Raw genomic sequence first — 132,944 nt, forward strand, 5'->3', positions numbered from 1 at the left:
GGAGACTAATGCCAAGTGACGGGGGCTAGGAGGCCAGGGAGGGTCTCTGACCAGGACCCAAGGCTAGTGAGGCGGGGCCTGCCCGAAGAGCCCAGCCGTGAAGGTGTCCAGGCTTCCCCGGAGGGCGCAACTCTGTGCGGCCCCACCTTGAGGGCCCCTCCAGAGAGAACGCGTCCGGGGCTGGGCTGGGCTGGGCTGGGCTGGGCTGGGCTGGGCGAGGGAGCCCCGGCAGGAGGCACCAGTGCTGGCCAGGCTGGGTTTCCTGGCACCAGGCAGTGTCTGAGGCCACAGGTCCTGGGCCAGTCGCAGCAGCGGGAAGTCATGCGGCCCCACGTAAAAGAGGACCAGCTGCAGGCAGGAGCCTTGGGCTGCGGCCCCCGCATCAGGATTAACCAGGCGCCAGTGGCTCCTGCAGGGCCCTCTGCCTCAGAAATGACACCTGGCCAGGGGTGTAGGGAGGTTGAGTGGAGGCAGGCAGGTGGGTAGGGAGGGGCCACCTGGGAGGCAGTCCCTGGAGCCTGGAGGAAGCACTTACCAGAGCTGCCTAGAAGCCCCTTAGCAGGGCCTCCACCCCCTTTGCACCCTCCCGGCTTCCCTGACCACCCCCAGACCCAACCCTGGGCCTGGACGCTGACCCCACCCCCAATCCCAGTGTCAACATCCAGCCTCTCCAGTTGTCATACAACAGCAAATCATGATGCTACCCTTCTGAGCTGTGTGACCTTAGGCAAATTACTTAACCTCTCTGTGCCTCAACTTTCTCACTTGTAAATAGGCTAATAGCAGTTGCTCCTTCATAGGGTTCTTATGAGGGTTAACTGAAAGGACCAGTACCACAACATCTGTCAAGAAATGTTCCAAACATGTTGTCATGGATGGTACCCCCTCCATCCAGAACGGCCTCTGCATCTGACACCCAGCCAGGGGCACTGCCCCGCCAACTCCTGGGTAATTTCAGAGACCCCAACTCAGCCTCCAGTATTGCTCTCCCAGCTCTCAAGGGTGCTCGCTGCCTCCCAGACAGCAGTTCCAACAACAGGGCCCTTGTGCCCGTCTCTTGGGTCTGAGCTGCTGCCCCTGAGTGGGGCCGTAGTGTCTTGATCCCGGCAAAGAGAGAGAGGCGGGAGCTGCCCGCTGGTCCTGGATCGGGCTCTGCTGACGCACAGTGGGGAGCTTTGGAAAGCCCCCCCAACCCCTTCTCCAGGGGTGACCCTGGCTCAGGACAGTGTCCCACAGCGACCACGAGATGGCAGCAGCGCTGCATGTAGCAGGGCCAGCGGGGCCAGCACCACGGAGTTGACAAGCCGGGAGGGCCGGCAAAAAGGAGCTCTGAGTGCTTCCTGCGAAGCCCGGGGTGCACTTGTTCCTGTGGGCCTGCTCAGCGGACCGCCGAGTTCAGACCCCTGTGTATGTCTAGTTCTACCTGTATAGGCAGAAAAGCACAAGTTTACACCAACAACTCCAATCACAACCCAAAATCACAGATTCCTTCTAGTTTTCCCCGTTCCCTATGACCCCCTTCGATAACAGTGAGAAGCCTGGTTCCTGCTGCCCTTTGTGCACAGACTTACTTGCTCAGTCCCATCAGTAGCCAGTCTCCCACTGCCCCCGCTGCCCCGGCCCTGTAGGCGTCCTCACCTTGTTTGGGTCCCGACATCCCTGGATGGACCACCAGAGCCCCTGCTCAGACTTTTCCTCACCCAGTGCAGGTTCCAACACCCCACTCGGGGCCACTGCGGCCCAGCTCCGCCTCCGGGCAGCTGCCTGCCTTGCCTGGTCCCATCTAATGGCTTTCAACCAATTATTCAGGACAGGAGTGGAAGAGGAAGAGGAGATTTCACTTTAAGAAGAATGATGAGACTCCAAAGTGATGTCTGAGCCCCGCTGTCTCCTCAAACCATCCAAATGTTTGTGTGAACCTAGTACTGACACCTCCAAACTACCCCTGCCTACCTCTTGCATCAGAAAACACCACCAAAGTCCTTGGCCAGTGTATTAGCGTGCTAGGGCTGCCATAGCAGAGTTCCACAGACTGAGGGCTTAAACAACAGAAGTGTATTATCTCGTAATTCTGGGGCATGGAGGTTACGGTGCTAGCAGGCTGTTTGTCCTGAGGCCTCTCTCCTTGGTTTGCAGATGGCCATTTTCTCCCTGTGTCTTCACATGGTCTTCCCTCTGTGTGTATCTGTGTCCTAATCTCCTCTTCTTACACAGTCATACTGGATTAGGGCCCATCCTAGTGACCTCACTTTACCTTAATTATCTCTTTAAAGACCCTATCTCCAAATACAGTCCCATGCAGAGGTCTTAGGGGTTAGGACTTCAACAGCTGAAGTTGAGGGAGACACAGTTCAGTCCACAGTTGGTCAGATATACAAAGGCCTGGCCCCTCTGGCCATCCTCCCAGGGCATAACCACTCTGCTCTGGACCCCATCCTAGAACAGCATCACCCCTGACCCACGCTGGCTCTGCAGAGGACTGACCACATGTAACACCCACCTCCACACCCCTGTTAGGGATTTGAGGGTGGTTTGATCCATCCTTGGGCCAACCTGGCCTTGGGATCCCAGGAAGGGCCAGCCACTGGGGCCAGGAGCAGAGCAGAACAGGAAGGAGGTGGAGGCGAGGAGGCCACAGGCACCCAGAGCCTGGGCTAGTGGCTGTCCTGGTCCCCACTGCCACCTACTGTGTTTTAGAGCAGATCCAAGGCAGCGAGCTGGCAGGGTTCTCTTCTACCCGTCCTGGGCACCAGGGCCAGGCTAGGGGAGCAGCCTCACATGGCCCCATCTTCTCCCTTTGCCTCTGGCTCAGGACTCCTGTGGCCTCTCCCTGCCCCTGCCCTAGGGCAGCCTGCACCCCTCTTCCCCCCACAGTCCAGGCTGGGCCACTGTGGTATCACAGACAGGGAAACAGTGGCCCAGGGAGGGGAGGGGCCTCCCTGCCCAGGAAGAGGCAGCCCGCAGCCCTCAGCCCACCCTGAGAGCTCAGCGAGGCCAGGGCGGAGGCCTTATTTGTCTTGCAGAGGCTGTGTGGCCCCAAGCCCTGGCGGGGAGTCAGCAGACACAGCTTCTGGCCCATACCACCACTGATTTACAGTTTGACTTGAGACAAGCCCTTTCCTGCCTGGGCCTCAGTTTCCCCAACAAGTAACCAAGGAGATTGATTAAGTGATCCTGAGGCTTCCTCCCACTCTGCTCTTCCACTCCCTCAACCCCCAAATTCCACAGTCCTCCCTCTGGGAAAAAAATGTGAGGCTACAAATCCTAGTAACAGAGGTGGCAACATGGGGTCCCAGGGTTCTTCTTCTGCTGCAGGAGCCACAGGAGTGGGAAAATGCCTGCTGACCAGGTCAGCAGACATGGAAGACCCCGGTCCACCTCCTTGCTAGCACACGGGTTGCCCCCTGGGGAGCTGGCAACCTCAAGGGCAGAAGGGAAGTGAAACCCAAGCTGGGAATGTCCTTGCACTCCCCGCGCAACCCCCCCGCACCCCCCCCCGCACCCCACCTCCCCCCCACCCCCGTCCCAGCCCAGCCCTGGGATAGCACCTGAAAAGGAAAAGCAGATGGTCCAGGAAGAGGGCAAGGAGGAAGCCTGTGTTCCTGCCCTTGGGCTGCACTGGGGTGGCGACCCAGAATCCCCATTTTATGGAGGAGAGAAGTGAGGCTCAGAAAGGTCAGTTGCTCAAGGTCACACAGCTGGGAAGTGGACTGGCCTCACTGAGTCTGCTTTTTCTGGGAAAGAGAGTCCTAGTGGGGGTCGGATGAGGTGCATTTTATTCTGATACTGGGGCTGTGCCTAGGGCTGCTTGGGGCTAGAAAATCCACCATGTGTGCGTGTCTGTGCATTGCGTGTGCACGCCCGCACAGCTAGATGTGTGTGTGGCCCTAATCCTGGTGGGCTGGACGTGCCCTTTAGTCTGCAGGAGCTTCCGGTCACCTGCAGGAAGGGGGCTGCCAGGGTGAAGCAGGGCAGGGTCCCTTCTCAGGCCTAGAGTGATGCAGAGACTTGGCCAAAGCCACACAGCAAATCTGTGGCAGAATCAGGACTAGAATCCAGGTCCCCCACGGAACCTGCCCGGCAGGGAGGGGGGAGAGGATGGCAGCTGGGAGTCCCTCTGTGGAAACACCTCCTGGCCCCCTGTACGCACCCCTGGCTCCCCCAGAATGTTAAACCTCAGAGACCCACTGGTTCGCAGGTTATAAACCTTCTCTCACCGAGGACCTCCTTTATCACAGTTTCCCCAGGACCTGAATTTGCACGTTTTTTGTTGGTCTTGGTTTTTTGTCTACAAAACACTTTGCAATGCAATGAGGAGTTAATACTTTACCTTTTGTGCATCATAATCAGACTGCACCGCCTACCGAGGCAGTTTCTCATTCCAGACAGAAGTGTCCCAGCAGCTCGTTCTTGGGAACTAGCTGTACAGCCTGTTTGTCCAGCCCCACTGGGCCTGCCCACTGTTTGGGGCAGTCGCACCACCCAAAGGGGCAGGGGATGAGGGCAGCTGCGCTCACCATCGGCCAGGGCACCCGCCAGGCTCCCACAGGCCTCGGCCTTCGCCTGCACCACCCGTGGCCATTCTTTTTTTTTCTTTAATTAATTTATTTATTTTTGCCTATGTTGGGTCTTCGTTGCTGCGTGTGGGCTTTCTCTAGTTGTGGCGAGCGGGGGCTACTCTTCGTTGCAGTGCGCAGGCTTCTCCTTGTGGTGACTTCTCTTGCTGCGGAGCACGGGCTCTAGGTGCGCGGGCTTCAGTAGTTGTGGCACTCGGGCTCAGTAGTCGTGGCACTCGGGCTCAGTCATTGTGGCTCGCGGGCTCTAGAGCGCAGGCTCAGTAGTTGTGGCGCACGGACTTAGTTGCTCTGCGGCATGTGGGATCTTCCTGGACCAGGGCTCGAACCCGCGTCCCCTGCATTGGCAGGCGGATTCTCAACCACTGCGCACGTGGCCATTCTTGACCCCTGGCTTCTGCACTGGTCTCTCCCGTGTGGACACAGTCTGCTCCCCACTTCCCACCTCAACTCTGTGTTACTGAGTCCAAGCTCATACTGCTCACCACACAACAGGCCAGTAAATCGGGAGGTGAGTTGTTGGGGCAAAGAATAGTGACTTTATTCTGAAAGCCAGCAGCCCGAGAAGATGCTGACTAGTGTCCCAAAGAACCATCTTACCCAGGTTCGAATTCAGGCTTCTTTTATACTGAAAGGGGAGGGGGCGTGGCTGGTTGTTGTAAACTTCTTGGTGCCGGAATCCTTTATTCTTGCAGCTTGTAGATCTGGTCGATGTTCCTATAAACCTCCAACAAGACAAATGTTATTCTCCATTCTGCAACTTTTTATCTCTATGTGAATGGAAAAGTGTTATTCCTGTAAAGGTCAGAGCCTTGAGAATGGGTTATCCCGTATGTTTCAGGTTATAGGCAACATTCTTTTAGTGATTAACTTGTAGCAAAAGCAATAGAATACACAGGTTAAAGGAAACAGATCCAATATGGAGTCAGATTTGTTCTTCCCTATGACACCTGCAAACCCAGACTCTCAAATTGAGTCCCATTTGCCCCACCCTCCCTGGCACTTGGAATCTTGGCTTTTAGACCCCGACTTGCGCTGAGAAGACCCATCCCCTCTCTCCCTCACCCCTCCCCAGTTACTCTCCCACCAGGTTCTCTACCCATTGCCCACCCACTGAGGATCAAGAGCGGATACTGCTGAGCCTTCTCAGATGTTGCCATGGAGCTTGAGGACCAGACAGGGGCAGTCAGAGACCTCCAGGTGAGAACACCCAACGCCTTCCATTCCCTCCTCCATCTCTCGGTGTCCCTTTCCCCCCATCTGTGCACCACCGATCCACCCACCATCCCGCCATTCATTCATCCAACACAAATGCCAGTACAGCCTCCTTCCTTCTATCACCCATCTGTCCAGACTGCATAGACACCTGCCACACAGGGGACATCAAGAGCCACCAATGAGGGCCACAGAAGCAGGGACATCACACAGAAAGGACCACGGCAGCACCACCTGATAAGAGATGAGGCCCTTTCTGTGTTTCTTGTGCCCAGCATAGCCCACCAGAGAAGAAAGGGACCCAAAGGACAGGGGGAAGGGGGGTGAAGGAGCAGGCCACCCCACCCCCTCCAAGTCCCTCCAGTAAGGCCCTGGGAGCTGAGGAGGTGGGTGTTCAATCAGATGTGAGATTTAACTTTGGACTTTTTCATGCTTGAAAGCAACAAGAAAGTTAACAAAACTGCCGGAGGTGTCAAAAAGGCTGCAGAAAGGCTGCAAATGGGAGGCTGGGCTCCATCAAAGGCAGGCGTAGGAGAAAATGAACAGAAGTCATGGTCAGGTTTGTGAACTGTGACTTGGGATCTGCAAGCTTGGAGAGGGAGCTGGGGAGAGCGGAATTGCTCTGTGTGTCAGCGGGAGATGAATCCTACAGTTCCAATGCCCCCTGGGAGAGGGGAGGGGAGCCCAGAGACAAGCGAAGGGGAGGAGGAGAGAGGAGCCGGGGTGACCAGGCAAAGGGTTGGGGGAAGATCTGGAGATGAACTACTGGACTGGGGGAGGGGAGGGAACAGAGTATCCCCAAAAGGTCTGGAAGAATAGACTTATCTAAGATGCCCTGTAAAGTGTCCTCTGTGTGGGACCTGATAATCACCCCTCTCTATGACCCCAAGATCTATGTTCCACTCACCAGTATTTGTCAAGAGGAGGGTTTTATGGAAATGGAGAAGGGGTGAAGTTTCACGTCTGAGTCAGCACAGTACCAAGCAGAAATCGCTGAGGAAGAAGCGAGAATGGCAGGGGAAGTGGTGAAAACATAAGTGTCCAGGGATCTCTGAAACTGTGGAGGATTTTGGACTTTTACTGGACACAAAGTTAGAGCATTAAAGCATCAACTCTGCCTTCCCCCCAGTGATTTCCTCACACACAGCCAGAATAAATTTCAAAAGGCGAATCTGACCCTGTTTTATAACACCTGCACCCCCGAGCCCCAACACACACACCTAAAACCCTTCACTTGTTCTTGAGTTAAAGGCCCACTTCCTGGCCTGGCCTGCAAGGCCTCTGGGGTCTGGGCCCTGCCACACTCTACAGATTCTCTGCACTCTAGACATACAGCCTGGCTTTCTCACCTCAGAAGCTTCATACCCTACTGACCACAGGGCCTTTGTACATGCTGTTCTCGCTAGAACTGCCCCACCCCCACCCCAACCCCCAGTTAACTCACTCACCCTTCAGGGCTCAGCTCAGACAAGCCACTCCTGAGCTCCTGACTAAGTCATCCGTCCATCTTGGGATTTACCGCCACGATTACAGTGGCAAAGAGGAATGGAGTAACCATAACATGGCTCAGAGTCCACACCTTAGAACTATCATGATTCATGCCCTGGCACTGGGCACACCTTCCCTGAGTACATCTGAATCCCAAACAAAGTGAAGGTCTGTCATCGAGGGGGTAGGGGGATGGCTGTTAAGTAGACAACCAACAGTGTCTGCACCCTCTTGCAGGGGTGGAGGGGGGCTATCATGTATTCTGGAAGGTGATGGAATGGGCAGAAGCATGAATGAACTCGCCATGTCTCAGGTCTGGACTCAGACTGGCTTGATGAGATTGAGGGCTGCGTGAGGTATGATGGAGCCTCATTATTGGACAGCTTCTTTTTAATACAGGTAAACTGCATGTCCAATCATGTCCCCTGGGACACACAAAAAACCCACACAGCAAAACCTCCCACCTCAGCAACAAGTGAGGCTTTTTGTCTCATCCTCCGACAGAATCCTGGTAAAAACCAGTACAGAGTCATAGACTAGTGCCATTCAGCTAATCCCTGTATCTGACAGCAGTCTTTGCTCGCTCACCTCCAGCGATGGGATACCCACCAACTCCCATAGAAGCTCATTTCACCTGACCAGACCCCCACCACCGACCCATCATTAAGCCATAAAATCTAATTGACATATTGTTTAATGGGAACAGAGTTTCAGTTTGAGATGATGAAAAAGTTCTGGAGATGGATGGTGGTGACGGTTGCCCAAGAATGTGAATGTACTTAGTGCCACTGAAAGGTACACTTAAAAATGGTTAAAATGATAAATTTTATGTTATGTATTTTTACCATAATTTTTTAAAAAAGTGCTCTGGGCTTCAAAACTTACAAGCTTGTGTGGCTTTGAGTACTTCTATTTATTTATTTATTTATTTTATTAATTTTATCGGAGTACAAGTGCTTTACAATGTTGTGTTAGTTTCTACTGTACAGCAAGGTGAATCAGTTATACGTATACATATATCCCCTCTTTTTTGGATTTCCTTCCCATTTAGGTCACCACAGAGCACTGAGTAAAGTTCCCTGTGCTATACAGTAGGTTCTCATTAGCTATCTGTTTTATACTTAGTATTGATAGTGTATATACGTCAATCCCAATCTCCCAAGTCATCCCACCCACCCACCCCTTCCCCCTTGGTATCTCTACGTTTGTTCTCTACATCTGTGTCTCTATTTCTGCTTTCCAAATAAGATCATCTATACCATTTTTTGAGTACTTTAAAAGTAACCATTTAAAGGTTACTCTAAAAAAAATCTAATTAAGAGTTAAGGGACTTCCCTGGTGGTCCAGTGGTTAAGAATCCGCCTTCCAGCGCAGGGGACTCAGGTTCCATCCCTGGTCAGGGAACTAAGATCCCACATGCTGCGGGGCAACTAAGCCCATGTGCCACAACAAGAGAGAAGCCCGTGCGCCAAGACGAAGATCCCACGTGCCGTGACTAAGACCCAATGCAGCCAAATAAATAAATAAATATTTTTTTAAAAAACAAACAAAAAAATAGTTAAGGCAAACTCTTAGTGTGCCCCATGCTCTTTGATCCTGATTTGCTTTCATTCAGGCCTCAGAAATCTGGGCTCAGTATTTCCACCTTCAAGTCCTGCCTCTGCCCCCTCAGGGATTATAGTCACCGTGACCCTCCCCTGCTATGAGGCTCTGAGGATGCGTCAAGGAATAAGTCAGAGCCCTTGTCCTCCCAGACACACACGGAACAATCAGAATTTTTTTTTTCTTTTTTTTTAGTAAAAACCTACAGGGCTCCAGTCTCCGTGAAACCTGCAGGCCTGGCCCACAATGATTCAGCCTTGAAGACCACACCTGGGTAGAATGATGACAGTGGCACAGGATGACACTGGTCCCTGAGCACTCAGCACAGGGAATGTTTGTTTGGTGCAATGTGTGGCCTCCTGGGAATGTCGGGTGCCATGTCAAGTCTTGTAAGGGGATTTTTTTTTTCGATGGAGTTTATTGTCAATGTCCAAAAAAAAAAAAAAAAACCTGTGAAATTTCTCATTTCTCTTATTAAAATAAATAAATAAAAGAGGGTGTCTTTCATGGCAAGAGCTGGCTGGAGCTGAGTTCCAACTGCTCCCTTTGGACGGGACCCATGGGCCCCAACAGTCCCTACGCCTTAACTTCCCTTACTCACATTGCCTGCCGGGCCCCCTGGAGGCCTCTGAGGTCAGGATTTCTGATCTAATCCAATATCTCTATGTCACAGAGGAGTCTGATGAAGCCCAGAGGGGGAGTGACTTTCCCAGTAAGTAACTCCTCTGGGACCAGAAAGATCTAGAATCCCAGGGGGCCCACCCAGCGTCCACCGCAATCCTCCAAAGAGCCTCCGGAGTGGCTCTGCTGATGGGCAGCCAAGTGGGCTTGCCTGTGTGGTGAGGCGAGCAGGTGGCTCACTGGGAAACCTGAGGCGATGGTCAGTCAGGCACCCCGTCCAGCTGCAGACGTGCCCCACTCCAAGGGGACAGCGACGAATGGGGCGCGGTCCTCATCCCTCGCCACAATCCCTGTCTCCCCTGGTCTAACCTTGACTCCCTGTCTCCTCTCCAGCTCTGGGAGCCCTGGTTCTTCATCTGTGAAGTGGGGGTCCTCATCGCGGCAGGCAGAACTGAGGTCCCCTCCCCCGCGTGTGTAGGAAACAGCAGGTGTGCAAGTTGAAAGGCACTTGGGGAGGAGCGTGGGAAGGAAGTGGGCTGAGGAGGACAGAGAGGAAGGAGAGACGAGGCAGCCGCCACGAGAAGAGGGACCTGGGAAAGAGCAGCGATGGTTACGGGGGCGCCAGTCAGGATGCGCCGGCTGATGCTGAGGTAAGAAACAATCCCTCCTCTCAGCCACTCCACTCTTTCACTCATTTTTCCCCCAATTTTATTGAGATATAATTGACATAGAAGTTGGTATTAGTTTCAGGTGTACAATGAATGCCCACCCCCCACCAGGGGCTCGGGGGGGAAGATCATCGCTCCAGGCATAGAGCAGCAACTTCCTCAGATGTCATTCACATGGTCCACAGCGTGGACTGCGCCCCAGCGTCCCCAAGTCTTGAGTCCTGTGCCCTGCAGAGAATCCTGTGACATTCCAGATTCAGGCCATGCCTTTCCTCCTGTGCGGGGCTCGCTAAAGTTCCAGCTCTTCCCCACCTCTACCTCCCTCCTGCTCACTCACTTCAGGGAGAGGAGAAGGCGGAAGGGGGCAGGACCAGGGCACTCTTATTTCTCAATCATCATAATTATAAAAACATATCCACATGCAACTAGAGATTGTCATACTAAGCTAAGTAAGTCAGAAAGAGAAAGACAAATACCATATGATACAGCTTATATGTGGAATCTAAAATATGACACAAATGAACCTACCTATGAAACAGAAACAGAATCACCGACATAGAGAACAGACCGGTGGTTGCCAAGGGGGAGGGGGTTGGGGGAGGGATGGAGTGGGAGGCTGGGGTTAGCAGATGTAAGCTTTTATATACAGGATGCATACACAACAAGGTCCTACTGTATAGCACAGGGAACTATATTCAATATCCTATGATAGGGACTTCCCTGGTGGTCCAGTGGTTAAGAATCCGCCTTCCAATGTGGGGGACACGGGTTCGATCTCTCCTCAGGGAACTAAGATCCCACATACCACGGGGCAAATGAGCTTGCGTGCTGCACCTACTGAGCCCGCACACCACAACTACAGTGCCCACACGCTCTGGAGCCCATGAGCCACAACTAGAGAGAAGCCCACGCAATGCGACAAAGAGCCCGCACGCCACAACTAAGACCCGACACAGCCAAAAATAAATAAATATTTTAAAAAAATCATATGATAAACCATAATGGAAAAGAATATTTAAAAAAAGAATGTCTATATGTATGTATAACTGAATCACTTTGCTGTACAGCAGAAATTAACACATCGTAAATCAACTATACTTCAATTTTTTAAATATTAAAACTGAAAAAAAAAAGAATAGCTTAGAGGAATGAAGTGATTGAGAAAAAAAATAATTGACAAATCAGGTGGAAAAGCTTCTTTTAAAATCTGTTTTTTATATGTCACTTTTTATTAAAAAGAACATATCAGTTGCAACTTTTAAAAAAACATATCCATGGAAATAATTACTTTTTATTGCTCAATTATAACAAGCCAGGCACAATGCTAAATATTTGACATGGATAATTTCATTTCACACAAGCTAGGCAGTAGCTACTATAATTATCCCCATTTTACGGATAAGAAAACCCAGGCGCAGAGACTGTAAAAGACTTGGCCAGGTCACACGGCTTATTACTAATGGGATTCAAAGCCAGGTCTAGATGTGTTTAACCACCAGGCTTTATAAAGAAGGAATAGCATCGTTTATATTAATAAGTCTGTTTCCCTTTGTTTAGTGAGCATCTCCCACTTGACACAAAGGCACTTTTCCGAGAAGTCCTACATAATCAGTCATAGGCCTAATAAAGGCAAATTAAAAATCTGGTAATAAAATACATCTAAACTCTGCCACCAGCTAACCGGGTCTCAGTTTCCTTATTTACCTTATGAGGAGGTTTAACATAACCACATAGTATTCTTGCCAAAAATGTTTCACCAGAATCTAATCAGGAGAAAAAGACAAAGCTAGAACATGGGACATTTTCTTTTTCTCCTTTTTTTTCTTTTCTTTTTTTTTTAAATAGATCTTTATTGGTGTATAATTGCTTCACAATACCGTGTTAGTTTCTGTTGCACAACAAAGCAAATCAGCCATATGCATACACATGTCCCCATATCCCCTCCCTGTTGAGCCTCCCTCCCATCCTCCCTCGCCCACCCCTCTAGGTCATCACAAAGCACCGAGCTGATCTCCCTGTGCTATGCTGCTTCTTCCCACCAGCCAACTATTTTACATTCAGAAGTGTATGTACGTCGATGCTACTCTCCCTTCGCCCCAGCTTCATCCTCCCACCCCATGTCTTCAAGTCCATTCTCTATGTCTACCTCTTTATTCCTGCCCTGCAACTAGGTTCATCAGTACCATTTTTTTTTTTTTTAGATCCCATATATATGCGTTAGCATACGGTATTTGTTTTTCTCTTTCTGACTTACTTCACTCAATATGACAGACTGACTCTAGGTCCATCCACCTCACTACAAATAACTCAATTTCGTTTCTTTTTATGGCTGAGTAATATTCCATTGTATACATGTGCCACATCTTCTTTATCCATTCATCTGTCGATGGACATTTAGGTTGGTTCCATGTCCTGGCTATTGTAAATAGTGCTGCAGTGAACATTGTGGTGCATGCCTCTTTTTGAATTATAGTTTTCTCAGGGTATATGCCCAGTAGTGGGATTGCTGGGTCATATGGTAGTTCTATTTTTAGTTTTCTAAGGAACCTCCATACTGTTTTCCATAGTGGCTGTATCAATTTACATTCCCACCAACAGTGTAGGAGGGTTCCCTTTTCACCACACCCTTTCCAGCATCTATTGTTTCTAGCTTTTTTGATAATGGCCATTCTGACCGGCGTGAGGTGTTACTTCATTGTAGTTTTGCTTTGCATTTCTCTAATAATTAGTGATGTTGAGCATCTTTGCATGTGCTTCTTGGCCATCTGTATGTCTTCCTTGGTGAAATGTCTATTTAGGTCTTCCACCCATTTTTTAACTGGCTTGTTTGTTTTTTTGATATTGAGCTCCATGAGCTGTTTGTATGTTTTGGAGATTAATCCTTTGTCTGTTGTTTCACTCACATATATTTTCTCCCATTCTGAGGGTTGTCTTTTTGTCTTGTTTATGGTTTCCTTTCCTGTGCAAAAGCTTTGAAGTTTAGTTAAGTCCCATTTGTTTATTTTTGTTTTTATTTCTGTTACTCTAGGAGGTGGGTCAAAAAAGATCTTTCTGTGGTTTATGTCAAAGAGTGTTTTTCCTATGTTTTCCTCTAAAAGTTTTATAGTATCTGGTCTTACATTTAAGTCTTTAATCCATTTGGAGTTTATTTTTGTGTATGGTGTTAGGTAGTGTTCTAATTTCATTCTTTTACATGTCGCTGTCCAGTTTTCCCAGCACCACTTATTGAAGAGGCTGTCTTTTCTCCATTGTATGTTCTTGCCTCCTTTGTCGTAAATTAGGTACCCATATGTGCATGGGTTTATCTCTGGGCATTCTATCCTGTACCATTGATCTATATTTCTGTTTTTGTGCCAGTACCATACTGTCTTGATTACTGTAGCTTTGTGGTATAGTTTGAAGTCAGGGAGCCTGATTCCTCCAGCTCCGTTTTTCTTTCTCAAGATGCTTTGGCTATTCGGGGTCTTTTGTGTTTCCATACAAATTGTAAGACTTTTTGTTCTAATTCTGTGAAGAATGCCATTGGTAGTTTGATAGGGATTGCATTGAATCTGTAGCTTGCTTTTGGTAGTATAGTCATTTTCACAATATTGATTCTTCCAATCCAAGAACATGGTATATTTCTCCATCTGTTTATGTCGTCTTTGATTTCTTTCATCAGTGTTTTATAGTTTTCTGAGTACAAGTCTTTTGCCTCCTTAGGCAGGTTTATTCCTAGGTATTTTATTCTTTTTGTTGCAATGGTAAATGGGAGTGTTGTTTTCCTTTTTTAATATTTATTTATTTATTTGACTATGCCAGGTCTTAGTTGTGGCTCACAGGATCTTCGTTGCAGCATGTGGCATCTAGTTCCCTGACCAGGGTTCGAACCTGGGCCCCCTGCAATGGGAGCATGGAGTCTTAGCCACTGGACCACCAGGGAAGTCCCAAACATGGGATATTTTCAAGGCAACTGACCTAACTTTTCAAAACAATTCTTCACAAGTTAATGTCAAAAGATACTGTTAAAAGATACTAAAAAGACATGACAAGGAAAAGGAAGGTGTGAAACTTGACTGGGTTATGGGGGAGGAAGGTGTCTTTTAAAGAGCTGTTTTGGAGATCCCTGGGGAAATGGAATGTGGACAGATGGTGAAGGACATCATGGAGTCAGCAGTCACCTTCTTTAGTGTGATGATGATAGCATGAGCCCTTTCTCTCACAGGTGAAGGGTTATGATGTCTGCAATTTACTTTCAAACAGTGCTGAAAAGAAGAATGCAGGCATACCTCTTTTTACTGTGATTGCAGATACTGCATTTTTTTTACAAATTGAAGGTTTGTGGCAACCCTGTGTTGTCAGATGATAGCATTTTGTAGCAAGAAAATATTTTTATTTTTATTTTTTATTTTTTAACTTTTTTAATTGAAGTATAGTTGATTTACAATGTTGTGTTAATTTCTGCTTACAGCAAAGGGATTCAGATATATATAGATATATATTCTTTTTTAAAATACTCTTTTCCATTATGGTTTGTCATAGGACATTGAATACAGTAGGACTTTGTTGTTTATCCATCCTATATATAAAAGCTTACATCTGCTAACCCCAACTTCCCACTCCATTCCTCCTCCAACCCCCTCCCCCTTGGCAACCACCTGTCTGTTCTCTATATCTGTGAGTCTGTTTCTGTTTCATAGATAAGTTCATTTGTGTCATATTTTAGATTCCACATATAAGTGATATCATATGGTATTTGTCTTTCTCTATCTAACTTACTTCACTTAGTATGATAAGGAAAGTATTTTTAAGTTAAGGTATATACATTGTTTTTTTAGACATAATGCTATTGCTCACTTAGATTACAGTATAGTACAACTTTGATATGCACTGGGAAAATCAAAAAATTTGTGTGACTCTCTTTATTGCAATCTTGGCTTTATGGCGGTGATCTGGATCCGAACCTGCAAATATCTCCAAGGTCTGCCTATAAAAGAGAAAAGGAGGGAGAGAAACAAAAGCAGCAAAGTGTCATCAGTGTGTGACCTCAGGGACGGCTGTGCTGGTGCTCACCATGCTGTTCCATTCAGCTTTTTGGAAGGTCTGGAATGCTTTCACAATAAAAAGGGAGAAAAGGAGAAGAGGAGAGGAAGGCAGAGCTGGATAAGTCTTATCTCTCAGGGTCCCTCCAGGTTTTGGAGTTGGGGACCCCATGTTAGTTTGCTAGGGATGCCAGGACCAAGTGCCACAAACCGGGTGTCAACACACATTCATTCTCCCAGTTCCGAAGGCTGGAGGTGCAACAGTCAGCAGGGCTGGTTTCTTCTGAGGCCTCTCTCCATGGCTCGCAGATGACCCTTCCTCTGGGCATGCACCCTGGGGCTCTGTGTATCTCTCCTCCTCCTAGAAGGACACCAGTCACATTGGATTAGGGCCACCCTAAGGGCCTCGTGTTAACTTCATCTCCAAACACAGTCACATTCATATGTTGAAGTTAGGCCTTCAACGTATGAATTCTGGGGGGACACAGTTCTGCCTGGAACATTCCCTAAGTGCTACTGAGTCCAAGCTTGTACTGCTCACTGCACGACAGGCCAATAAATCAAGAGGCAAGGTGTTGAGGCAAGGAATAGTGACTTTATTCGGAAAGCCGGCTGACCGAGAAGACGGTGGACTAGTGTCCCAAAGAACCATCTTACCCAACATAGAATTCAGGCTTCTTTTGTTCTAAAGCGGTGGGGGCGGGTGTTTGGTTGTTGCAGACTTCGTGGTGTCAGAATCCTTTGTTCTTGCAGCTGTCCAGGTAGGTCAGGTCATGATGTTCCTGGAACCCTCCAACAAGACAAATGTTATTCCCTGCTCTGCAACTTTTTATCTCTATATGCATGGAAAAGTGTTAGCCCTTTAAAGATCAGAGCCCTCAGAATGGGCTATCCTGTGTATTTCAGGCTATAGGCAACATTCTTAACTTGTAGCAAAAGCAATAGAATGCAAAGGTTCAAGTAAAAGAGACAGAACCAATGTGGAGTTAGGTTCCTTCTTCCCTATTACATAAGGCTACCTTGAACTTCACCCCAAACTCCACAGGGGCACATATCAGCCTTTTCAGCCAGTTCTGCTTCCCCTTCTCGCAGAGGCCGAGGCTGAGCTCCGGGCAGGAGGAGGGAGGGAGGAGAGCTCTTCCTCCCCCTTCAACACACCACCAAGCTTCTCCTCCATTCCTCACCACCTCCTCCACCACCCCACTGCATCGCTGCACAACACATGCACACACAACACATGCACACACTTACACATACCTACACCCAGCTGCCCAGCCAACTGCTCAGGGCAAAGTCACATACTGATGTACTGCGGGTTAGGGCTGCCAAGTGACCTGTGAGAAGGTTCCTCCCTACCCTGGGTGCAGCATCACAGGCCTCTTCCTGGAGCCCCAGAATCCTTTCTCCTTTCCTGAGGGGGTGGGTCCCGGACCCCTCGCTGCCTTCGCTCACAGGACCCCGAGGTGGTCCTTCCCCCAGGCTGTGACTCAAACAAATGAAAACAATCCCCCCCTCCCTCTGCTTCAATAATAAAAGTCGGGGCTTCCTTGGTGGCGCAGTGGTTGAGAATCTGCCTGCCAATGCAGGGGACACGGGTTCGAGCCCTAGTCTGGGAAGATCCCACATGCCGTGGAGCAGCTGGGCCCGTGAGCCACAATTACTGAGCTTGCGCGTCTGGAGCCTGTGCTCCGCAACAAGAGAGGCCGCGATGGTGAGAGGCCCGCGCACCGTGATGAAAAGTGGCCCCCGCTTGCCGCAACTAGAGAAAGCCCTTGCACAGAAACGAAGACCCAACACAGCCGTAAATAAATAAATGAAAATTAAATAATAATAATAATAATAATAAAAGTCATATTTACTATAGAAAATGTGGGAAATATTCAAAGTTTTAAAAAGCAATAACTTACTTTTACCTATAATTAGGTAAAAGACTCTAGAGGCCTTAAAAATATGTTTATGCTTTGACCCAGTAATTCTGCTCTCAGGTTTCTACGGAAACCCATAGTCAAAAATGCAGGAAACATTTTTTCAATAAACTTTCTTTTATTGAAGTACAGTTGATGTACAATGTTGTGTTAGTTTCAGGTATACAGCAAAGTGATTCAGTTATACGTATATACATATATATTCTTTCTCAGGTTCTTTTCCATTATAGGTTATTACAAGATGTTGAATATAGTTCCCTGTGCTAGACAGTAGGTCCTTGTTGTTTATCTACTTTATATAAGGAAACACTTTTTGCCTGAAGCTGTTCCTTTTGTTGTTATTCACAATGATGTGTAACCCAGTGTGTGCCTCCCTGGTGCCCCAACTTCTTGAATTATGTAGAAACACCCTGTTTTTTAATTTTCAAATACAAAATCCCCAGCCCCCCCCCCCAGGGCACCTCTTGTTGGGGGAGCACACAGTCCCCCAGGCCACCCCTCCTTGCCCGCATTTCTTGCTTCCGAAACCTCCATCTCTTTTCAGGGAACCCATTTCTTCATTCCTGCAAAGACCGCTGCCTGAGACTTTTGTGAACTGCAGATTTTGACTGAGGGTCTGGGGTGGTGGAGGAGAATTACAGGGCACGCAGGAAAGGCAGCACCTTAAAGTTGAATATTTGCTACCTATGTCCACAAGCCCAGTGGCCATTCACCACTTTCTCACCCTAAGCCTTAGTTTAGCAGCAGGGCTGTATTCTGACTTCCGTGGGCTGACTTTCCAGCTTCAGCTGAAGGACCCTGTCTCAGAAGCCCCTCCCTCTTCACCCTTTCTCCACCCTTTCTCCTTCTGTTTCACCTTCTCCTTTCAGACCTTGTGGGGTGGGTGTGAGGCAGTAAAGTGTGTTCCAAAACCAAAAAGGCAAATCTCTGATATGAATTATGCCCCTCCCCTGCTATATGAAATCCACTGAGGTTATTTTTGTTTGTTTTAAATACTCATCTTCCCCTTTTGATAGAAAAAAAGGAAAAGAAAAGAAAAAGAAAGCAACCCAAAGGTTAAACATAGGGGCTGGCCACTTAGGCATATTATATATTGAATGAATGAATATGTCCACTCAGTGGATTTTTGTGCAGCCTTTGAAATGATGCTTACAAGGGGCTTGTGATATCTGGGGAAAACAGTTAAGTAAAAGGGGAAAAAAGGCACAAAATAGACATGATCACAACATATAGAATTTGCAAAGAAAAAGGCTGTAAAGAAAGACACCTATTTCTTAGGCTGTGCTCACTGTTTCTTACATATCATCATGTTGTATACTTACTTTGTATGACACACTTTTTCATTTTTTCAATTAAAAAAATGCTAGCATATTAACACTGATTGTCTGCAAGTGTGAGATTACAGATTTCACTGTTGCAAATAGCCATGCAATACTTTCATAACTGGTAGATAAATCAGATTATTTTAAAAATTTATCTAAGCTTCAAAGATGATAATAGACCCATGGAATGTCATTAAGTGAAGGGAGCTTATCTTGTCCCTCAGTTTTTTTTGTTCCTGTTAATTTCTTTTTTAAAATAATAAATAAATTAATTAATTTTTGTCTGCGTTGGGTCTTCATTGCCGCGCGCGGGCTTTCTCTAGCTGCGGCGAGCGGGGGCTACTCTTCGTTGAGGTGCACATGCTTTTCATTGCAGAGGCTTCTCTTGTTGCGGAGCATGGGCTCTAGGCACGTGGGCTTCAGTAGTTGTGGCATGCGGGCTTCAATAGTTGTGGCTCGCAGGTTCTAGACCACAGGCTCAGTAGTTGTGGTGCACGGGCTTAGTTGCTCCGCGGCATGTGGGATCTTCCCCCACCAGGGATCAAACCCGTGTCCCCTGCATTGGCAGGTGAATTCTTAACCACTGGCCACCAGGGAAGTCCCTGTCCTTCAGTTTTAAGATAGGGAAACTGAAGTCTCAGAGAGACAACCAAGTGTTTATTGAATCAGGCAGAAGGAAATCGCTGATCACTCGGCTGGGCCAACCACCTTCGAGGCGCTGCAGGAGTTCCCACACTGCTGAGGCAGTGAGTGGCGGAGTCACTCGCTCCAGGTCATTTGTTAAGGTACCCTGTGAATGTCTGCCATTCCAGAGCTCATGTAAGCCTCCCAGCAGCCCTGCACGCTTGGCCCTGGTGTTAAACGGCAGTTAGAGCTCAGAAAAGTGAGGAGTTGGGGAGGAGTCGGCGGTCAAGGCCGGCACGCCGTCCCCTTCCTGAGGACTGCCTGGGCGCCAGCGCACGTGGCCGGGCTCCGCCTGCCCTGCTGAGCAATCCTTTCCCAGCACGTACAGCTGAGTCACGGTCTCCTTCGGCTTTTCGCTGAGTCACGGTCCCGAGATCTGTTTTCGCTGAGTCACGGTTCCAGCTGCTCCCGGTTTAATCCCTCGGGGCAAAGTCCCCGCTGCCGGGCGGGCGGAGGCGGGAACTCCCTGGATCCCGCACGTCCCCACTGACAGCGGAGTCCAGCAAGGCGAGCCCTGCTCTCCTCCTCCCTTCCGCTCCTCCCCAGCCTGCTGTCCTCGCCTCATCCCTGTTTTAGGGAACTAACATTTCTTAGCGGCCAGGCGCGGTGCTGGAGGCTTCACGCTTCAGATTGCAGAGCCCAGTGGGGTGGGCGTGAGGATCCCCTTTAGCAGATGGGGATCCAGTGAAAGGCAGGGTCGTCTGGGAAACAGCCAGTCCGGGGCATCCCCAAACGACAAAGTCAGGAAACACAGAGGCTGCAGAGGGCAAAGAAGCAGGACGACTAAAGGCAATGCAGCATCTGGGTTAGAACCTGGACTGAGGGAAAGGGCTAGAAAGGACCTTTGAGGGCAATTGGTGAAATTTGCATATAGGCTTTATATAATGATTTGTATAAAAGTCAAATTTCCTGATGTTTATAATTGTACTGCAGGTTACAAGAGACAGTCTTCCAGATATAATACATACTAAATGAGCCAGGAAAAAATTTTTTTTAATAAATATATATTATATGGGGACTTCCCTGGCAGTCCAATGGTTAAGACTCTGCAGTCCCAATGCAGGGGACACGGGTTCCATCCCTGGTCAAGGAACTAAGATCCTGCACACCGTGTAGTGTGGCCAAATAAAATTTAAAAATTTTTTAATTAAAAAATAAATAAATATATATTATATCAAAAAGAATATGTATATATATAAAATCGAGAGAGAGGATGAATGATCAAACAAATGTGACCAAATGCTAACCTAACAACAGGTGAATCTAGGTGAAAACATACAGGAATTCTCTGTATTATTCCTGCAACTTCTGCATATTTGGAATTATTTCAAAGATTACTTTTTGAGAAAAAAATAAAGATGAGGAATCTGATATTCAAAACTCCCAACTGAGAGCAAGGTTTGTCAGATGTTAGTGACCCCATCCTACTCAGAACCATCCAGAGACTTCTAGATAGGAAGAAGGCTCTGGGGGATCCTGAAAGGGGAACTGGATGCCACTTTCTGACCAAACAACAGCTAACACTCATTACAGGCTTCCGGTGCCAGGCCCGGCTCTGAGCTTCCTACAGACATTAAACTGATTTAATCCTCACCTTATCCCCTTGAGTTGATGCTGTTATGACTCCTCATTTTGTCAGACAAGGAAACAAAAGCTTAGTGGGGTTGAAGTGTACACACGAGGTAAGTCATGAATCCCAGATTTGACGGCAGTCCTTTTGCTTAGGGTTCGTTGTTTTGAACAGTCTACACTACCTACAAGTGCTGTGATCAGATTGAACCAGGTCCAACCAGGTCTTGGAGCCATAGTCAGGCTCCATATCGGCCAAGCTCTCCAGCCGTCTAAGCTCCCAAACACTGGCCTGCTGCCTGGTCTCGCCATAGGTCTTCAGCCCCTGGATCTGTGCTAATGGAGGCCAGGCAGTGTGCGAGAAAGGTGCTGGTCCTTCTCCATCCCTCACTGCCTTAGGCCCAGCTCAGTGTTGTAGAACTTAAGCATGCTTTAGAGCCAGACACACCTGACCTCAAGTCCTAGGTGAGCTGTGTGACCATGGGCAGGAGATTTAACCCTGCTAAGCTTCTTTCATTTAATACATAGTGACTTCTTGCCTTGTGCCAGGCTCTGGGCATAGAAGTGACACGATCCTTACTGTCTTCAAGGAGCTCACGGTCAGGATGGGGGCAACTGGGACACAGGGACCTCAGTGGGGGGACCCCATAAGGTGAAGGGAAGAACATCAGCAAAATCTGGGCTGAGTTAGTTTGTTTTACAGCTTTATTGAGATGTAACTGACATACAATAAACTCTACATATTTAAAGTATGCAAACTGATGAATTTTGACATATGTATACCATGAAACCATCTCCACAATCAAGATAATGAACTTATTCATCATTCCCAAAAGTTTCCTCATGGTCCTTCGTAATCCCCCCCTCCAATGAGATAACCACTGATCTGATTATATTAGTTTGTATTTCCTGAAATTTTATATATTTCTATATACATTTCATATATAATGTATATAAATGGAATTATACAGTAAGTACTCTTTGGGGGGGGGGCCTGGCTTCTTTTACTCAGCATAATCATTTTGAGGCTTATTCATGTTGTGTAGGTCAATGGTTCATTCCATTTCATTGCTGAGTATCCAGAGTATGTCCATACCACAATTTGTTTATCCATTCACCTGTTGATGGGTTGTTTCCAGTTTGGGACTTTTGCAAAGAAAGCCACTGTGATCATTCATGCACAAGTGTGAACATATGCTTTCATTTCTTGTAGGTAAATATGTACCTAGGAGTGGAATCACTGGGTTGTACAGTAGGTGTTACGTTTAGCCTCTTAAGAAATTGCCAGACTGTTTTCCAAAGTGGTTGTACTGTAGGGGAGGAAAAAACCTTTTTCCTCTACCCTCCTAGGTTCCCAGCTGGGGACCCTGGAAATTAAGCCGATGAAAGATAAATTAGGGACTTCCCTGGTGGCGCAGTGGTTAAGACTCCAAGCTCCCAATGCAGGGGGCCCGGGTTCGATCCCTGGTCAGGGAACTAGATCCCGCATGCATGCCACAACTAAGAGTTCGCCTGCTACAACTAAGGAGTCACGTGCTGCAACTAAGGAGCCAGTGAGCCGCAACTAAGACCTGGTGCAACCAAATTAATTAATTAATTATTTTTTAAAAGATAAATTAATAAGAGAGAAGCAGAGTGTATTAACACACACATGGGAGGAACACAGTGCTGAGTAACTCAAAAGAGTGGTTAGAACTGCGGCTTATGTAGCATCTTAACAGAATACATGTGTAGACAGGTGACAAGAAAAAGGAAAAAGAGTTTAGGCTTTGGCGGGCAGCAAGCTGAGGGAGGGTAAATATATGGGGGAAACTAATGGAAGATAAGGGCTAATTTGGTAAGGTTTGTTATGCTGATACCTCTGAGTGCCATCCCTGGGCTAAGAGTCTGGAGTTGTCTAAACCTGCTTTGAAGCAAGTAAGGGGGAAAGCGGAGAATGGTTTCCTGGCATTTGCTGTTTCTCAGTTGTCTTCAGCTCAAAATAACCCTTATACCAAAGTGGTATTTTGGGGGGTGTCACATTCTGGCCTCCTGCAAGTACCGTTTTATGTTCCCACCAGCAGTAAATGAGCGTTCTCCTTGCTCTGCATTCTCAACAGCAGGAAGAACCAGCCTTTAATTTTAGCCATTAGGATAGGTGTGTAGTGATGTCTCATACCAGTTTTAATTTGCATTTCCCTAACAACCTATGAACTTGAGTATCTTTTCATGTGCTTAGTTAGCATTCACATATCTTCTCTGGTAAATTGTTCAGACTTTTTACCTGTTTTTAAAAATTCACTTATTTGCCGCCTTATTATTGAATCATATCGGTTCTTTACATATTCTACAGACAAGTCCTTTGTTGGATATATATATATATATATATATATATATATATTTTAAAGGAACTCCTTTATTTATTATTTATTTTTGGCTGTGTTGGGTCTTCGTTTCTGTGCGAGGGCTTTCTCCAGTTGCAGAAAGTGGGGGCCATTCTTCATCGCGGTGCGCGGGCCTCTCACTATCGCAGCCTCTCTTGTTGCGGAGCACAGGCTCCAGACGCGCAGGCTCAGCAGTTGTGGCTCACGGGCCTAGTTGCTCCGCGGCATGTGGGATCTTCCCAGACCGGGGCTCGAACCCGTATCCCCTGCATTGGCAGGCAGATTCTCAACCACTGCGCCACCAGGGAAGCCCTGGATATATTTTTGCAAATATTTTCTTCTAGTCTCTGACGCCTCTTTTCTTGGTCACAGTGTCTTTGAAGGAGCAAAAGTCTTAACTTTTTATGAAGTCGCATTGGTTGTTTTTTTTCTTTAATATTTTGTGCTTTTTTTTGGTTTTTTTGGTTGTATTTGAGAAATCTTTGCCAAATCTAAGGTCAGTAAGATTTTCCTTTATGATTTATTCTATATGTTTTATAGGTTTAGCTATTTCATGGAGGCCTATAATCTGTTTCTGGGCTGAGTCTTGAAAGGTGACCAGCCCAGCAAAGGGACAGGAGAGAGCATTCTAGGCAAGAGGGACCAGACGCATGGGAGCCTCGGTAGCTCAGGGGGAGGTAGGGATTCCTGAGACTGGCACACAGGGTGTGAGGGAGCAAGAAGGGTGAGATCCCTCCCACTGGAGACGTGGCCGAGGGCTGGGAGTGCCAGGCTAAAGAGTTTGCACTTTATCCCAAGGGCCATGTGGAGCTAGCCGTGCATGTTGACCAGAGGAGTGGTGCCAGCACTTCAGTTGCCTTATCAGCAAAATCAGGGGCAGGAGAAGGAGTAGAGGAGATAAGGAATGAAAAGGTGTTCCGTCAGGGCCAGGGCCCCCCCTCTTCTCCTGCTTTTTTGTGGGTGAGGGCACCCAGCCCTCCCAGGAAGGTCATGATAAGCAACCCCTGTTAAATGCTAACATTTCCTCGTGACCGTCTTACTGCTTTGGAGAGCTCTTTTTCTTTTTCCTCTCTCTCTTTTTTACTTTATTTTTATTTGTATTAAGGTACAGTTAATTTACAACGTTGTGTTAGTTTCAAGTGGACAAAGTGATTCAGTTATACATATATAATATGGGGAGCTCTTTTATTAGGAATGTTCATCTTTTGTCTGTTACACGTAGAGCAAACGTTTTTCTCCCATTCTCCTGGTGGGGTTTCAACCTTCTTTATGAGGTCTCTCACAACCCTGAAAGATTCAGCGTTTTGCAGTCCAGACTGAGGATGGTTTTCAGGGCTTGGGCTCGTCAGCCTTGCGGAGAGGAAGGCTGCGCTCCCCATGCCACCCCCCCACCCCACCCCCGCTGGGTCAAGGTCTGTGTGGGGCATGGGTGCGGTCAGGACACCCTGAGTGACCCTGTTTACCTGGGATGCCCCCTGCTTGAGGACACCCAGGCGGGGGTCCACCGATTCTCCTGGAACACCGGTCCAGCCGAAGCTAGAGGCCGCCCACCCCCCAACCCCGTGTTCCCCCAGCCTCAGCGGGGGCCTCGCCTCTGTTTTTCACTTTGGAGCCTCGGGAGCTGCAGCCCTGGCCCCTCCCTGCAGCCCAAACCACTTCTGTTTTCCAGGCAGGCGTGCGGGCGGCGCCTTCGGAATGCTGAGTCTCCGTTTCCACGTTCCCCTCGCGCCGCTGCGTTTCTGCTGTGTCATGGTTGGGAGGGGGGACTGGCGGAGACAGGAAAGGCAGATTTTGCTGAGTCACCAGCTGCTTCCTCAGCCTCCAACGGGGTGCTTGGGGAAAGGGCAGCTTTCACAGCTGGCAGGAGGAAGTGAAACTTCTAGAAAAGGGTAGAAGCTTCCCACTCAAGTGTTTGCACTGTCCCATACATCTCAAAATGGATTTGTCCAAGACTGAGCTGCTGAGGTCCCCCCACTGCAGTAAACTGACAATTCCATCCTCCCACTTGGCTGAACCAAAATCTTTGGAGTTACCCTTGACTGCTCCGCTTTCTCACATCCCATTTCCTGTTCTCCGGACAGTCTTGGTAGCGCTGCCTTTAAAATATCAATGTCCTAGGCCACTTCTCTCCCCGTCCTTTCCAAGCCACCATCATCTCTCCCTGGATTTGTGCAGTAGGTAGCCTTCTGCCCATGTCCTGTGTCACCCATAGCAACCAGTGATTGATCCCAGGACACCCCAAGTGAGACCCCAGCACTCCTCCCCTCCAAGCCCTGCAGTCTCCCCTACTCGCAGAAGATCCTTGCAACGGCCTGCAGGCCCTACAGGCTCTGTTCACATCTCTTCTGCTCCCATCTTCTGCCCTGTCCCCTCCCACTCTCTGCTGCAGCCACACTGGCCTCCATGCTGCTGCCTGTTCCTGCCGGGTCTGTGCCACCTGGGGCCTCGGCTGTGCCTTTTCCCTGCGGCCCCAAAACAACGTCCCACCCCCCCCCCACATCTCCCAGCCTGTATGGCCCACCCTGACCTGACTCTGATTTAGCATTACGATCGCTGAGTCCTTCTCACGCTTCATGTCTCTCTGACTTCTCCTGCCAGGTCTCTTCTGCCTCCAGCCTGGGAAAGTTCTCTACTTTTAAGGGCTCCTGTGACTAGACTGGGCCCACCCAGAGACTCGAGGGTGATCTCCCTACTTTGAGGTCTGTAACCTTAATTACACCTGCAAAGTATGACCCTCTTCGATGGTAATAGAACATATTCACAGGTTGCAGGGATTAGGCAAGGACATCATCGTGGGACCATGATTCTGCCCACCACAGATAAACGCCCACCTCCTGGGTTTGAGGAGGATGAAACGTGACCATGCTTGGGAGAATGCTTGGCTCAGAGCAGACCCCAGTGTTTCTTTCCGATTTCCACTCACATTTGTCTCTGGTGCCCCCTGCCCCCTTTCTGGATCATTTCCCCAGGCCCAGACTTCATTAGGACCCTGAGCACCCACATTCTGTCAAGGTGGGCTTCTAGCCTCTTCAGCTTCGTACCTCCAGCACACATACAAAACTGGCCCGTTTCAGCTGCTCAAGCATTTGACTCTGAAAGGAAATCCCAGAGAGAGGGTGGTGGGTTCTCTGATGCAATAAAGCTGTAACGCTGGGAAATGGCAGGAAGGGTCTCTCTATCCGTCCCTGTCCTGCTTCCCAAAGCTGTCATGGCAGATACCACAAACACAGTGGTTTGAAACAACACAGATTTATTCTCTGGAGTTCCGGAGGTCAGAAGTCTTGAAATGAGTGGGCAGGGCTGCATTCCTTCTGGAGTTCTAGAGGAGAATCTACTTCCTCGCCTTTTCTAGCTTTTGGAGGGTGCCTGCTTTCCTTGGCTCGTGGCCCCTAACTCCATCTTCAAAGTTAGCAGCACAGCATCTTCCAATCTCTCTGTGTCCTGCTTCCCTTATCACATCACCTTCCGTAACAGTAACCCTCCAGCCTCCCTCTTATACGGACTTTTCTGATCACATTAGGCCCATGAGGATAATATAGGATAATCTCTCCATTTTAAGATCCTTAATTTAATCCCATCTGCAAAAACCGTTTTGCCATGTAAAGTAACATATGCAGAGGTTCTGGGGATTAGGATGTGGACATCAGCCTGCCACAGGAGGAGAAAGAATACTATTCAAATCATTCCAGTTGCTTGAGGACGGGGGGGGGGGGGGGGGGGGGGCGGGGGGGGTCAGGAAGCTGAATCAGCACGGAGAAGGGCCGCAAGCTCAACACTGGGACAGACGAGACACTAGATCAACTCTGACCCGGCCTCCTTTGCCCGGGTTGTCTGGGACGGAGGGGTGGTCTCTTCTTACCAAGTCAGGGGCTCCCAGGGAAGAAGCTGGAATGAGTAGCAAACCTGGACTGGAGCCAGGAACTCTGGGTCACTGAAGGCTCTGTGTCCTATGGGGCACAGCCTGGGGAAGTCACTCCCCTCTTGGGCTCTCTGCTCCCCCATGTTAAGTACGAAGATGTCAGATCACACGAGCTTTACCATCTGGGGTTTCTGAACGGACAGGCTGATGGGAAGCATTCAGACCTTCACACTCTTATCCTCTAAACTCCTAGAGGACAGACTAGCCCCCCTGTAAGAAGGCATGTGGTGTGGGGGTCAGGATTATGGGCTGTGTGGCTTCAAAGCGCCATGGTTTGAATCCTGGCTCTGTTATCACTAGCTGTGTGACTTGGGAAAACTACTTACCCTCTCTGTGCCTTAATATTTACATGGACAAAACGCAGATGAAAATGACAGAGCTGTTGCCAGGATTAAATGCAATCTTGCACATAAAGGTTCTGCACATAGTAAGTGTTCGATAAAGTTTGGCTCAGATCTCAATTTGTAATTGTAGCTTGATTCCAGCCCTTTCTGGCAGCCTAGCAATATTATCATGTTTACCAGAAAGAGATCTTGTGGCAACTATTTATTCATTCATTCATTCAATGTTGTCTGCTACTTGCCAGGCATGGTTCCAGTCTCTGGAGATTTCACAAAACAAAGCAAAGCCCCTGCCCTCCTGGAGCTTACATTCTAATGGGGACATCTGTTTCTAATAGTCGTTCTTTCTAGAAAGTTCTTGGCAACTCTTTTTTGAAATCTTTTAGCAGCTCCGGTTCTAGGTCTGACCTCTGTGAATCTTGTGAACCAGTAAATGCCACCCTTTGTAGAATGAGCCTTTCTAGGACAACCTTGGAGATGACTTCTGGGCTGTAGTGGGATAACCATGTTCCTTCGGGTCGTCTTCCCCTCCACTGTATTCTGGGAAATGACACTGCACCTTAAATTTTGAAATCTTGGTGCCAGACTGCTTGGGTTCAAACCCTTAACCTTTCTGCCTCAGCTTCCTCATTTGTAAAATGGAGACAATAACAGTACCAAACTTATGGAGTTGTTATGAGGATTTAATCAGTTAATACGTGTTCAGTGTAGCGTCTGGCACACAGTAAGTGCTCAGTGAATATCAGCTGTTAGCAGTGCTCTCACTGTTCATTGAAGCAGAAGGTGGGTATATAATTTATACCAAGAGCTGAACTCCTTGGCATATAGCCCTTCTATCTAGGAGGCTCAGCAACCCCCAGGTCGCTGGATTGATCTGGTGACTGAAATTCAGGTCAGTGACCCTGGAAGAGTGTGGATCGTGGGCCAGAGCTCTGACCTTGGACTGGATGGACACACTGACCTCCCGTACCCGCCTGGTTCTTCCAGACTGTCTCCAAACATTGGAGACTCCTATAGGGGTACAGCTGGGAAGGACTGCCTCAGCCACCATAGTCCCCCAGTTGGGGAATCTGTGCTTGACGGGCGGTCCTCAAGCCTGTACTCACATTCCTTCAGAAGTGGGGCACTTGCTACCCTGTTTACAAACAACATCCTTATAAGGAGCCAAAATTACCTTTTTTGTTTGTTTTGTTTTGTTTAATCTAGAATCCAGTATTGCAGCATTGCGAAGGGGCTTTAGGAATCATCCTCGCTGTTTGTTTTGTCATCTGGGCTCACCCAGTGACCTACTTATCCCCTTCCATAGTTGATCAGAGGGCCAGCTCTGTTCCAGGCCTGGTGCGGGCACTGAGGATGAGATGAATCAGACCTGATGAGTCCTGGAAGAGCGCCCTACGCAGGTAAGCAGGGAGGTGGTCTGGGTGACCAGCATTGGGTCCAGTTGGGTACCAAGTGCTAAGAAGGCCTGGAGGAGGCAGGCAGCAACCTGGACTCACTCTGGGGCTTGGGTCCCGTCTTCCTGCTTTATGTGTGACCTTGGGCATGCCACTTCATTCCCCAGCCTCAGTTTCGCTGTCTGTAAAATGGTAGTGATCTACCCCACAGGGTAACTGTAGGGATGAACCATGAACACAGTGCAGTCTCTAGCACTTAGTAGGTTCTCAAGGAAAAAAAAAAAAGGCCCTAAATGGACATTTAAAGGGAGTATGAGGAGGCAGGCAGGCTGTCAGCTGAGGGACCCGGGAGGAGGTGATATTTAGGGAGCAGGCAGGGTCTGGGGTCGGTGAGTCCCTGACGTTGCCCCACCCCCCCACCTCCTGCTCTGAGAAGCGCTGCCTCCCAGCTTTCTGGAACCATTCAGATCCCTGGAGCGTTCAAGTCCCATCACTGGGTGGGAGGCTCTGGAAGTGGCAAGATCACACAGCTGCTCAGATTTCCAGCAGTTGTTGGTTTTGTTTTGTTTTTTTTTCTTTTCATGTCCTGTTTTAAATAGCTTTGTTTTCCAAGGGTCATATGACCGCTCCTCCTCCACCCCCTCAGGCCAGGGGCGGGTGGGGCGCGGGCCTCCGCGGGTGTTGCAATGTCGGGCCAGTAAGTGTGGGTCGGCTTCTGGCGGCGGCCACGTGACCCGCCCCGGGGATAAATAGACGGCGCGGTCCGGGTTCTGCACAGTCGCCCTCCCGCCTCCTGGAGCCCGTCCCGAGCCGTCGGAGCCACCACCGGATCCCGCACCAGCACCGCCGCAGGATGGAGCGCCCGCAGCCCGACAGGCAAGCGCGGGGCGAGGGACCGGCCTCTCCCGGGAGGGGCAGCCCCTGCCCCTGCCCCTGCCCCTGCCCCTGCCCTCTCGCCGAGCTGCCGAGACTCAGCCGGGAAGCAGGAAGCGACCTCGCTGGGCGGCCGGTCTGCTGGGCTTTGGTATAATGAGGAGCGGGGTTCCAGTCCCGCCCGGTGGGGTAGTCGGAGGGATGAAAGATGATTTACATGTCTGGCTCCCTGGCTCCGGGTGGGTGACCCGATGGGAGTGTTGCCGTGGGCTCCAACTTTGTTTTTGGCTTTGGACTTGTGTGTGCTTGGAGGTGGGTGTGTGCTGAATCCGAGATCCTGGGGGCTGTCCAAGGCTGGGTGAGAGTGCCTGCTTTTTTTTACTCGAGCCGCCTCTTGGCCGCATCCACCTCTCACTACCTGTTGAATGCAGGAGCAGGACATCACTGTGGCTACTGTGTCCGCGTTTAGCGATGAGGATGGCACAGCTGGGGGAGGCAGCAAGGCCAAGGTTCCCTGGCTAGCTGAGATGTCAACCTTGGTCTGTCCGCCTCCAAGTCTGGCTCCTTCCCTTCTCCCAAGAATTTGATCAGCACGTACAGAAGAGGGGATGATGTTTCTGGAAGAGGTGTGGGAGAGAAAGGAGAAATGACCCTTTTCTGGGAGGCGGATACAGACATACGGCAGAAATACTCTCCGAAAGGGATTTTTTTTTAAGTAAAGCTGAGTTTACGTAGCCTTTTTCACTCAAACACTTCTGTGATGAGCGGAAATATTATAAGGGGTCATGAGATTTGTATCTGAGCTCAACAAAGTTAATGAATTAAATCTTGAGTCTAAAAGCCAATCAGAGCGCTTACAAATTTGACTGTGAATGTGCGTCCTGCCCGCTGCTGCTTCTCCCTGGGTTGTGTTGCTCCCTTCTCTCCTCCACTGAGAATAACTGGTACCACGACTTCCCTCTTGGTTTGGGGGGAGAACCGTGTTACATAGTATCTTAATGACTGGAAAGCGTGGGTGGGGCTGCATGTTAAGGCAGTTGGGAACATGGCTGTTCATTAGGTGGGAGGCTGGATTTCTGCAGAGAAGCCTGATAAAAGCTGGAATCTCTTTAAGTTTTGCCGCCAGGCGGGGGTACCCTCAGAAGCTCAACGTTGGGAAGAACTCTGCTCAGAGCCACCCCCTTGTTCACCTCCCTCCCTTTCTCTGTAGCATGCCCCAGGATTTGTCAGAGGCCCTGAAGGAGGCCACCAAGGAGGTGCACACCCTGGCAGAGAACGCCGAGTTCATGAAGAACTTTCAGAAGGGCGAGGTGACCCGAGAAGGTTTTAAGGTATGTGGCCTGGTGGTACCAGCCCTGGCAGAGGGTATGTTGGGTGTGGGTGCTCCCAAGGCTCAGGGCAGTGGTTTAAGTGGGGATGGGGACCAGGGATGCTGAGGGGCCAGATGGGCATGTTCAAGGGAATCTTTTTACAGATCGTGACATTGAGGCTCAGAGAGGGGAGGTGACTTACCCAAAGTCACACAGCAGATTCACAGCCTGCTATGTGGTGGTGTGGAGGGGCTGGGGCAGTACTACCATCTGCTGACCACCTAGGCTCTGCTTGGCATTTTACTTAATTTCTAATTAGTGCCTCAGTCTTAATAAGGAAGATGAGGAAGGGAAGGCTCAGAGAGCTTAAGTAATTACCAGAAGGTCACACAGCCAGTAGGTAAATGGGAAAGGCCAAAATGGAACCAAGGCTGGTTTCATTTCAGAGCTTATGCTTCTGACCTAGTTCTCATCTGCCTCTGAAGGCAAGGGGGGACGTGGGTTCGAGCCTAAGCGCATCCATTTCCTAATAGTAAGACTATGGACACCTCATCTGTCCTCCCTAAGGTACCTTTTTCTCATTCATGAAATGATATTCTTCAACAGCAGGGTTTTCTTTTCCTTTTTTTTTTTTTTGTTTGTGCTGCATGGCATGCGGGATCTTAGTTCCTTGACCAGCGATCGAACCAGTGCCCCCTGCAGTGGAAGCGCAGAGTCCTAACCGCTGGATTGCCAGGGAATTCCCCGCAGGGTTTTCTTTAGTGCCCGTTGTACGTGAGGCACAGGTTTTGCTAGTTCCCAGTACAACTGTGAAATTCATGCAAGTAGAAGGAAAGCATGTGGCAAAGAACCAAGCAGGTGCTGGGTGTGAGGAAAGGCTCGTTCGGGTTGAGCTGTGGGGCTGGGGAGCTGTAGCCCTCCACTCCTGACACCCCTGCCTTTTGCTTTCGGGAGCCTCTCCCACTTCCAACATGAGAGGTGCTTCAGTGAAGGGAAATTTAAGGTGCAGCTCTAAGGGGTTGGGGCCCTGGGCTATCCCTTGCTCCCTCGTTCTCCCCACTTCCCCCCCAAAAAAAGCTGACATACAGTTGCTGAAATGAGGCTGGGGCAGAGGCAGTGGGGACGTGGCTGCTGGAGTATCCCATCCCCAGCCACTGTAGACTTTGGGTCTTTCTTCTCAGCCACCGAGTTCAAAGGCAGCATAAAGAGCCACGAGAGGACCCAGTGCTCGCTCGGATTATGGTGATGGAGGTAGCATTTTTTATCACCATGGCTTTTGACGCATGTGCTAAGTGCCAGGCTGCACCTATTGCTTTACCTGTGTCATCCTGCTGGACCTGCACACCAGCCCCATTACTGTGTGGTTGGATTATCCCTCTTTGCAAGGAAGGGAACTGAGGCTTGACTTGTGCAGAGCCACTCAGACCTCACATCGCCCAGAGAGGGCGAGTGGCTTATCCATGGTCACACAGCTGAGGACTGGCTGAGCCGAGTTAGAACCAGGTCGGTCATAGTCGAAAGCCCAGGCTGTTCTGTACCAGGCTGCCTGGCTTTCTGCCCCGGTGAGAAATGGCGCTGCTGTGAACGTTTATGGCTCAGAAATCACCTGGAAACCTCAACCAGAACATTTAACCTTTGTCCTCCTTCAAACTCAAACTAGAGAATTAATGTGTAACGGGAGTTCCCTGAACCAAGGAGTACTGGCCCTGTCCCCCAGCTCAGCTTCCAGAGGGGTCCTTTGGGGAGGAGAACCATGCCCTGTAAATGGTCACCCAGAGGTCAAAGGCCGGAGGTGCCTGGCATCTCCTATAAGTACTTTCATTCACATACGTTTTCCAGAGCCAGGATGGCCCCCCCCAGCCATGCCTGGGCTTGGCTCCATTTCCATTTCTTACTAGCTGTGTGACCTCCATGTCGCATACTCTCTCTGAGCCTTAGTTTCCTTTTCTGTAAAATGGGCATAGCTATGCCTTTGTTGGATTTTTCCAAGGATGAAGTGAGGCTGCGTCTTTTATCCAGTGTGATAAAAGGGTTTTAGGCCCAGACAGCGCATGATCGAATTTCTCTCTTGTGACACTCCCTCTGGCTGCTGTGTGGAGGGGATCGGAGGGGCCGGCAGGAGGTGGGGGCCCGGCCCGGGGAGGTGGCGAGGGTCCCTCTGAAGGCAGTAGTGCGAAGGCGCTGGATGGGGAGTTCTTATACCGACCTGCTCGCTCTGGTTTCAGCTGATAATGGCGTCTCTGTACCACATCTATGTGGCCCTGGAGGAGGAGATCGAACACAACAAGGAGAACGCGGTCTACGCTCCCCTCCACTTCCCGGAAGAGCTGCACCGAAGGGGGGCCCTCGAGCAGGACATGGCCTTCTGGTACGGGTCCCGCTGGCAGGAGGCCATCCCCTACACGCAGGCCACCAGGCGCTACGTGCAGCGACTCCAAGAGGTGGGGCGCGCCGAGCCCGAGCTGCTGGTGGCCCACACCTACACCCGCTACCTGGGTGACCTGTCTGGGGGCCAGGTCCTCAAGAAGATCGCTCAGAAGGCCCTGGACCTGCCCAGCTCCGGAGAGGGCCTGGCCTTCTTCACTTTCCCCAACGTCGGCAGTGCCACCAAGTTCAAGCAGCTGTACCGCTCCCGTATGAACACTCTGGAGATGACCCCCGAGGTCAGGAAGAGGGTCCTCGATGAGGCCAAGACTGCCTTCCTGCTCAACATCCAGGTGAGGGTCTGGCCGCCCTGCGTGGCCGCCGCGTCCCCCAGCTTCTCCTCCAGGGACATTTCACGCAGAGCAGGGGAGGGGGGGCCGAGGGTCACGGTTAGGGGCAGGGGCTCGGGGGCCAGGGTTCCAGTTCTGCCACTTACTGGCTGGGTGATGTTGGGTAAATCCCTTAATCGCTTTGTACTTCAGTTTCCCCATCTGTAAAATGGGGAAATGACATTACCTCGTAAGAGTTGTGAGGTTTAAGTGAATTTAAATCAATCAGGTCCTAATAGCACGGCCTGGCATGGCATCAGCTGTCTAATATTAGCTAGGGTTATTGTGGGGTGTGAGCGTCGCCATTGTGGCACTCTGTGACAATCCTCTGTGACAACATACAAGTTGCCTGTGCATGTGTGTGTAGCCAGGTTGGCACTGCAGGGGTTACGGGTGCTGCAGACATGGCCTCCGCCTTCTGGGCCTCTCAGCCCAGCCAGGGAGGCGGGATGCGTCTTTCTATAGGTGCCTCAAATCTAGGGGAAGGTGAGCTTCAAGCAAGGCCTTGCCTTGAAGGATGACTTCTTGGGCAGAGCTGGGGGTGGGTGTGTTCCCAGGGCGGGTGAGGTTTCTTCTAATCCGGATGTTGTAGAATCCCATCGCTCTCCCCCCACCTGGAGGCCCCATGGGGACTGAGGCTTCCAGCTTATGCTCTCCCTGCCTCTTTATTCCCAGCCTGGGACCCCAGAAGAGCTTGGTCCAAGCACTCATTACGGAGCAATGCCTCCTCTCCCTTGCATTCCCCTAAAAAACATCATCACCCACAAAACCTGGTCAGTCCTCCAAGAAAATCTGTCTTTCAGAGAGGTGGTGTAGAAAGAACGGGAGGTTTGGAGCCAGAGCCCCGTGTGAGGGTTGGCTCGTGCTGCCTGACCTCTGGGTTACCCTTGGCCCCAGGCACTGAATCTCTGGGAGCTGCAGTTTTCTCATCTGTAAACCCTGGCTAATGAATACCCTGGAGCACACTTACCAGGGGCGAACCTCACCAAGAGAATTGAGTGCATGCTGGGGTACCACTCGTGACATAAGTTGCAGAGGGATGCAGCATAAGGGCGTGAGTGGCCACGGTGAACCCTGAATTCAGGATGGCTGTTACTGGGGAGCATTTGGGGAGGAGCAGGCAGGCGGGTCAGATGGACTTGTGACGTCTTATCTCTTAAGCTGGGTGAAAGGTCCATGGATGTTCAGTATATTTTCCTGTGATTTTGGTATGTCCTAATGTTTCACAACCAAACCTCAAACCTCCCGTCAGCTGGCCGGTCCCCACCTCTCACAGAGACATGTGTCTTTTGTCTTGCAGCTGTTTGAGGAGTTGCAGGGGCTGCTGACTCAGGACGCCAAGGACCAGAGCCCCTCGCGGGCACCAGACCTTCGCAGGCGGGCTGGCAGCAGGGCGCAAGGTGAGGGCTTCCAGGGGGCGGCATTTGGAGGGCGTATGGCGCAGCTCTCTGGCTCCAGCACCTGTTGACTCTTCTGTCTCCTCAATGTTTTAAATGAGAAGTTGGGCGTGGGCAGAGGGCGTGGGGCCAGCCTTCAGCGGGTGACTCCAGCCACGTGGGTGACCCCTCCACGCCTCAGTCTCCCCAGTTCTAGAATCAGGGAGGTTGGGCTGGTTCTAGGTCACTGGCTCGAAAGGAAGACTTGCACACCAAGGACCCTCAGAAGTCGTGGCAAAGCTCTCTCCCCTCTTAACTGAGGTTCCTTTGGGGGCCTTTTAATGGCTCCCACGCAGAGACGCCCTGACATGGGGCAGGGAGCCCAGGACAGCTGCTAGCTCTTCCCCCGCCATGGACGCAAGGAAGACATGTAACCTGGGGGTCGTGTCTCGTGTTAGTCCCTCCCTCACACTTCTCAGACAGCTCTCAACGGGGTGGCTGTGCTGAGAGAACATCTGGGAAACTTCCAAAAGCACCAAAGTGCTCCACCAGATGTCCCCTGACACCCCTGTGGGTGGCAGTGTGGCTTTGGGAGTTGGGGGAGGGGAGGCGTGAGGCTCAGCCACCTGCTTGGCGGGTCACCTCAGGCCTTCGCTCCTGGGGCCGCCCTCGCCCGCCTGCCCTGCGGCTTTCTCACGTGTGCTAGGCCCACGTCGGCCCCTCTGTTGGTGGGATTGAGCCCAGGAACGTTGCAATGTGGCCAGTCCTGGTGGGATTGACTCCCTGGTGGGGGTGAGGGGACTTGGCCCTAACGCACTAGTTCTCAAAGTGTGGTCCCCTGGGTATCCCTGGAGAGTACTTCCTCACAATGTGGCCGAAAATGGAAGACTGGAGAGCTTGGAGAAGTAGTAAGCTCCCTGTCTTCGGAGGTATGTAAGCAGTGGCCAGAGGGCTACTGGTTTGCATTGAGCGGGACTGTACTAGACCCTGCTGAGGCCCCTCTGCTTTGTCTTTCTGTGATGTCAGACGGGCCCACCTCTGTCCTCCTGGTGTTGACACTGTCCCCTTTCTCTTTCAGACTCTGCTCCCACAGAGGCGTCCAGGGGGAAGCCCCAGCTCAGCATCCTCTCCCAGGTGCCGCTCATGCGATGGGTCCTCATGTTCAGCTTTCTGGTGGCAACGGTCGCCGTGGGGCTTTACACCATGTGAGTGTAAGCATGCTGGCTCCTGGCCGTGAACTCTTTTTGGAGAGGGACAGCCTCTTGGCCGGCTTCCTTCCCTTGGGCATGGGGAGTGGGAGCAGCTGTTGGGGTCCCTGCCGTCTCCCTGCGTCCCTCTCTCTCTGGAAGAAAGGAGTCTGCGGCATCTCCCCCAACCAAAAACACATCCAGCCAATGACCTGAACTTCAGAGTGGGACGAGGGGTCCTGCCCAGCCCCGAGGGCCCCCTCCCCACCCCGTTCCTGCAGCAGAGCCCAAAAGATGTAGCCAGAAGCGACCGCTGTCGTGAACCTCCAAATGCCCTGGGTCCTCGGTCTCCTTGTTGACATGCTGTGACCGCCTGCCCCCTGGGCCATGGCAATTTTTGTATAAATATGCGAAGATGTTGTGTCTCGTGTTTCCGTCTTGTTTTTGTTGGAGCCACTTTTCGTTCCTGACTTGGCCTGAACTGCGGTATTTTGTTGTGTTCTGTTTTGTTTTTATAACAGGGTTGGGGTGGGAGGGAGGGGTTTAACAGCACTGTGGCCTTGGTCGCTAACTTTTATGTGAAATAATAAACTACATGGCTTAATAGTAACTTGAAGTGTTTTTCTTGGGCTCTGTTACCTTTGGGGAGCTGACTTTTCCTCACTTGTTTCTTGAAAGCCTGGTGGGGTGAAGGTGGGGATGGCAGGAGCTGGTTTGGGATGTTGTGCTCTGTTCTGAGGATGGGGGGGGTGACCTTTAAGCAGTCGGTGGGCAGATCTTTGTGGTGAACCCTGCTTGATGCAAGACTCAGCTTTACTGAGGGTGGGATTCCCTGTTAGGCTGAAATGAGCAGATTCTGGGATAAAATTTGTGTCCTGTACAGTGAATCCTAGGGACTGGAGTATGAGCCCTGGTTCAAATCCCTGCCACTCCATTTTGTAGCTCTGCCTTTGGGGTTATTAACCTTTTTGGGGCTCAGTTCTGGCACCTTTAACATGAATACAGTGAGACCCAGCTCATCTGTTTTGAGTAGCAAATGAGATGCATGTAAAATGCCAACAGTGTACAACACTATTATGAAACAAGGGAGATCAGTGTTTGTGATTCTTGCTAAGTGACTCTCGTGCTGTACAAATCATCTCACCCATGATATCATCTCATTTGATCCTCGGAGAAAAGCTGTGAGGAGCGTTAACGCTCTCTGAGGGTCAGGAAGGATTTAAACCAGGTCTGGCCAGTTCTAAACCCAAGTCTTTTCCACTCTCCGAAGTCCCGAAAGCCACTGAAATGGTAGAAATGCAGCCTTCCAATCTGGGAGAGTGAAAGCCCTTGGCTAGAGGTGTACTTAGCAAAGCAGGGGACGAGGCTTTTCCTTACATGACTCCTTTGTGCGTGAGGACTGGGCACCAGGAGACCTCTCCCTAGTTCTGGCTTTGTCACCAAGTCTGGAACCTTGGTTAAGTCACTTCAAGTCTCCTTGAAACTAACAATACACCTGCCTCCTACAGCTGGTAGGAGGGTCCAGTGGCCTCCAAACCCCAGTCTGTGGATGGTGGCATCAGAACACCTGCGTATCCTGGGCCCCACCTGGAGAGGTTCTGATTCTGGAGATCTGGGACAGGACTCCGGAATCACTGTTTATGGAAAGCTTCGGCGCAGTGGTTAAGAATCTGCCTGCCAATGCAGGGGACACGGGTTTGAGCCCTGGTCGGGGAAGATCCCACATGCCGCGGAGCAACTAAGTCCGTGCGCCACAACTACTGAGCCTGCGCTCTAGAGCCCGTGAGCCACAACTACTGAAGCCCACGTGCCTAGAGCCTGTGCTCCACAACAAGAGAAGCCACCACAATGAGAAGCCTGTGCATTGCAACGAAGAGTAGCCCCCGCTCTCCGTAACTAGAGAAAGCCCGCGCACAGCACCGAAGGCCCAATGCAGCCAAAAATAAATACATTTATTTTTTTAAAAAAAGCTTCCTGGGAGATTCCAAGGTGCAACCAGGTCCAGGAGCCACTGTTCATGAGATATGTATGCCAAGGGTAGGCATTCAAAATAGCGACTTAGCTCTTCCCACCCTGGGCCCTGTTTCCAGTTTTTTGTGACAAGGGCATTGATACCGTTTGTAGTGACGAAGGAAGAGAGGGAGAGGAGAGAGAAACATCTTCAGTTCTACTAACAGGAAAATGGCTGAATAATTTGTATTCTATTCACACGGTGGAAAATTAAAGAACTGTTAAATAGAATGAGTTAAAGCTATGTCTCCATGCAGAGGGACCTCCCTGAAGGTTCAGATTCATTTGATCTAATTTTGAAACCCTATAAACAGACTCATATTTTAAACACTCGCTGTAAGTATGTGCCAGTGTAGCCTATGGAATAAAAAGTTCTTTCCAATAGTTCATGTTGCGGGACTTCCTGGTAGCACAGTGGTTAAGACTCTGCGCTCCCAATGCAGGGGGCCCGGATTCAAATCCCTCGTCAGTGAACTAGATCCCACATGTATGCAGCAACTGAGTTTGGATGCCACAACTAAGGAGCCCACGTGCTGCAGCTAAGGAGCCAGCCTGCCGCAACTAAGATCCAGCGCAACCAAATAAATAATAAACAGAAAAAACAGTTCATGTTGCCAGTGAGAATGGAAAAGAAGGGAGGGGAGATTATGCAGTCTTTATTGCCGCTTGAGAATCCGTCAAGTTTTGCCAGATCTTCCCGTTTTTCAAGTTAGGCTGGGAATCTTGTCATGAATTTTCACAAATTTTAAGCATTGCCAAATAATGAAAATTCTTATACAACTAAAAAAAGAAAAAAAAATCACCAATTGGGTCTAAGAAAACATCCCTCGAGTCCCAAGTCTGAGTTTGGTCCTAGAGGCATTAACGAGACCAGAGGTGGCTTCTTTCTGATTAATCCCCGACTTTTGGAAGCGTGTTTAGGGTGAGAGCTGGGAGCGCAGGCAGGCAGCGCCCCCTCCAGCCGCTAGGGGGAAGCAGGCTCACACCCGGCAACGGCGTCCTTCTCAGGGACCTATAGCTTCTTCCGCCCTGTGGCTCTGAAAGGGGTCGTTTCCTTCTGAGACTTTGAAAAAGGCTTAAAGAGTACACAGAACAGCCCTCGCACGCCCGCGCCGGCCCTCGGCCCGCCCCTCCGCCATCTTTGCGCCCCGCCCCGCCGCTACCTCCGGGTCAGTTTCGCGCCAAATTGTCCAGCACGCAAAATGGAGCCCGGAAGGAGGCCAGGAGGCTTGACGTCATGCGCCCTGCCGCCAATCCTCTTCGGCGGCCCGCTCGTGGGGGGCGGGACTCGCAGGCGCAGCATGGTCCAATCACTGGCCGCGGGGTCCCGGCGAACCAATGAGGGCGTAGCGGCCGCGGCGTCCAAACGCTGCGTCTGGTTTTTCCCGCGAAAGGCGGCGGCGGACCGTGGGGCCTCTTGTCTCTTTGGTTCCAGGGAGCGCGGGAAGGGACAGGTGAGGCCAGCGGGGCTGGGGAGTGGGCACCGCGGAGCCGGGCCCTGGGGTCGGCAGGCATCTGCATTTGGGGCGCAGTAGGACTGGGCAGGGGTTTCTCCTGGGAGAACTGGGGTAGGGGTCCGGGAGGCGGAACCGGGCTCACGCCCGCCCCGCATTCGGAGCCGAGGACCCAGGTATGGGAGGGGACGCCGCGCGCCCCTATCACCCCCTCCCCCGAATCTGCTCCAGCTACTTGTCCCCACGCCAGGTGCAGTCATGTCGGGCTTCGACGACCCCGGCATTTTCTACAGCGACAGCTTCGGGGGCGACAACGCGGCCGATGAGGGGCAGGCCCGCAAGTCGCAGCTGCAGAGGCGCTTCAAGGAGTTCCTGCGGCAGTACCGAGTGGGCACGGACCGCACGGGTTTCACCTTCAAGTACAGGTGCGGGCCGGAGGGGTGCAGGAGGGAAGGTGCGGTCCCAGCGGTGCTTCGTCCACTCACTGGGGCCCCGCACCCCCGTGGCTATGGCTTTGTATGTTTCACATCTTAAGTTAACGATTGAGTGAGTCACCTGGGTTCTTCGTCCAGGATTTGTTGCTATTCATGTATTTTTTACCGTCCTTCCATGTAATGTCTGCGATACCTTGAAATCAAGTTCTCGGTGCAAAAGGTGAAGATGGTAGTTATGTTTTATTTCACTCATTTATTCATTCTTCATTCCACTCAATCAACTCCAATTGACTGAGCACCTGCTGCATGACAGACACTGTTCCAGGTGCTGGGCTGCAGCACTGAATGAGCTGGGCAAGGCCCCTGTTCCTAGTGATTGTACATTGGTGCCATCGCACCAGATCCTCATAGGCCGTTAAAATGCAGAGAACGTGAGTTTGCAGGTCCAGGCTTGGGCCTGATGGATTATTAGCTTAGTGACTTCCAAGTGACAGCCTCTCTGGGCCTCAGTTTCTTCATCAGTAAAACGGCACAGCCACTCCGGCCTCCATTTATTCATGCACCAGCCGACATTGACCATCTATGTGCTGGATTCTGAGATGCAAAGATGAAAAGATTCATACTACTTGCTCTCAAGGAGCTTCTAAATCAGTGGGAATGAAGCATAGGGACCTACAAATAAATTACAAAGTGATAATTACCTCAAAGGAGGAATGTACAAGGGGAGTTAGGGAGGCTTCCAGGGGAGCCGAGGTGACCTTGAGCTGAGGGGAGAGCGTCAAGCATGGAAGGCATTTCGGATAGGAGCAGTTGCATGCCTGGGCAGGGTATGGGGTGGCGTGTTACAGCAAGGGGCTCTCGGGGCCAGGCTGGCTGTTGTATGTGGCTCCGGACATAAGGCAGACAGGGATGAGGCCGAGGAGGTCAGTGGCCCCCGAATGTGTTTTTGGGATAATAGTCCCACAGGATGCTCTGTAAAAAGAGTCCGGTGGTTGACAAGACAGGCATGGTCTCTGCTGCCTTCAATCTCCAGGTTCTAGCCGGGTGCCTTGTTAGCATCTGAGAGAGGGTTAAAGGCTCCAAGGAGTCCAGTGAAAGGACTGGTTTGCAGTGAGAGTCTTCCAGACACCTGTGCACAGAACCCTGTCTGTGAGCGTTGAACTGTCCTTTGATTACTGCTTGGACCCCTTCCGCGGAGCTTTCTTTGGAGGATGCCTTTCAGCAGTGGGGGGGCGCCTCTGCAGGGTTAAATAACAGAACCACCTGGAACTAGATGTGTTTGGGAAGCGGGGTGGCGGGGCAGTGGTGTGGGAGACTCAGGGTGCGGGCGCACCTCAGCCAGCGTTGTCTCCTCTTCTCCGCACCCTTCCGCACCCCCACCCCCACCCCAGGGATGAACTCAAGCGGCATTATAACCTGGGGGAGTACTGGATCGAGGTGGAGATGGAGGACCTTGCCAGCTTCGACGAGGACCTGGCTGACTACTTGTACAAGCAGCCAGCTGAGCATTTGCAGCTGGTGAGTGGGACCTCCCCGCCCCCCACAAACCCCCAGGGCTGGCCCCGCTCTGCTCACTCACAGCCTGTCCCCCTCCTCCTCTCCAGCTGGAGGAAGCTGCCAAGGAGGTGGCCGATGAGGTGACCCGGCCCCGGCCTGCCGGTGACGAGGTGCTCCAGGACATCCAAGTCATGCTCAAGTCGGATGCCAGCCCGTCCAGCATCCGTAGCCTGAAGGTGGGTCCACTCAGGCCAGTTGAAGGGTGGCGGTGGTGGCTGCATGTGAGGAGGGGCTTTGGAGAGAGACCTGGGTGCCAGCTGTGTGACCCTGAGCAATTCACTCGACCTTTCTGAGCCTGTTTGCGCCCCTGAAAACTTAGCTCGTTGGACAAATGTTTGCCGAGTTCCTCCTGTGGGCAAGGCATGAGTTGGGTCCTGGAGAAACAGTGGTGAACTCAGGACAAGCTGCTGTCCCCGGGGAGACTGGATAAGCTGGTGAACATCACCCATGATAACTGTAGGTGACCGTAAGAGCAATGGGAGAAACCAAGAGGGTGATGAGAAAACGCGGGGGCCCCTCTGGAAAACATCGAGAAGGCTGCTTTGAGGAGGGCACGTCTGAGTGGGGATCTGAGGGTGAGAACAGGCAGCATGCACACAGCTGGGAGAGAATGTTCGGGGGGGCAGGGAGGGCACGGATGGTACAAAGCCTGCGAGGCGAGTGGGGCAGGGTGTGTGCCGGGCCGAGGGAAGGACAGCCAGCACGGCTGGAGAGCGATGAGGCCGAGGGAGAGTTTGGCAGAGCCAGTCTGCCATCCAGTCTTTATTGGTTTTATTCAACGAGCACTTATCGAGTGACTGCCCCTCGCCGGGTGCTGGGGGACCCTCACTGTAGACAGACAGAACCTGGTTCCATGGAGCTTACAGTGGGAGAAACAGACAAGGAGCAGTGAGCGGATTTCAGGTCCTGTGATACGAGTCATGAAGCAAAGGAAACAGGCAATGTGACAGTGGCCGGGGGTCCGGGAGGTGGTGGGAGAAGGCCCTCTGAGGAAGTGATGTTGGTGCGAAAACCTGAGGGATACGCAGCCCTGTGACAGCCTGAGGGAGGAGCGTTCCAGGCTCCTGGAGAAGCAGGTGCAAAGGCACTGGGGTGGGGACAGCGACAGGTTTCAAGGGACAGAAAGAAGCCAGTGTGGCTGGACCTCAGGGAGTGAGGGTGGGGGGAGAGGCAGGGAGGGAGCGGGTAGAGAGGCCAGATGGCCAGGGCCTTGGCTGCTGTGGAATGCAGCTTGAATTGAAGGTTAGGTAGGAGGATGGGCCGATTCTATCTTTAAAGGTTCCCTTGGGCTGCCGTGTGAAAGGAGAATTTATACCACAGGCAGGGGTGGGACAGGAGAGCTTCCTGAGGAGGAAGTGGGGGCCTGACGTTGGTTCTTCTGTCACAAGGCTGTTGTGAGAAGCAAATGAAAGGATGCGTGTGGCTGTGCCTTTGAACTGTGGGCCCAGATAGTGTCACCTCCTCCGTGTTACTCACCAGAAGGCCACGCCCTGGTCTTTGCTGGAATCCCCGTGTCCTGCAGCTGGGCTGGGGTCCCTGCCAAATCCTCCTTGATTAGCACAATGGCAGTTCTGTTCCAGAAGCAGGGCTGGGCTGTGGGCTCTCGAGGCTGTGGAGCGTGTCGTCTTCGTCTCTGTGCCCAGCACCGGGGAGGGGACCTGGGACCGTGTGTGGAACTCACCCGAGCATCACGCATTTGCCTGTCTGCGGAGGCGGCATGGGACTTGTTTTGCGGGGCAGCTGTTTCCTCAGAGAAGCAAAGCTCAGCCCCACGTGGGACAAGCTTCCTATTCTCAGACCCACTGGAAAACCCAGTGACCGGCCTGCCTCGTTTGACGGGTGTCCTGTGGTAGAGGAGGGGTCCTCTCTAGAAGGATCGCTTGTCGGGGTGGCTTACGGGCTGAGGCAGCCTCAGTCCTTTCCAACCGTGGGATCCTGGAGGGCTAGGCTTCCTGCAGCTTGTAGATAGTTTTCCAGAAGACAAGCTCTAGGGGGGCGGTTTCAGCAGTTCTGGGGTCCCCTGGGCCGTGGCAGCAACACATGCCTCTGGTCTCACTTATTGGGGGCGGCAGCTTCCTTCCCGAACCTTTCCCCTTCTGCTCTCCTCCCCACCTTCTGGGCTTTGAGGGGGCCTCAGCACGAACCTGTAGTCTGCCTGTGTGTCCCAGAAAAGCTCCTGGGAGAGGGAAGAAGAGATGATGATGAAAGGAACTTTTCTTGTTTTTTGCTTTTTATTATTAAAAGAAATCACACACACAAAAGTAGTGAGAATAGTGTAATGAACCTCATCTACCTCTGCCTGGATTTAATGGCTGTTAACATTTTGCCTTATTTGCTTTCTTCTTTTTTCTGCTAAAGTATTTTATTTTATTTTTAAAATAAATTTATTTACGTATTTATTTATTTTTGGCTGCATTGGGTCTTCGTTGCTGTGCGCGGGCTTTCTCTACGTGCGGCGAGCGGGGGCTACTCTTCGTTGCGGTGCACGGGCTTCCCATCGTGGTGGCTTCCCTTGTTGCGGAGCACGGGCTCTAGGCGCGTGGGCTTCAGTAGTTGTGGTGCCACGGGGCTTAGTTGCTCTGCGGCATGTGGGATCTTCCCGGACCAGGGCTCGAACCCGTGTCCCCTGCATTGGCAGGCAGATTCCTAAGCACTGCGCCACTAGGGAAGCCCCCTGCTAAAGTATTTTAAAGTAAGTTACAGACATGGTCCTGTATCCCTGAATACTTCAGTACACATTAGAAAAAGATTCTCCTACGTGATCTCAGGTGTTCCTGGCTCCCTTTAACCAGCCGCCCTCCCCGTGGCTCTGTTGCAGTCGGACACGATGTCGCACCTGGTGAAGATCCCCGGCATCATCATCTCCGCCTCTGGGGTCCGTGCTAAGGCCACCCGCATCTCCGTCCAGTGCCGCAGCTGCCGCAACACCCTCACCAACGTCGCCATGCGCCCCGGCCTGGAGGGCTACGCCCTGCCCAGGAAGTGCAACACGTGAGTGGGCTCTGCATGGCCCTGCGGCACGGTGTGGGTGACAGGGTGACATCTGAGCGGAGATGTGAAGGAGGAGGACCCGGCCTGCACCACCTGCAGCAGGGAGGGGCTGGGGCAGCGGTGTGCCCTGTGGGCCTGGGGCAGACCTGATGCCCTGGGGCGGTGGCGTCCCTCTGCAGTGGTGAGTTCTGTCCCTCCAGGGCTCCCAGACAACCTGTGCCGGGAGCCAGGGTTGGGAGCCCACCTGGAGTCTTCTACAGCAAACCTTGGCTCGCTGGGGCAGGTCTGGAGGGAAGGCCCAGGAACATGCCAGGCTCCTTCGTTTACACATTGCCTATGGCTGCATTTGCGCTTCGGAGGCAGAATGTGTGGCCTCATGGCCCACAAAACTGAAAATGTTTGTCTCTGGCTCCTTACAGAAAACCATTGCTGACCCCTGATCTCAAGGGCCCCTACCCTCTCTGGCTGCTGGTTCCCCTCAGCTTCCTGACCTCAGGCCTCAGCCACCCTTCTTTTCTCTATACTTAATCCCCTTGCCTGTCTCGGGCTTTGAATACCATCTGTGTGCAGAGGACACGCAAATGTGTGTTTCCACTGAACCTCAGCCTCACATGCAGCTGCCCGCTGGACACTCTCGTGTGGGTGTCTACTGGGCATCGCAGATTTGCACAAGCCTCACACCCTGTGTGGCAGATTCCATCCCATCCCAAGATCTGCCCTCCTGCAGCACGACCCCTACCCCAAATGAGAAGGCCATCTTTTCAGGTGTTTGGGTCCAAATCCTTGGTCTCGTGGTGTTTTTTCCTATCTTGTATCCAAACAATCAGGAAGCCCTTCTGCTCTGCCCTTAAGTTTGTACGTGGAGAATCAGGTCTTCTCTCGCCCCCTTTGGCACGTCTCCTTGCTCCACGCTGTTGTCATCCCTCACCCGGCGTGGTGCCCTGGTGCCCCCTGCGCCCGCCCACCCTCGTCCCCCAGTCTCTCCACCCCCTGGCAGCCAGGTGACCCTTTACACTGCAGGCGATTCAGCTGTTCCCGCCTCTCCCAAAGACAAGTCCCATCTCAGCCTGCATGGCCCTCCTCGGTCTGCTCCTGGCTCCCTGTGGCCTCCTGTCCTCCCTCCTCTCTCGGCCCAGCCTCCCTGCCTCCCTGCCTCCCTGCCGTTCCTGGAACATGCTGAGCGCGCTCCTGTCGCAGGGCCTTTGGACTTGCTGCTCCTCCGCCCGGAACTTTCTTTCCTCTGACCTCCAAAGTCTGTGACCTCCCTGCTTCCTTCAGCTTTCTCCTCCAATGTCACCTCACAGGGGTGCCTCCCCGCCCCTCCCCCTTAGGCTTGGGGCGCGTGTCCCTCTTGCAGACCCATCTCCTTGATGGTACCTCTGTTGTCCTGGTGTGTGGTTATCTGCTGGTTGGCGTTCTTGGCCTCCCATGACCAGAACTTGAGCTCCAGAAGAGCAGGGACTTTTTGTTCACGGCTGTGTCCCCGGTGCATCGAATAGTGCCCGGCACAAAGTCAGTGCTTTGCAGTAACGCTGCTGTAACAGTGGGATAGTGGTTGCATTATGTCGAGGTGCGTGGGCGCCTGGAACCCTGAGTGGGGTCTCGAGGCGCCCAGACCCTCACTGGCAGAGCCTGGGATCTGAGTGGGGCTGGAAAGGTCACTGGCAGAGCCTGGGATCTGAGTGGGGCTGGAAAGGTCACTGGCAGAGCCTGGGATCTGAGTGGGGCTGGAAAGGTCACTGGCAGAGCCTGGGATCTGAGTGGGGGGCTGGAAGGGTCACTGGCAGAGCCTGGGATCTGAGTGGGGCTGGAAGGGTCACTGGCGATTTGGCCCCGCTTCACCTGTGGGGACACTGAGACCCCCTCGGGAGGGCTGGGAGTGTGACTTATCTGCCTCGCAGCAGGTTAATGGGGGAGCCAGGCTCAGCAGGTCTCCCCACTCCTAGCCCTGTGGGTATCCCCCGCTGAGCTGCCCTCCTTCAGGGCCTTCTCCCGGGGTCCTGGAGACCCCTGGCTTGTTGCTGGCCAGTCCTGTCGCCGACTCCTGGCCTTGGGGCTCTGGGGGCAGCTCTGGTGACCCTTCCCCTCCCCACCGACAGGGATCAGGCCGGGCGCCCCAAGTGCCCGCTGGATCCGTACTTCATAATGCCGGACAAGTGCAAGTGCGTGGACTTCCAGACCCTGAAGCTGCAGGAGCTGCCGGATGCGGTGCCCCATGGCGAGATGCCCAGACACATGCAGCTCTACTGCGACAGGTGAGCCGGCTCCCTGGCCGTGCCCCTGAGTCGGGTGCCGCGAGTGGCCGGCTGAGCGCGGCGGGGTGCGGGGGAGGATGGCTGGTTACAGCACGCTTGCTCCGTGCCTGGTGCTGCCTCCGTGCTTCCTCTCATGTCGTCTCCCCATAATCTGCAGGGGCGGGTCCACCCCTCTTTGCAGACGAGGATGTGTGACCGGCTCAGTGAGTGGAGGGGCTGGGCTGCCAGCCTGCGTTCTTCCTGCGGGGTCTCCGCAGCCCTCTTAGAACTGGGAGGCCCAGAGCTGGACAGCCAGTAGCTGGGGGAGCCTCTTTCCAGCCTGACGCCCACCCCAGGCTTTCTGTTAAGATTCTTCCTTGGATGTTGCTGGGTGATTGGAAAGGGGGAGAGGGTGCTGGGCCAGCCCGGTGCCCTCCTGGTGACCTGGGAGGAAGGTGTGGAGGTGTGGACTGGGCTTCTTCACCTGGGCTCCCGCACCCCGACGTCGCGTGCAGATGGTCTGTGCTGCACGTTTCCCGGAGGAGGGCGTCCGTAGGTCAGTAGCTTCTCCACCTGGGCTCCCGCACCCCGACGTCGCGTGCACATGGTCTGTGCTGCACGTTTCTCGGAGGAGGGCGTCCGTAGGTCAGTAGCTTCCTTAGTGGCTGTGGAAGGTGTAGAGGTCAGGCTCTTGAGCAAGTTACATGGGCTCTCTGAGCCTCAGTCTCCTTACCAGGAGAATGGGGACGTGACAGGCCTTAATCTCATCAGGCTGCTGGGAGGTTTAAATTGGAAAATGCATGTTGAGTGTGTAGCACGGTTCCTTTTTCTTTTTTTTTTTTTTTTTTTTAGTTGAGATATAGTTGTTTTACAATGTTGTGTTAGTTTCTACTGTATAGAGAAGTGGAGTTCTCTGGGCTATACAGCAGGTTCTCGTTAGTTATCTATTTCATACATATTAGTGTGTATATGTCAATCCCAATCTCCCAGTTCATCCCACCCCCCTTTTCCCGGACTTGGTGTCCATACATTTGTCCTCTACACTGTGTCTCTAGCACAATTCCTTAACACAGATTCAATATTCGGTATTTATTAGATTATTCACATGGTCTGTGATTAGATTATTCAAAGCTGAGGAAGTGGGGTCTGGGAAGAGGGGAGCCGTAGAACGTTAACAACGACAGTGAGGGTCCTTTGGGGGATGTGACTCTCTGGTGGATAAAGCACTTTTGGGTCTCGTACCTCACTTGATCCCACAGTAACCCAGCAGGTCAGATCACTTTATCATCCCCTCCCAGGCTCAGAGAGGTCACACAGCTTCTAAGCAGCAGAGTACGGATACATGCCGCAGTGTCCTTTCTGTGCTGCACAGGCTGGAGGGGCTCAGAGACTTCCCTGTTTCTCTCTCTATATATACATATATATATATATATATTTTTTTTTTTTTTTAATATTTATTTATTTAGCTGTGCTGGGTCTTAGTTGCGGCAACACAGGATCTTTGTTGCGCCGTGCGGGATCTTCTGTTGCGGCTCTCAGGCTTCTGTCTGGTTGTGGCGTGTGAGCTCAGTCGTTGTGGCGTGCGGGCTTAGTTGCCCCGCCGCATGTGGGATCTTAGTTCCCCGACCAGGGATCGAACCCGTGTCCCCTGCGTTGGAAGGCGGATTCTTAACCACCGGACCACCAGGGATGTCCCTCAACATCTTTTTTTTTTTTTTTAAAGAGGAAATTAAAATCCAGAGGCAAAATGACTTGACTGAGCTCGTGGAGCCGTGAAAGAGGCAGAAGCGGGGCGTGGCCCTTGCAGGGAGGCTGGGAGGGCGTGAGGAGGAAGGCTTCCCCCGAGATGGCCAAGGGGGACCCTGCAACGCGTCTGACAGCAGATGAGATGGAGGCGGGGCACCTGAGGGGCTGGGGTGGGCGCCCCCCAACTCCAGCCAGCATAACGGATGAGCTCTTGAGGCCCGTGGAGGGGTCAGGCCACCCCCATGACCAAGGCCTGTCCTCCTCCCAGCAGCTGGGCCGTCCAAGCATGGGCTGGGTTGTGGTGAGAGGGAGGGGGCCCTGGGGGGTGCGGGGGCTGGAGCCAGCCCGTGGGGCCTCGTGTAGAGATGCCGAGGTGGACGGATGGCGAGCGTGATGGGGTCGGGGGAACCGGGGGCTCCCTGCTCCCGCCAGCCTCTCACCTTCTTCCTCCCCATCCTCCTCTCAGGTACCTGTGTGACAAGGTCGTCCCTGGGAACAGGGTCACCATCATGGGCATCTACTCCATCAAGAAGTTTGGCCTGACCGCCAGCAGGGGCCGCGACAGGGTGGGCGTGGGCATCCGGAGCGCCTACATCCGGGTCCTGGGCATCCAGGTGGACACAGATGGCTCCAGTGAGTGTGCTTTGGGCCGAACCCCGGTCGTCCCTCCCCTGGGCTGTTGGTGGGCCTCGTCCCGGTCTCCCTGTCTCCACCTTTGCCCCTGTGCTCTGTCCCGCACGGCAGCCGGGTGAGCGGTGCCGTTCTAACCAGAGACACCATGTCACCCCCGTCGGCAAGATGGAAGGTGTCCCTGAGGGCCCCTGTCACCTGGCCCTCCCCAGATCATCCCCCGGCCCTCCACACTCTTCTGCTTGCTCACTGGACCCTGGAACACACAGGCGCACGCCTGGTGCGGAGACCTGGGGTTCTGTCTTTGCTCAGACTGACGCTTGTGCTGCCCGGCTCTGAGGGCCCTGCCCTCTGGGAGGCCCTGGGCCGGCCCAGGGTGGTGGGCCACAGGCAGCAGGTTCTCCCTCAGGGCGCTCACGCACCCCCCTGCTCTGCCCGCCCAGGCCGCAGCTTTGCTGGGGCCGTGACCCCGCAGGAGGAGGAGGAGTTCCGGCGCCTGGCCACCCTCCCCAACGTCTACGAGGTCATCTCCAAGAGCATCGCCCCCTCTATCTTCGGGGGCACAGACATGAAGAAGGCCATTGCCTGCCTGCTCTTTGGGGGTTCCCGAAAGAGGTGGGTGTCCAGGCCCCCCAGGTCCGGGGAGGCGAACGAGTGACTTGCCCGCAGGAGGGCAGCTGCCGGATGGTCAGGATTTGAATGCTCTTTTCATTTGCCCAGGACCCTCAGCCCCGTCTGGTCCTCTCAGGCACCCTCCCCGCCTCCCAGGCTCGCTGCTAGCCGGCTGGGGGCTGGCCCACACCCTTCCACCGGAGCAGTTGCCCGGCCCTGGCTAGGCTGGGGACTTGGCGGGTGTGAGGAGCCTGGCCAATGCAGGGGAGAGCTCTGGGCTTGGAGTCTCAGTCCCGGGTGACATCTCTGATAGATGCTTATTTACCTTGCGACCTTGGGCAAGAGACACCACCTCTCTGAACCCATGTCTCCACATGAATAAGACGGGTGAAAGCCTCATACTCGGGACGTCGTGTCCTTTTAAAATAGTAGAGGTAGAGGAAGTAATAATATTATTAGCAGCTGCCAGTTACCGAGTTCTTACCACGTGCCAGACGTTCTTCTGAGTGCTTTTATGTGTTTCCAACCCAGTCAGTCCCCAGATTAGCCCTGTGAGAAAGCTACAATCGAACCCATTTCATAGATGAGGAAGTTGAGGCATAGAGAGCTAAAGGGACTTGCTCACAGGCACACGCGCTGGGGCCCGGAGCCTGCCCTCGCGGTGTCCGCTCCACAGTACCGCGTGCAGCCCGCTGGTGGCTCCCTCTCTCTCCTTCTTTCCAGCTGGGGGGGGGGGTTGTTCATCAGATGCCGACTGTGTGTGCCCGAGCCCAGCTCTAAGTGCCATTTCCTCTGACCCTCCCCTCCCTCGGAGGCAAGTCACCACGGATGAGGCTAGGGGACACAGCTGGCCATGAACGTGGCTCTCAGGCCAGAGCCGCCGCCTCCCCGCCTGCTCTGAGGCTCATGACAGGCCGGGGGGCCGACAGCCAGACCGCTGTGACCAACCAGCCCTGGGTTTCTCTCCTTGCTCCCCTGGCCCGCCTGCCCGTCCTCCCCCAGGCTCCCCGACGGCCTCACTCGCCGAGGAGACATCAACCTGCTGATGCTGGGGGACCCGGGGACGGCCAAGTCCCAGCTGCTGAAGTTTGTGGAGAAGTGCTCTCCCATCGGGGTGAGTGCCCAGGGTGACCTCTGTCCGCCTTAGCTGCGCCGTGGAGAGGAAGGCTGCGGGCGGGGCCGCAGAGGATAGAGGAGGAAGGGGACCGACGGCGTGTGTAGGTTTGGGGCAGCGGGTGGAGTGCTGGACTGGATGGGGTTTGTTTGGTCTCAGCCTGGCTGGTAATTAGCTGTGGGCCTTGAGCAAGTCACCCAATCTCTCTGAGTCTCAGTTTATCCATCCGCTAAGTCTTGACATCGATAGCAATAGATGACAAGGGACTGAGGGTGGGGATGCCTTTCCTGGGAGTCAGGAGTCGACGCAGCCCTGAGGCCCCCTGGAACGGTGTCACTGCTCTCCTCTCGGCCTCAGTTTGCTCCTCCGTGAGCCGGGCCCCTGGGGGCTGCTTCATGGGACAGTCGTGGGGTTCAGGTGAGCGATGGATGTGAACGCTCCCCTGTGGGAAAACCGCCAGGCCGGGGCTGGGGTGGCCCCCCCATCAGGGGGAACACTGAGATTGTCTGTGCTCTGCAGCCAGCTGTGATGTGTGACCTTGGTTGAGCCCTAGCTCCCGGGGCCCCTTGACTTACTGGGTCAGCGTGGAGCCATGATGGGCCCTGACCCTCCTGCCTCCCTCCCCCAGGTGTACACGTCTGGGAAAGGCAGCAGCGCGGCCGGCCTGACAGCCTCGGTGATGAGGGACCCCTCGTCCCGGAACTTCATCATGGAGGGCGGGGCCATGGTCCTGGCTGATGGTGGGGTCGTCTGTATCGATGAGTTTGACAAGGTGAGCCTGGCAGGGTGAGGTGGTGGCCCAGTGGTGGTGGCACCTGCTGGCCGTGGGCTGGGGGCGTGGCCTTCTGTGCTCGGACGGCAGAAACCACCTTTGACGTGGAGACCTCCCGTTACTGTCGGGAAGTAGCTAAACCTCTCTGAGCCTCAGTCTCCACACCTGAGAGTGGGGAGAGGAGAGCCAAGCCCACACACTGTCCCCGTGACTAGAGGTGACCCGGTTCCTGCCATCGGCCTGGCACAGGGTCGGGACTTGGGAATGGTAGCTCCTGTAGGGTTTCCTGCTGCCACTGTGCCCCGGCCCCTCACCTGGGTCTGGTGGACGTTTCTCTCTCCTACACAGATGCGTGAAGACGACCGCGTGGCCATCCACGAGGCCATGGAGCAGCAGACCATCTCCATCGCCAAGGTGAGCATCGTCCCTGGTCCAGCCTGGCAGAGCTGTTCCGGGCGCGTCCTCAGGCTGCCTTGAGCGGCCCGGCCTCTGTCGGCCGCAGCAGTGGTCCTGGAATTCTGTGTGTGCGTGCGTGTGTGCGTGTAGGCAGGGGTGTGCACACCTGAGAGGGCCGTGACCCCGCGTTCTCATCTCCCTGTCCTCTGCTGCCCCTCACGCTTCCCTGTCAGGCCGGCATCACCACCACCCTCAACTCCCGCTGCTCCGTCCTGGCTGCTGCCAACTCGGTGTTTGGCCGCTGGGACGAGACGAAGGGGGAGGACAACATCGACTTCATGCCCACCATCCTGTCCCGTTTCGACATGATCTTCATCGTCAAGGACGAGCACAACGAGGAGAGGGATATGGTGCGTGGGGGGCTGGACTCCAGCCAGGCCCGCGGTTCTGGGGGTCGGGGGGCGAGGGTGGGCAGCCAAGGGGCTTGACCCGAAGTCCTGGCCACCAGATGGGCCCATGAGTGGGCCACCAAGGAGGCGGGGTTGTGGATTCCAAGAGCGCTGCACTGGGCGTCCCGGGTCCTACCTCTCCTGTGCTCGATGTGCCGTGAGATTGGGGGTCAGTCATTCCCTGGGTGTCGGTCCCTTCTGTGTGAAATGAGGGGTTGACCTTTGGATGCAAGTACTAGAACCCCAGTTCCGGTCAGTCAGCTTCTGAAAGGAACTCCGGCGCTTACGTGATGGACAAGCCTGGAGGTGTGAGGCTCGGCTGGGTCAGGTCTCTGGGTCGTCTGGGCACCACTGTCTCTGCCGCTCGGCCTGGCCTCCCTTATTGGAGGCTTGTTCTCAGGCAGCTGCGCCCCTCGTGGTGGCAGAGAAGGGCCTGGCAGCTCTGGGATGTTATCTTTACCAGCTGACAACCCCCAGGAAAAGAGAGGGCCTCCTCCTCTCCACCAGTTCTAGCCCTGGCAGCTCTTCCCTCCCTGCCTGCTCCACCTCTGTGCTGGGACCTGGCTTGGGAAGCCTTGCGGGCTGACCCCGTGTCCCCTCCGCCTCCCAGATGCTGGCCAAACACGTCATCACTCTGCACGTGAGCGCGCTGACACAGACCCAGGCCGTGGAGGGCGAGATCGACCTGACCAAGCTAAAGAAGTTCATCGCCTACTGCCGCGCGTGAGTCCTGGATGCAGGCCCCACGGGGGCGGGGCTGCCCGGCTCCCCTGGGGTGGGAGAGAGCCCCATTCAGGAGGCCTGAGATCAGGCCCTGAGGACTTTAGCTCTGCTCCTTCCTGGCCCCGCACAGTCGCTCAGTCGCTGAGGCTCTTGGCCTCAGTTTCTCCATCTCCGAAGCCAAGGTGAAGAAGTTAGATGGTCTCTGTACTTCTCTGGCGGTCTAATGGTTAAGACTCCACGCTCCCAATGCAGAGGCCTTGGGTTCAATCCCTGGTCGGGAAACTAAGATCCTGCATGCTGCACGGCGAGGCCAAAAAAATAAAAAAAATTTAGATGGTCTCGAAGACCCCCTTGACTCTGGCATGCAGGGAGGCATTGTGGACATGGGCTCTGGGTAACTCCTGCCCCCACTGTGTGACCTTGGGCAAGTCAGTTGAGTCTCGCTTTCCCTGGGTGGTTGTGTCCTAGGGTTTTTGTAAGGATCACACAAAATGATGAGTGAGTGGCACAGCCCTGCACCAGGTAAACACTCAGTAAATGCCAGCTGCAACCTTAAATGTTGTTATTCTCATAGATGGCCAATGACAATAGTCATACACATAGTAATTATTCTGTGCCAGATGTTATCCTGGGAGTTTTATGTATAGGTGAACACCATCCCTCTCCCCAGACCTATGAGGTTGGCATATTATTATTCCATTTTACAGATGGGGAAGCCGAGGCAAAGAAAGGTTAACTTGTCCAGGGTCACAGACAGGAGGTAGTGGAGCCAGGACTTGAACCCAGGTACCTGGCTCCAAAGGCTGTGCTTTTAGCCCCTGTACCAAGATTCTGGACACACACCTGAGCTGGCTCTTACTGGAACTAAAACCCAAGGGTGGAGGGATCTTTGAGTGCCTTTCTAGTGGGAGGTGAAGTGCTGCATTCAGGTGGGTCCCTACTCACCGCTTCCTCCTGGGTGATGGGTGGTGCGGTGCCCACTGGTACCTGGGTCTTTGTCATGCCTGAGCTCTTCATGGCCCCGTCCTCAGAGGCTTGGGCCCTTGGGTGTGAGTCTGAGAGCCCCAGATTCTAGTCCTCCCTTGATGCCAGGTCCCACGTGGCTTATGGGGAGTTTCCTCCCCCCCCGGCCTTGCTCACCTCATCCTCAGAATGAGGATTGGATTAGGTGATCTAAGGCTTCCCTTAAATCAGTGACAGTTCAGTTGGCTGGAGCGGGGCCGCGGGCTGGTGGGGATAGGATGGGGGTAGATCCTGAGCAGACATCCCTGCTGCTACCCTCCCCCACCCCCAGTCTGGCGTGCTTCCTGCCCTGGACAGCGGTCTCTGTGAGCCTCTTGTGGGTGTCATTGTGCATCTTGCCCCTCAGTGTGTTGGGGGGAGGACCACTGTGAGGCCACCGTCTGGTGGGCCCGGAAAGCATATGTCTGCAAGCCAGCAGAGGGCCGGGGATGGGATGGGTACCCCAAGATTTCTTCCTGGCCTCATGGCAGCCACTCCCCATCCTGCAGGAAGTGTGGCCCTCGGCTGTCGGCAGGGGCTGCAGAGAAACTGAAGAACCGGTACATCATCATGCGGAGCGGGGCCCGTCAGCACGAAAGGGACAGTGACCGCCGCTCGAGCATCCCCATCACCGTGCGGTGAGCAGGCGGGCGGACCAGTGCCGGGCTGGGCAGATGGCCTCGGTTTACAAGGCACGATGTGCCCAGCAAGTCTGGGGCCAGGGCTGTTGCTGACTGCATGGTGCAGGCCGTGGCCAGGGCTGCTGGGCAGGGAGCACTCCTTTGGGAGTGAAAACAGTGGCCTCCCTGATTACCTGTATCTCTTGGTTTGTTTACTGTTGAGAAAATCTGGAACCCTTCTGAATTCGGTCTAGCTTCCCCCATTGCCGGGAAGCCTGAGGGTGAAGGAGGGTCCCGGCTGGGAGTCAGGAGACCTGGTCCTATCCTCCAGCCCACTGTGTGACTGCAGGGAAATTGCTTTCCTTTTCTGGACCTCAGTTTTCTCAGCTGTTAGCTCTTGTCACTCTTGTGAGTTTATACAGTAGAGTGACTAAGAGCTTGAACCTATCTCGTTTGAATCTTGCTTCCAGCACTGATTAGTTAGAAGTGGATTTGGCTGTATGTAATAGCAAACCCACATGAAATAGCTTAAGTAAATTGGGAGTTTATTTCCCTCTTCTGTAAAAACATTTGAGGGTAGGTAGCCCTACCTATGTGATGGCTCCTCAGTCATCAGCAACCTGGGCTCCTTCAGATTCACCTTTATCCTCATCGTCCAAGGTGGCTGCTGGAACTCCAGCCATCACCTCCACATTCCAGGTGGCTGGAGAGGAAGAAAAAGAAAGGTCCATCTTTTAAGAACACTTCCTGAAGTTCCCGTAAAATATTTGGACTTACAGCTTATTGGCCACATCTTAGTCACACAGACACACCTAGACACAAGAGAGTCTGGGAAATGTCTTTTAGCTGTGCGCCACATGCTAGAATAGAAGTCGGGGTTCTGTTACTGAGAGAGATGGATCACGGGGACGGCCAGCAGTCTCCCCTGTAGTCTTACTGCCTGGGGCAGGCACCTCCTGGAGGTCAGGGTGGGATGGGGAGAGAAGATGGGCTGAGTCCGCCCTGGCGTCCCGTCGCTCCCACACAGGCAGCTGGAGGCCATCGTGCGCATTGCTGAGGCCCTCAGCAAGATGAAGCTGCAGCCCTTCGCCACGGAGGCGGACGTGGAGGAGGCTCTGAGGCTCTTCCAGGTGTCCACGCTGGACGCCGCCTTGTCCGGCACCCTGTCAGGTGAGCAGATGCAGGGACACAGGCTTGGGTGGCCTGTGGGCTCCGTGGGCAGGGCTCATGCTGGACACCTGCTGTGCTTGTTGCGTCTCTGCATTTGCTTCTCCGCGCTTCCTCCTGGGAATAAGCCCCTCTCCTGTCCCCAGCCCCCACCAGCCAGTTTCCCCCAAGATGGGAAGAACAGCCTCTCTCCAGACTCTGGAGCACAATTCTTTTGACCCAGTTCATTATTATAATTCACAATTTTATCATCTGTTAAGAATGGTAGTTGGCACCCGTGTTTTTTTTTTTTTTGGCTGTACCACGCAGCATGTGGAATTTCCCTGACCAGGGATCGAACCTGCACCCCCTGCAGTGGAAACGTGGAGACTTAACCACTGGACCTCCAAGGAAGTCTGCTTGCACCCCTGTTTTTGAGCCGTAACCATTTGAGTGCTTCCAGAGCTCTTCCTCCGTTTCACTTACAGCTGCCCTCAAAACCCCCAGAAGCCAGGCTGGGCACTTAGCCCTTCACCTCCTAGAGATGGGAAAACTGACACCCAAAGAGGCCTTTTCACAGTGCCCAAGGTCACCGTTTGCCCAGCTAGATTGCAGGTCTCTTGACCCCGAGGCCAGCGGGGTTCAGGCTGCCGCGAGTCCTGCTGCCTGCTTCGGGCTCAGCCTCTGAGCACCTTCTGGAGCACTGATTCTGTGCCAGGCTCCCCTGGGACGAATTCATTCCTTCCCCAGCAGGAACTTAGTGCTTAGAATTTGCCGGGCTGTTCTAGGTGCTGGGAGTCTAGGAGTGAGCAGATCTCTTAAGTCCGCGCCTTGTGAGGCCCCCTTTCTCCACGGGGCAGACACTGCAAAGAGGCAAACCAAGCTCAGGGGGTAAAGAGCGCGGAGGGGAGAAGTCCAGCAGGTCAGGAATGTTGGGGAGGGATCCCCTGCCCCTCGGGTGGTCCAGGATGGGCTCTGAGGAGGTGGCAGGAAGCAGGGACTGGCGTGAGTGAGGACACATGGCTCCCCGGGGTGTGTGTGGGGTTGGGCACCACACGTAGAGCGAGGGCTGAGTGGCAAGACCCCAAGGACAGCAGGCTCGGCGTGTTCAAGGGCCAGTGTGGCTGGAGCCAGGGAGGTGGGTGGGCTCTGAGCGCCCCGCCGTCCCCTTGGTGAAGATGACTCAGTCTCTGCCCTGGAGGGCCTTCCTGGCAGTGAAACTGGAGCTGGGCTTTGCAGGCTGGGTAAGAGTTTGCCTTGCAGACTCATTTCAACTTGGAGCCTTGACGTCCCTCTCAGTGGCTCCCCCACCACGGTCCCACCCTCTCTGCAGGCCTGGGTCAGCAGGGGAGATCCATCCTGGGGCAATAGTTGGAAATTATGAGCCTGCTTGCCTGGGCTGCTCGGGGCGCCTCACAGATGTGGCCTCCGGGGCAGACTGTGCGCCCTTCTGGGTCACTGCCGGGTCCCCTCCAGCTCTCCGTCTGAGGTAGATTCCTCCAGGAAGTCTCCCTGCTGCCTGTGCAGCTGCCTGGGGGCCAGGTGCTGTCGTCGGCTCGTGGCCCTCCTCAGAGCCCTCTAGTGGCCGCTCCGCTCACCAGAATCAAAGAAAAACCTGTGCCGTGGCCTCCAGGGCCCACAGGACCTGCCCCCACTCTGGCCATGTCCCTGGCCCCCTGACCGGGTTTTGATCGAGATGGGCATATTTCCCACCTCCGGGCCTTTGCACCTGCTGTGCCCCCTGCCTGCAGCATCCTTCCCCACACGTCTGCCCCGTCGCTGACTCTGGTTCTCTGTCGGTCATCTCCTCGGTCAGGCCCTGGTTGTCCCCGGGCACGCTCTTCCTCTCTTTCTCTTCCGGGCCTGGCTCCCTCTTACCCGCTGTGGGCAGACTGAGGTCCCCACCCACCCGTCTCCCTCCTCACACCCACAGGGGTGGAGGGCTTCACCAGCCAGGAGGACCAGGAGCTGCTGAGCCGCATCGAGAAGCAGCTCAAGCGCCGCTTCGCCATTGGATCGCAGGTGTCGGAGCACAGCATCGTCCAGGACTTCACCAAGCAGGTGGGCCTTCCCGGGGGCCCGGTGGGAGTCCTGCGGGCTCCCTGTGGCCTGGTTCCCACCCACCTAACACCGCGTCCTGTTGCTCAGCAGACAGGCCCAGGATGGGGAAGGGGCAGCTGTTCCTCGGCCCGGGCCTGTCCCCAGTGTGCCTCGCCTTGTGACTTTCTCTGTCACATTAGGGGGAGGGGAGAGGTGGCTGAGGTCCTGCTGGAGTCTCCCAGGCTTCCCCAGCCCTCCACCTCTCCCTTCCCCGCATCGCCTGGCCTTTGTGTGGGGGGAAGGGAGGGGCAGAGCCAGGAGGGTGAGCCACCCAGCTCGCTGGGGACAGTGCTCTTGACCCCATACAGAAGGGATGGGCCTTCTAGAAGCTATGCAGAACTTGTCACCGTCTTTGAAATCATAGGGACAATCCCAGTTTCTGGGCTCAGCTCCCTTTCGTGTACGTCATCTCCTCTTTATCCTTAGAGCAGTTTTATGCAGTAGGTGGTACCACACTCGTTTGAGAGATGAGCAGACGGACACTTAGAGGGGTTTAGGGGTGTCAGGAGCTTGGGTTCTAGAGTCAGATGGGCTCAACTGAGGTCTCAGCTCTACTACTTAATTGCTGTGTGACTTGGAGTGAGTGACTTAGCTTCTCTGTGCCTCAGTTTCCTCCTCTGTAGAAAGGTGATGATCACAGTACCAGATGTGTAAGGATGTTATGGAATAGAACGAGCTCAAGTATGTGAAGACTTAGAACAGGGCCTGGCACGTGGTAGGCGCTCAGGAAGTGTGAGCCTGTCTTAGGATGCAAAGAAGTAGGATGTGAAGGCTGGAGAGTCCCCCATGAGCACGGGGCACCTGGGCTTCCGGAGGGAGGGGTGTCTGGGGTTCCGTGGGAGGCATGCCCCTCATCCGACCCCGTGTCCTACAGAAATACCCGGAGCACGCCATCCACAAGGTCCTGCAGCTCATGCTGCGGCGGGGCGAGATCCAGCATCGCATGCAGCGTAAGGTCCTCTACCGCCTCAAGTGAGCTGCGCCTCCCGCCGCAGGAATGCCGTTGTCACCCCACCTCCACCTCCTTGAGCCTCCCACGCGCTCTGGACGGAGGGACCCCAGCTGCCCTGCCTCGCTGCCTCTGGCTTCTGCCTCAGCGTGCAGATCCAGGAAATGTGCTTTTGGAGTTTATTGAAATAATAAAGCCGTGGTATGTTTGGATATCTGTGGGCTTCTGTACTGGGTGGCCTGTCACCCCCATCCTGCCCTCATGCGGGGCAAGGACAGGCTTTGGAATCTGACAGACCTGGGTTTCTGACCTGCATCTGCCCCTTGGGCTCCTGGGCAGGGCATTCACCTCTGTGCTCAGGTTCTGCAGCTGCTCGGTGGGGAGGGTCCAGCCCGCTTCTTGCCAGCACTGGTGAGAATTCAGCAAGATCCAGTGTGTGGAGGTGCTTGGGAAAGTCCGCAGCTGTTCCCTAGCAGCTAATGTGTGGGCAACAGCCGTGGGTTTACATCAGACTGGCTGGATTCACCAAAACTTGCCACGCCTCAGTTTCCTAATCTGTAAATGGGGGTGACACAGGGTTGAGTTTAGGAGAAGAGAGCTACTGGCAGTGAATGTCCAGGAAGGACCAGGCAGTGTGGGGAGACTGATGGCATTTGGATTCCGGGAGGTGGATTCTCACTGAGACTTAAAGCAAAGTAGGTAAGAGAGGGGTGCTGGAATTCAGTAGGCTGGATCTCTCCTGGCGGGCCACCTGCAAGCTGTGTGGCCTTGGGTGAGGCTCCTGACTTCTCTGGGCCTGAGTTTGGTTTTTTGTTTTTTGGCTAGCCACGTGGCTTGCAGGATCTCAGTTCCCTGACCAGAGATTGAACCCGGGCCACAGCAGCGAAAGCCTGGAATCCTAACCACTAGGCCAACAGGGAACTCCCAGGTTTGTTTGGTTTTTTTTGATATGCCATAATTTATTTTGCCATTTCTTTTCTTTTTTTGGTCTAGTTAGCGTCCGCCACCATACATAGTTACACACTTTTTTGTTGTTGTTGTCGTGAGAACTTTTAAGATCTATTCTCTTGGCAACTTTCAAATACCCAGTATATATTATTAGCATAGTCACCGTGCTGTACATTACATCTACATGGCACATTTTATACCTGCAAGTTTGTACCTTTTAACCCCCTTCACTTGTGTGTTGTCCCTTCCGGCCCCCTCCTGTTCCCGCTTCTGGCAACCATCAATCTGTTCTCTATCTCTGAGCTTGGTTTTTGTTGTTGTTGTTTTAGATTCCGTATTATAAGTGAGATCGTGCAGTACTGCTCTTTCTGCGTCTTGCTTAGTGTGCCTAATACAGTGCCCTCAAGGTCCATCCATGGCACAAATGGCAGGATTTCCTTTTTTTTTTTTAAGGCTGGATAATATTCTGTTGTGTATATGTACCACATTTTATCTTTCCATTTACTGATGGACACTTAGGTTTCCGTACCTTGGCTATTGTAGATAATGCTGCAATGAAAATGGGAGTGCAGATACGTTTTTGAGTTAGTGTGTGTTTTCTTCAGATAAATATCCAAAAGTAGATTGCTGGATCATACAGTAGTTCTATTTTTAATTCTCTGAGGAACCTCCATACTCTTCCCTAGTGCCTGTACCAATTTACCTTCATACCAGCAGTGCACAAGGGTTCCCTTTTCTCCACACCCTCACCAACACTTATTTGTTGTCTTTTTGCTAGTAGCCATTCTAACAGCTGTGAGGTGATAACCTCCTTATGGTTCTGATTTACTTTTCCCTGATGATTAGTGACGTTGAGCATCTTTTCATGGACCTGTTGGCCATCTGTATGTCTTATTGGAAAAACATCTATTCAGATCTACCCATTTTTTCAAACACTTATTTATCTATTTATTTATTTTTGGCTGCGTTGGGTCTTCGTTGCTGCGTGCAGACTTTCTCTAGTTGCTGCGAGCGGGGGGCTACTCTTCGTTGCGGTGTGCGGGCTTCTCATTGAGGTGGCTTCTCTTGTTGCGGAGCACGGGCTCTAGGCACGCGGGCTTCAGTAGTTATGGCACACGGGCTCAGTAGTTGTGGCTCATGGGCTCTAGAGCACAGGGTCAGTAGTTGTGGCACGCGGGCTCAGTAGTTGTGGCGCACGGGCTTAGTTGCTCCACGGCATGTGGGATCTTTCTGGACCAGGGCTCCAACCCGTGTCCCCTGCATTGGCAGGCAGATTCTTAACCACTGAGCCACCAGGGAAGCCCAATGCCAGTTTTTTGGTCATTATTTTGCCTAATACTGAAATACCAATATGAGTACATTTTGTTTTTAAAAAGGTAGAATTCACAAAATTAAAAACATATCAGTGAAATAAAATATTTGATGTTTAAAATACATTTGGAAATAGAAAACCTCAAGCAAAGCACGAATATACCAATATATGTTAAACATCTTATTCTAATAAATTATTAAAGAGTTTAAAAATAACTACCATGTAAAAAGGAAGACAATCACGAGAAACCCAGAGTAAGACGATTTGATTTTCCTAAAAACTTGAACAGGAAGACTTGATGCCACAGTGTGGTCATTGCTGAATCACAAGTGTATTTTTGTGCCACAATTTCCAGCTGCTTAAAGCTCTTTCCGACGGCACTGTTCCAGGAAATGGAGAGATGAGAAGGGCTAAATCAGCTTTCCTCTGACTCACTCGTGTTCAAAGCCCATTTCTGCTTTGATAATTGGAGGAGAATCTTTCACACAGTGCTTTGTTGTCTCGTCTGGATGCTGACCTCCTGAGAGCATCAGAGCATTTCCGGTTCCTCTTTACCTTTCATCTTGTGCAGCCAGAGACACTTGTGTTTGCTGCATTCATTGCAGGACCCATCCTTCTGTTCCTTTGTTTGAGGAGTGTTGGAGCCTTAACCCTGCAGCCGGGTTGGATTTGCATTTCTTGGGGATGGAGAGGGAACTTTCTCCCAGGAATATGCTCACCGGAGGTCTCAGCCAGTGAGGGTTGGTGCCCAAACCCATGGAGACTGCAAAGCAGTGATTTTCCAGCTCCATCACCCCACATTTGTAAGCTGGGATGCACTCGTCCCCCCAGCAGTCATGGCTGCTGTTACTGTTACAGATGGGGAAACTGAGGCTCAGAGAGGATGGGTCACAGTGAGTGAGGGCGGGGTCAGGATTCAGACCCGGCTGTGCTCTGAACCTGCGCACCACGCAGCCTCCCGGACCACAGCCTTGCGGACGTGCCAGTCCAGGGGGAAGCCCTCCCAGGCATAGTCACTGTACCCTGGGGCAGATGGCCCAACTGTGGCTGGCGGAGGGCTGAGGGCCCAGATGGGGTGCGACCAGCTTGGCTGTGGCTGGTAGGGGCGGGAGAGGGGCTCATGCTGAGAACTTGGACAGCTACAGGTCGGCGAGCCCCGAGCCTTCCAGGCAGAGGGGCTGTGAAGGTGTACTACTTGGGCATTTGGGGAAGCCGACGGAGCCTCCACAGACACTGGAGGGGAGAGCAGGAAGGCTGTGTGGGTGCATGCAGAGTGGGAGCAATGCGGGACTGGGCCCGGGGTCTTGGTGAAATCTGAGCGGAAGGGTCCTAGCCCAGCTTGGGTTCCATCCCGGGCAGCTCCCTCTCCTGAGACCTCGCTGCTGTCAGATCTCTCCCTCCCCTCGCCCAAGGAAAGCTCGCCTGCAGACTCCTCCACTGGGCAAGTCCTGTAATCTCTCACCTCCCGTTTCTAATCTGTAAGAAGGAGGTGACAAATAGTCTTTCCCTCCTGGGGTGGCTATGAGGACTCATGAGGTGACCGATATCCCATCAGGCCTGTGCCTGGTACAGAGGAGGGGATCGCAGGAAGGGCTGGGCATCGGTGGTTTTCTCTGCCTCTGGCTTCTGCATTCTGTCTCCACCTTTTCCTACCCAGATGGCTCAGCGCCTCTCCTGGTGCCCTTGTCCCCCACCCATCCCTGGTTTCTGTGGGTCTTTGAACTTCTGTTTCCACTAAGAGAACCACCCTGTACCCCGTCTCCAGTCCGCAATTCAGGAGAAAGAGCATGAGTGAGGAGAGAGCTGGTGAGGGTCTGTGACTTAGGCCCTCTGCCCGTGGTTTGGAAACTTACACCGCTGCGGTTGTCCTTAGTCAGATACGGCTTAGTTTATACCCACAGCAGGAGCTCCTCAACGTGATCTTCCCCTGTTAGTTCACACGCACTGGATCCGACGTCTTATGGTGCAGATGTGCTCAAGACCCGTATTATAAAGGAAAGTGCAGTGAAGATTATGTGAGTTTGGCTTTTTTTTCATTGGAAATAAACATAGTCCCCAGTTGAAATGTGTGATTTTGGAGAAGTGCTTGTGAGTAGCAGCCTAACGCATTCTCTACTCTTTAAGAAATAAAACCACAAAAAATATTGGATTTTAAAAAAATGCTAGAGACAAGCATTCCACCTATCAGCTCATGAAAGGAGTTTTTATATGTTGGGATGCCATAACAACTTTTATATATGTATTTAAACATAAAAGTATGTATGTCAGTTTTGTATTTGACAATAAATGATGTAAATGGAACCTTCATGTCTGGATGAGCCAAAGTAGACTTTTTTTTTTTTTTTTGGCCGTGCCATGCAGCATCTGGGATCTTAGTTCCCCAACCAGGGATTGAACCCGTGCCCCCTGCATTGGGATGTGCGGAGTCTTAACCACTGGACCGCCAGGGAAGTCCTGACGTTTGTTTTAATCATTATGGTCTAGCCAGAGAGTACATTAAAAGGATTTCTAATACAACTTTTGATAGGATATAGATCAAAAAGAACAATTTTTCACTTAACACTATGAGGCAATGAGGCATAGTGGTTAAGAGCATGGACCTGGAGCCAGGTGACCTGGGCTCAGATTACAGCTCTGCTGCTTTCTAGCTCATGACCTTGGGCCACTTAAGTACACTTCTCTGAGCCTTGATTTCCCCACCTGTCAAATGGGGATGATACTGTCTCCTCAGGAGAGATGTGAGGATTCCATAGGTTAGTGTTTATAAAGCACACTGGACTGTGCCTGGTACACAGGAAGTGTTCTGCGCATGTGCTAATACTAAACTTATAAAAAGCATAAACATTTCAAAGTGGGTTCCAAGTTCATGGCACATGTTACTGTTTGCGAATCAAAAAAACCCCAAAAGCTGGAGAATGTGGCAGGCCCTGGGGACAGTGGATCGGCCACCTCAAGTGAGCATTTAGAACATTCGAGCACAATGCTGAATAAGCAAGTTATCATTTGGAAACTTCGCAAGAGGCAATTTATGATTCCCACCCCCATGTTCTGAGTCTCGAGAGCTATTTTAGTGGGAAGTGGAATTGGCTGGGAGCAGTCGACTGGTAACCAGCACCTTCCACCCAAACTCAGCAAAAGGCCAGTTCCAGCGAGCCTGTAACTTGTCCTTTGGATTTGGGGGTGGGGGTGGGGGTGGAGCGGTTTGCTAGGGCTGCCATAACAGAATACCACAGACTGGGCGCCGTAAACAACAGACATTGATTTTCTCACAGTCCTGGAGCCGGAAGTCCAAGGTCCAGGGGTTGGAGAGTTTGGTTTCTTCCGAGGCCCCTCTCCGTGGCTTGCGTGTGTCTGCCTTCCTGCCGTTGCCTCACGTGGTCCGTCTAGGCCGGAGGGGTTACTGGGAGCAGGCTTCACCTGGGGACCAGGGTCTTCTGGTGCTTTCCTTTACCCTGGACTGCTCCCTGGCAGTTCGTGTGTAGGTTAAGTCTAGTTCCCCAGCACAGTGCTCGTTGAATGAGTGAACGAATGCAGCGACCCACACTTCTCGAGCACCGCTGTGTGCTAGGCGCTCCTGGTACCTTCTAGGATCTGATCCTCCCTGAGACCCCGTGAATTCGTGGTTTATTACCCTCTTATTGTAGATGAGGACACCGAGCACAGAGGCGTTAAGCAAGTCTGCCAAGGTCACACAGCTGAAGAGTGGTAGCAGTGGCATCACACTGAGGACTCTCATGTACAGATGAGCTGCCTGATAACATGTATCAGACAAAGACAAGTCTGATGTTTTGCTGTCCATAGTGTCGGAAGACCCCTGAGACTTTGCCAGGGTCTCTTCTCAAACAGTCCCCTGCACCTCCAGAGAGGACTTTATGTGACTTTCAGCCTTGTTCTGCGGCACAGATGGGGTGAGAGGCCTGGGGCTAGGATGGACCTCGGAAGCTGGAAGGGCCGGAGCTGCTGCTCGCTGGAAGGCCCAAATGCTCAGCTTGCTTTCCGGGTTAATGCCTTCCTGGGTCAGTGCGGGGAGCGGGGTTGGTGGGCAGGGGGTGGTGATGCCGCCGTCGCTGCAGGGGGGAGGGTGCTCACAGCCAGACCCCCCCTCCCAGAGAGCCCTGGGGGCAGGGAGGTCCTGCCGGGGCTGGGCCAGGTTGCCAGTGAAATCTTTGCCTGAGGAAGCAGATCAGTAATCAGGGGGGTCAGGTGATATCAGGAAGGTGAACCCAAACTCAGGCAGAACCGTGGCAGAGGCAGAGAGAGGGAGGAGGAGTCCACATCTCAAATTGGTCGGAAAGCTTTTTCCTTCTCCACTGGCACAGACTGCTCCAGCCCAAACCCTGCCCAGATACTGAGGGCTACCGTGGGGATTAAATGGGTTAAAACATGCAAAACACTTAGAAGCTCCTGGCACAGAGTAAAAGCTTATTAAACATGGGAATTCCCTGGCGGTCCGGTGGTTAGGACTCTGCGCTTCTACTGCAGGGGGCATGGGTTCGATCCTTTGTTGGGGAGTTAAGATCCCGCAAGCCGCGGCCAAAAAAAGAAAAAAAGAAGCCTATTAAACGTTCATAGACAGGACTTCCCTGATGGCGCAGTGGTTAAAAATCCGCCTGCCAGTGCAGGCGACACGGGTTCAAGCCCTGGTCCGGGAAGATCCCACATGCCGCAGAGCAACTAAGCCCGTGCGCCGCAACTACTGAGCCCACGCTCTGGAGCCCGTGCGCCACAACTATTGAGCCCACATGCCTAGAGCCCGTGCTCCACAACAAGAGAAGCCACTGCAATGAGAAGCCCGCGCACCGCAACGAAGAGTAGCCCCCGCTGTCCGCAACTAGAGAAAGCCTGCGCGCAGCAATGAAGACCCAACGCAGCCAAAAATAAATAAATAAATTTATTTATTTATTTATTTATTTATTTATTAAAAAAAAAAGAAAGCATTCATAGACATACAGGAACCGACATGCATTGGCACATGCTAGAAGATTGGCTGTGTTGTGGGATAGTAAGCTCCCTGTCTCTGTAGGCAGTCAAGCACCCATTGCAGGGCTTGGTCTTCCAGGTCTGGGGGTCTAGAATTCTCCCTATGTGCCAGGGACTCACACGCATTAATTACGCGTTGCTGTGTTTATGTTCTCTTGCACGCCGGCTTTGCCGTGGGGACTCAGTAAATACCGGCTGTACGAATGAGCAGCACTGCAAGGTTATTACCCTCAATTTCCAGATGGGAAATCGAGGCTCAGGTTTTACTGAAAAGAATGTCTCAGCCCGTAAGTGGAGGGTCCAGGTTACCAACCTAGGGTGGTCTTATTAGGAGACATTATTAGTGCCTTCAGGGGCTTCTTGTCTCTCCCACCGTTTCTTCTCACCCCCTCCCACCCTCTCACTTTGTTCTTCCTTATGGAACCAGCTCAGCCTGTGGGGTTTTTTTTTTTTTTTAATATTTATTTATTTATTTATTTGGCTGTGCCAGGGTCTTAGCTGCGGCATGCAGGATCTAGCTCCCTGACCAGGGGTCGAACCCAGGCCCCCTGCAGTGGGAGCATGGAGTCTTAACCACTGGACCACCAGGGAAGTCCCTCAGCCTGTGTTTCTTTTTTTTTTTTTTAAAGATTTTTAAAATATTTCTTTATTTATTTGGTTGCACCGGGTCTTAGTTGTGGCACGTGGGCTCCTTAGTTGCGACAGGTGGGCTCCTTTAATTGCAGCTTGCCAGCTCCTTAGTGGAGTCATACATGTGGGATCTAATTCCCCGACCAGGGATTGAACCTGGGCCCCCTGCTTTGGGAGCGTGGAGTCCTAACCACTGCGCCACGAGGGAGGTCCCTCAGCATGTGTTTCTGAGCTACTTGACCTGCCTCATTCTGGAGCCAGACTTCAGGCTCCACGCCTGATAGCAGTGCTGTCTATCGCTGTCTCTGAGAATTTGTCCATTTCTTCTAGGTTGTCCATTTTATTGGCGTATAATTGCTTGCAGTATATCGCCCTCTCTGGATCTCAGTCTCCTTGTCTGTAACGTGGGTAGGGCGTTTCTGGTGTTAGCACCAAAAGTCCTACATCCCAGAACTCCCTCCATCCTGGGCAAACCAGGACAGTCGGTCACCCTGCAATGGGGGAAATAAAAACCTACCTCGAAGAGTTGTAATCAGAGTTGAACAGCATGTGTGAAAGCACTCAGCTCGGTACCCGTCACAGGGCCAGTGCTCTATCAATGGGAGATGCAAGTACTGATCCTTCCTGAGTGCGAGGTAGAGGCTGAAAGGCCCGAGCCTGGATCCTAATGCCGCCACAACCTGGCTGTGTGCCCTGAGTTTAGTTTATCTCCCTGGGCCTCCGTTTCCCCAGATTTTAAAAGAGGTTAATAGTCATGCAGACTGAGCGAGTGTGAGGAGGATGAAGTGAAACAAGGCAGGCAGAGCACTTCATTCGAGAGTGCGGGCATCGCCTTTGGCTCAGCAGGTGGTGCCTGTGGTTAATAATGTGGTTACTAAGTCATTGACAAGAGCTGCGGAACTTTTGCCAAGTGCTGTATATTGGGCTGGGGCCCCAAAGCAGCCAGTGGGTCTCTTACCTTGTCCCTAGCATTGGTCCTTTTTAAAAAAATAACCCCAAGCAAAGGGAGATTTTTTGATAAAAGCGAAGCCTCCCGTTCTCCCAGGGGTGTAAGGAGGACAGTGTCCAGGAGGGGGCGCCAGAGCACCAGCCACAGCAGCAGTGTCTGTTTCCCTCCCTCCCTGCCCGCCTGCTGTCACCAGCGGCTTCCCAGGGACCTCTTGTCCCTCCCTGGGAATCAGGAAACGCCCTGGCTGGGACTCAGCCTGGAGAATCCTCTAGGCTCTGGGTATTCACCACTGCTTTGTTTAGACAAAGGCTTCATGGTGTCCCAGACCCTGGGGGGACACCTGACATACTTTATCTCATTTAATCTTAAAATGTTCCAGGGGAAGAAGGTATCCTTGTCTCCGATTCCAGACCAGGAAACGGAGGCACCTTGAGGTTAAATCACAGCAATGGGTGCAGCCAGGGTTCAAACCCAGGGGCATCTCAGCCCCATGTCTTCGCCAGCTGCCTCTGACAATCCTAGTCTTAGAAGGATCTTACAATCTTAGAGGCTTATAAAGCCTAGACCCATAGAAATTTTTATTCAAGTCAAATATATACTTGTTTAAATTTTTTTCCACTTAGGTAATACCTGGTTGAAAAAACAAAAGGAATACTCAGTCCCCCTGAGGCTGTCCCCAGCCATCCACTTTTCCTCCCTGGAGGTGACCACTGTTACAGTTTCTTGGGTCTCTTCCCAGATGTTAGAATTAGGTGGATTTCTGGGTGACCTGGTCTCCCAGGCCCCAGCTGCTTTTAGCCCCCTGCCCTCAGGCTCCCACTGGTGTCTCTGTCACAGCCCAGGTGAGCTAAAGGGTCTTTCTTGGCTCCTGGAATCCCCCCCGACACCCAGCTTCAAGTCCACCCATCCCTTTAGAAGGGGCAGTGGCACTTAGAAGAGTGTCCCCACCAGTACAAAGGAGGTTGGTCCTGCATTCTCTCTCTGCCCCTCCTCCTCCAGGGGTCCGCATCCCAGAAAGGCCCACCTGTTCCTGGTGTGGACCCACTTTCTATTTGCCCCCTGTGGAGGGAAGAGCGGAAGTGCCCAGAGTCACATGGTAGGCATTGGGCACCGAGGCTAGACCCCTGTCCCCATGGGGTTCCCTGCAAGATGGGGGCTTAGGGTGGTGGGTCCACCCAGGGCAGACCTCACCGTGTCCTTTCTCTCCACCTGGGATCTGGGTTGGAAGGCTGGCCTTACTCAGCTCTGTGATCTCCTCTTTCAGAAGCCCTCCTGCTCCCCGGGGCCAGGTCAGGGACCCCTCTGAACATCCCTCTCCTCTGTCAGAGCTCTGTTCTCACTGGATTGTGATTTTCTGTTTATCTGTGTTTATCTGTTTCCGCATTAGAAGGTGTGCTCTGGGAGGACAGGGCCCTGCCAAATTTCGTGTTTCTTCCCATTGCTTAGCACAGAGCAGACACTCCATAAATGACTCAGTTAACCCAATACTTTCCACCCAGACCCACAGTTCCCCCTTCTTCTGGGCCCACCGAAGATTACACATCCCAGCCCCTTGAGTTTGCTATGTGACATGCTCTGGCCGATGAAATCGGAGCCAAAGTAACATGTCACTTCTGGGTGGAGACCTTTCAGAACTAGTGCATAGTTCTTCCTGCTCCCCTCCCCCTGAGCAGTGATGGGAAATTCCAGGTGAGCTCCTCAGCAAGGACAGCAGGGGGCAGAGATCCCTGTCCCCACCCTCCTACTGGATATGTTGCACAAGTGAGAAATAAACCTTGGTTGTTTTAAGTCACTGAGATTTGGAGGCTGTTTGTTACATGGTTTTATCTTACCTATCCTGACTGATACAGATCAGGAGAATGGGGATTATGACAGTATTTTTTAAAAAATTATTTTATTGAGGTATAGTTGATTTACAATGTTGTGTTAATTTCTGCTGTACAGCAAAGTGATTCAGTTATACACACACATACACACACACATATTCTTTTTCATATTCTTTTCCATTATCATTTATTACAGGATATTGAATATAGTTCCCTGTGCTATACAGTAGGACCTTGTTTATTTTTGCCCTTTATACCTCCCTGGAGAGTTGTGATAATCAAAAGAGATGTATGTAACAGGGAATAGATTATTATCTTATCACTCAGCCTCACACCCTCTCATGCTTTATGCCTGGTGATGTGTCTGATCTCTCGTGGGTTAGTGCCTTCCCATTGAAAGAATATGGCATTCACTCATTCATGCATTTGTGCTGTGGAGATATTAATAGTACCTCCAATATAAGATTGTGATGAGGATTAAATGCATTAATGTGTATAAGGTTCTTAGGAGAGTGGTTGGCACATGGTGAATACTCTATAAATGTTTCCATTATTATTATCAATCTTTTCTGGTTCATTCAAGAAAATTTACTGAGCATCCACTGTGTTTCCTGGGACTAGAGAGAACAAAGCTTGTTCCTTCCTGCCTTGGGGGAGTAAGGCCCAGAAAAGAAGGTTGGTGCCAGTGTAAGGGTGCCGAGCCTGTGAGCAAGCACAGAGCGCTAGGGGATCTTCCAGTAGGAAGGGACTCCGTGTAGGCCTGGTGTGTGGGCACTGGGGTGGCCTCGTGCTTTGAGATGGAGCCGAGGGGGCTGGCTGGGGCCGGGGGTGGCCAGCAGCACTTAACATAAGCCCCCAGCCTGGGAGCCAGAGCGCTGCTCTGCCGGGTCCATTCACAGCCCCCACATGCACCTTGCTCCTCAGCACGAGCAGGGCTGGGGTGGGGAGGGGCGAGGAGGAACCTCACAGAGCAGCGGCTTCAAGTCTGCAAGCGTCTCCCCCCACCTTCCTGGGGGAGGAAGACAAGAGGCCAGCCTCCAGAGCCAACCCCTGGCAGCAGCTGAACAGCTTCCGGCCACGGTGTGGTCCCTGCCCAAGCCACCTGCTCTGCCCTTTCCTCAAGCCCAGTCTGGCCTCACCTGGCTCAGGGGCAGTGGGGGTGGGCGGGGGGCTGGAGGAGAGGGAAGGAGGTTGGGAGCAGGCTGGGCTGTGTGAACACAGAGATGGTGGGTCAGGAAGGAAGGCCAGGGAACCAGCACCGAGGAGAGAGGCAGAGGGAGAGAGGATGGAGGGGAAGAAGGTAAGGGCTGCTGGGGGCGGGTGCCTTGGGGGCAGGTGGTGGAAGCCCAGGCCAAACCCCTAGGTTGCCTCCATCCGATCGTGATCCCCTTGGCGTGGAGGGGAACTCTGACCGTTGGGGCCCAAGAGCACCTGGGCAATATCAGATCACCACCCCTGTGTTACAGCTGGAGAGACTGAGGCCCAGAGAGGGTGTGTAACTTCCTCACAGACACACAGCCAGTTAGGGGCTTACCCAGAGTGAGAACCCAGACCTCTCGACTCTTAGTCCAGGGCTCCTCCCATGATACCACGCCGCCTTTTGGGGCCTCGGGGCCTCCTGTTTTATTGGAAAACCCTAATCTGAGGGGGCCACATTGCTGGCGTTGCTGATGTGTGTAACTCTGCACTCCGTCCTGTTCTCCCTCCTCCGTCGTCTCCCCTCAGGGGAAGGGGCACGAGCAAGTGCAGATCCAGTTCAGCTTTTCCACCCGCAGGGCCCAGGGCTGGTGCAGAGGAGCTGGGAGCAGCCTCCCTTACCCCACTGACCCACCTTCTTCTCAGAGGCAGGCTGGGCCTGGGGGGCAGGGACCTGTGGTGGGGCTTCTCCCTCAAGCTCTGTGGTGGGCGCCCTCTCAGATGGCCTGGGTGACCCCACCTCCTGGTACATGCACTCTTGTGTCATCCTCCCCCCTTGAGTGTGGGCTGATCTAGAGACTTGAGTCTAAAAATGGAATGAGTAAGTCCGCTACATACTAACCTTCAAGTTGCGATCTTTCAAAGATGCGAACGTGCGTTTGCATGTCCAATCACGTTTAGTTCACGTGTCCGGCGTACATTGTCACGTGCGTGCATCCTCTACAAGAGCCTGTGCTTCTGTGTACTTTACAGTACTATATAGAGTACATAGTACAGTATCTTTACTTCAAGCCCAGAATGTCTGGAAGCAAGCGTAAAAGCAGCAGTGATGTAGCTGGCACAGTACAGTACTACCCAGACATCCCTGGATCGTTTTTTCAAGAGGGCAGATAGAATTGAATCCAGCAAGGAACCAGAACCTGTGCCATCAACGTCAGGCATGAGTGAAACTGCAGCTTGCCCTCCGTCTCCCATTGCTGACGATCCTTCAGCTCTACCATCTTCCACCTCCCCTCCCTCCTCCAGCCGGTCACTCTTCTTGCCTGTTCACTCGATGCCAGCCCCCGTATGCCAGCTGTTGTACTGTACTACTGTACTTTTCAAGGGACTGTACCGTAAGATTAAAAATGTTTTCTTTATTTTTTGTTTGTTTTCTCTGTATTATTTGTGTGAAAAGTATTATAAACCTATTACAGTACAGTGCTATATAGCTGATTGTGTTAATTGTGTACCTAGGCTAACTTTGTTGGACTTAACGTGCTGTCGGAATGGAACTTGTTCGTATGTAGGGGACTTACAGTACGGATATCACTTCTGAGATTTTGTTACTAAAGACGGTGGCTTGTGTCGGGAGTGCCCCCTCCCTCTCTCCCTTTCTCTCTCGGTTGCTGGCGGCCAGCTGCCATGTCATGAGCTGCCTGGTAGTGCCAACAGCCAGCCAGCACCTGAGGCTGACCAACAGCTGTGGGAGTGAGCTTGCAAGTGACCCCTCCCCTGACGAGCCTTCAGATGAGACCATAGCCCTGGCTGACACCCTGACTGCAACCTCATGGGAGACTCTGAGCCAGAGACCCCAGTTGAGCTGTGCCCAGATTTCTGATCCTAGAAACTATAATAAATGTGTGTTGTTTTACGCTACTAAGTTTTGGGGAAATTTGCTATACAGTCATGGACAACTTAATACAACCCATCACCACCACCTCTTGGAGCCACCCCGCCCTTTCCCCCTGGTCCTCCTCGCTCCCTCCCACTCCCCTGAGACCTAAGGGAGAGTTCACAGTCTCAAGTTCTAGTCCTCCACATTTTATTGCCTGACTTTGACCTGACCTTGGGAAAGTCATTTCGGCCTCTCTGGGTTTATTTTCCTCTTGGTTAAAGCCATTTACTGACTAGTAATAACTTCCCCAGGTGCTCAGGTCTGTGCAGTGGACAGGGCCTTTCCCACATACTCTCTCACCTTGACCTTCATAACTGCTTGGAGATGTATTTGGGACACGTCTCCACATCCCCAAATGACAGAAGAACAGACTGAGCCCCACGGTGAGAGATGGTTTGCTGGAGGACACACAGTGAGGAAACAGCAGAGCCCAGGCGAAGTCCCTGACTCCATCTCAGGGCAGTGTGGGAAGTGGTGACAGCATTTCCTCGGATGACAGTGATGATGGTGAGAGTCAGCCTTTGCCTGTGACATGTGCCACACTGGCCACACCCTCCACGTAGCATGCCTTCTGTGCTGCAGAAGCTGCAAAACTCCACAACTACATTTTCCAGGCTCTCCTGCAGGTAGTGATCCAGCTGTAACATAAATCCTGCCATAAAGAACACTTGCATGGACTAGAATTTGGAACTGAGTTTTGTGTGGAAAGAGAGCACAAAGCACCCGTTTCCCTGCATGGATCGAAGTCGAGCAGGCATGGTTCTGGAGCTGGCAGCCAAGTGGTGACTCCCACAGCTTCCTGATGGAAGCAGGGACTGCAGCCCCCTTGGTGGCCCAGTTCTGCAGTGTGTTTTGGGCAGTTGTTCCTGGATGCTCGGCCACTTAATATGCTTTAAAACAAAATCCCTTTTTGATTAGACTAGCTAGAATAAAATCTGTTGTCACTGAAGCCTGGGAAATAGTCACATCTTCTCCAGTGTATGGGACAAGGTCACTGGAAGTCCCAAGTCAACAACCTCCCCCACCTTCTGGGAAAGCAAGAGCTTCCTTTTCTTGGTATCCACATATCAGTCCCAGGGGAGCTCTCTGATTGGCTCTGCTGGGCCAGTCCTTCTCTCTTAGACCAATCACAGTTGTCAGAGAGATGCGGTCAATGACTGATTGGTCAGACCTGGCTCATTTCCTGCCATTGTGGCCAGGGGACAGGGCTGGTTCCCAGAAGAAGGGGATGAGAAAGCTTGGGCACTCATAAAGTGTTAATTAACAAGTCTGTTTGACACTACCTGCCAAAGGGAAGCACTATTAGTGAATCCCACGAGGGCCATTGCTGTAAGTAAGCCCAGAGGGCAGGAGATTATTACAGGAGTCCCAGAGTCCCTGCTTATGGGCGATCATGCCTGCTCCCCCCCACCCTGCCACCCTGGAGGGATGCAGAAATACCCCCATCTTTACCCCTGACAGTGCTTTGGGTGGGGAGGGGGAAACTGAGGCTCAGAAGAAGTGGGGTGCCTGGGAGGCAAGGAGACAGGGAAGGAGATGGGAGTTTGGATCCGGGCCTCCCGATTCCTGTCCGTTGGGGATGACTCTGGCCGGGGCCTCTGTCTCAGCCCAGGTGCCCTCATCTGCAGACTGAGGATGACGATGGCTTCAGTGGGACAGCATGTGTGTAAAAGTGCCTAGCCCCGGGCCTGGCCATAGCAGGCTCTTCCCCGTGACACTGACGATGATTGATTCCCTCTGTGGAACAGCTTTCCTGTTGCCATGGTGACTACACTCTCGGCGAGTGGGGCTTATTTTAGAACTTGGTCCACACAGTGGTGGCGATGTTCCCGGGCCCTCCTGCTGCAGCCTGTGTCCCATGGGCCTGTCCCCTGATGCCTGGGCCAGGAGGGGCAGGTGGAGGAAAGGGGAGCTCCTCCGGGCTTCTGCCTCAGCCCTCCCTGCTCCCTCCCGTCAGCCTCTCGACTAGGCCTCTCCAGCCTCTACTGGAGGCTGAGGCCCGGGTTCTAGGCCTGCTTCTGCTGCGGGCCTGCCCGTGACCTCTGGGGCCTCTGTCTCCTTGAGAGTGAAAAGGAAATGATGTTTTGGCTGGGCTTCCCCAGACAGAAGGAAAATGTCTAGCGCTGTGTGATCCAGGTGTTGACTGGGCCCCCGGCCTTACAAATTCTGAGAGCAGCCCCCTCCCGCCCCTCCTCCCTCAGGGCCCCGTGGCTGTGCCTTCTCTGACTGAATCCAGCTTCTGGAGCTTCTCGTGGCGTCACTCAGCTCCCTCTGCTACGTGTGACTTCACCCCAGATGTGGAAGTCAGCCCTTTCCTCAGTTTCTACAACATCCCTCTCTCCAGTGTGAGGCAGCAGACTTCATGGAAGGCCGGGGGGAGGGCAGTGATGGTGGGAAGGTTTGCACTGAACCCAAACCCACAGCTTCCCGTTTTCCCTGAGCAGCCCCGTGTTCTTACTGTTCCTTTGCCACTGCCCACCCAACCAGGCCCACCCACAGGAAGTCCTGGCCTTATACTATCTCCTAGGCATGGTCCAGAGAGGGAGCAATTTGCCCAAGGACACACAGCAAGTTAGTGGTAATTCCCCACCTGTCCTTTTCCTACTCTCCTATCTTCCCATTCACCACCTCAGGAGTGAGGGCCCAGAAGGGAAAGGTTTGAGATTCCCCAGGCAGAGGGACCCTGGCATGGACCATTGTCTCCTAGGCAACCACATCACTGCTTCTCAGACAGAAGCTGAAGGGTATATAGAAATGACCTGCTCTTAGTTCCCTGGGAACTACTACTTGCCTGATGTCCTCCAGCCATCCATCCAACAAGTACTAAACACTGTGTGTACTTGGGACAAACCAGTTCATGTAGCACATTTAGGTAATTTTTGTCTTTTCTCATTCCCTCCCTTTTTCCTACCTTCCTTGTCTCTCCACCCCCACTCGCCATTGAAGGGAATAACACTGAACTTGGAACTGGAAGTCCTATGTTCAAGTTCTCTCTCTGCCACTTAGTACCTACATGAACTGGGCACTTACTTTTCCTAAATAATTGGGAACCACATTTTCCTCATTTTGAAAATGGGGATGAGGAACGTTGCAGGACTGTTGCAGCAATACAATTGAACCCTGTGTGCACTTTGCCTGGTGACCAGAGCAGTGTAGGCACACGGAGGTGTTGCTTGCTCTCTCCTTCCTCATGCACTGATCTCAGAGTAACACGGAAATGTTCAAATAGAAAGAAAGGAGAGTCCCCTAGAATCCCATTGGTTCCCTTGGTTGCTTTCTGTCAATTTCCCACATCTCCCTCCAGTCCTAATTCACAGGCAGACATCGTTTTCATGCAGGTGTGATCCTACCGTAGATGCAGTCTGGGGTCCCAGCCCTTCCCCTAATATCATATCACAATATTTAGATATTCAAAGAGTCTTTGATAAGGCCCTGTGATAAAGGATGTTAGTGAAAAAAAAAATCGTGAGAAACAGGGACTTGGCCTGGAGACAGAGCCTGAGTGAGATATACGGGCCCTTCTGGGGCTGGAGAAGCATGCAGAGGGTCCCCTGGGGAGTCGTGATGGAAATGGCAGTGAACCAGACACCAGGACCTCACTGGACCTCAGCTTCCCCATCTGTGAAATGGGATCATTGAACTAGCTGATCCCTGAGGCTCCTTGAGGCTCTGAGGTTCTAGGCCTCTGTGACCCATGAGCTGGCTGGAATATTTGTGGCAAGCCAGGTGCTACGGGGGATAAGATAGGAAGAGGCATGGACTCTGCCCTCAGGGACCTTACAGTCCAGTTGGAGCCACAAAGCCAGGCCACAAAATCCAGCTCAAGAACTATAATTCAAGAATTATAAGGAAGAAAAGAATAGAATTCCAATTGCAGCAATGCAAACAGCTACGCTGGAAACTAATCTTGTCCCAGGAGGCTGGAGCAGGACTCCTGTTTCCAGAGGCTTCGAGGAAGTCAAGAGCTGCTCTGAATGCAGGGATGGCACCTTCCTTGCCTCAGGGCCCCCAGAACCCAGCACAAAGCCCAGGGAGAGTGTGGTGAAGGGACCTTGTGTCCAAGGTGAGCCCTGCCCGGGAGTGTGCTGGGGAAAGGAGCTTGTGCAGAAAGGTCTGGAAACCCCACTGTGGGAGGTACGAGAGAGGGACTGAGCAGCTTTGCCTGGAGGCAGGAAAACTCAGGGGACGCCTGATTACTGCCTTCAAATATTTACAGGACACCTTGTGGAAGACGGATTTAGATGTGTCCTGGTGGCCCGGGGGCAGGGCTGGGGCCAGTGGGAGTGATGTCGCATGACCTCGGCCTGCAGCAGCTTGAAGGAGGCTTTCGGTTCCCGGCCAGAGATTGAGGTCGGGTCACGGCGGTGAGAGCACCAAATGCTAGCCACTAGACCAGTGACCGGTGACAAGGCCCTGGCCCGTTGGCTTTGCAGAAAAGAATTCCCACAAAGGTGGAAAGTAGTGAAACAAGTAAAGTGTTTTATTAGGAGAAAAAAAAAAAAGAGTAGAGTACGTGTGGATAGACACATGGGTGGCTCAGAGATAGAGTCGCGCCCTGGTGGTAGTTTGAATCACTTTTAAGGGGCATTCCTTCCGGGTTTCCTTTGGCCAATCATCTTGCTTCGCCTGGTTCTGAGTCCGTGTTTGGTACATCTCAGGATCCTCCCGTGTGTGCGCGCATCTCTTAGCCAAGATGGATTCTACTGAAGAGGCCTATGGGTGGTTGACGTCACTTACTATGGGGTGGCGCCCCCTCCCTTTTTGACTTCCAAGGAGCCTTTCTGTGCATGTGTAGTTGGGGGGGGGGGTCTCCTTGACTTCGAGAATGAGGCATATGTGGTCTTTTATCTCTTATCTGGGCAGGGCCCAGCCTCCTGCATCATCCTGCTTTTATGGGGTTCCTGCTATTATGGAGTTCCTGTCCACAGGGGAGAAACTGTTCAGCCTGGGGCCCATCTATCTCCTTCCTCAAGAGGAGTGAGCATACAGCTACACCCAGCTCAGCTCAAGAAGGGGCCCTGCACCCCTGAGCCCTCAGTTTGGGGCTCATCACAGCAGATGCACACATTGCTGGCTGCCTATCCAGCGCCCCACAGACCCTGTGCGGATCTCTGTGTGTTCGTGTCTGTTTAGTCCTCACAACAGCCCTACCAAGTAGGTGCTACCACTGTCCTCAGTTTACAGCTGAGACATCAAGGCAGAGAGGGTGACTCACCTGCTAGGAAGTGGAGGGGGTGGGATTTGAATCCAGGTGATGAACATCCTGGCAGTGGGGCATGTGAGCAGAGGTGAAGAGGGGTGCAAAGAGCAGCAGAGGAGGGAGGGATAAATTAGGGATTGGGAGTAACATGTACACGCTACTATATATAAAATAAAGAACAAGGACCTACTGTATAGCACAGGGAACTCTACTCAATATTTTGTAATAACCTATATGGGAAAAAGAATATATATATATAACTGAATCACTTTGCTGTATACCTGAAACTAACATAACATTGTAAATCAACTATACTTCAGTTTAAAAAATTAATTAAAAAAAAAGAGAGAGCAGGGGAGGGGCTGGGTGAGATGGTTCCTGAGGCCCCTGTGGCTTTAGAGGCTCATCAGGGATGGCTCAGGTGCCCTCAAACTGAAACTCTCAGATTGGGAAAGCTCAATGGGGAGGAGAAGCAGGGGTGTCCCCAGGCCAGGGAAGCGGTAGGTACAGAGGCCTGGATGTGGGAACATGGCATGCGTGTGAGGGTTGGGCGGGGACCAATGGGCCAGGGCTAGAACTGCCTACAGGAGACCCGAAATCACAGGTAGGGTCTTGGCTGGATGTAATAGAACTGGGAGGCAGGTGAGAGAGAGAGAGAGAAAGAGGGAGAGAGAGAGAGAGGAGGAGGAGTTTGGGAAGAGCTTTATGGGAGGGAGAGGACGCAGAGAGGGGGCATGAGGCTGGGGAGTGAAGGCCGACAGGTGGCCTGAGGGGGAGGCAGAGAAAGCAGAGGGCATCAGCCAGGGTCCGCCTGGCTCAGATGAAAACTGCTCCGTCACGAGGTGCCACCTGCCAGCCAGCTGCTCTCAAAACAGCTGTTCCTGCAGGGGCTGGGGCTCGGGGAGGGGCAGGGGAACCCTGTCTGGACACATCCTGGGGCCCTGGGCTCTTGTGGTCCTGAGCCTGGCAGGGAGCCCCTGTGACCTATGCCTTGAGTGGCTGGGATGGGGGCTTGGGAGTCCCTTCTGCCGGGTCTGTGTGTGTGTGTGTGGTGGGCTGGCATGGGGAAAGTGCCTTCCTGGCTTGGGCCTGGGAGGTGTGCTGGGGACAGGCAGGGAATGGCCATAATAATAATGATAATCACCATAGCGATCATCTTCATCACCATCATCCAGAGCGAGGCAGGCACAGCAAAGTTGCCCAGCCACGTTCATCCTCCTTCTTCCTTTCGAAAGAAGGCCAGGTGTGTTCGGGGCTGTGAACACACCCACCTCCCAGACTCCTTTGCAGCTCGGTTGACCATGTGACCTACCTCTGGCCAATGAGATGCAAATGGGAGTCAGCTAGGAGGGCCCCGGGAAAGCTATCGTTTTCCTGTTTGGTCTGCACCTCTTGGCTCTGCGTGTCTCTGTGCTGGGCTCCTTCCCTCCTGCTGCGGATGGGTCTTCTCCAACTGGTAGAGGAAGACAAGGCAGGAGAAAGCCCAGGCTATTTGGAAAACAGGAACTGGACTGTCATAGAAAGAATATAGATGCTGGTCACACTGGTCTGAGTTTGCCCCCCCAGCTCTGCCATGTCCCAGCTGTGTGACCTTCCTGAGCCTCAGTTGTCTCACCTGGGAAATGGCAATAAGAGTGTCTCACAGTCCTAATGGTCCTTCTGGGCCATAAAGGAAAATGTAATACGCTGTTAGATGCATTTGACTGTGTTTTGGGAAAGTTTTGGGCGTTTAGCCCCTGAATTCAGTTCAGCAGACATTCTTAGCGATACCTGATACTCGGAAACTTGGAGCGACCACACAGATGTAGTTCTTCATCACGTCGTATTGCGATGTTTTGACCTGTGCCTGTCACCAGCCCCAGACCCTGTGTTCCTGCAGGCCTGCGATGCTGTTTCTGGTTTGTGTGCTCAACGCCTGGCCCGGAGCCTTGCACATAGCAGGCATCGCCTAGATATTTACTGAACAGACGAATTTGTCTGTATCCAATCAGCAAACACCCCACGGTGACCTTTCATGCCCGGCTCTGTACTAAGCCCTGGAACAAATAAAACCAAGGACCCACCAGGGGTCACTGATGGACAGGGGCCAGTGTGTCCTCCTTTGGTGGGCAGATCTAACAGGGAGCGACGTCTGGAGCAAGAGGAACAAAGCCTTGCTTGGGGAATGCCAGGCTGTCGTGAGGAGAGGGTGGGCCACTGTGACCAGTTCTTGGCTGGAACATGCCAGCTCCTGGATTCCCCACCGAGAAAGTCAGGTGCCCAGGTGTGGGAGCCAAAGAAGCCCTCTCTCCTGCGCCTCGTGCTGGCTCCCGCCCCGCCCGTACGTAAGACCTCGTCCAGCCGTTGTTGCATCTCCAGCTCCTGGAAGTGCCAGGCAACCTGGGAGTCGATGGATGAGTGAATGAATGAGTCGAGAGCAACTCAAAGTCTGCAGACGAGGCCGCCCCAGAAACCACCGAGCAAAATCTCGCCGAGGAATATGGGAGGGCGTGCAGAGTCACGTCCTAAGCGCCTCGTGGAACAAAAGGCTGCCGGTCTGATGGAGGAGGAAGTGAGGAACTGGAAGCGTCCCTGGACTCCGCCCATAGAACCTTCCAGACTGGCTTCTCTTCAAGTCCCAGCCCGCGCATCTCTTCCTCACGATGTCACCTCACCCTCACCGCCTTCATCCTTCTCTCCCTCTGTTCTCTGAGCATCTCATCACCCAAGTCTTTTCTGAGAGTCTTCTCCGAATGTGAGGTTTGTTCTAAAGATTCCCATCCCCTCCCCTGACCTGCTGCCCGGACACGCCCGGTGGGTCACCAGGCCCCTGCGCCCCTGCCGAGCCCTCCTGGGGTCTCAGCACCCCCCTCACCTCCACCTCCTGGAAGTGACCCACTGGACTCAGGGCGCAGAACAAGCTCAGGAGTGGCAGTTAGACCGGGGCCCCAAGCCAGCTCTGGTCCCTCAAGGTCGTGTGCGCCGGAAGAAGTCGGTGGACTTCAGTCTCCTCATCTTTCCTGGGGAAGACGGCAGCCTCCTGTGGGGTTTATACGCGGGGATGTGTAGGAAAGTGCTTTGTAAACTGCAAAGAGCAAAGCAGATGGAAGTGTTACTATCCAGGCTTCCTCCCTGCCAGTTTGGGGTTCCTAACCCAGATGAGATTTGGGGGACCTGCACAGAGACCCCCCTTCTCCTCCTGGGTTTTCTCCCCTGTTCTCTCACTGGTGCCTGCGATTCCGTCACTACAGTGTTTTCTCTGCTTTGTCTCTAATCCTGCGGAAGGGTGTGGGTGGTCTACATGTGGGTCAGTAGCGCTATTTTCGGGAGTGGCAAGGAAACAGAAACAGGGAGGGAAAGGCAGCTGCGTGGGCTGTGGAGCCCTCGGCCTCTCTGCCTCGCTCCAGCCCAGCCGGGGTCGGGGGCCTCTGGAGCCTGGCATCTGTGCCCAGTAAGCAATCCAGGGCCATGACCCAGCAGGTTGAACTAAACCACAAAAAGCAACCACACTCTCCCTGGTTTCCCTCTGGTGGTGAACCGTCCCCTCCTCCCCCGTGTGCTGGGGGTGAATTTCTCGGTCCCCAACAAAGCCCTCAGTGTCTCGGGTCTGCTGACGTTTGCTCTGAACCATGAGACTGGAGTGGTGGTGGGGAGGGGTGGCACGAGGATGCCAGGGCTGGACGGCCGTTCACTCTCTGCCTGGCCTAGGAAGGTTTCTGACTCTCTCTGTGCCTCAGTTTCCTCTTTTTGAAAATGGAGATGATCAAAGTACCTGCCTGGTAGGGCGGTTGTGAGGATTTAACGAGGTGAGAGGTAGGGAGAACCTGGCCTACAGGACAGGCTAAGTCAGGCTTAGCTCTGTGCTTACCCTTCTCTGCTCTCTCCTGGGTCCCGGCACCTTTGTCCCCTTCTGGACCGTGGCAAGAGCTTCCTCCCTGGCCCCTTTGCAAAATCCTCCCCCACCACGTCTGTCTCCTCTTACAACAATCAATCATCTTCCTGGCCCCCCTGTACACTCATGCCTCTCCTTTGCCTAAGACCCTTCCAGACATCACATTCATTTATTCACTCATTCAACACATATTTGAAGTTCTCCCACGCATCAGACCCCATGCCAGGCACTGAAGACAAGGCAGTGGTCTAGTGTAAGATGAGACAATGGTGAAATGGGTAGACTAATGAGAAAGTGTTAAGTCCTGTGTATCAGTCACTTATTCTCATGCTAATGCCACCTAACAAACAATCTCCAAACTCAGTGGCTTAAAGCAACAATCACTTATTCTCACTCACACGTCTGCGGATCTGCTGGGGCTCAGTGGATCTCCCCCGGGCTCAGTGGGCCTTGGCTTCAGGGCTGCTCCACAGGTCTCTCTCGTCCCTGACTTCCTGGGACAAGTTTGTCCGTTGGGGATGGCAGAAAGGTGAGGGGGCAGAGAGCAACCTGGAAGGCCTCTTAAGGCTCAGAAGTAGGACACTTCTGCCCACATTCCACTGGCCAAAGCCAGTCTCATGATCAAGTCCATCATCAGTGTGCTGGGAAAAGATACCCTGCCTCTGGGGTGGGGAGATCCTGCAAAGCCACAGGACACACAGGGTGGGTGCAGGGAGAAGAATTGGGAGCAGTGAGGGAACCTGTCCCAGGCTCTGCAAGAGGCAGAGAGGGAGCTGAGACAGATAATCCCTGAGGCGGCCACTTCTGATGGCTGGTCACGGTCAGCCTCTCTGAGCAGCCCAGGCTTGTGCCTAGACCGGAGGAGGAGGAGAGCCCGTGTGCAGACAGGGAAGAGCATTCCAGGTGGAGGGAACACCAAGCGCGAAAAGCCAGGAGTGAGAATGAGCTGCTGCGTCGTTGGCACCGACAAGTGGCAGGTGAAGGAGGGGATATGTGTATACGAAGGGCTGATTCACTTCGTTGTACAGCAGAAACTAACACAACATTGTAAAGCAACTATACCCCAATTAAAAAAAAAAGGCAGGTGGGACAGGAGCGCCCTCTCTGTCATCCTCGTCACCCTTGGTACAGGGCCAGGTTCCTCTGCCCGCCCACCAAGGCCTCCACACTCTGGTCCATGCTGAACACCCCCGCCTCGGCCCCCTGGGCGCCTCCCTGGCGCTCTCAGCCCCAGTCACACCGACGTAGGCAGTTCTCCCAGGGCCTGTGCTCCGTCCTATCGCTGGGCCTTTGGCTGAGCTGTGTCTTCTGCCTGGAACACCCTTTCTCTTCCCCTGGAGAAATGCTACTCCTCCTAAGATTAAACTTAGAAATCACTCCCTTTAGGAGGCCCTCCCCGATGCCTGAGACGGGGTGAGGCTTCCCTTCCAAGGGTTCCCATAGCACCTGGCCTATCTCCAGCACACTCCCCAGAGACCCAGCCTGGTAAATCCAGTGCCAGCATAGGACTTGGCAAGAAGGGGTTTCCTAAACATTTGTGGAATGAATAAATGAGGAAATGCGTTCATCCCACTCTCAATCCTACATCTATGGTTAAAACTGGCCCAGGCCCAAAGCCCGAACCACGGCGCTGCTATTCTTCAGAACGCACTTCCATTGCCGTGTCTGATTCTTTCGCTGACTGGGAAAATATTTACAGAGCACCAACTCTGTGTCCGGCACAGACCCTTGGGATTCAGATGTGAGCAAGACAAAGCCCAGCTCTCATGGAGCCGCCTACAAATGGTCAGCTAGACACACGATGTCAGGTGGAGTCAGATACGACGACGAAAATAAAACAGGGTGATGGGATAGAGAGTGGGGGGAAGGAATGTCAGTTTCTAGTATTTGTTATTTTATTTCATTTATTTACTTTTTTAAAGTCTTTACTGAATTTGCTACAACATTGCTTCTGTTTCATGCCTCGGCCCCTTGGCCGCTAGGCATGTGGGATCCCAGGTCTCCGACCAGGGACCAAACCCGCACCCCCTGCATCGGAAGGCGAAGTCCCAACCACTGGACCGCCAGGGAACTCCCCTAGTATTTGTTATTTAAATTTTTTTTTTTTTTTTTGGCTGCGTCGCACAGCTTGTGGGATCTTAGTTCCCTGACCAGGGATTGAACCCGGGCCACAGCAGTAAAAGCATGGAGTCCTAACTACTGGACCACCAGGGAATTCCCTTTAAGGACTTTGATTATGGGAAATTTCAAACATAGAGAAAGTTACAGAGAATCGATTGATGACCCCCCGAGGTACCCATCACCCAGCACAGCGGCCTCGCCTCATTCGTCTGGCACCCCCTCCCCCGCCCCCAAAGCTGATTATTTTAAGCAAAGGGGGTGCTTGTGTCAGGTAAGATGGTCAGGGGAAGCCTCTCAGAGGAGGGGACGTGTAAGCAAAGTCCGGCATGGAGTGTGAGTGGCCACCTGGGGGAGGAACGTTCCGGGCGGGAAGGCGAGCGGGGGCCAAGTTCCTGGGAAGGATGAGGCCTGGAGGGTTTGAGGAAGGAGGCGGAGCTGGTGGCCTGATGCGCTGTTGAAGGTCTGCTGCCCGGGGCTGCCCTCGCTGCGTGTGGGGGGCAAGAGGAGCGGAGCGCAGAAGCAGAAGCGTCCCCTCTGTAGCCGGAGGGACCCCGGAGGTGAGGCAGAGGCCTGGTTGGAGTCTCAGATCTGCATGTCCTTTGGTCGTTGGGAGCCTTGGATGCATAGCTTCATGTGTCTGAACTATGCTTTCCTCCTCTGTAGGGAGGAGACGCAACTCCCGCACCTCCTGGCTCACCTTCTTCCTTCCCCCCTTCTCCCACCCCCAGCCTTCACACTTCTAAGGGGCTTCTGATCAGTTCTGCGCTGCCCGGACATCTGGCACTGACAGTTCCAGTGAAGGAGCAGGACATGGGGCTGTCCTGTCCCAGCTGCCTGCCTGGCTTCCAGCCTGTGTGCACCCCCGTGTGGCCGCAGGAGCTCGGCGGGCCCCGCCCAAGCCCCTCTCCCCCATCTCGCACCGGCACCAGAGGCCAGGCCCGGGTCCCAGCGAAGCCAGGCTGGTGAGGGTTGAGGGTGGTGCAGAAATAATAGGTTGATGTCTGTTCCCCTTCCGTCCCTCTGCCCAGTGACTTCTGGGCTGGAAAGGCTTACTCCGGTCCCAGGTCTGGGGGTTTGGGCTAAGCGGGCATGGGAGGGAGCTGTGTGACCTCACTTTGGTTGGCTTTTCCCATCCACGGAGTGGGGATAATGGAATCCGCCTCCTAGGACTGTTGTGAGAATTACGTGAGGGATTTTGGAAGGAGCGCAGCCCACGGTTGAATTCTGCATCGACTTGCTTGCTTTCTGGGTGACCTTATTCCACCTCTCTGAGGCTCAGTTTCCTAGTCTGCAAAACTGGGGGAAAGAGGCTGCCTGGTGGGATCCCTGGGATAAAGCGAAGGCCAGGAGGCCCTCCTGGAATGTCACACTCCTCTCTCGCTTCCTTCTGGGACCGACCTCAAGGGAGGAAGGAAGGGCTCCTGTCTCTCCGAGTGGGTGAGGACCTCACCAGCCTCGCCCTCTGACTTGGCCCAGTCTCAGTTTCCAAGTTGCCCCCCTCAGGATCAGCCCTCCCCCGCCACTGGAGGACCACGCTGGAGCCACGGCTGCTGCCCACATGCTTCTCAGGGGCAGAAGACCTGTCTCCATGCCTTGTTATGGGCACTTGGGTGTTTGTTACTTCCAGCATCTTCAGAAGCAGGTCCTAAGTCTTACACTCCATTTATAAGAGGAGAGTGTCAAGGGTCTAAACAAAAACCCAGGGCTGTCGGGTTCCAAAGCCAGGCACTTTCTGTTCCCGCTTTTCCATGTGGGCTGTACACGTGTGGAGGCTTGGTTTCTCCTCCATCCGCCCAGCCCGCAGGCAAGAAAGAGCCAGAAAACAGAACGGATGCTCAAGTGGCAAGCAGGGAGTGTGCAGGTGAGTGAATGAATGAATGACTTACAAGCGAGGGAGTGAATGAATGAGTGTGTTTGTGGAGGCCCATCGTCCTCTCTTTCCAGAACCCCAGATGTGTTCACCTCCGCCCATCATGGCCCTGGACCCCTCCTCGGCCCATCGTGCAGCCATCTCGGGCCCCCAACAGACAGATCCCCGCCTCACCTGCAGCCCACCTGCATCTTCAGGGTGCTCTAAGGTGGTTGCCTTGGCAACCATATGTTTCCAATTGAAGCAAAAACTTCCTACCACGGTTTTCGATGGAGAATGACAGGGGAAGAGCCAGCCTAGAAGGTTGCCATGGCAACCGGAATATTTAAGTGGACCGCCTGGGTTTCAGTGTGGGGAGATTACCACCCTTAGCCAGTCATACAGACTCAGCCCCCTTGCCAGGCAGTTCTGCCAATGCCACGCTGTGCATTTGTGGGGAGGGAGGCCTGCCTTGAAGGGCCAAGACGATTGCTCTGCTGTCTCTGGTTTCCTCCGACAGGGGATAAGCCCCACGCGACTTCGCACAGGGCAGCCTCCAGGTGGACGGAGCTCCCAGGGGGTGGCTTTTGGGTCACCTTTGTGTTGGGTTGTGCTTTTTGTCACCGTCTTACTGCCTCCCCCCGCTTGTTAACTGGTCTGTCCTTTGTCCCCTGGCAAAGCAGATGGGGGCTCTCAGCACAGATGAACGTGACCCTGGCTTTGTCAGCAGCAGCTGCTGAGTGGGTTAAAAGAATGAGCACCTCTCTCGGGAGAAGGAGGGAGAAACTGAGACCAGCGGGTGACTAGGAGAGAGGCCACCATCCGATCTGTGACTAGACAAGGCCACTTAGAGGCCATCAGGCCCTTTGGCCTCCTCGGGGGGCTGTCTGAGCCCCACCGGGATCCGCTTTGGGGCACCTCGTCCTGCAGGGCAGCTGGGGTGGGCCTGGCTTGGGAGGGATTGGGTCCCACAGCCCTGGCAGCCTCAGTCCCTGGCCTCTGCCCTTGCCCTTCCCTCTGCTCCAATCCTGTCCTCCACCCTTGTGTGAAACCCGCTTGGACTCAGATCAGGGTTGAACCCAGGGCCTGCCTTACCCGGTGGGCTGCATATATGACCCCGCCTTGCTCCCCCCATGGTCCCCTTAACTATGGACGTCCCAGCGACTCTGTCCTGCTCCCCGATTCCCCAAATACCCTCAGCTTGGTCCTCCAGGCCTTTGCACCTGCCGAGCCCCTGCCCAGATCACGATCCCTCTATACACCTCACTCCCCTCCGCCCCTCACGCACTGGCCGGGCTCACGACCCTTTGTCCACTTTCTCCGTTGCTGGTGTCACACTCTGAATCAGGTCTGTCTCCACGCGACGGGAACTTTGTCTCACTCATCTACCCCTTCCCGCCCAGGAGCATCAGGGCCATAGCAGTGACCACGTGCTGGAGGAGAGGCCGGTGGCTGCCTCAGGTGCCCCCTGGAGAAGTGAGACTAGGGATCGCACGTGCCTCCACATGGGAAGGTGCCTGGCATGGGGCTGGGCTTCCATGATGACAGCCGTTGCTCTTAACTTTCTATGTTGCATGTGAAGTGACAAGGAAGCCTCCAGGAGCAGAAGCCCAGCTCTTCATCGACTTTCCAGCTCCTGGTTTGCCCTATGTGTGTGTTTCTGCTCCAGAGCCACCGTCACCCGCTCTCCGGGCCGTGACCCTGGTGCTGGCGTGGCCAGCTCTTGTGCAAACAGAACGGTTGTTAAATAGTTCTGCCACGTGTGGAGCTTGTTCTCCATCAGAAATATTTCTGTGTGATTTCTCCTCTTTTCACCTCCTTTTCCACCTCTGCCCCCTCCCTCTGCTCCACCCTGGGGGGTGTTCTTCAGGACCTCACTTCACCCCAGGACCGGGGCCTCCCACAGCTCTCGATGGGTAAATATTTACACCTCGAGGGTGTCCTGGGGATTGTCGCAGCCCTCCGTTGAACAAACAGATGACACTGAAGGAAAATGGTCCCCTGAGTATCTCCCTTCTCTCCGCCCAACCCTCCAACCTCAGCCTGGCGGGGACAGCAGGAGCTGAGGTGCCTTAGTAGATGCCTGCGCAAGAGTGTGCTGTCTACAAGCACGCTTTCCCATCTTAAGGCATTGGTGGTGTGACTCCCGCTGAACTCAGAGAAGTCGAGCAACTTGGCCAGAGCAGCACAGCCAGTCACGACAGAGACGGTGCCTGCCTGCACGACAGCGAGCCCGAGGAACTGTGCACAATTCATGAGCACGTGTTGGGTGCATAAGGAGACACCCATCGGTGGCTCTGGGTTCTTTTATCAGCCTGGGCAGTCTGCCCACCCTTCTCTTGTTCCCGGGGTGGGGGAGTGGTGGCCACCCTCTCCTGATGACAGCTCATTTCCGGGGTTCAGTGGGGGAGAAAGAGGACAGTGCCAGGGCAATCCAGCAGATCTGGGGGGCTGGGGCTTGGTGGTACCTCTTGAACCAGGATTCTGGTTTAATAGGAAAGTTTATCTGGTGGCAGCCCAAGCACCCTGCTGAGGGAAACGGTGGCATGGGTGGCAGGTGGCCAGGAAAGACCCTAGTAGCTCTTACTCTAAGCAAAGTGTGTCAACCCTCCTGTTTCTTTGTGACCCAAATCCTACTGTAGATGCACCAGAGAAACGGACTCCCTTGACCAATACTTATATGAAAGGGAAGTCCAGACGATCCTTTTGGAGCACGAAGAATTGGAGCCAGGCAGCCAAAGGCTGAGCTCTTGTTGTGCTCTTATCTTGTTCTGTGACCAGGGAGCAGGCAAACGCTTGCCTTCTCTGAGCCTCGGTTTCCTCATCTGTACAATGGGGGTGATGATAATGTAACCCAAAAGCAATCGTGTTCCATATGGTCCAGTCTTGGCTTGGTGACACATGCAAAGAAGCACAGTCTAGCAACCAGGAAGTAGTCAAAGGGACCTCAGGTCTTTACTTTTTGCCTTTCTAGGAAATCTCAAAGTGGGCAGGAGGGTTGGGGTCAGGGAGAAGTTTATTCCTAATTTATAGTAACATTTAGAAATTCTTTCTCCCAAACCCACTCTCTCTCTCTCTGCACCTTGCCCAGAGGATGACGGTGCAGCATCCCAGGACCTGGGTGGGTGCTGTTTACAGTCACTCTCTCCAGCATTCTCCCAGGCCCTGGGAAAGGGTCCTGGTCCCCAAGGGCAGGTTTGACTGCCCCAGCTTTTTTTTTTCCCATAAATTTATTTATTCATTTATTTTTGGCTGCTTTGGGTCTTCATTGCTGCGCACGGGCTTTCTCTAGTTGCGGTGAGCGGGGGCTACTCTTCGTTGTGGTGTGAGGGCTTCTCATTGCAGTGGCTTCTCTTGTTTCAGAGCATGGGCTCTAGGCGTGCCGGCTCAGTATTTGTGGCTCGCGGGCTCTAGAGCGCAGACTCAGTAGTTGTGGCACATGGGCTTAATTGCTCCGCGGCGTGTGGGATCTTCCCGGGCCAGGGCTCAAACCCGTGTCCCCTGCATTGGCAGGCGGATTCTTAACCACTGCGCCACCAGGGAAGTCCCTGCCCCAGCTTTAAAGAGTTTAAAAACCACACCGGAAGGGCTGGCGCCCAGGTCCATTTGCATGCCAGCTTCCTCGTTCCTTATCTCAGGGACCCCTTGGCGGGGTTCCTTTCAACTGTCAGCCCCTGGGTTGTGGAAAATGTGATTCAATTACAACATCTTTTGGGGAGCGCTGGGCTACTGTAGAGAGAGGTCCTCCCCCCACCTCTCAGCAGAGGATCCAGAAGAGGGTAGGGAGCCCCAGAGAGGTCAGTGAACACCTCAGGGTCACACAGCTAGGAAGGTGAAGGGCAAGTTCCCACCCCAGGTCCGTGCACCCCCCAAACTCTCCAATCTCTGCATCACACTGCCTGGGGCCTCAGATCGGGGTGGGAGGCAGGAGTCCCTGAGGGTCGAACATCAGAGAGGAAGGGACTGGAAGACTCATAGCCTCCCCAGACAGAAAGAGGCATAAAAGTACTGGCCCCAGCCAGGCAGGCAGCCCGTGGTTCCTCCCCAGGCAGCTCGTAATCTTCTAGACTCCGGTGGCCACCCTCAGCTCTGCAGGTCTGGGAGAGTGAACTTTCTGAGTCCCAGAGCAGCTGGAAGGGACAGCAAGGATGCTCTGCCCTGGTGCCTTTAATGTTTCAGTCGTTTGCACACAGTGTTTCTCCAGATAACCGCCCACCCCCAAATCCTACAGTGAGGTATTTATTGTTACTCCCAATTCACAGATGGAGAAACTGAGGTTCAGAGGAAGGTTCAATGAGGGACTAGATACAAAACCCTGTGCACAGAGCTGCACACCTGAAATTCCTCTCTCATTTAGTTTGAACAGCACCCCCAGTGAGGTAGGAATCCCCCATTCTTTTGCATGAGAAAATAGGCTCAGAGAGGTTAAGGAAGGTGCCGAAGCTTGCACAGCTGGTGGACGGCAGAGCTGGGCAGAGTTTGGCCTGCCTCTGGCTCTGAATTCTGTCCTGTGTTTATCTCTGAGTGTTTCCAGGACTGCACGGAGAGCTTTTGCCCAGGTTCTGCCCAAGATCTCTGACCACTGGTCTCCCTGTCTCTGCTCAGCGCTGAGGGAAACTTCCAGTGGGATCCCACCATCTGACTGAGCAAGATTGTTCAGCAACTATTCTCTTCCAGGGAAGGCTTTACTTCTCTGTCTTGCTGATTTTGGGGCTCAGTCATATGACTTGCTTTGGCCAATGGAATGAAACATGGCAGGGACAGAGATATTAAATGTGCATGCATGGTGTGGTCTGGCCTCTTGTACTCCTGGCCTCTCACACACCATTCCTCAGGAAAATGCTGGTCCAAGAAGGAGGAGAGACATGTGGAGCAGACCTGGATACCACCCACAGCCAGGAGCTGAGCCCACACATCCTACAGCCTGAAGCAGATCTGCCCAGAGACCCATTCAAGAGAAAAATAAACTATTGTTATTGTAACGAGCTTTGGGGTGCTTTGTTACACAGCATTATTGCAGTAGTAGCTGCCTAATACACTTATGAAGTATGAAACAATCCCTACAGCTGTACCCACCCCATACCTCTTCCACATCCCTCCAAGCTACCCAGATAAAGACCATTTTTTTGTGTGTGAGAACATGAAAACAGCTTTGAAAGGCGAAGTTGAGGAGGAATGTCAGCCAGGAGTGACGTGCAGACTCTAAGGTGTGTGGAAGGGAGGAGAGAATGAAAGACCATAGTTGACCTTCGCACACTCCCTCTCCTTTTATCTAATAACAGACCATCTCTTTCCTGTGGAAATACATTTCTATTTTGTGGATGGGGAAAAATGCTCCCATCCTCCACTCCCCATTCAGGGACCTGTGACTCAAACCTGACCAATCAGCATGTCCCCCATTCCCTTAGCCACTGCTCAGGAATGGACATATGTCTTTGTCTCAGTGGAATTCTCCCTGGGGATTTTTGTGGCACTCTTTTGCTGGCTTGTGGGCCTCATGCTTGCTGTATGAGGATAGTCTATTTACAAGATGGAAAGAGAAATGGAGCTCTGATGATGTCATTTGAGACCCTTGAAACAGCCAGACCTGAAGCCCACCCTAACTCTTCAGCTCTATCCCCAAACTTTTCAGTCTTATGAATCAACCAATTCTCTTCAGCTGGTTTAAAGTGAGGTTCTGTCCATTGCAGTGGCAGGAGTCCTGAGGCTGTGGGAGGGCAGGAAGGAAGGGAGGGGGAGGGAGGGAGGAGGATGACGGCAGGGCAGGCAAGAAGGCTGAGAAGCGTCCTTACATGGTGTCTACCCCTGCAGATGCACCGAGAGGGAAGGAAGGAAGGGTGCTAGCCGGGCCTTTGTGTTTTGAAGGCAGTATAAGCCCTTTTGCTCTCCAGGGCTGACAGAGAGGTTGTCACATGGGGTGGTTGCCCTGAAGACCTTGTTGTCTGAAGCTCTAGGGGCTGAGCAAGATTGTCCAGTGGGGGTGTGGGCCCGGCTCCAGGACTAGAGGCGCAGAGGGGCTGTGGGTCCCTTCAGGCCTTGGGCCTTAAGCCTGGTGCAACCGAGGGTTAGGGGCTTGGATGGGGATGGCCGGGCTTGGGGATGTCTAGGCCTGAGCTGGTCCTCCTATGGCCACACCTAGTGGCAGGGATTGAAGGTGTTTGTGGAGGGACCCACTGTCCTGCACAAGTGAGTCTGCTTGGGCTGCCATAACAAAGCACCCCAGACTGGGAGGCTTAAATAGCAGAAATGTATGTTCTCACAGTTCTGGAGGCTAGAAGTCCATGATCAAGACGCCAGCAGAGCTGGTTTCTTCTGAGACCTCTCCTCTTGGCTTGTAGACAGCTGCCTTCTCACTGTGTCCTCACCTGGCCTTTCCTCTGCGCCTGTGCGTGTCTGTGTCCAAATCTCCTCTTCTTATAAGGACACCAGTCACACTGGATTAGGGCCCACCCTAAAGACCTCCTTTTCTTTTTATTTTAAGATTTATTTTTATTTATCTGTTTATTTATCTATCATCTATCTATTTATTTATTTATTTTGGCTGCCCTGGGTCTTAGTTGCGGCATGCAGGATCTTCATTGCGGCATGTGGATCTTTAGCTGTGGCATACAGACTCTTAGTTGCAGCATGCATGAGAGATCTAGTTCCCTGACCAGGGATCGAACCTGGGCCCTTTGCACTGGGAGCGTGGGGTCTTACCCACTGGACCACCAGGGAAGTCCCCTAAAGACCTCCTTTTCACTTTAATTACCTCTTTAAAGGCCTATCTCCAAATGCAATCACATTCCGAGGTCCTGAGGGTTAGGACTTCAATTCATTCCCCCATGAATTTTGGGGGAACACAATTCAGTCACAATAGCTGTGTAGTGGCAACCACCGCAGCTGAGGCCAGTGCCACCTTTATTTTGCAGGGACCAGGTAACCTTGGGGTTCTGTGGCATCGACAGGAAGGGGAAGGAACAGAAAATGCCCCCCCTAAGGATTTCCTGCCAATCTTGGGGGCAGGTCAAGCTGGATTTAATTCCATTTGCTTATTATTATAAGAATTTAAATTTGCTCTTTGCGTAGATACTATGGGCACATGGAACAGAAGGTATTAGGGGTATTCAGAGAAAAATCCTCCTCCTTCTCGCCCGCCACCTCGTGCCCCAGGCCACTGGGTTGCCCTCCCAGATACACTGTCTACTGTGACCAGTTCCTGGGGTCTCCTTGCAGAGTCTCTGTCTTGGACCAGAGCTTCTCAACTCCGGCTGCACACTAGAATCTCCTGGGGAGTTTAAGGGTCCTGGTGGCCAAGCCTCACCCCACATCAATGAGACAAGTGCTTCCTGGCTCCGTGGGCACCTGCATCTCAGTCCACGGAGAGGAAGAGGGAGGAAAGGAGGATGGTGGGCTGCCTGAGTACCAGACCCTTGCAGGCATGCTCTAGTTTCCTTTTTGTGACATCCCTGCCAGGTAGTATCGTTGTCATCCCTGTTTTACAGGTGAGGAAGGTGATACTAGGAGCGGCCGTACAATCCACCCAGGTCCCCCAGCCAGGGATGGGGGAGCAGGATCCAGGCTCAGGAGGGCGGGGCTGACGTCTTCCTTCTTGGGGCCGCACTGACAGAAGGATAATAATAAAGCCGCCCCTCAAGGATGTTGTGAGACTGAGCTGTGTTAATGGAGAGAAAAGTGCTCAGGAATCAGCCAGGCAGGCTCTTACCCACATGCAAGCTATCAAAGTGCTGAGAAGGGACTGATTTATCATTGCCCAATTTATCTTTCCTTTAATCAAGTATTCCATCTGCCTCCAGCTTTTGTTTTGCCCCCCTCCTCCTTTTCTCCTCCACCTGATGAACATTTTCTTTCTGCTTTCCCAGACTTTTATTCTGGAAAGCTCTGCTCCCACCCTCTTCCCCTGCCCCCAGCTCCTCCCTCATTCTGCCTTTATCCTCTGTCAGATCTTGTTCTTTAGTCTGCTGCTCTGTCCCTGTCTGGGGGGCTCAGGGGCCAACCCACTGATTAGAGCAACCAAGGTCCCTGAAAGGACCAGTAGAGGAGATATCACAAGCTCTCAGCCCTGAACAGCAGGTGGAGAGGAGACAGATGGTCTACCTCAGCCCCCAGCCCCCAGCCCCAGCCTTTGCTGGGCATCATTTATCCCATCTACCCATCTATCCATCCACTCATCCATCCATCTGTCCATCCATCCATCCACCCATCCATCCATCCATCCATCCACCCATCTATCCACTCACCCATTCATTCATCCATCCATCCACCCACCCATCTATCCATCCTCAGTTGCCCTCTGTGCCAGGCCCTGGAGGTACAGCCATGAACAAGAGAAACACAGCCCCTCTCCTCATCCATCTGGAAGACATCCATTAAATAACTGAATTAAACAAAATGCTGTAGGACAACACTGTGCTCTGGAGAAGGCAGCCTTTTGTAGTAATGCTCATGGTCAAGAATCAGACAGACTTGGACTTCCCTGGCAATCCAGTGGTTAAGACTCCGCGCTTCCAGATCAGGGGGCACAGGTTCGATCCCTGGTGGGGGAAGATCCCATGTGACCAAAAAAAAAAAAAAAGACAGACTCTGTTTTAACACAGTAAGATACACGTGATTCAGCAGCTTTGGGGGGAACCACCCTGGGAGCTGACCTCGATGCTGATCCCCTCCCCTCCCCGACCTGCAAGGCCTGAAATTTCCCAACCCTCCCCTGCCCCATCCACGCAGCAGCAGAAGAAATGGAGGGACAGACAGAACACCAAAGAGGGGCTCCAAGGAGGATGCTGGACGGTTATCACAGGAGGGAAGACCTGGGGTCTAACTCTGAGACCCTCCCTGCCCCTTGGATGGGGGTGGGCTGAGGAGATCAGAGCGGTGCCCCTGCGTGTGGGTGAGACTCTATCACTGGGGCCTGCAGGACAGGTGGACGTAATTTGAGACTCTGGCTGCGGTTAGACCATGTTGTTTTGACCTGTACCTTCCCTTCCTTGCACAGTGTTGAAAATGCTCTTTGAGACCACACTGGTTGCGCTCCTGGAGAGCTGGTCACTGCTGGATGCAGCTGTGTGTACTGTACACATATTCACTTGTTAGAGGCTCGCAGTGGCCTGGGAGGTTCGTGCTACCATTATCCTCTACACAGACAAGGCCCGGGCACAGAGTGGTGAAGTAACTTCTTAAAGTCACACAGCTGTGGCAGAACCGAACGACGCGTTTTCGCTGGGCTTACACAGGAGGGACCGGTGGACAGTGTCGTCCAGGGGTGGCTAAATTGCACCCTCCCATGGGACTGCCCTGGGGACTGCCCATCCCGCCAGCTCAGCTCTTAGAAGGAGGTGCCTGGGCCCACAGTGAACCACTAGGAACAGTAATGGCTCTGAGCACAGTCTCTAGAGGAGGGTGGAGGTGGAGGCTGCTCGCCTCTTTAGGGGGAAAAGAGACTAGTGGCTGAGAGCTGAACCTTGGGGCCAGTCTCCAGGTTCGACTCCTAACTCTGCCTTTTTATGAGCTGTGTGACCTTGGGCAAGTTACTTGACCTCTCTGTGCTTTTTTTTTTTTTTTTAGGTATAAAAATTATATTTATTTCAACCAAGGAAAGAAATCACGAGTTACAAATTTTAAAAGTTGACCAACATCTCTGTGCATCATTTTTCTCATCCATAAAATCAAGGTTGCTGTGAGGATAAAGGGATAATGCATAGCCTTGTTGTTATTCATGTTTTTAGCTGGGAGACTGTGAGCAGGTTCCTCGGTCCCTCCAAGCCTCAGTTTGGTCTCACATGTGATGGGAATAAACCCAACATGGACCTCACATGTGAAAAAGGCTCAACAAGGTGGGGAGCCCCAAGCATCCCGAGGGATGGATGCTCCCGGACAAAGGCGCAGGTTCTGGGGTGTTTGGGGGCTGAGCCAGCAGGATGCGCCCGTGGGCTGGATGAGGTGGCTGAGGGAGGGGACAGGCTTTCTCCCACTGCAGTGTCCTCTGTGCTGGCCTGGTCTGAGTGGCCGGGTGCCCAGGGGCTCCTTCTTTTCTAATCCTATGTTTATTTCTGTGTTTATATTTATATATGATTTCTAGTCAGATTTCTTGTGGTGTTATCTACTGAAGTCTATCATTTTTAGTGCACAGTTCTATGAGTTTTGACAAATGCACTCAACTGGTTAACCATCACAATCAAGACACAGAACAGTTCCATCACCCCCCAGTTTCTCTCTTCTCAGCCTCTAAGCATCTCCACGTGCCCCACTTAAGAAGCAGGTTTGCCCACCCTTGGTAGAGGGAGGACAGAGTCGCTTTGCAAGTCTGTGGACCAGGCTGACTGTGCCATCTGCCCCTGTGGCTGAGAGCGCCGGGCGAGGAGGACTGTGCGGGCCGGGGGCAGGTTGTGCCGGGACCAGGGAGCGAATATTCCAAGGCTGGGGAGCAGCCTGAGTTTGCCTGCATCTGGGACAGCTGACGCTCCCGCTGCCTGGGGCCGATGCGGGGCCTGCAGCCTCCACGGGGACCATGGGCTGGGCTGGCACCCATGCGTTCCTGGCCCTGGTCTCGCTGCCCCTTTGAACACAGCCTTTGGGCGTCTAGGGATACTGTGCAGAACGAGGGATGGCTTTGTGGCGCTGGGCAACTGTGCCAGCTCAGGAAGTCAGCGTCTGCCCGACACGGGGGCCCCGGGAGGTGCCCAGGAACTCCATTTGTTAATAAAAGAGCAGGAGGTGGGGTGGCAGCTCCCATCACTTTGTGTGCTGTGAAGGGTCCTACCAGAGGGACCTGACTTCCCTGTCATGGGACCTGACCACTGCCACTAGAGTCATGTCTTTGCATCAGGTATGTCCAGGGTAAAGGCATTTAGTGAACTGGCTACGTGTATGACAAGCACATGCTGAATTTTGGGGCCAGAACTCTCGGGGTTCAAATCCTCACTTCACCACTGACAGGCTTTGTGGCTTTGGGAAAACTGTTTAACTTCTCTGGGCCTCAGTTTTCTCATCTATAAAATAAGGATACTAATAATACCTATCTTACAGAGTTGTGAGAGTTAAGTGAGAAAACAGACATAAAACACTTAGAAGAGTGCCTGCTACATGGTAAGGGCTAGCTGCTATTATTGTTATTGTTATTTTTATAATTATATTAAGTGGAGAGAAATGCACGTTCTGGTTCCAGCTGTGCCACTAACTGGCTGTGTGATCCTGGGCAATTCATGTCCCTTCTCTGAGCCTTCGTTCCTATACATATGATTATTAGACAATAGCAACAATAGTAATAGTAATAGTGATATTTATAGAGTTCTCTGCTCTAGCCCCATGCTACATACTTTATATTCTTTGTCTTATTTGATACTCACAACTGGTCTGTATGGTAATGTGTTTTTTTTTAATTATAAAAAATTTTATTTTATTGAAGTATAGTTGATTTACAATGTTGTGTTAATTTCTGCTGTACAGCAAAGTGATTCAGTTATACATATATATATATACATTCTTTTTCATATTATTTTCCATTATGGTTTATCACAGGATATTGAATATAGTTCTCTGTGCAATATAGTAGGACCTTGTTGTTTATCCATTAAATATATAGTAGTTTGCATCTGCTCATCCCAAACTCCCACTCCATCCCTCCCCTACCCCCCCACCCCCTTGGCAACCACAAATCTGTTCTCTATGTCTGTGAGTCGGTTTCTGTTTTGTAAATAAGTTCATTTGTGTCATATATTAGATTCCACATATAAGTGATACCATATGGTATTTGTCTTTCTCTTTCCGACTTCACTTAGTATGATAATCTCTAGGTCCATCCATGTTGCTGCAAACAGCATTATTTCATTCTTTTTTATGGCTGAGTAGTATTCCATTGTCTGTATGTACCACATTTTCTTTATCCATTTATCTGTCAATAGACATTTAGGTTGTTTCCATATCTTGGCTATTGTAAGACTTGACCCCCTTCAGAGGCAGGTCATGTGTGTGCTTCCCTTCCCAGGGGCACCTGCCTTTTAAGCAAGGAGGCTGGAGAGGGCAATGCTTAACTCAAAGGAATAACTCACTAGTGACCAGGTCTCTTCCCTCTTAAAAGGACCGTGGCAGCTCCTCACGGCCTTTGGGATGAAGATCAAACTCTTGGGGTGAAGAGCAGAGGCAAAGGGGCAAGTGGGTGAAAACCACAGGGATAGTGGTGACTGGTGAGGAGGCTCCTGTGCTTAGACCCTCGGCTGTGGAACTGGAAGGGGGCACAGCTGGAGGACGGAGGGGCACAAATGGTGTGAGCCTCCACTCTGGAGTCAGATGATCTAAGTCCTGTTTCCACCACCTACCAGGTGGGTGACCGTGGTCAAGTTCAGGGTGGTGTGAGGGCTAGGAGAAGCGGTGCCTGTGAAGTGCTCGGCCATGTGCCTGGCACATGAACGGGGTTTAGTCTGTTTGTGGCCCTCTCTCCCTTTTCCCAGATCATGTTTCACATGCTAGGATGGAAAACATCTGGATTGGAATCATGGTTCCACCATATTATTTATGGGGTATTGGGCAAATCCCATGCTGTACCTCCAGTGATTGAAAAAAAAAAGCCAATTATACTCTGACACCCAATGATTATTATAAGCTATATCTTGATTCCAAAGATGTCAAAATGTGAAAATATGGTGTATCATAGAATTGCTAAACTTTCCTATCTTGAACTTTTCCATCCTGAGAAATTGGTTTTCAGCCTTATGCTTTGTTGCCTCATGGTCTCAAAATGGCTGCCAAGCATCATGTCCTCACACCATCATCCCCATGAGGATGGATGAAAAGGACCAGCTCAGCAGTGGGTGGGTAGGGTGTGGGGAGGACACAAGACCTTTTCTAGAAGTTTTCTAGAAGTCTGCTCAGCAGACCTGCCCTTACATACCATCGGCCAGAAGTGCATCACATAGCTACTGCTACTGCAAAGCAAGCTGGAAAAGGGTCTGGCAAAGGGGAATGGGGTAGATGTAAATGGCTTAGAATAATCATTTTTAGCCTTTGTATTGGGCATTGTGATGCTCCGCCCTGAATGGGAGTTTCGTTAGTAAGGCTAAAGTGAGTCGGCGGTTGGGTAGGCAAATCCCAGACTCAGCCACGGGTGGGACATTACAAAGTCAGCTGACACCACTTCCCACCAAGCTCTTTGCTCTCTTTATTTTTCCAGCATCCTTAATACATGGTCATCCAGCCTCAACTCAAACCCCTCTAACAGGGGACTCAACTTCACGAGCCAGCTTTCAACCTTTCTAACTGCTAAATTGTTGAAATGCTCCTACTTACACTGAGCCCAACATGCCTCCTTTCATTAGTCCTGCCTTTGCCCCTTGGGTTCCCCTAGGTCCAGTCAGTTTCCTCTTCCCAGTGAGTGCCTTGCAGGTTTTGAAGACAGAACTCACCCGTCCCCACTGCCCCCTCGAGTCCCCATGCACCTACAGCATCTTCAACCCTATTCATTTCTTTTTTATATACTTCCTGATACACTTTTTTATATATTTCATCTTTCTTAACAGCTTAACATCTTAACAGCTTTCATCTTTTGTCATGGGGCTTCCAATTAAGCAAATCATTTCAGCCGTTTTTCCTGAGAGTTCGCTTTTGCCAGGCATTGTCCTCAGTCCTAGGGAAATAGAAGTGAACAAGACAGACCTTCCTCTGTCTGAGCCCACTGAGAAACCACTTGTACCTGTACCCTCTTCCAGGAAGCCTTCCCTGATTTCTGGATTAGCATAGGAGGTCCCTCCTCTGGGCTCATGTAGCCTCCAGGCTACTCTGCCATGATATTTAGCACACTCTGGACCTCCTTTGTCTCCAGCCCTGGACCATAAGCCCCAAGAGGAAGGGACTGTGTGTTGGTCACTGCAGCTATGCCCAGCTTGGAGCTGGAGTGTGGTAGATGCTTGGTGCATGGCTGTTTGCTCCATGAATGAGCAGTTACAAAGGTGGTTCTCAGAAGACCCAGAAGGAAGGGAATTTTTTTGCCATTTCTGGAGGTGAGGACAGTGCTCATGACATTATCCCCTGCTTGGGGTGGCCTCCATTCTCTCTGGCCTTATGTCTCCTCCTCGCTCTGCATCTCGAGCTGCAGGGGCAGGAGTCTGGTGTGCCTCTGGCCCCCAGAGCATCATGGCAGAGGACAAGCAGCTGACTTTGCATTGACTTGGAATCCTGGCTCAGCCAATAACTGGCTGGGTGTTCTTGGGCAAGTGACTTAACCTCTCTGAATCTGAGTTTCCCTATTTATAAAATGGAAACCACTGTTTTTTCACTGGGTTACTGAGAGAAGTGAAGGAGTTCATACCTGACAAGAATCTGGCACATAGTAGGTGTGCCACAAAGTTTAGTTCTTGCCGTCCACCAAACGGGACTCTGCCAGCCTTTCACCTTTGCTTTGGGGCTGGAGGACAGTGGTGGAGGATGAGAGTGGGGGGATGTCAGGCAGCTTGAATACCCAGTGGCTTTGAAGAAGGTTGGGCTTGGCATTCCCATGCAGCAAGTCCCAGGGGACTGGGAGAAATCTGGGAAGTGACCTGCATGGAGACCCAGGACAACTGTCCCAGACCACAGGCTTGATTTCCCAGGCCAGCGGGGCAAGTGCAGATTAATCAGCATCTCAAACAGCACCCGTGACCGAAGATGAAGCTGACGTCCAGAGAGGTCAGGTGACTTGTCCAGTGTCACATAGCAGCTGGTCCCAGATCTCCAGATTCATGGCCCAGTTTTTTTTCCCCTCCTTCTTCCCAAGAATGTCTCCTTAATGGTCTCTCCTTGGAGATGACTAGAACATGAGTTGCTTCTTTTATTCTTTTTTTGTGAATTTTTAAAAATTGAAATATAGTTGATTTACAATGTGTTAATTTCTGCTGTACAGCAAAGTGACTCAGTTATACATGTATATACATTCTTTTTTATATTCTTTTCCATTATGGTTTATCCCAGGATATTGAATATAGTTCCCTGTGCTATGCAGTAGGACTCTGTTGTTTATCCATTCTATATATACTAATTTGCATCTGCTAACCCCAAACTCCCAGTCCATCCCTCCCCCCAACCCTTGGTAACCACAAATCTGTTCTCTACGTCTGTGAGTCTGTTTCTGTTTCATGGATAGGTTCATTTGCGCCATATTTTAGATTCCACATATAAGTGATATTATATGATATTTGTCTTTCTCTGCCTTACTTACTTCACTTAGTATGACAATTTCTAGGTCCATCCATGTTGCTGCAAATGGCATTATTTCATTCTTTTTTATGGCTGAGTAGTATTCCATTGTATATATGTACCACATTTTCTTTATCCATTCATCTGTCAGTGGACGTTTAGGTTGCTTCCATGTCTTGGCTATTGTGAATAGTGCTGCTATGAACACAGGGATGCATGTGTCTTTTTGAATTATAGTTTGGACATGAGTTGCTTCTTTATCCCCCCAGTGACACAGAGCTGCCACCTCCAGCCAGTCCCCTCAGCTGCATTGGAGGAAGCCTGGAGAGGGTAAGAAGGTCTATGGGGTGTCCTTTATCCTTGCAGGCGCCATGCCCGTTCCCTCCACGCCTTTGCACTTGCAGCTTCCGCTGAGCTGCCAGGCACGTTGGCGGCTCGCACACACTGTCCCAGGGGCTCCCGGAGCGCAGCTGCCAGATGAGAGGCCAGCAACTCGCCGGCTGCCCTTGCCAGACTGCGAGCTCCTTGAGGGCAAGCACATCATTGTCATTCACACCATCTTGAGAATGGCCACCCCCGTGCCAGTCACTGTATTCAGTGCTATAAAGCAGTGCGATGACTGTGCCCATTTCACATCGGAGGTAGAGAGTTGTGGCTTAGGTAACCCGCCTAGGGCCACCCAGCTAGATGAGCTGAGAATGAAATCTTAGTCCAGTGCCTGGTGCCCTGGGCTAAGCACCCAAGGCTAACACTGCTGATGTTCTAATGATTTGCCAGACACAATTTGCAACACTTAATATATCTTAACTTGTTTCCTTGGCACAGCGACCCTAGGAGATACGCACTGCTACCGCTCCCATCTCCCAGATGAGAAGACGGAGGCAGAGGGAGATTCCGTTTCTCACCCGAGGCCACACAGATAATAAGTGCCAGAGGTAGGATTTAAACCCAGCGGGGCGGGGCCCCGAGACCCCTTTCTTACCCAGGATGCACCTGGTGAGCATCTCTCAGTGATGCTGAGGCTGACAGTATATGAGCAGGTAGGGTCGGGGGAGAGCGGGATGTCTGCCTCAGGGGTCACAGCAAAAGGGAGGCAGTGTAAAGGGCGGGGCAGGAGAGAGCCCTGGGGAGGGACAGAGCCCCACCCTCAGCAGGCGGCAATATTTTCCCCTCATTTGGTCCTGCCTGGGCTCCTGGAAGTAAAGGTATGGGGCAAGAGAGAAGCAGAAGATTTTAGCTTTCTACCCAGCACAGGCCCAGCTCTAGACTTGTCTTCTCTCTGAGGTTTTCAAGAACAAGAGTGATGGAGGATGTGGCAAAGGGCGGGACCGTTCTGCCTGCCTTCCCCGCGCCCGCCCCTTTCTCCTCCTGACTTCTGGTCACCTCTGCCCAGCGGTGTCCGGGAAGTGAAAGGGAAGGCACAGATCTGGGAAGCAGGAACCAGGTCTCCATCGCCTCTCCCTCGCCCTGGCTGAGGAAGGAGAGCAGAGTGGTTAGAACGGTGGGCTCCGGAGTCTGACTCGCTTTCAATGCCAGCTCCGCCCCTTGAGCAAGTGGACCTCCCGGGGAGGAGGAGCCGGGCAGGGGGAATTAGAGCTGTCTGGGTAAAGATGGAGGGAAGGGTGTGAGGCTGGTGAGACTGGTGGGAGGTGGTGCTGAATGGGGGGCAGGAGCAGGTCTTGAAAATTTGGGCGCCAAGGCCAGGGCATCTGACCTCGTCTTGTGGGCGGTGGGAGCCCCTGCAGGATTCTATGCAGGGGAGAGGCTGGTCAGATTAGCATCCAATGCCCACAAACTCTGCTGTGTAACACTGAACAAGTGTCTCCTCTCCTCTATCAAGCAAGGAAGCTGGGCTTGTTTGTCCTAAGGTCCCATCAGGTTCCTGTGTCTGGTTAGTAGGCAGAGCCTGGGCATGGCATCAGCAGAATGCCAGCCACCTCAGGAGGGTTCTCATGGGCACGGGAAGACCCTGGTCCCCAGATCACTCCCAATGCAAGCGCCACAGGGCAAGAGATTCCTCCATCGGTGCTAGGATGGTCCGGACCTCATCTTGACCTGCCTCCTTCATTCCCAGTCACGCTTTGGCCTCTGTGGTCCTGCATCCATCCTGCAGTCTCAGGATTCTTCTTAGGGAGGAAACAGTCTTTGCTGAGTCCTTGTTGAATGCATGGGGTGGGAGGCCTGGGCGTGTAACAAGGCAGAGGGAAGTGGGTAAAACCACTCTGCAGGAGACCAGTGGATCTGCTGTTGGGGCAGGAGTGGGGTGGGGTGGAGGGACAGAGGGAGAAGAGACGAGAGAGACAGGACATTTTTAAAAACTTTATGAAAATATTTATTTGACCTGAATTACTCTTTTTTTCCATTTCAAAAATAATGTTAGTAATTCTGTGGACATACTTAATTCAAAATAAGAGGAAAACCATACATATAACACAAAGATAAAGAACACTAATCAAGGGGACTTCCCTGGCGGTCCAGTGGTTAAGACTCCGAGCTTCCACTGCGGGGGGCGCAGGTTCGATCCCTGATCAGGGAACTAAGATCCTGCGTGCCATGCGGCGCGGCCAAAAAAACCCAAAAAACAAAACAAACAAACAAAAAACCCCACAGAAACAAACAAAAAAACACTAAGCAAGAAATATTCATTAGCATGAAGTGGTTAAGTGCTTATTATATAGAATGGTTCCAAACCCTTGAAAATATCCAAGGGACTTGACAATGCAGCTTGATTCTGTAAACAGGTGGAAAGAAGCAGTGTATTTAGCTTTTCTGTTGTATTAACACATAAGCCCCTGTAAACCACTGTGAAATCCCAGGGCACTATACGCTCTCCTCAACCTCCTTAGATTTCAAACTTGCCAATAGGTATCACATAACTGTTAATATTATTGGAGCAGGAATGTTTTCTTTGACTACCTACTGTGCATTCCACAGGCATCTCAGAAAGATGCATTTAAAATTTTGTGTTATTATGTGACATTTTATTATGGAAATCACTAAACAGGACAATAAGTTCCATGAACCCATCACCCAGCTCTGCCACTCTGGTTTCATGTCTTCCCCCCTCCATTTTTTCCCCCAAGAATTACGTCGTTTCTCCCATACATAGGATGATGTTTGAACGTGGAAAGGCATCTCCCTGGAACATTCAGTGTGGGTGGATGGAGTCAGGCCTGAACGAAGCAGCTGAGTCTCAGGTGTAGGTTGACGCTCTCCTGAACACCAGGCACCCAGGAGGCAGGGTGAGAATGTGAGCCCTTCGGGGACTTGCTGGAATATTGGGGAGCCCTGGCACCTCCTCTGCGTGTGGAACTGGGAGTGGATGGGGTGGGGAAGTCAAGGCTATTGTGTCAAGGCTATTGTATGACATTTAGCTGGTGACCTCTAGAATTCCAAACGCCTGGGCTGTCAGAGCTGGAACGCCCCTTAGCCACCACCCAGCGTGTCCCCTTAGTGGACAGAGGAGGAAGCCAAGGCCCAGGAGGGGAACGATCTTGCTCGAAGCCACACGTCGAATCAGTCAGGGTCCGGGCAAGAACCCAGGGGCCTGGCTGTTTGCTACCAGGTGTCCATGCAGCATTTGTGGAGCCCCTGCTGTATACATGGTGCTTTCAGGGGCCCTGTGCATCCCAGGGCTTTGCTGAACACTGCATAGGGGCAGGAACACTGGCACCCTGAGACGGGTGGGGGGCTCCTTGGTGCAGCATTCCCAGCTGCCTCTCCACCTGGGAGCGGCCTGGGGGCCCCGAGACGTCCTCCCCAACCCAGGCATCCATGGGAGCACCTGCAGTCCAGCTGAGAGATTCTCAGGGAGGGTTTTCCCTGGACCTGCAAATGCTGGTCAACCAAGCCCTTCCTGCTCATACAAACACACACCCTGTGTTGTTTCTCCTTAAATTCTCTCTTCCCTCCTCTCTCCTCTTCTTTTTATCAACCATCGCTCATGTCTCCAGCCCATCTCTCCCCACTTCCCTCCTCCCCGTCTCATAAATTCTCTCCCCTGGGGCTTTTTGCCAAGGGGTTGAATAAACAGGAAGGGAGAGGGAAAAAATCACAGCGGAGTCTCCAGACAGGCTCTGGGAAGCTTTCTGACTCTGGAGACCATCACAAAAGAACCGTGTGGCCTCAGCTTGGGAATCACAGCCCGTGTCTGGAGGGCCTGGAGGGCTGTGGGGCAGGGACTGGTGAGCAGTGGTGGACAGTGCCATGTGGGGTCAGCATCAGGCTGGCGATCAACCTCACGACCCTCAGTGTGAATCCAGGAGAGAGTCCATGCTGGGAGTCGGCTTCTGCTGTGTGACCCTGGGCAAATCTCATCCCCTTTCTGAGCCTCAATCTCCCCATCTGTAAAAGGAGGGGCTGGATTAGATGGCTGGGAGGGGCTCCTTCCTGCCCTGATACTATAAAGTTCTGAGGCTCCATCTTTCATACAATGTGGGGGGCTCTGGAAGGCTGGACCTCTCTGAGCTGCCGTGATGGTGGAGATCATGAAGACCCCAGCTTCCCTCCTACTCCCTGAGGGCCTCAGCCAGAGCCCCCAGCTGCCCCGTGACATCCTCGGGGGGATGAGGGTAGGAAGAGGTGGCCCCAGCTGGAGGCCCACAGCTCGGAGCTGGGTCCAGCTGAAACCTCCACCCCACGGCCTACTCGGACCCTCCAGGTGAGCAGGGACATTGAGACCTAAGGCTGGGAACAGGAGTTTGGGCTTCTGGTTGGCAACAGGAGCTGACACCATCACCCCTCATTCCAGACAGGCCAGGGATTTTGGGAAAACAGCCACAAATAGGTGGGTGGTGGAGGGAGAGGAAGGGTGAGGAGACAGAAAGGAAGGAAAGAGAGAAGGCAGTGAGGTCTGGGGGAGGCCTGGATCCCCGGAGCATGAAAAGCCCGGTGTGTGCGCATGCGTGCGTGTGCGTGCGTGTGTGTGTGCGTGCGTGCGTGTGTGTGTGCGTGTGTGTGTGTGTGTGTGCGTGCGTGCGTGCGTGTGTGTGTGTGTGTGTGTGCGTGCGTGTGTGTGTGTGTGTGTGTGTACTGCTGTGAGCATCAGTATCCCAGCATCAGAGGATGGGCGTACACATACGTTGTGCATCTGTCTGTGATTTAATCTGTGTGTCCCTTGGGGAGATGGTGTGTGTCTCTGCGTGTGGCTCTTTGCAGGCAGCCCGATGCCTTGGCAGAGCATCTCCCAAGGTCTTTGCAGCCATCAGCGCTCTGTGAGCTCAGTGACAGAGCGCTGGCCTGGAGGTTAGGAGACCCGCGCTCTAGCCTGGGACCTGCCGGTCTTGCTGGGCTGCCATGGGCGAGCCCCTGCCTGTCTCTGGCTTGAGAAGCCTCAGTGGCAAATAAGAACAGCCGCCAACTCTTATGGAGCACTTACTGTGTGGCAGGCCCTGTTCTGAGCACGTTCGTTACAGGCCAGAGTTGTGGCGAAGGTTCTGTTATCATCTCCATGTTACGGACGGGGAAACTGACACACCTAGGAAGTGGGGGAACTGAGATTCCAGCCCAGGCAGCCTGGCTCGGAGGGCGAGCTCTTAACCATGGCCTGCCCAGTGATCCTGCAAGGGGTGAGGGTGGGGGACGAGTTTGATCACGTAGGGACGTGATTCAGACTCTCAGAGGTTCCAGAGCAGCCCTGTGGCCCTCGCTCTCCCCTCGCTGAGAATTGCGGCTCCCCTGGGCCAGGGTGACTAGCTGGGGTGTGACTCCTCTCCCATGGGTATCGGACAGGCCTGGGTTGATCCCTAAGGGTTCTTGGTGTTCCAGGATGCCAAAACTTGGTATCTGAAACATACAGTCAGAGCAATAAATGTCACAGGAGGAAGGATGTGACCAGGCTGCAGAGGGAAGAGACCAAGACATTCCAGAACATTCCAAATCTCCCCGTCTCCCACCCCCCATCCCAGGCCTGGAGACCTGATTTACCCCAGAGCCATCAGATATGCTGTCCTTTGATCCCAGAGGCCACCAGCTGCTAACACAGCTCTGGTTGGTGGTGGAACGTCTACTCCCCGCAAAGCTGGAGGGTTGGTGCTGATCTGAGGGAGTGTCTGCGTTGCTTTTCAGGCTAGGGAACACGTCTTCTTTCTGTCCTTTTCTCCTGTGTCCCTGGACAGCCTGATTCAGCCAAAGAAGGGGGAGGGGGAGGCATTGGGGACAACTGGGGCCGGGAGGGAGAAGTCCAGCTTGGTGACATTAATGGGGAGACATTAATCAATTACTAGACTCGCCTGGCTTTTCCGTTTCTAGACACGGGCATGGTCATAAAACTGAGCAAACCCAGGCCTCGTGCCGGTCCGTGGCAGCCCCAGCCTTGCCTGCTGCATGAGGTCAGGGGTGTAGACCGAGCGGAGGGGGTGGGCCACTTTCCTGAAGCGAGTTGTCAGGCTGCTGACCCCTGGGAGACAGCACAGAGCCTGGAAGGGCTTGCTGGGTGCTGACTGCTTTGGAGGAAGGGGCTGTCAGCCAGTGTGCCGGGTGCTGAGGGTAGAGAAGAGGCTGAAATGGTCCCAACCTGGGAGGAGATTGTGACTGAGAGGCGGCAACAGCAAACAGGCAGAGGATTGAGACAAAGAGGCCAGGGCAGAGGTGGCCTAGGGGAATTCAGAGCCCAGGGGAGGCTGAGGAGGACTTGGGAAGCCCATCCCCGCCATGGCAGCCAGAGGGAGCGTTTTAAAGCAGAAATCAGACTGAGCCGCTTCCTGGCTTAAACTTTCTCACTGGCACCCCTTAAAATGGAACCCAAGCTCCTCATGCCACCCTACAACCTGGCTCTACCCTCTCTCCACCCTCTAAACATGCTGAGCTATTTCCCACCTCAGGTCGGTTCACCGTCTGGAAATCTCCCCACCCTGCTCTGTGCCCTCGTTCAGGGCTCTGATTAAATGTCACCCCCTCAGAAGGGCCTTCTTGATGACTCGACCAAAAGGGGTTCCTTTGGCATTCTCCATGTCAGCACCCTATCGCTCCATGTATAAAACTCATCACCATTTATAATCAGTTCAATCATGTATTTAATTATTTTTGTTTCTCTTCCACTGAGGCAGGAGATAGATGGGCTTCAGGCCAGACATTTACAACTGGCCTCCTGTTTACATTTCATAGGGCAGGAAAAGTGGGCTTCAGGCCGGACACTTAAAACTAGCCTCCTGTTTGCATTTCCTGAGACAGGGGATGGGTGGGTTCCAGGTTAGGCATTTACGATCAGCCTCCTGTTTGCCCTCCGAAATGGAAGTAACAACAGAAACAGGGTAAATAGCCAAGCTTTGTCTCTTGTGGACGCCTTAAGACAACAGTCATGGCAGGAACTAAGAGGGACAAAACCTTGTCTGAGTAAAAGATCAAGAGATCAGCTATCCGCCCCCCCCGCCCCCGCCCGAGGCAAGGAGACACTACACATGCGGAGAAAGACTCCTTGGGGGTCAAAAGTCAGGGGACAACGCCAGGCCATAATGAGCCTTGCTTCTCCCAGACGCCTTTGCATCAAGATCCATCTTGGCTGAGAGGTGCGTTTGCACCTGGGGGGAGGGGTCTGAAACAAATTAGCCAGGGGGGGGAAACAACACGATTGGCCAGAAGGAAGACAAACACCCGGAAGAACTCCTGACATAAATGACTTTACCGCCTCTTTATTGCACTCCTCCTTAGGGGGGACGCCCACACCTTCTCTCCGGATGTGCAGCTCTGCCTTGCTTCTATCTTAACTAAACTGTTTCTCTGTGTGCTCTCCCACTTGTGCTATGTCTCTAATAATAAACTTTGTACCTGCTTTTACAGTTTTTGCCTCCGTGAGAAATGCATTTTTCACTGGGGGTAAGAGCCGGGGAAAAATAGCTTCTAGCCTCTAGCCCTCGCTGGTCTGGCGGGTAGTGTTCCTGGTTTTCATCCAGTCTCCCCAGGATCAATTACTAGGCAGGGAATTAAGATCTTGCTTCATGCCACCGCTCACCGCTACCTCTCCAAGATCACCACTATACTGTCACCTAAAACAGGGGCCATGTGAGTGCTTGATAAATATTTGTGGATAGTCAGCAAGACTGTGTGAAGGAGGGATAATGGCTCCCCTGGCTTTGGAAGGTTAAGTAGGAACTGGGGAGGTGAAGAAAGGGTGTGTTTAGCTGTAATAACAGAAAACCCAGCTATCAGTAGCTTATGTCACAGGGCATCTATTGCTTACTCAGCAAGATGTCTGGATGTAGGTTGTCCTAAGGTTGATTCTGCAGCTTAACAGTGTCATCTGGCACCTAGTTCTTTCCATCTGTCTTAGTCATTCAGGTTGCTATCAAAGTCCCATAGACCGGGTGGCTTATAAACGACAGTCCAGAGGCTGGAAGTCCAAGATCAGGGTGTCAGTATGATCGGGTTCTGGATGGCAGTCTGCCAACTTCTCCTTGTATCCTCACATGGCAGAAAGAGGGCATGCGATCCCTTGGGTCCCTTTTGTAAGGGCACTAATTACATTCATGGGGGCTCCATCCTCATGACCTAATTACCTCCCAAAGTCCCCACCTCCTAATTCCATCACATCCAGGGTTAGGATTTCAACATCTGCAATTTGTGGGGACATAAACATTCAGTCTATTGCATCGTCCTCCACTCTAGCACCCTCAGCTTGTAGGTACTTGTCCTTAGGCTTGACCTCTCATGGTCTCAAGATGACTGCCACAGCTCCAGGCATCACATCCTCTTACAACAGTGTCCAAAGTAGGAACAGAGGGAAAGGAGCAAAGAAACCTTCTCCTCATGTGGCTTTCTCTTCCATCAAGAGGAAAATCTTTACCTTGAAGCATCCTGCCACTCACCACGCCTTCCAGAGATTCCTTTTTATATTATTATGACTCTGAATGGGACCACATGCCCACTCAAGACCAATGAGTGGTAAAGGACAGAGACTGCCATGACAGTCTTAAGCCAACTGGGGTTCATCTCCTAATCATCTCTTAGGTTGTGTGCAATTCAACCCTGTTAGTGGGGAAGAGGGCAGACCATGGCAGTACCTGCTTTATTGTCTCTTGGGAACCTCCCAGTGCCCTGTGGGGAGGTGGAGCTACCTATCCTAGTCCCTAGGGCTTCTAATTTTTTTGGTCATTTGGAAAATCAAAGCTCAGAAATGTGCTCAACATCACATTGAAAACTAGAAGGAAATACAATTTAGCCTCCATCTCTCATCCCAGAACCTGGGGTACACCCAGGGTGCCTGTGCTGCCCCTTTCAGTCCCCTCCCCACCACCCTCAGTGCTGTTGCTTGTTTAATTAACATCCTTCCCACTAGACTGTAAGCTTCCCAAGTGCAGGGACCTTGGGTCTGCCCATGCCCCAGTCCCTGGCACCTAGAACAGAGCCTGTTGAATGGATGAATGAGTGGGTCTTCTGTGTATAGAATAGAGGGCATCCTTGCCCACGGTTTAACAGTTCTGGCAGCAAGCACTTAGTGCGGAGCCTTTGGGCCCTTAACTGGTGCAGGTTAATGGCACTGATGATGAATTTTACTCGTGTAAATCTGCCCCATGGAAGAGAATAATCAAAAATGGAAGGTACGGACAGTCCTCATGGTGGGTAGAAGTTCCCAAGAAGGCCTCAGCTCTCAATCAGAGCTATTTGAAAATAGAATTAGCTGCCTCTTGAGGTGGTCAACTCTGTTTTCAGAGGTGATAAGCATCTCTTGGGTTGCATGCAATGCACAGTAAGGTAGAATTAAAGACCACCGAGGATTATGCTTCTAAGATGTGTTGGCTTAAGAGCGTGTCGTAACAGCATCCACAGAATTCTCGTGACAGCCCTGCTTTGATTTTACAGCAGGGGAAACTGAAAAACAGAAAAGTGAAGTAACTTGCCCTGCATCACACAGCTAATCTGTGGAAGCGACAGGATGAGAATGCAGGCATTTAAGTGTTCTAGCCCCCTTCTCCTAGCCACCTGCCTCGTTAGAGATCTAAGGCTCTATGATTCTAAGAATTTTGACTGTGGTACCGTAAGGGTATATTTCTCTAAGATTCTATGAGTCAGAGCCAACTCTGAGATTCTGAGTCTCCGTTCTCTGCGATTCTGAGCACCTATCATGCTGCCCTGTTTTTCGGAGATCCAGCGGACTCCTTCTCATGTAAGCTTGATTTAATTAAAAAATGATTGGCTTGTTTTGATTTTTTTGTTACTTTGTATGGAAAAAAAAAGCCAAAAACACCAAAACCCCAGCAGCTGCTGGTCCTGTCCCCCGGCCTGCAGGTCCCACCATCTATCCTGGAACCGCTGTCAGCGATCTGCTGGGTATCATAACCGAGATGCAGGGGAGCCGTCAGCATCCTAGGATCTGACCAGACTCCAGCCAGTGCCGCCCTAGGTGGGGGCTGGCGGGGGGGCTCCCTCGTGGCCACTGGGCCAGACGGGGACCGATGTGAGGGTGCTGCTCTGCGGGTGAGCAAGGGGGTGGGAGGGGAGAGGCCTGGAATAAGCAGGGGGGTGGGGGGAGGTGTGGGAGACGGTGTGGGTGCCGGCAGGCAGCAGCCTCTTCCCTGGGTCCATTCCTGCAGACCCCACAGGAGGCCCCTGGTGAAGCATCCCTTCACACGCCTCCCCGACAGCAGATGGAGGGGAACGCACTGTTGGGGCGCCTTCCACGCACCGGCGCTGGGCGAGGTCCTCTGCATCTCTCAGTTACTTTAATCAGCCGCCCTGTTTCTAGGGCAGCCGTGCCCCACACGTGGGCTTGGTCCCTCCCATCTGGGCATCCCATCTGATGCCTTCTGGACATCACTCTCGGGCTCCTGCAGCACCAGGCTCTCCCCCTCTGTGCGCTGGCTCCCAGGAGCACACAAAGGAGAGTTAATCTCCCCCAAGGAGAGAAACAGAGACACAGACTGGGAGACAGAGGTCTCTGGCCCTCGTGCTCCTCCAGAGACTGCCCCAGTTTTCCTCTTTCTTCCTAGAAAAACTACTCATTTCCTTACCTCCTTTTCTCTCTCCTGCCTGTGCCGGTCTGGCTAATGTTTTTTTTGGTCACTGGTGATCTCTTGCTGCCAAATTCTGATGGTGCCTGTTTTGACAGTGTGGCTCTGCCTCTGCCCTCAAGCACTCCCCTCTCTCGGCTGGGGTGGCACTCCACGCCCCTGCTTTTCTCCTTCTGCCCCTTCGTCTCCCTCCCAGAGCCTCCTGCTCCTGGGCCACCCCGAAGTGTTGGAGTTTCAATGGCACCAGCCTAGGCCCCCTTCTCCCCTCCCCTTCCCTCCCCCTCCTCCTCCACATGCTCTTCCTTGGTGATTTCATGAATCCCTTGCTTTCAATCCCGTGTCTAAGCTGAGGCTCCCACACCCCAGCCCCAGCCCAGCACTCCTGGGTCCAAGCGTGTGCATGAAGCCGCATACTTGACATCTTCCCTTGGCTGTTGCGAAGGCACCTCCAGCTCAGCTGTGCACCTGAACTCCCGCCTTCCCCGATGTTTCCCCGTGGCATCTGCATCCACGGGTGCGCCGACCAATCCACAGACTTGGCAGTCACAGGCTTCTCATCCTTACCAGACTCTTTGTCAAGTGTTGAGACTGAAAATAAAAGTTTCATTAAAAGCATGACTGATGGACTTCTTTGCTGGCCCAGTGGTTAAGAATCCGCCTGCCAACGCAGGGGACACGGGTTCGAGCCCCAGTCCCGGAAGATCCTACATGCCACGGAGCAACAAAGCTCATGCGCCACAGCTACTGAGCCTGCGCTCTAGAGCCCACGAGCCACAAATACTGAGCCCGCATGCCACAGCTACTGAAGCCCGCATGCCTAGAGCTGGTGTTCCACAACAAAGAGAAGCCACTGCAATGAGAAGCCCACGCACCACCACAAAGAGTCCCTGGCTCACCGCAACTAGAGAAAACCCACATGCAGCAACGAAGACCCAACACAGCCAAAAATAAATAAATAAATAAATTTATATTTTAAAAAAAAGCATTACTGAACTCAGAGCAACGTGGTGATATGATATTATTATATTATTATCTTTCTCCATTAATGAATACTTGAAGTGAAACTGTTCTCCATAAAGTCCTTTAGAGAGAGTCCATAGAATCCTTTAAAATTACAAAGGTTTCTAAAACTGGAGACTTTTGGAAACACTTCACTAAAGCATTCATAGTTTCATTCATTCACTATGTATTGTGCCAGCAAGGGGGCTAGAGGTAAGTTGGTGAACAAATGGGTGGGCACAGTCCCTGCCCTCACAGAGCTTACATTCCAACGCGGAGACAGATGGTCATAATCCAGGTAGGTGTGTATCAAGCTCCCGCTAAGGACCAGGTGCTGTTCTAAGTGCTTTACTGCACAAGCCCATTTGACTCTCACAGCAGTGCCACGAGGAGGTAATTTTACTGGATCATTTTACAGACAAGGAGACTGAAGAAGCACAGAAAGATGAAGTAACTTGGCCCGGGCCACACAGCTCACGTGAGGGAAAACCTCTTTGTAAACCCACGCAGTCTGATTCCAGAGTCCACGCTCTTGGCCATGGCTCTCTCAGGATGCAAGCAATGATATAAATAAAATGTGCAATCACAAGCTGTGATAAGTGCTATGGAGGAAAAGCTCGGGGTGCTGGAGAGCAAAGAGAGAGGCTCAGCCTAGTCCGAGGGGCTGGGAAAGGCATCTTTGAAGAAGTGCTATTTCAGTGGAGACTGAGAGAATGAGTAGACATAAGCCAGGTGAAGAGTTCAGGAAAGGGCATCACAAGCAAAGGAAAGAGCCTGTGCAAAAGCCCTGAGGCAGCAGAGTTCAGCAGAGGGAGGACTGTTAAAGCCAGTATAGCAAAAATAAAATAAGGGAATGTACATGTGGTGGGAAGTAGTGCACAGGGGTGGGAGGTGGACACTAGGAGCGAGAAGATTTGAGGAAGATGGGGCTGGAGCTGGCAGGCACCAGACTTTAGATTTTATCCATCCTGCAGCAGGAAGTGTTTATAGCAGGGCCGGGTCCAGGTGATACACACTTGCCCCCACCCCAGAGGGACACAGGCAGCTGTTGGCACGGTGGGATTTAGAGGGCTTGTAGGGCCTCAGCTGATTAAAACATCTCTTCTTTATGCTCTATCCTTCATCGTAAAAATCCACCACTCCTGATTCTGCCCTTGGGTTTGTGAAAAGCAATTCCTGACTTCTAATCCCCTGTGGAAAGTCAGACATCTCTGGTAGGAATAAAGCCCGGAGCCTTTGTCAATTGCTATCTCAATGACTGGCTTCTCCATCAAAAACGAGCCCCTGCTCTGGCTCCAGGGAGAAGACTTTGCCGGGACACTGTGAGGGGGAGGCAGCCGAGTGATGGACCTCTGTGCTGTGGGACCCAGGCTGTGGCCCAGGGGTGGCTGAACCCAGTGATGTTTCCAAACTGGGAACTATATGCCCCATGTAGAAACATGAGGGCCAGGGAAGACATCCCAGCAGAGGTGATATTTGAACTGGACCCTGGGCTCACCAGGTGAAGAGGGGGAAAGTCATTCCAGGTGGAAGGCACAGCACGGGGGAGGGGAAGATGCACTGGGGTTGTGGAGAGGCAAAAGGAGGGCAGGGAGCTTCGGCATTCCTCAGAGACCCTGACCCAGGTATGGTTCTGGGAAGGTGGGCTTCTTTATTTATTTATTTATTTATTTATTTATTTATTTATTTATTTGGTTGCTCCGAGTCTTAGTTGCGGCAGGCAGGCACCTTAGTTGTGGCATGCGAACTCTTAGTTGCAGCATGCATGTAGGATCTAGTTCCCTCACCAGGGATCGAACCCGGGCTCCCTGCATTGGGAGCGCAGTCTTTTTTATTTATTTATCTTACACTTTTTTTTCTTTCTTTCTTTTCTTTCTTTCTTTTTTTCTGGCTGCGTCGGGTCTTAGTTGTGGCACGTGGGGTCTTCGTTGTGGCGCGTGGGCTTCTCTCTAGTTGTAACGTGCAGGTTTTCTATCTCTAGTTGTGGTGCACGAGCTGTAGGGCGCGTGGGCTCTGTAGTTTGTGGCACGTGGGCTCTCTTGCTGAGGCGCGCGAGCTCAGTAGTTGTGGCGTGCGGGCTTAGCTGCCCCGCGGCATGTGGGATCTTAGTTCCCCAACCAGGGATCGAACCCACATCCCCTGCATTGTAAGGCAGATTCTCTACCACTGCACCACCTGGGAAGTCCCAAGGTGGGCTTCTGAATCCAGGAGATGACGAGGACCATAATCTCCATTTAACAGATGGGGAAATTGAGCCCAGAGGTTAACTAATTTCCCTAAGGGCATTCTAAGTGGCAGAGCTGGGATCCAAACCCCCTGACTCCAGGGACAGGGCTCAGGACATCCGAGATACATTGCTCCCCAGGTATGGAAAATACCCCAAGTATCTGGACAGGTGTTGACAAGGCTGTGGAAAAGCATTAGACTGGGAAATTGGAAGGTTCTAGTCTTTTTTTTTTTTTTAAGATATTAATCATGTTTTTTTTTTTTGACATCTTTATTGGAGTATAATTGCTTTACATTGGTGTGTTAGTTTCTGCTTTATAACAAAGTGAATCAGTTATACATATACACATGTTCCCATATCTCCTCCCTCTTGCATCTCCCTCCCTCCCAAGGTTCTAGTCTTGACAGCCACTCACTCTGCAGGTCTCTTCCCCCCTCTGGCCTCACGTCCCTCATCTGCAAAGAGACCAGACCTTTCTCCACCACCAGCTGTAGTGAGGGGCCAAGATGACAGAGGCCACAAACCTTTGGGGCGGAGACCCTGGCAGCTCCTGGGAGGGCAGGCGCTGCCAGACGAGGGGGGCTGAAGGAGGCTGGGAGGAGGGCCCTGAGACGCATGAGGTTGCTGCTCTCCCCGCCCCTCCTCCCCGCTACCGGGCCGGTGTAATCGGGGCTATCCATCACCCTCCCTGGGGCGGTGGCAGCCTGCTTGGCAGCGACGCCATTGCCAGCTCGTCCATATTTCATCAGCCTGGAGAGAGAGGAGCGAGGGAACAAGCGCTGGGGAGACGGAGCCAAAGGGAACCTGCCTGCCCATCGACCGAGGCGGCATTCTCACAGCAGCCAGCCCTTCGATAGAGGTTCCATCAACCGGCCCAGGCCACAGGCCAGACGCCCTTACTGGGGGGCTCTGTGCTGTGGTTTGGGCAGATGAAGCGCAGTAGAAATAACGATGATGGGATGACGATAATGGGGATATAAGGAAGGTGACAGTGTTGATGATGATAGTGATGCTGATCACGGTGACGATTTGTCATCACTTTGGAGCCTTGTCTGGTGCCAGGCGCTGTGTAAACACTGTGTACTGCATTTTCTTTTCTTTTTAAAAGATTTAGTTTTATTTATTTATATTTATTTTGGCTGCGCCGGGTCTTAGCTGTGGCATGCGGGCTTCTTAGTTGTGGCATGGGGACTTCTTAGTTGTGGCATACAGACTCTTAGTTGTGGCATGCATGTGGGCTCTAGCTCCCCGACCAGGGTTCGAACCCAGGCCCCCTGCACTGGGAGTTCGGAGTCTTACCCACTGGAGCACCAGGGAAATCCCCTGTGTACTGCATTTTCTAATCCTCTAAATTACCCCACGAGGAGGGCTCTGCCATGACCCTCATTTAGAGATGAGGAACTTGAGGCTCAGAGTAGCCTGCTTGAGGCTCAGCTAAGATGTGGCCAGTCTGAGGTTCGACTCTCATTCACCAGGTCTCCGGCATCCATGCTCCAGTCCCAACCATTACACTTCCCTGTGTGGGTTCAGAATCAGTGGACTTGGGTTTGAATCCTGAGTTCACCACTTACTGGCTGAGCAATCTTGGGCTATGCATTCACCCTCTAAGCCTGTAAAACAGCTGACTCTGGAGCTGCTGTGAGCCTTGGGTCAATGACTGTGGCTCAGAGCTAGCTCCCCCCAAATCCTTCAAGTCTGCCCCAACGCCACTGCAAGGCCTAGCCTGACCACCTCTTTTAAACTGCGGCCGCCCCGTTCCCCTTGCCCTGTGCTGCTTCGTCCCGCCTTCCACGTCACGTATCACCCACCTTCTCTTCTATTCCATTTAGTGCTCTCTCTGTGGCTGGCATGTGAGCCCGGGAAGGAGGGATCCCTGCTCAAGCGTACTGCACATGCCTGGGACAGCACCAGGGTGGGCAGTTCACACGTATTTTCTGAGGGAATGAATACACGATGGGTGTTCTCTTTCCTTTCCTCAGGGGCCTCTTGGAGACCGGAGGACCCAGGGGATGAGACTTAGCTGGCAGGGTTGGGATGGGCTGGAGAAGCTGGGAAGGAGGTGTTGGCAAAAGGGAGAGAAAACACACAGGCTTCTGGGTCAGGAGGTGCAGTGAGGCGCGGGGAGGCTGGGATGGGCTCCTCCAGGGCAGGGGGTGTAGGAGGGGGGGCAGGGGAAAGGCTCTGTTTGCCATTTCAGGTTTGTCTCCTAGCTGCCCTCCCTCCCTCTCATTTGGCTGCAAGTGGTCCATCAGCCTGGTCTAGAGCTTGCCCCTAGCCCTCCTCTGCACTCCCAGTTCCTTCGTCTCCCAGAGGCCACCAGATGGGTCCTGCTCCCACATCCTGGCCTCTCCCTGGCCTCACGCACAGCCCCGCCCAGGGTCGGGCACCCCCATGCTCCTCAGTAACGGTGCTGATTTCATAAAGGTCATTCCAACCCCGAGTCATAAATGTCAGAACTTCATGGACTCTTGGAGATTCCGATCCTCTGTGGAGGGAACGAGTTCAGAAAGAAAAAGTGACCACTCGAGTCAAACAGCGAGGTCAGCCCAGTCCTGTGTCCCAGACTCAGTGGATGAGGAGTGCCGGTGTACCACCCACGCCGCTCCCTGCACCTTCCCAGCTCCCGGCTTCCGTAAAATGCAGCCTGGCTCTCAAGCCCCCAAAAGAGCCAGGAGCCACCCATCCGGGTCCCCAGCCCTCACCCTGCCCTGCCCCAGAGCTCCCTGCCCCAGCTGTTCTCCCTGCTCCAAGCACTGCTCGGGAGCTACGCTGTCCCTGGGCCTTTGCACACGTGATTCCTCGGCCCGGATGCCTGCGCTGCTCCAGCCAATTGCCCCCCCCGCCCCCCCCCCCCATTCTTAGGACCCAGCACGAGTCCCCACCTCCTTCAGGAGGCCTTTTGTGTCTGCCCTGTGGTTGAGTCTGCCAGCTTTGACTCACAGGGCACCATGTATTGTATGTTTTCAGATCTCCTCTGAGTTTTAAGGGATTTCGAGGGGGTGTGGAAGGAGACAACAAGGCAATAGGAGGGCCTATATCTTCTGGTTCCTCCAAAGCCCCACGACCTTGGATCAGCTACTTAACTCCTCTGAGCCTCAGTTTTGTCCTAGTCTACAAAATGAGGCTAGTGAAGGATCCCTTCCTCAGCTAACTCAGGGGCTGATGTGAAAGGGCTGAAGGATGCACACGTGAGGCCCACCCTCATTCTTGGGGTCAGGAGCTGTGATGGGCCCTGGTGAATCTCCATGAGCAGGACAAGCCCCTCTTGGTTGGGACCCAGGTTCTTTATCGTCTCTCCCTTGGGCCCTGACCCTGGGGCTGGGTGCCTGGGAGGATTCAGCATGTACGGGAGAATTCACCTTGGGTACTGGGACCATCCCTGGGGCTGTCAGTCCCCCACAGACTGCCCTTTCCTTGAGGACAGGGACGGAGTCTTCGGTTTTCTCTCCCCAGCACCCAGCATGGGACCTGGCTCAGAGCAGATGCTCTGTTCCTGATCCTAGAACTAAAGGGCGGTGCATTTCACCTTGGGAGTGTGCTCCAGCCCAGGACAAGCCCTTAGAGATCATCTCGTCAAGAGCATCATTGTGCAGATGGGGAAACCCAGGCCCAGAGAGGGGGTGGAGCATGCTGAGATCAAGTAGTGACACCTACTTTGGGGACAGAGAGATCTGGGTTGGGATCCAGTTCTTCAACTTCCTGGCAGTGGGATCTTGGGCAAGCCATTTGTCTCTCTGAGCCTCAGTTTTCCCATCTATAAATGGGGCTAATAACGAAGTTTGTCATGGGGATAAAGTGAGATTGTGTCTGTGAAAGTGTATGCACAGCTCCTCACTGTGCTCGGTCTCCAATAAACCTATGTTTTCTTGCCCACTGTCCTGCCTGCTGGTGGCAGATCTGGGGGAGAAGGGGTTGAGGGCATGGGGAAACAGATCACTGCCCCCTCCTCAGCTCCTTTCCACCCTCTTTGATGAGAAGAAGCTGGCTGGTCTCCCCTCTCAGCTGGCCCAGCCCAGGCAGCCAGTACCTGATTCCACCCCATGTGCCTTATCTATGGAAAGGAGCTACTGAATCTCCCCAGGAGGTTGTAATCAATGCAGCTACAGGCATTTTCTGCCAAGATCCAGATCCGTTGTGCACACCTTCTCCATTACACGGGCACCAGTACCACCTCTCAAGTCGCTTCCAGCCCAGAAACTCTGCTGTTTGAAGATCAGGTCACCTCCTTCCCCAATCCCCAGACAAAGGGTTCCCCTCCTCCCTCCTTCCCAGACAGGCCCCCCCCTCCCCATGCCAGACACCTTGGGGAGAAGGAAGAGACACATCCCAGTGACCACAGCTGGACCACTGGATCCTAGCTGATGGCGCTCCAGCAGTGGAAGCCACTTTATATGTGAGCTGCGATGGGGTAGAGGGAAGACACTTGGCAGCCAGACAGACCCGAATGCGAACCCCAGCTCTGCCCCTCGCCAGCTGCCTCCAGGCCAGCCTCTCTGCCTTCCGTTGAATGGGGACCAGAACCTCTGCTTTGCACATTTGCAGATGAAAGTGCCCAGTGCAGCGCTGTCTCCACTTTTGGCTACTCCTACCCTGACTTTGGCAGCCCCATCCTCCTTTGAGGAAGCCTCATTCTCTGGTCTAATCCTTTCTTGCTGCCACAGGCCTGCCTGTCATGACCACCTCCACCTGCCCTCCCCGTTCTGTGTCCAGGCCCTCCAGGGTTGGACTCTCCTTGCTGTTACCCCTTAGCATGGCATACCCCGCTGGCAGTGCTCAGATCAACTTATTAAACTCACATAGCTGCCATATGGGGACAGTATTATTATCATCTCCATTTTGCTGATGAAAAACTGAGGCTTAGGGATGTTCAATGCTTGCTCAAGGTCACACAATTAGTAAGAGGTAGAGCTGGGATTCAAATCCAAGCACACTGGTTACCACACCCCCAAGCTGCCCAGCTTCTTACCACGCATCCGTCCATCTCTTATCACCTGCTTGTGCACCCTCTTTCCATCAAGCCATGGACCTGTCCACCCATCTATCTACCCAATTATCAGCCATCCCTCCTTCCATCTGTGCTGCCCCAGCTGACCATTACCCCGCCACCAGATTTTTGCACTGACCACTGAGGCAAAAGTGGTGGCCACAGTCCCGCTCTCGTGCATATCAGTCTCTGGTTAGAAAGACTGACAGGCAATGGCAACGCATTGCAATGAATGTGGTGAAGGGCCTTGGGCTCTGCAGGAGTACAGTGGGAACGCCTGCCCCAGGCTGGGTGTCCAGAGAAGGTAACACCTGGTCTGAGCCCCGAGGGGAGGGATGCTGAGAGAGGAAGAGCATCCCCCTAAAGAGAACAGCAAGTGCAAATCTCAGTCTCCCGGGAGAGTGTGGCACTCAAGGGCAGCTGCACTTAATCCCTTCTGGCTGAAGGTAGGATTCCAGATGAGGCTGGGGACGGTGCGGGGGAGGCCGAGGCCAGGTGGTGCAGGGGTGTGAAATCGGGCCAGCGTGTGGTAGTGGTGACAGTCAGTGAAGGGTTTAAGTGGGGCAGTGATGCGGTAGAGGGCATCACGGGGTCCCAGAGCACTCTGGCCACTGCAGGGAGAAGAAGGTGAGACCAGAGGCAAAGAGAGGGGAGAAGGCTGTTGTAATCGGGCAGCTCCCAGTAGGAAGAGCCCTGGGCCAAGATGGTGGACGAGGAAGAGGAGAGAAGTGGGTGGGTTAGAGGCATGTTCAGGATGTAGTCTTGATGGATCGGCTGTAGGAGCAGGGGTGTCATCTCTCCAGAGGTGACCCTCAGGGGCCACCCTCTGGCTCTTATATCCCCAGGCTTTTGAGTCGCCTACTTGGCCAGCTTGGAAGACCCCTACTGTGAAGGCCATGTGAAAAGTTTTAACTTAGCCAGCCGGCAAAGGGGAGTCACTGCTGACTTACAAGCAGGAGAGTGGCGAGGTCAGATGAGGGTGTTAGAGACACTCTGGCCCCAGGGATGGCCAGGGTTGGCTGGGGGCAGGGTGGGGATGTGAGACTGTGGGTATCAGATCTCAGCAGAGCCATCCCTTCTTCAGATCATCCTTTCCTGACGCATTCACCCATCCTAAGCCGGGTCTCTCTCTTGTAATTAATCATCCCACTCTGGACTTATCGACAGATTGCAGTTTTATATTTACACGTAAGATTGATTAATTAATGTATATATCTCACTCTAAACTATATGCTCCTTGAATATGGGGACATTATCCCTCTGTTGTCATGTTATCTCCAGCATCTAGCACCGTCCTCGGCACATATTAGGTGCTTAATGAATGTCGAGTGAATAATGAGTGAGTGATCTTGGCTGGAGTTTGGGTAGCACTTGCATCCCTGGATACGAGGTTAACTGGGAAGAAGCTTCCAATTGATAGACCTTGGAGGCCAAGCTTAGCAGATGAAACCCCAACTCCCCAACACCCACTTTGAGGAAGAGGCATAGAAAAATAATTTTTAGGAATTCTAAAATACGAAATGGGTTCAAAAAGACATCCCTCAGGCATCCCAGAGGAAGGCTGGCAAGGTTCAGGGGCTGCCCATTTTTCGGAATTACTCATCTGGTGCCAGCATCCCTCTACTGGCACAGAGAATCGAGCTGCAGTCCTGGCTGTTTTGTTCATAGGGCCTGGATCCGAACCAGGTACTAAATAAAGGCTGGAACAAAATGTGCCACATTTTCAATCCTGAACGTATCTCAGAGTTGACAATAAAATACATGTTAATTTTTTACTAAACTACAAAGTGAACAAGATTTTCTTCTGAACACCCGGTGAACCAGTTGAAACCAGAAGGCTGATGTAATGGAGAGAGAGCTCCATCCGGAGCCGGTCTTGCCTCTATATGCCAACTTCTCTACCCCGCCGGCTCTGTGATCACCACCAGTCACTTTGCTCTGGGATCCTCAGTTTTCTCATCAGTAAAATGAGGGGAGTGTTGTCTCCCCACTCAACTCACAGGTGTGGTGGGAACGTTGGAGGTTGAAATACACTGAAAACTGAATGGCCTTGGATAAATAGGAGGTGGGGCTTAATTAGTCCAACTGAGGTGCCTTTCAAAAGCTAGGATATTGGAGCATCTATATGTCTTTCCAACCTTTGTGGGTACATGTGAATATATGTTTTTGGTTTGCTGGCTTCATTCTCTGCATCTCCCAATTCACAGAGAGAATCTGATGGGCTCAGCTCATTTTCTGCCCATAGCCACATCATAAGCCCCTGGCCAATGGGCTGGCTGCCTCCGCATCAGGCTCCCGCCCCTTGTCCAATCAGCTGCAGCCCATGGCTCACGTGACATGCAGGCAGCCAGGCTTTCTAACATGCTTTTCAATAGCCCTGGGTAGGTGCTACTATTATGTCCATTTCATAGATGAGGGAACTGATGCACAGAGAGGTAACCCAACCAATGACATAGAGCTAGTAAAACGGAGACTCATGATACACGCCTTCCATTGTCTTGTTCATCTCTACCTCTAGGTCTTCCAGGGGTGCCTGGCACGTAATAAGCACTCTGCCTGTGTTTGCCGAGTGAGAGTTCAGGAATAATGACACTTATTTTACAGGCTTATTATGAAAATCAAATAAGTTAATATTAGTGAAAGCATCTGGCACTGGCCCCAGGACTGAGCGGTGGTGAATAAATATTGGTTTAATTCACCCGTGGATCATTCACACATCCTCCCTTATGGCTTGGGGGCCATTGCTCCTGGAAACCATGGGAAGAAGGCAAAGCCTCAGCCCTGCGTTCTGCAAGTGGCGTCGGTTTTAGAGCCTGGTGCCCTTTCTTTCCCTCTTTCCCTCTGCTCATCCTGAGCACCCTATTTGCCAGGGGAGTTGGTGGTCCAGGTAAGCCCCTCTCTGACCAGCCTCCCCAGGCCCGCCTCCCTCCTCTCCTAGGTGACCTTCCCCGCCCCCACCAACACACACTCCAGCTGCAAGACAGGCTCCGGGCTTTTCCTCTCCTGTGACCCTGCTCCTGGTAGGCTTCCTGCCCAGCCTTCAAGGGTATTTTCTTTCCAGCAAGAAAGCACCTCTCCCCATTACTGCTCCCCTGTTACTTTATCTGCATCTCTCCTAAAGCACTTTGCACTGGGAGTGCCACCGATTGCCCTGTAAAGTGCATGCACGATAGGGTGGGCATGCGTGGCTGGACCGGTCCGCACTGGCCCTGTGCCTTGGGGCTGAGTGGCCCTGAGTCCACGCTTCCTACGTGTGAAAACTGAAGTGAACAATCCCCATTTCGCAGAGCTCCTGTGAGGGTTAAATCAAATGATTAAATTAGAACACATAATAAATATTAGTTCCTTTCTACATATTGTGCTACAGACTGTCAGATCTGAAGGGGGCTTTAAAGGAGTATCAGATCCAGTGCTTTTCAAATTTCTTTTTGGCTGAGAGGGACCGCTGTTTCCCACAGAAAGTCAGGTGAAAGTTCAATATATAGAAACATCCACAAAGGCTGCTCTCCTGGAGGCTGGGCCCAGAACTCCTCCCCCGGCCTCCCACTCCCCCCAGGGCCCTAGGCACCTCCTGTGAGCCTCCAGGACTCTCAGTGTTGATTGGAAGCCTCTAAAGTAGCCTCCCCACCCGGAAGGTGCCTTTGGGGAGTTTATAATGCAGGATCAGGAGACTCAGAACAGGGGTGCTGAGAGTCGAGTGGGCTCCGGCTGTGGGTGGGAGTTTCTTTTTTGTGGTTGGGAGACTGCATATCCACTTTACAGAATTTGGAAAAACAAGTGAAGAAACTGCTGACTTTCTCCCCCAAATCAGTTTTATTGAGGTATAATTTACATAGAGTAAAATTCACTTAAAAATTTTTTTAAAATTTATTTTTGGCTCCGTTGGGTCTTCGTTGCTGCGCACAGGCTTTCTCTAGTTGCGGTGAGCGGAGGCTACTCTTCGTTGCGGTGCACGGGCTTCTCATGGCGGTGGCTTCTCTTGTTGCGGAGCACGGGCTCTAGGCGTGCGGGCTCAGTAGTTGTAGCGCATGGGCTTAGTTGCTCCAAGGCATGTGGGATATTCCTGGACAGGGCTTGAACCCGTATCCCCTGCATTGGCAGGCAGATTCTTAACCACTGCACCACCAGGGAAGTCCAAATTCACCTTTTAAAGTGTACAGTTTAGTGAGTTTTAACAAACAGATACAGTCATGTAACCACCATCACAGTGAAGATATAGAATATTTCCATTCCCTTAAAAATTCCCTCATGCCCTTGGCAGTCAGTCCCTCTTCCTACCCCCAGCCCCTGGAAACCACTGATTTGAATTAAAGATAATTCAACAGTTTCATTTCTGTCACCATAGTTTTGCCTTTTCCAGAATGTCACATGCAGCTAATCAAACAGTGATTAGCCTTTTGTGTCTGGCTTCTTCCACTTACCATATAATGTTCAAAAGTCATCCATGTGGTCACATGTATCCATATTTGTTCCTGCTGATGGCTGAGTAATATTCCATTGTGTGGATGTACCACCATTTATTTATCCATTTACCAGTTGATGGACATTTGGGTTGTTTCCAGATTTTGGTCGTTATGATTGAAGCTGCTATGAATATTCATATAAAAGTCTGTGTGGACATATACTGTCATTTCTCTTGCATAAATATTTAAGAGTGTGATTGTTGGGTCACACTCAACTTACTATCTTACTGAAGATAGTAAGTTTATATTTAACTTCATAACAAACTGCCAAACTGGAATTATTTTTTCGTTAGTGAACTGTGTTCCTTTGTCTGTGACCATGTGACTCACAGTTTTATAAGGGTTGCTTTGTACTTCTGGTGAGTGAATTATAGCTTTCTATGTTGTCTCTCCCAAGGACATTTGCATTTTAATCAGAACTCAACTGTTCCATTCATGAATCACTCCCTTATCACCTTAAGTCAAAGGATTAGCTTCTTCCTCCATGAGGAAATGTTTCCCCTGAACTAGCAGGTAGGAGGTGATGACCCTAGGCAAGGAGAGATGGGAATGCCATGTGGGGTACCAATGAACCACATGTTTGCCTACAACTACAAGGTTGATGGATCCCCTAAGTACTCTGACACCCAGAATTCTGCAAGGGAGGGTGACCAGTGAGGAAGAAGTTCCGGAGAGAAGGCTGCTGGAGTGGTCCTTCCCTCCTAACACTGTCCCTTGCTTTTTTTGCTCAAGTCCCTCTCAGATCCCACTTCTGCCACCAGGTGCAAAACAACCACCTTTTAGACAAAAGCTTGATGGAGGAGAGCTTTCTGGGGGACAGTCTCTCCTGTCTCAGGTTCTCCTCTTCCATTCAAAAAGTGACAGAAGGGCTTCCCTGGTGGCGCAGTGGTTGAGAATCTGCCTGCCAATGCAGGGCACACGGGTTCGAGCCCTGGTCTGGGAAGATCCCACATGCCACGGAGCAACTAGGCCCGTGAGCCACAACTACTGAGCCTGCGCGTCTGGAGCCTGTGCTCCGCAACAAGAGAGGCCGCGATAGTGAGAGGCCTGCGCACCACGATGAAGAGTGGCCCCCGCTTGCCGCAACTAGAGAAAGCCCTCACACAGAAACAAAGACCCAACAAGCCAAAAATAAAATAAATTAATTAATTAAAAAATTAAAAAAAAAAAAAGTGACAGAAGCAGAGCAGAAAGGGCTGCAAAGAGAATTCAGTTTTATTTCATGCATATCTTTGACTTTGTCCATCCACTTCTGTCCATCCTTACATCCCCAAACTACCAGCTCCTAGATGATGACTCACTGACCTGCTGACTCCTACTCTCAGCTTTCAACTCAGTCTCCACACAGCAGCCAGAGGAACCACTTTATTTGTAAAGTTTCACTCTATCTATCTATCTATCTAATCTCAAGAAACACACAGTTCAAAATTAAAATGGTACAAGTCTCCTTTTCATCTGTCTTCCCAGCCACCTGGCTTTCCTTTCCAGAGACAGCTAATATATCAGTTTTTAAAGAATTTTTCCAGAGGTGGTTTATGTACATATGAATATGCAGATGTGTACCTATTTTTTCTCTTCCTGCTGGGTTTCACACAGATGGCAGCCTATGATAAACACTGGTATGCCCTGGTCTTTCTCAGTTAACTTATCTTGGAGACTGTTTCCTCTCCGGACATGAAATGTCACCACCTCCTCTTCCTTGCTCTTTTTATTTATTTAGTTTTATTTTTTTTAATTAAATTTATTTTATTTTGGTTGCGCTGGGTCTTAGTTGCAGCAGGTAGGCTCCTTAGTTGCGGCTCACCGGCTTGTTAGTTGTGGCACGTGAACTCTTAGTTGTGGCATGAATGTGGGATCTAGTTCCCTGACCAGGGATCGAACCCGGGCTCCCTGCATTGGGAGCGTGGAGTCTTAAACACTGTGCCACCAGGGAAGTCCCCCCTTGCTCTTTTTAAAAAGTGAGTTTTCCATTGTATGGAGTACCATCATTTATTTACGTGGTCCGTTATGGATGGATGTTTAGATTGCCTCCAATCTTTTGAGAGACTTCTTTTTAAAGCACAGCAGTGATCATGCTTTCCCATTTCCCTGAGGATAAAATACCAGGTAAATGTGGCCCCAGAGTCAGGCCTGGTCTGGCCCCCACCCCCTCTTGGGGATCTTTCCTCCCACTCAGAGTTGCAGACCCCCAGGCCATCCTTCAGTTTTTCGGGCATGCCATACTCCCCCCACTGCAGGGTTTGTACGTGCCTGGAAGGTTCCCCCACTTCACCTAGTTAACCCTCCTCATCCTTCAGATGTTAGCCTGAAAACTGCTTCCTCGGGGAAGCTTCCCAGGATCCCCACAGCTGCCCAGGTCGTGTGGCCACAGGACCCTGTGATTCTGCTTCGAATCTCTTACCACCATTTATTACTATTCTGTTTCAAGTGACTAGCTGATCCATGTCCGTAGCCCCCATTAGACTCGAAGTGCCAAGGTAGTAACCCTCCTGCTTTACTCATCCCCAGACCCCCAGTGTCCAGCATGGTTCCCCGGAACGTAAAGGCAGTAACTAACATTGACTGGGCACTCACTGTGTGCCAGGCACTGTGTCAGCACTTTACATGTAGTAATTCTTTTAATCAACATGAAAACCTATGAGGTAGGTTGATCAACCCCATTTTACAGAGGAGGAAACTGAGGCTCAGATGGGTGAAGCAAGTCACCTAAGATCACTACCAACTCTGACACCACACGCCTCCCTGCCTCTCCATATATAGTTTAATAAGTATTTGCTGAATGAGCAATTAAAGAATGAGAGAATGAAAAACAAAATGAACTCCCATTTTGGGAGTTCATGGAAAAGCTGAGGCCCCTCTAGGGAGGAGCAACTGGACCAGGTCATTCAGTGAGGCAGAGACGGAACTGGGAGGGCAGTGCAGGTGCCTGAAGGTGGGAGTGGATTCTCCACATGCCCCCCTGCCCCGGGCCTCCCAACCATGTTCCTCCCGAGCCAGGAGCCCCGGCTCAGCCCAGACCTCACTGTCTGTTGCCTCCTTCCCCCATAAGGCTCTCCTTACACTCTCCCTAGAGCTTTCCAAAGCTTGCCCCTGGGCAGCTCCTCCCAGAGAACTAGCAGGAAGCTCCTAAATCCCCATGCCTTTCCACTCCTGCTCTGACACCCTTGACAATCAACCAGGCACAGCTACTTCTTCATCCCCCTTTCACCCACACATTTTCAGCTTTTCAAATTATTCTTGCCGTCTCTTCAGCACCGAGGTCTCTGTGTGATTCTGGGAGTTCCCTCCTTGGATTTATTCTCCCAAAGAAGTTTTGTGTTCAGTACAAATGTCTCTGAGCAACACCTTGTAACTCAGCTCCTCATAGAAGGTATTTCTCTAATGATCAAAGGTCTACTTTTATAGACTTTTTCCTTCTCAGGATTGCAAGAATAATATTTCTGCCTCATATAGGTCCAGAGTGTTTTCATTCAATGATCCTCATGATAACCACAGGTGGTGGGTAGGACTTACCCCCATTTCACAGAGGAGGAACCGCAGAGAGAACTCTGACCGTGTGGGCACTGCAATATGTCCAGACTCAAAGGTGAATCCTGATTGGTCTAAACTAAGCCTGATGATCTCATTCTCCTTTGCCAGTGATTGGTGAAGGGGTGGGCACATGACCTAGTTCTGGCCAGTGAGATGTAAGGAAAATTTTCCTTCCTCCATAGAAGAGAGAGCTACCCAGAGAGAAAGCAGCCCCCCGCCTTTTTTGGGTAACTCCTTTTAGCTTTGGATACTATTTATGAGGACTTTATAGCCAGAGTTGTGGCAACCATTTTGTGACACGAGGCAATAAGCTTGAGGGTAAAGAGTCAAAATCCTCAGGATGGCAGAGTGGAGAGGCTGGATCCTTCTTGACATGGCTGAGCTAGTGGTCCCGCCCTGGGGCTACCTCCCTCCGTGGTCTCATTAAGTCAACACTAATGTCCTTACAGTTGAGCTGCCATTGATCTGGTTTTCTGTAACTTGAAGCTGAAAGCATTCTTTACTGATAGTGAAGACGCTCTCACTGACCCCTCTGACATGCCTGTGCTGCCTTAAGATGTGACACAGGAACTGCAGACACAGGTACGGGGTGGGGATGGGGGGCTTGGGGATGTTGGGGGGGTGGGGAAGTGAGTAAGCCAAGCACAGACTCCAAGTTCCGCTCCACCACTAATCCTTGATGTGGTCCAGGAGCAAGTCACTTCCCCTCTAGCTCTTCTGTTTTCTCCCTGGTAAAATGCCGGGTTCAGTTCCAACAGGGACATCTCCTAACAATGACTCACAAGCTCCTGGAGCCACACGGACTGCCTTAGCTTTTACTGATGACAGTGATGAGTGGAGAGGGTCCAAGCTCAGCTCGGTGGTGAGTGTTTGGAGGTGACTCAGTGAGGAATCAGAGGGCCTCAGAGTCTTTATTTTTTCCTCTTCCCCATTTGTCAGCAATCTTTCATTGTGCCCCAGTTTCAGAGTGTATTTTTAGTGGAAATAAACTTGAACAGCTCAGGATGACACATTTACTTCAGGAGTTTCAGCATCACTTGCTGGAGAGCAGGGCAGGTGGAGTCGGTGAGGCCCCCTGACCCAGTGGTTCAGGCAGGTGGGCTAACTGGTGAATCATTTAATTTGCCATAAAAACAAAGCAAAACAAAACAAAAATCTCTAGCGGCTGCACGCCTTGGGTGAGGTGAGTGCATTCGGCCTGGGATCCAGAATCAATGCCTTCAAGATAGTTAGCATCTAGCTAGGGAAGCAGAGCTGTTGTTTGAAACCCTATGTGCCTTCTAAATTCAGGGCTGGATCTTGCTTATGTTTTGCTGAGACCTCTGATATGTTTGGAAAATCATGTTTGGGAGTGGGCAGCTGGGGGGAGTTTAAATCCTCTCCCTAAATAAGGGAGGAGAATTTAGAGTTTCCAGAAGCCATGGAGAAGGCAGAGTGTCATAGACACTGTTGGGGACCTGCCCAGACACCCTGGCATGACTGGTTCACCGAAGCCCCTCCTGCTACGGAGGTTGACTGTACCCTTCAACTGAGAACGCTTCCCCTACCGAGACCTGGGCGGTCACCCTGCCCACCCTCAGCCATTGAATGACCAATACAGAGTCTAAAAGGCCACCCTCTTTGGCTCAAGGAGGGATAAACCTGTAATGCCTTTCACACTCCAGAGCTCCCCATGGTACTGGGCTGAGGCTAAGCTTCCGTGGAACCCACACCTCTGCTTTGCCTCTTCTTCTGCCCTATCCTGCTTCCCCCCTTCCTTTTTAAGTTCCTCCTGAGAGCACAGCCTCCAATAGATCATTTGCACAAGAATCCCTATCTCAGATGCTGCTTCTGTAGAACCAGACCTACCGTCATGGGAATGAGGAGGAGAGAGGGGCCACTGGGCTGGATGAGGTCCCTTCATATGGGACAAAATGATGCGCTATTTGAACTGCTACTTATCATATGGACTGACTTGGGCAAGTTTTTTATTCTCTGAATGTGATATGACTTCTTAGCCCATCTCCTCCAATCTTAAGTACAATCTCTCATACATAGAAATGCCTTGCAATATGGATTTGTGTGTGTGTGTGTGTAAATGCGCAAACATAGGTAAGGTATTCCTCAGTTGGATTCACCCAAGACAGACACAGAACATGAAGGACAGCAAGACAACCCATAAATGGAATTAACTCAGTGGAATCAGGAGCTAGAGGTGGCCATGGGGGTGTAAATCCTTTGAGAATTTGCATAAATGTTAGGGGTTGGGTGCTTGGGACTCTCTTGGGGAATAGAATGGGGATTGGAAGCATTCTTATCTAGATCTTAAGGAGCAGAAAGACCCCAGCTGGGATGGAGGACACTAACAGATATATACTCAACAGCAATGTGCCCAGTTGAAAGAATACATTCCCCAGAGTAGATGGGGTGGCCACTGAGACATAAATACAAATTTTTGAGTGGAACTGCTCGGATGTCTCCTTAAGAAGAGCACAGCATAGACCCTTTTTGTCTTTTTCCTTTCTCCTCCTTCCTGCCTGGAATATAGATGTGATGATTGGAGTTCCAGCAGCCATCTGGACCTTGAAGATGAAAGCCAGACAATGAGGATGGCAGAGCAGGAAAATCCAAGGACCCCGAGTCTCTAAAGACCTCATGGAAGTGCCATGCCAGCCTCTTTTGGTTTATGCTGAAGTTGAAACTCTAGTACTTGTAGCTGTATACAATTCTTGATGAAAACAGGCTTTCACGAGCAGAGCCTTTACCAAATACTCCTTTTTTCCAGGATTATCATTATCACTTATTACCATGTTTTCCATGGAAACAGCTTTGGGAAGCAGCCTAGTGTTGGGAAATGGCATGGGCTGGAGTCAGACTGAGCCGGTTTGGATCTCAGGTCTCCTGCTTCCCACTTGCATGACTTTGGACAAGTCAGTTTCCCTGATGGTCATTCATCCTCTGTAAAATGGGTATAATAGAGTTCTCATATGTCTTTAGATTCCTTTCCATTAAATGGAATTACAAATTTGGGGTGGGGATTATAGGGGCAGATAGATAGATAGATAGATGATAGGTCTCACCTGTCTTATGGTCTGGCATATAGTAGGTACTCAAAAAATGTTAGGTACTTGACTCCCCAAGCCCTTCCATCTATCTGCCTTAATGAAGTTTGAATGAAACAGACTGAGAATGTTACATGAAAACCTGACCATTTTGATGGCGGCCTGGGGCTGGGAGTTGGGTTAAGCTAAGTGGTTTTTAAGACCCTTCTGCATCTCACGTGATGGGCACCAGAACTGCAGGGGTAGAAGTGGGGGAAGAAGGTGGGGGACTGATTTTCCTTTGTTCATAATTGGCAATATACCTTCTCGGTTTGCTTGTTCAGCGACTGATGTTAAAAGAGCCACAATAACTGGAGAATTCTCCCTCTTCGCTCCAGATGGCTGGGCCATAAGCACATGCCCTTCAGCTGGAGACCCCCTGAGGGTGCTGATGTAAAGTGGCGAGTTACACTTCTCCAGCGACTAAGGTTTGGGAAGCCTGAGGTTATAGCCACCCTTGGATTTAGGCTGCATTAGCCAAGGCTTGCGTGGGCTCCATGTTTTCTTCCATCTTGAGTTAGTAACAGCAGGGCAGGACCATGTCAAATCCTTATGTTATAATCACAGTAAAAACTTATATGGTGCTAGGCTCAGTTCTTTTTTTTTTTAAGTTTTAAAAGTTATACTAATATTTTTTTTATTGAAGTATAGTTGATATACAATGTTGTGTTAATTTCTGCTGTACAACAAAGTGATTCAGTTATACATATATATACATTCTTTTTTTAATATCCTTTTCCATTATGGTTTATCATAGGATACTGAATATAGTTCCCTGTGCTATACAGTAAGACCTTGTGGTTTATCCATTCCATGTATAATAGCTTACATCTGCTCAGCCCAACCTCCCACTCCAGCCCTCCCCTAACCCCCTAGGCTCAGGTTTTTTTTTTTTTTTAATGTTTATTTATTTTGGCTGTCTTAGTTGCGGCATGTGGGATCTTCGTTGTGGCATGAGGACTTCTTAGTTGTGGCATGTGGGATCTAGTTCCCCGACCAGGGATCGAACCCAGGCCCCCTGCATTGAGAACGTGGAGTCTTAGCCACTGGACCACCAGGGAAGTCCCTTGGCTCAGTTCTTGATGCTTTATAAAGATTAACTCCATTCTCCCGTTTTACTATTGGGTCAATCAACTAAGACAGAGTGGCAAGTGACTTGCCCAAGGTCACGCAAGTGAGCCTGCAGCTGGCCCCCGGGCCGTGGCTCCCAGCCTCTGTGCCGTCCTCTCCCAGAGCTGGAAGTGGGGGGCTGTGGAGAGCACCACGTCCAGCCACCTCACTTTATGTTTGTGAAAACCTGGCTGAATGAACCTCCCTCCTCCACGACGAAGCTGCAACTTGCTCAGTAATAAACTCAGCAAAAGGTCAGGAATAGCAGATCACCCTTGACATTTCCTTAGGCATCGTCACATGGCAGCCCCACAGACTGTCTCTAATCGGACCAGTACGACCTGTTTTTCCTCCAGTTCTGACTCCGATCCCTGGCTCCTCACCTGTGTCCAGAAACAGGAGCTGGTGTGCGTGCAGGGCCCAGGGAGCAGGAAAGGCGTGCGTCTTGGAAAACTGGATTCTGGCTCCAGGAGGGGAAGCAGGACTGGAGTCGATAAGGAGAATGGTTGGGAAGTGCCCTCACTCTGGGGGAGGGTTGCTTGGTT

At 52.2% G+C, this 132,944-nt stretch overlaps 2 protein-coding genes across 2 annotated transcripts; both read left to right on the forward strand.

Moving 5' to 3' along the window:
- The first annotated feature begins 29,454 nt into the window (after positions 1-29,454).
- HMOX1 (heme oxygenase 1) lies at positions 29,455-36,732 on the forward strand. The gene is made up of 5 exons (XM_059934824.1): positions 29,455-29,582; positions 30,790-30,910; positions 33,115-33,606; positions 34,943-35,042; positions 36,097-36,732. The coding sequence occupies exons 1-5, from the start codon at positions 29,560-29,562 to the stop codon at positions 36,225-36,227; spliced, it is 867 nt and encodes a 288-aa protein (XP_059790807.1). The 5' UTR covers positions 29,455-29,559; the 3' UTR covers positions 36,228-36,732.
- A 2,856-nt stretch (positions 36,733-39,588) lies between these two features.
- Positions 39,589-59,534, forward strand: MCM5 (minichromosome maintenance complex component 5). Its single transcript, XM_059936853.1, has 17 exons — positions 39,589-39,669; positions 39,920-40,094; positions 41,495-41,621; positions 41,708-41,836; positions 44,479-44,651; positions 46,751-46,906; positions 49,098-49,264; positions 49,705-49,876; positions 50,876-50,987; positions 51,616-51,759; positions 52,108-52,173; positions 52,389-52,565; positions 53,215-53,327; positions 54,839-54,967; positions 55,977-56,119; positions 58,029-58,156; positions 59,070-59,534. The coding sequence occupies exons 2-17, from the start codon at positions 39,928-39,930 to the stop codon at positions 59,169-59,171; spliced, it is 2,205 nt and encodes a 734-aa protein (XP_059792836.1). The 5' UTR covers positions 39,589-39,669; positions 39,920-39,927; the 3' UTR covers positions 59,172-59,534.
- Positions 59,535-132,944: the final 73,410 nt, after the last annotated feature.

Source organism: Balaenoptera ricei, chromosome 10, assembly GCF_028023285.1.
Source record: "Balaenoptera ricei isolate mBalRic1 chromosome 10, mBalRic1.hap2, whole genome shotgun sequence".
Classification (NCBI taxonomy): domain Eukaryota; kingdom Metazoa; phylum Chordata; class Mammalia; order Artiodactyla; family Balaenopteridae; genus Balaenoptera; species Balaenoptera ricei.

Excerpts from the sequence above, each read along its gene's own strand:
- HMOX1 (XM_059934824.1), top strand. The coding sequence starts at position 29,560 with ATGGAGCGCCCGCAGCCCGACAG. Across the intron at positions 29,583-30,789 it reads GAGCGCCCGCAGCCCGACAG|CATGCCCCAGGATTTGTCAG; the intron begins GCAAGCGCGGGG and ends CTTTCTCTGTAG. Across the intron at positions 30,911-33,114 it reads TGACCCGAGAAGGTTTTAAG|CTGATAATGGCGTCTCTGTA; the intron begins GTATGTGGCCTG and ends CTCTGGTTTCAG.
- MCM5 (XM_059936853.1), top strand. The coding sequence starts at position 39,928 with ATGTCGGGCTTCGACGACCCCGGCATTTTCTACAGCGACAGCTTCGGG. Across the intron at positions 49,265-49,704 it reads GGTGGACACAGATGGCTCCA|GCCGCAGCTTTGCTGGGGCC; the intron begins GTGAGTGTGCTT and ends CTGCCCGCCCAG. Across the intron at positions 50,988-51,615 it reads AGAAGTGCTCTCCCATCGGG|GTGTACACGTCTGGGAAAGG; the intron begins GTGAGTGCCCAG and ends TCCCTCCCCCAG.